This window comes from Chelonoidis abingdonii, chromosome 15, assembly GCF_003597395.2.
Source record: "Chelonoidis abingdonii isolate Lonesome George chromosome 15, CheloAbing_2.0, whole genome shotgun sequence".
Classification (NCBI taxonomy): Eukaryota; Metazoa; Chordata; order Testudines; family Testudinidae; genus Chelonoidis; species Chelonoidis abingdonii.
The window spans coordinates 5145077-5249702 of NC_133783.1; the positions used below are offsets into that span (position 1 = coordinate 5145077).

At 41.8% G+C, this 104626-nt stretch overlaps 2 protein-coding genes across 4 annotated transcripts in view; both read right to left on the reverse strand.

Moving 5' to 3' along the window:
* The window catches only part of DLG5 (discs large MAGUK scaffold protein 5), a 209991-nt gene extending 199398 nt beyond the window's left edge, over nt 1–10593 (reverse strand). Inside the window, exon 1 of one of the 2 annotated variants that reach the window (XM_032783051.2) lies at nt 10029–10593. In XM_032783051.2, coding sequence (XP_032638942.1) covers nt 10029–10344 — 316 coding nt within the window. In that variant the 5' untranslated portion in view covers nt 10345–10593. Of the gene's footprint in view, nt 1–4374; nt 4490–10028 lie in introns of those variants that run through there. The other variant, XM_032783052.2, reaches the window with a different exon arrangement.
* A 35006-nt stretch (nt 10594–45599) lies between these two features.
* On the reverse strand, nt 45600–97855 carry POLR3A (RNA polymerase III subunit A). 2 transcript variants are annotated; one of them, XM_032783053.2, is made up of 32 exons: nt 97670–97855; nt 96179–96314; nt 95128–95265; nt 93318–93489; nt 90475–90629; nt 89005–89244; nt 87129–87291; nt 86774–86910; nt 84181–84284; nt 83348–83489; nt 82645–82785; nt 80910–80979; nt 80186–80313; nt 78157–78295; nt 76121–76285; nt 75693–75865; nt 74115–74226; nt 72826–72944; nt 71153–71290; nt 68286–68456; nt 67139–67252; nt 65849–65884; nt 62206–62292; nt 62029–62111; nt 59773–59943; nt 59023–59116; nt 58805–58897; nt 55838–56002; nt 54944–55108; nt 54429–54560; nt 50885–51017; nt 45600–48417 (listed from the first exon to the last, which is right to left on the reverse strand). In XM_032783053.2, exons 1-32 carry the CDS (start codon nt 97711–97713, stop codon nt 48272–48274), a joined length of 4206 nt encoding a protein of 1401 aa, XP_032638944.1. In that variant the 5' UTR covers nt 97714–97855; the 3' UTR covers nt 45600–48271. The 2 variants fall into 2 exon arrangements, with proteins under 2 accessions (XP_032638944.1, XP_032638945.1); XM_032783054.2 differs by lacking the exon at nt 65849–65884.
* Between the last annotated feature and the right edge of the window lie 6771 nt (nt 97856–104626).

A 104626-nucleotide genomic window follows, 5' to 3' on the forward strand; every position in this document is an offset into this window, starting at 1 on the left:
AACCCCCAGCCCTCTAAACCCACCTTGCCTCAATGGCTACTGCCAGTCATTATCTAGCCCCCGCTCACTAGGGCAGACCGCAGTCTGTAAAGGCTACTCATCACTGGCAAGGGAGTCAGACCAGCTGCCTCTGCCTAAGCCCAGGCTGCACCTCTGCAATCTCTGTACCATCTTTGGCCTTTAGCAAGGCCTGCAGCCTGGGAATTTCCCAGGCCGGAGCTCCTCAGCTCCCTTTGCCCTTTTCCAGCACTACTCCACCTCAGGTACCTTGCTTCCAGGCAGTTAGCCCTTCTCATTCCAGGGCTAGAGTGGGACTCCTCTAGCTTCTGACCCACAGCCATCTTATCAGGGCCAGCTGGGCCCTAATTGAGCTGGCCATAGCTGTGGCTGCTTCTCTAGTCATCCTAGCTTGGCTGTTTTAAACCCTGTTCTCCAGGAGTGGGGCAGCTATGGATAGGGGAGGAACTGACCTTATTATAATCAGGTTAAAGAGTCAAATATGGATCCAGCTCCTTACTATTACCATAAAGAAGAATATACCAATTCCCACTTCTTTGGCTTCATTGAGTCCCCAAGACAATGTAAACTGAATCACACCCTCCCTTCTGATGGGTTCAACTTGCTTTCCCTTCTATCTTTGTTTCCATAAGTTGTAAGTTATGCCCAATGCAAAGTTGAAAGCATGAACAACACAGGAAATTACTTTCCTTTCCTTATTTTAGTCTTATATTTACGTATATTGACCCTTTCCCATTATTTCAATTAGAGCTGTCTGTACAAGTAAAGTTTTTGTGTGTGTTTTGCCAAATTCCATCTTCTCAATTACCTCTAAGTAGCCACCTAAGGAAACACCCTGTTATTTGTGACAAATGCATGTTGCACCCCAATACATCATTTTATAAGTGTAATAATTGTTCAGGCTATATAACACATCCACAACTTTCAGCATCTAATTATTGATGTCTTACAAGATATGTTGGACCACTATGTCGTTGCCTACTTAGATGACATCTTAATTTATTCTGAAGATCAGTTTATCCACAACCAGAATGTGCTCAAGGTCCTAGAAATACTCCACCAATACATGCCCAATGCTAACCTGGAGAAATGCATCTTTCATAAGCCCACTGTGGAATTCTTAGGCTACATCCTGTCCACTCAGGAAGTCCACATGGGTCCATGGAAAGTGGAAGCTGTTCATAATTGGGCAACACTGTGAAGTATTTGGGAAATTCAGTGTTTCAGTGCAAATTCTACAGATGCTTTATACGGGACTGCTCCCAAATCCTGGCCTCTATAACCTCTCTGCTGAGAAAACTTGCAAACGTTTTTGCAACAGAGAGGAAAGAAGAAGTGGGAAGAAGTGGGACTGCTAAACACTGAGGATGAGGTGGAGATTAAAAATAATCTAGGCATGGTCCAACATTTGCCTCAGTTTTTAATGAGGAGTTTGAGGGCAGTGGCAGGGTGGCTGATGGGAACAAGAGTATGGAAGTAGAAATTACCACATCTGAGGTGGAAACCAAACTCAAACAATTTAATGGCACCAAATCAGTGGGCTGGGATAATCTCCATCCAAGAATATAAAAGGAACTGGCATGTGAAACTGCAAGCCCATTAGCAGGGATTTGTAATGAATCCATAATCTTGGGGTGTTGAATTGCAAATATAGTACCTATATTTAAATAAAAGGGGAAAAAGTGATCCAGGAAACTGTATCCTCAAAGAAATATTTCTCAAACCCCTTCTTTTGGCCTTCAAACAACCCCTAAACCACACTAAAGTCATAGTCAGAAGCAAGATCCCTGCAGACCAGGACACACCAGACCTTGTCAGAACAACAGATTCAAAATTAGCTGATATATCTCCATTACTATAATGATCAACACCCTCAACAACACATCTTTCAAAATCCATGGGCCCTACACATGCCTGTCACAATATGTGGTATACCTCATCCATTGCATCAAATGCCTCAACAACTATGTGGGTGAAACCAGACAATCACTACATTCTCAAATAAACTCACATAGAAAAATGATAAAAGACAAAACCATCATATCACCTGTGGATGAACATTTTTTCATAAAGAAACCATTCCATATCTGACCTGTCAGGCTTCGTTTTCAAAGAAACCTGCATAACANACTTCTTCTCCCCTACATCAGAAAGGTTCAGGCCTATTATCAAGGGCATTTACGAAAGACAAAAAACCCCAACCTGCCAGCCGTATTTTGATTTTTGAAAAGTGGGTCACAGCTCATGCTTCCAAATGATTACGATTAGTCATCAAGGAAAATCCCAGAGGAGCCTAAAATAATGCTCCATCTTAATTTATTATTGCAGCTTTCATTACTCATGTTAAAGATAGTTATCTCCATAGGTTTTATCATCAATACTGCAGAAAATCTGTACAAGGAAAGGATTCATAATAAAGTATGCAGAGTAGTTATCAAGAAAGCTTTTAGAGAAAAGCTTGGAAACCTATTACTGTTTTACTTTAGCAGCCCAAATGTAGTAGGCACTGTGTGGACATATAGGAAGAGACAAAATTCATGTCCCCAAGATCTTACAATATAACAGGTGTAAGAAGGAAGGGGAAAGAGGGATACAACATACAATCAAACACTCAGGATTACTGCCATCTAGTTAGATACATAGCGTTTGGGTAAGTTGAGGATTTTTAAGTATGTCATAACATCAAGGAGCAAAAATGGAGTGAGAGGAAAGATGAAAATAAGAGCAAGGGAGCAGGAAGATTAATGACCATAAAGGGCAGACGGAAACTGGAAGGGAAGGGAAGGGAACGGAGACTGAGACTGGCCGGTCTCAGAGGAGGTCAGAACAAACAGCAGAGAGAAAAGAATACTCAAGAGTTCAAACTGCAGAACCCAGTCTGCTGGCATCACTTGCATAGCCACTACTCCCAGGGACTTGTTCTGACCCAATATTGTTCTCCAGAGTCTAGGAAAGAGGCTGGAACTATAGTCTGATACCTCTGAAATGAGTCGCCTGCCAGAGGGGCCACTGCAGCCTTTAAAAAGGCCACATGAAAACACAATGTAACCCAGAGGAGTGAAGACATTCTAATATCTCCATTACTGACTGAAAACTGAGGAAGGCATATCTTACTTGCAACACAAATACCACAGCTGGTTCCACAGGTGATTAATTTCCCTTACTGATTTGGAGCATTCTTTTTAGAAACAGTGAATTTTTACTACGCATTCTAGGATGGTCACTGCTGGATAAGCATTACAGCAAATGCCTAGCTGCAAAGAAGCCTTCAACAATCTTATTAAATTAACTGTACTTATACTTAGTAGTTCCCTGGGTATTTATAAACTACTATGAAGCAAATTTCCTTCTTTGAGCTTGTTAGATCACTTCCAAGCAGCTACAACTTGATATTACTTCTCAACATACATCTAGCTTCTCTCAAAATATACGTAATCTGAGCAGACATTCAGAATTTGAGAACATCAAGAAACCAGAAGGTTGCTACCAAGCTGGCTGGGAAATACCTGGTCAGTTTCACTCACCACTTAGTAGGGCAAAGGGTCTCAGTCCCCACCACAAAGTAGTCTTTTCTGAATGCTGCCTAAGCAATTGCATGACTTCTAAGCTATGTCGTTTAAAAAATTCTGCAATAGGGTTTGTGAAGTTCATCTGATACCTACTAACTTAGATGGAAAAACACCTGTGCTGCCCCTCACATACCTCACTCCTATTTCCAGGGAATGAAAACAGTATGCACTGTTTATTGTTACACAACTGTATTTAATTGCAACATATACTTCTGAAATTTCTCTCTTCACTTGTCTCTTTTTCATTGTCATAATGCATGTTTTCATAATCTGATGAGTCTTTCCTTCTCTCCCAGTCCACCTTTCTTATCTCTTCCTCCTCTTTCCCTTACAGCAGGGGTAGCCAACCTCTGGCTCCGGAGCCACATGCAGCTCTTCAGAAGTTAATACAAGGTTCCTTGTATAGGCACTGACTCTGGGGCTGGAGCTACAGGTATCAACTTTCCAGTGTGCTGGGGGGTGCTCACTGATCAATCCCTGGCTCTGCCACAGGCCCGGCCCCCACTCTACCCCCTCCTGCCCTCTCTCCTCCCCCAGCAGAGCCTCCTGCATGCCACAAAACTGCTAATTGGGAGGTGGATGGGAGCAGGGTGGAGGAGCTGCTGGGGGGCTGCTGAAGTATTATTGTGGCTCTTTGCCAATGTACATTGGTTATTTCTGACTCCTTCTCGGGCTCAGGTTAGCCAGTCCTGCACTACAGTATGTCCACCACCACTTCCGTTTTACCTATCCTCCCAATTCTCTCTCATAGTCACTCCCTCAAAATCTTCCACTCATATTCACTTACCAATTCACTGGTTCCTCTGGTTCTCTGCTCCCCATTCTCCTTCCAGATAAAGAAAACTGACTCAGGGGTTTCTTTATCTCCAGCATCCCTTTGGGGAAGGAGTCAGTCACTTCAGGGCTACTTTGCTCTCTCATTTGTCACTACCCTCTGGAGAAGTGGCTCCCAGCCCCACTGCTCACTAACTCTATTCACACAGCAGCAAGGGAGTGGAAAGACATTTTAAAAGAAAATAAAGATTACAGTAATCCACAAAAAAGCTCACTGGGTGGCTCAGGGTGATAAGTCACTTACTCACTTTTTGAAATTGACCGCATTAAGTTGATAATGTCCCTCTAAAGCTAAAACAAGAAGAATTGCCCTTTTACCTCAACATTTTTGACACTTATAGGATTTCTAAAATTTACCTGTTGGATTGGAGATTAACACTTGGTCTCTACCCAAAGATGGTTAAAAAAAATTTAATAATTCAACTCTGAGCAACTCTCTTCAGTTGTTTTTTTGAACTAGGTTTACAAAATTATCCCCCATCCCCGTAGAGAAACTCTCAAATGAGTGAATGGTTGAATTTCAAACTTACACCCCAGACCTCCAAACACTTAAGCACATGTGTAACTTTACTTACACAACTCGTCCCACTGGCTTTTAGTGTTTTCTTGTCTCAAGACTTGTTACACAGGCCTTAATCAGTAGTATGTGCTCTGTTATGAGCATCTGAAACACAGTACTGAAAGTGTATACTAAAAACTTCCATATGTTATTAGCAGCAAACATAAAGATAGATGCATACACACTTCACCACCAAAAGCAGTTGTTTGGTTACAAGAATTTACCAGCTCAGCTGTTAAAGGAAAAAGAAACTGTGAAACTGACATGCTTAACAGCTTTGAAGCGGGGTGTACTGGGGCTTTTAAGTTCAGCAAGCTGTTTTAGCTCTGGAATACAGAGATCAGGGCACCTTTTAACTCCACACACCCATTAACTCAGAAGCAGAGAACTTATAAGCTCAGCAACCTAAGTAGTTCTGGACAGTTTCCTTTCCCACCCTAGAAAACCATAGAAATGAAGCACAAAAAAATGGCATTGATATATCAAGCACTCCAAAGCCACAAGGTATCCCTTCTTCCTCAGTGCTAACTTAGCAGCTACATTTGTAGTGTTTTTATTTCTGTTTTGCTTGTTAGACTCAAACTTTCATATACTGTTTGCTATTAACATAAAATACATATGGATGTGTAACATATCCAAGAATATTGTTAAATACACTTTTTGAAATTTATCTGATTTCACAACATTAATGTTGCAATATTAATATTTCCCCAATTCAGTAAGATACTTAAGCATGAAAGTAGTCTTTTAATACCCCATTAAAAGGGAAAAAGCTATACTATTAAGATATGCAACTACTATATGATTAAAAATACCTTGCCAAGTCAGCTACTTAATTAAAACTCAGAAGTTCATAAGATAAGAATGTGCAAAAATATAGGAAGAACAACTGATAAATAGCTTAAAAGAAAGAATTAGCGTACACACAAAGTTCAGTGTGGTTTTACAATGCCCCAAAAACACACACACAGATTTTCAAATGGACATTTTCAAAAAATTAATGTAAATAATTTGTATAGCAAGGATCCATCTGCCCAGATCTTTTAATTAACATATGCAGTCTTGGGAGGTACATTAAAATGTATAATGTAATTTAGAAGTATTAACTGAAATCATTTATGAGCAAATCTTAATACTGTAATTGTCTTCCTTTATTATCTTAAAGAAATTTCTAAAGAAAGATACCATAAGAATTACATGGTGCCTGTACTATCACTAAGCAAAATAAAGCATGCAGCGTTGAGTTTGTGTTGATTTTGCTTTATCAAAATATTATTTCTTGTCAATTATTGTTGTCATGCAAAATGCTCTAAAATTAAAACCATGTCCTAATATAACACAATATCACAATAATAAAATTTAAAATAATCTGCACAGACGACTTAAAAAATAAGAACGACCAATTATCATTCACAATGTAAGATGTAAATGTGCAACATGTATTCAAATCTTAATAGCTGCTGAGCTAGGAAAAATGCTATAAAGAAAAGCAAGCTCCTTTTAACTTGGATCATGATATATTTGCTTTACAAATCCTTTAGTAATTCCTAGAACTCCCAATCTCTCCCTGAAACATTCAAAACAGCTGTTTACTGGTCTGCAGACTATGTCTAAGGGGTCCACAAAAGGCCATTGTTACCATAAACCAATGGTTTTCCCACCTGTGAGGTCAGCAGACCATGCCTAAGATTTCCAAAGGGGTCCACGCCTCCATTTGAAATATTTTAGGGTTCCACACACGAAAAAATGTTGAAAACCACTGCAGTACACCAACAGATTAGCAATCTCATGGAGACCAGGCAAGTGGGACAGATATGTCTAGAACTTATATCAATGTTGGTGTGGACTACTTGTTTAAGACTCTCTCTCTCTCTCACAAAGAAAAAAAAAATAGACCCCCAAATTTGTAATGTGTAAGCAGTCTACTGCATGTTACTTTAATCTCCAACAAGCATTCAAGATATACACTGCAGATAAATCTTGCCTCTGCCAAACAAACCTATAATTTAATTGTGCTTGTCCTAAATTCCTTCATTAGCCAAACTCTAAACAGTAACTTGAAAAACTAATTCAGGAAGATGACTTATATTAAATTAAAGGGACACTTCGCTTAGGACTAATAATTAGTTTTTACCTTACTTTTAAAACAAGCATTTTACAAAATGGATCAATAGAACTGTTTTCACTAGTTACTTCTTAAATTTTGAACACTTCTGTTCCGATATTAACCATGCCTCCTTCAGTATTTGCTACCCAAACAGTGCAGCAACTTGACCCACATAACAAGAAAATGAGTCTAATTTCATTATTCACAATCAACAGAAGTGCAAAAAGTCAACTATGTAAATGGCAAAGTGTGAAGCAGATTCATTTCCAATTTAATATAAAATAAGGATCATTTTTAAAATTTTAAATATGGGACCAAACATGCCCCTTCTAGGTGGGCACAATTAAAGATTAACTCCTTTTCTGTAATATAGTCAGTATGCAAGTGAAAATTTAGGTCCTGATCCTGCAAAAATGTTTCTAAGTGCTTAACTTTATGCATGAGTTAGTCCTACTGACTCCAATAAGACACTTCAGGTATGCGCAGTTAAGCACACTCCAGGATCAGAATCTTAAATCTTTTACCAAACATGACCACTGTCTCTGTTAAAATCACTTTAATAATCTCTTCTGAACAAACTTGTAAAAATGTCAGTTTCAATTAGATGAAATTTTTATTCAAAGAAGGTATGATATTTTACTGTCAAAAACTAAAATGTTTTGAAAAGCGTTTGTCAACATGAACATCTCATTTTACATAAAAGGTGTACCAGGTGTATATTCTCACTAACAATAGCCTCATGAGATCATGCAGAAAGGAACTAATTTTGCCCCTTAATTTCAAATACCTCCTCCCTTGGGACCTCAGTATTATGTCACTTTCTATATCCTACTTTCAATTTATTAACACAGTATTATCACAAATGGTGGATACATCCACCCCATTTTTAAATTTTGTTCTTAAGACTAGGGAATTCCAATAGTCTAGTACCAACGGTTCATTAAATGCAACTTCCAAACAAGACCATATTGAGCATCATATAAAACATTATGGGTCCTATTCTGAAAAGCACTGCATGCCCTCAATTCCCACTGATGTCAGACCACATAATATTAGAAGTCCTGAGGTCCATAGTTCCTGTGAACTCCTGATATACATTCATTAGAGGAGACCACATATTATTATAGTGATGTTAGAAAATGTGATTTTGCTTTTTTATGTTTATTATAAACTCTTATAGCTGACTGAACTAAAAATAAAAGTATGGTGTTCAGTGTGATGGTGTATATTATAAAGGCAAATCCATAAATGTTTTCCAGGTGAAACAGGCAAGTTTAAGAATCTGATTTTTAAGACAGTTTGCTTCAATTTTCCTAAGAAAATTATATGGTTAACATGATCCAGGAAGCACCTCCCATGGATAGTTTCCTCACTGTAAATAGGTAAGTCACCCTGTCTAAATCCACCTTGTATGTAAAAAAGCTTTTTCCTTATTGCCAAATGTTATTGACAGCCATTATAAAACAGCCCCTGCACATTACTCTAACAAACACATATTCTTTAAAGCCGACCTACAATACAGCCTTGAAATTTAGATAAATTGTAGCAGCACTAATTTGGAGGAACAGCTGCATTCATAAGACCTCAATATTACCAACTTCATCTTTTTTTACAAAAAGAATCTCTGATAGAGTCCTAACTGGGTTTTGGGGGTGATCTGATAAACTAGGAAGTTTAGTCTCAAAATTTCCACCTCCATCTGGCTGAACAATGAAACACCTTTTCTCTCTCTTCTCCCCCAACAACTACAAGTTATTATAATATAGATCCAAATGGATCTGTATTCAAATTGAACCGCTAGTCAAAACATTTGCCATTCTTTTCAAACAGTAAGTACAAAAAATCTCCATGTTTTATTAGGCCAGCACAGTCTGCAAAAGAAACAATTTCACAGCTGCAACTACTCACAAAACTTTAATCATTTAATAACATTAAACTTCAATGGCATTTACAAACAACAGGCAGTGTACAAAACAACACTATGAACACAGTTAGCTTAGTCCTTCACTGGTCCCAGGATTCCAGAGACAGGAACAGTAATAATGAAAGTATGAATGAAATAATTATGTGACTGCTTTGGAAAGTAATGCAAGGTTCTGTAAATGCTAACACTGTTACTATTACTTGGGAACAGGCAGCAGCATATCTTCCTGAAGAGGGAAAAAACGGTTGGGAGCAAAAAGACCAAAATAAACCCTCAAACCTAAAGCCTGAAGAAAACATAAGCAATAAAAGACTAGGACCCAAACCCTCAAAGGTATTTTAGACACCTCACTCCCACTGATCCTAACTACCTTTAAGTAGCCAGGCTTAGGTGTTTTCACAGTTTAATTAAGAGTGCTCTCTCCAAAAGTGCTCCCTGTAGACCTACTTCTCCTCCCATTGATTAATATTAGCAAACAAAAATTGGGCTGAGCTTCAGGAGAGTTGGGTTTGGTTCCCTGTTCTGTCACTGACCTGCTGGGCCAGTCACTTTATCTTTCTGTCTGTTCCCCCATCTGTAAAACGGGGATAAGAATGCCAAGATCTCTGGATGAAGCGCATCACAGGATTATTACTACTGACTTAAAGGGGTGGTAGAACTAGGCCAATGCTGGGCACATGCCTAAATTTCATCCTAAAAGTTTTTCCTCCTGTCTTAAAAAAATTGGGGTGTGGAAGGACAGAAACTGGTTTCCACCCAAACCATTCGCGTATCCCCAGCGGGAAGGGGCCATCTAGGTAGCAACACCCCAGCCCTAAGAGAGCATCCAGAACCACCACCCCCCACACCAAAAAAGGGCACTCAGGCAGCGAGCCCTTTACCCCTCGCCCCAGAAGAGTGCGCCTGGACACCGCCAAGCGCACAACCCAGGCGGGCAGCTCCACTCCCTCGCCCCTCGGAAATGTAGCAAGAAAGCAACCGCTGCCCGGTGCCGGTCCCTCTCCCGCCCTCACTCACCGGCCGTCTCTCCGGGCGGCGCCCCCGCCACTCCGTTCAGGTAGAGGATCGAGAGCAGGTGAGGCTGCGTTTTCTCCAGGGCCACCCGCAGGTCTTGAAAATGGTCCCGATCCTTGGCCAGCAGCAGCTGGATGAGCCGGTCAGCCTTGCTGGCACCCCCCGCTCCTCCTCCGGCGGCTTCCTGCAGCTCGTGCAGGTCGCGGGGGCTCAAGGTGCCAGCAGCCTCCAGCAGCTCGATCACTTTGTCCACCTCGCTCATGGACTGGGCCAGGCTCTGGCGGCACTGAGCAAGCAGCTCCTTGTGCTTGGGCTCCATGGCCGCTGCGGGCGAGTCAGGGCAGCCAGCCGCCAAACTTTGTCTTCCCCCCTTCCAGCCCACGGAGGAGCAGCGCGCTGCCCTCCCCGCACCCCAGACGGGCAAAGCCAACCGCGGCTCGGTGCGCCCGGACAGATGCTGTCCGGAGACGGCGCTTCTCCCTTCCTGCGCTGGTGGGCACCCCCTGAGCAGCTCGGCGTCTCCCCCGCCTCTGGCTACTCCTGGGGCTGAGACCCGGACAGAGGCTGCGGGCTCAGGCAGGGGCTGCGGCTCTTCTCCCCCAACCCGACACCCGCAGCGCCGTCCGGCCGCCTAACTTCCCCGCGGCCGCCTCCCCTCCGGGCAGACTCCGCCTGGGGCAAGCACTGGAGATAAAGGCGACTGCTCCCCCTGCAGCTGCCACCCCCTAGTCCTGAGCCGCGGCTCGAACCACTTCCCCACCCCCTGGCTACAGGCCGGGGGCCGCGGGGCAAGGAGAAGGCTGCCGGGGGCCAGGCGGCTTCAGCGCCGAGCGCCTCCTCGCACCCGCAGCCATGTTGGTTGCGCGGGGCCGCTGGCCACCCCACGGCAAGGCTGCAGCCATGCCTCTCCCCGCTCCCCCCAGCTCATGCTCCCCGCCTCCCCCGCCCCGGCCGCCGCAGGAGAACGCGCCCCCGGGGCCCGCCCAGCGCCAGCGAGCGGCCAGGCCAGCGGCGGCTGCTCCCTACTGCACTCCTCCCAGTCCTGTGCGGGGCTCCCCGGCTAAGTTTTCCCCCCTCGGCTCCCCGCAGCCTCCTCCGCCATAGCCCGGCGGTGGCGGCGGCAGCGCTCGCCTCAGCTCCGCGGCCTCCACCCGGCTGTCAATCAGGGGCTCCCCGCCAGGCCATGTACGGGCAGGGGAGGCGGGGCTCCGGCGGCAGCTTCTGCCTCTCCCCGGGGCGGGGCACCTAGCACGGGGGAAGGGGAGGAGTCTTCCTAGCCCCTCTCCTTCCCCGCCCCCGGGAGCCCAGCCTCGATGAGCACGCCTAACCTTTCCTCCTCTGTGGCCGGGGCATCGGTTCCCGAGGAAGAATTAGACGCCTCCTCTCTGGTTGGGAGACTGCCTTCCCAGGGGGAGAGACTCTGCTACACACACACACACACAGTGCACCCCTGGGATCCCATCTCTAGTGGGGAGAGAGAGGGAAAGCAGTCAGCTGAAGGGAGGGTGGGTTTTCTCGTCAGTCCCTTGCCCAGGCATGGCGTAGCAGGCACGGCTTACATAAGCAAGGAATGCTGTCTCCCCGCCTCAGAGATTGGGGTGGGAGGTCCCTTCTACTCTATTCTCTTTCCCCACTCTGGAGCTAAATACAAATATGTAAATAAGAGTGTTTGTAAATGTGTAGCCTGTTGGAGCAGTTTCTTCTGTCACTGTGAAATTCGGAGTGACCGAGGCATACTGTAATATCCCAGCTAGCAATGTGGCTGTATCCAGACTATGATACTGGACAGACCCACATGGCCAGCTGGGCTATTACAGTATGCCTTGGTCACTCAGAACTTCACAGTGACAGAGCAAACTGCTCCAATAGGCTAGGCTCCCCAATACAGTAAAGAAGAAACTCCATTAGCAATGTGGGGCATATGACAAGCAGCTGGCCTGTTTTGACTCTGCATAGTAGAGTGTCATGGTGCACACATGCCCACCCCTTCATTACAATACAATTCTTGCCCTTTGTTTGGTCTTTCATTGACAAGGAAACAGGAAGATTACATATGGGAGGAGACAGTCTTCCAATTTATTCCCTCCTCTCCCCCCCCCCCAAAAAAAAGGATACAGAGAGAAGGTGGGTGGCAGCAGAAAAGTAAAAAGGTACGATGAAATAAACTGTCCTTATACTTGAGCCAAAGACGAAAGGATTTGATCTGAAAAAGAAAAGGGAGTGTAGTCCTACATCCTGTACCAAATACATTTCAAAAACGAATGACAGAGCAAAGCTCGTTCAGGCACTCACAGAGCAATGTATGAGATTGAGTGGATATGCCACTGCCATCTACTGGAAAGGTTATGTCACAGCTGCTCATGCGCAACTGACCCGATTTATTAGCCTATTTGGTGACACTATTAATACTGAGCAGTGCAGTAACTGGAATGTCTATTGCAAAAGAAATACTGTGATTACAAGATTTGTTGTTGGTCCAAATCCGAATAAAACCAACGATTGTTGAAGTTTCCTTGTAAGATAGCACACTCATCAGCCATAGCGCCTCCTTGTGTCAGGGTGCAATGCTGAAAGGGGCTCTTGCCTCTGGCACCTCCTGCAGGGCATCTCCCTCCATCCCATCTTCTGTAGCCTGGCCTTCTGGCCAAGTGATATAAAGTTCCCAGGTAACAAAAGGTCACAGCTAAAACTTCCAAGAAACTCTTCTACCCCTCTTGGGCTCTACTGCAGTGTTCTTACTGGCCCTCTCTCAGGGCCTCCCCCCAGGATCTTCATCTGTTCCTGCAGTTGGGCTTGCATTCTCCTGCCTCAGAGACTGGTAGGGGAACCCAGGTCTACTGGCTACTTTGAGTTCTATGGCAGGGTCCCTGATTAAGCAGCCGGGTCTGTTTCTTCAGAGGTGGTGCTGTTTCCTAGGCCACTTCCTATCTCTAAGCCCCCTTGTACTGCTTACCTGCAGCCTGTACTTAACACAGCCTCCCTTTGGGTCTCAAGCCTCTGGCTCCCCCCTTCTTCTCTGAACTAATAAGTCTTCCATCCTTCTCAGGCTCCACTAAAGTGCTTTTACATGCCCTTCCAACCGGCAAAAGAGTCTTTCCTTCTCTGCAATTTCTTTTCCTCTAGACTGAATTCTCCACTTTACTATGTAAGTAGTCCTTCCTGATTCCCAGTTGTTGGGGTTACTGTTCATCATTAAGTTGCTCTATCACTAGGGACCTACCAAATTCAGGGTCCATTTTGGTAAATTTCATGGTCATAGGATTTTAAAAATCATAAATTTCATGATTTCAGCTATTTAAATCTGAAATTTGACAGTATTGTAATTGTAGAGGTCCAGACACAAAAAGAAGTTGTTGTGGGGGTCGCAAAGTTATTGTAGAGTGGAGCTCCTTCAGAGCTGGGCACCAGCAGCGCAGAATTGAGGGTGGCATGGTATGGTATGCCACCTTTACTTCTGTGCTGCTGGTGGGGCACTGCCTTCAGAGCTGGGCACCCATCCATCAACCACTGCTCTCCAGCTACCCAGCTCTGAAGGCAATGCAGAAGTAAGGGTGGCGATACTGCAAACCCCTAAAATAACCTTGCAACTCCCTTTTGGGTCAGGACCCCAAATTTGAGAAACGCTGGTCTCTCCTGTGAAATCTGTAGAGTATAAGGTAAAAGCACACAAAAGACCAGATTTCATGGTGGGAGACCAGATTTCACAGTCCGTGAGGAATTTTTCATGGCCCTGAATTTGGTAGGGCCCTACTTATCACCATCAGCTGGGGCCTAGCTGGTAAGCTGAGCCAGGCTTCTCTTAAAGTGCCAGGCTTTCCTGCAAACCAAAATTTTCTACAAAAGTTAATGGTGGATCAATCAAAATGTTTTGTTTTGTTTTGATAACATTATTCAATCATTTTATTTTTATTTTATTGTATTAATTTTATATTATAGCTTATCATGTAAAATAAATATCAAAACAAAAAGTTGTTTCAAAACTGAAGCTCGGTTCTGACCTCACTGAAATATTTTTTTTCCAAAATGAAATTTTGTTAAATTTAAGACATTCCTGGAAAGCATTTAGATTTAGATGAATCTGCATTTTCAAATGGAAAAGCTTTCCATCACAAAATTTTTGACCAGCTCTGATTAATACCTTACATTTACATATTTTCTTTCAACCCAAATATTGTTATGAATAACATCCACACTGCGGGAAAAAAACCCAACCTGTGGCAGCAAGTCTCAGAGCCCAGGTCAACAGACTTGGACTTTTACTACAGGGCTAAAAATAGAAGTGTAAACGTTTCTGCTCCGGCTCTGAAACCTGGCAAGGGAGGTGGGTCTCACAGCCAGAGCTCCAGCCTGAGCAGGAACATCTACATTGCTATTTTAAGTCCTGTAATGTGAGCCTGAGTCAGTTGACCTGGACTCTGAGATTCACTGTAGAGGGGAAGGGGTTTGCACTGTAGATGTATCCATAGGGATCACTTCAGTCACCCATAAAATGCTGCTTGCTGTAGGATGAAACATAGCAGCTGTGTAACAGCAACAGTACTTGTACACAATACTTTAGCCCAGAAGGTGAAAGGCAGAATACTATTAGTTATTTAGGACTAGATTCTGATAACATCACTTGAACTGAGTAGTACCTTACTTTGCAAGAAGCTGCTGAAACATGTTATGGGATCTTTAATGACCATAAGCGGTCATGACCTCAGGTTTATATTTTATCTGAAAGACAGCATCTTTCCCGGAGTAGTGCCCCTGACAGCATGCTATGACATTGTATGTAGTTTAGCAAATGGTAGTGTTGTCTTGTTATATAAAAACGGTATGACTTGTATTGTTGCCCTTTGCCATACTTGCATTAGCACAGCTAGAAATGGAATCAGAGATTGTGACAATTGTCTAGACTTAAAAGTAACAATGCAATCTTGCAGTATTTAAAAGGACAATCATGTGCTTTTAAATAGTTTCCATTCATGTTTGTGCCATTGTTTGTAATCTACACTTAGGAGTTTGAAAATAAAGTGTTTTTCCTTTTCTGATTTAGTTTTCATGCTTAGCAAACATATCTGTGCTTAGCAAATGGAAATGTGCATGATGATTTTACTTCCCTGTTTATACTTCAACATCTTGAATCATCCCTGATAATGGTGTTAATCCTCAAATAAAAATCTTTGTTTGCTAACAATTAAGGTTGTGAAATGCTACTACAAACATGTGTAATTACATGCATTATTTAAAAGAAAACTAAATTAAAAACTATGGAAAGTTGCCCAATAAGGTTAAACATGCAATTCTGACACCAACCCTGATAACTGCATTCATTAACACACAAACTGCAAATTTCCATCAGTATAAAAACAAACCAACCTTAAATCTGTCCCTGTAATGATGCCAGTCTACAATATTTCCTTCCTTAATCCTTTCATCACTGAGGCTTGACCCTAAAAACAATTCATAATACTATTTAAGGTTACCAAAGTGAGGCACCCATATTGTAAGGTCAGTTACATTTTCATGATGGATTTCTTTTAAAGGGCTCTAAGGCTGTAGTTGTGGTCAAATGGCATTTTAAAAAGGTTTTACTGCTCCCATCCTTCTATCTCTTAGAAACAGTAGAGGGAGCTAAGATGGTGACGGTTTCATCTTAAATTTGTTACTCAGATTCTCTAAGTGATATTCATACAGTAAAAAGTTTCTCAATCCATTTGTATAAAAGTTGGACTTTGTCCATGGCTAACATGTCTGCTCTTACAAAAACACTGTAGAATCTCTAATTACCAAAGGCGGTCATGATCTCAGATTTATATTTGTCTTCTCTCTCACCTCCATGGCACTATGCAGATAAACTGGTCTCAGTAACGATATAGAAAGAAGACTGCCGCCTCCATACTAGGTATTCTTATTGTAGGTCCTGGCATAATATTGTATTATTACTTTCTGGTGACAGAGTATTAGATGAACCACAAAACCTAATGGCCTGATTTCCAGAGGTGCTGGTCATCCACAAATCCAGTTGAAACCAATATGAGCCAGAGGCACTCAACAAGTTTGACCACAGCTAATGTTTAGAAACTGGAAAAAACAATCACATTATGATGTTGCATTTGCGGCTTAAATTATTTTGAGCATCTCAAAATAAATATATGTAAAGTCACAGTCATCAGTTGTTCTCACTGGAGAGTATTCTGATGTTAATGTTACTAAACAACAATACAAATTAGGGTGAGGACTGGATTCAAATCAAAGAGAAAACTGTTGAGTTCCTGCTAAAAATCTGGGCTAGCTCATGCAGCTGAACCCTTTTTCAAGAGAGTATTGTGAGCTGAAAATTGGCCTATATATAAAACTTCGAAAATCATGCCTGTTGTGGACGTCAATCAGACCTTTAACATTACTTTGACAATATTTGTAGGTGGTTAATTTCCTGATGTTTTTCTTTTTGCAGTTTATAGAATCTGCCATATTTAGGGTTATCGAAGACTAATTTACCAGGATTGTTTCACCTTAGAAGGGGAATGCCAGTATCTTGGCACATCGATCCAGGTGGCACTTAGTCTGCAAAGAGGCTCCGTACCTTTGGGATTTGCCATGATGATGATGCTCTTGTTGATGATGGAGGATTCCCAGCCCATTGGATTGAATCTGGTATTCTGTCCACATTTAAGTGAACACCATGGTGTCTTGTGATTCCAAGGATCACCCACTTGTCTCTTCAGTTAGTGCTAGTGTGCATGCCTTACGTAAGCCTCTAGGTTACTCTTTTACATTGATTACCCGTCACCACTAACTGCATGGAAGTCACCCCCACTCCTGACTACAGCAGAAAGGCCTAAGGACTGCAGATAATCCTAGGGTGAAATCCTGGCGCTTTTGAAGTCAATGGGAGTTTTGCCATTGACTTCAATGAGGCCAGGATTTCAGGAATAGATTCTTCAACTTTGGAATGTGTCAAGGGGAGTGAGAAGGGAATGGGTGTGAAATCTGGAATAGGAAGAGAGAAAAAAGGACAGAAAGCACAAGAGTATGGGGGATATAGGGTCTGATCCAAAGTCCACTGAAATCAGTGAGAGTCTTTCCACTGATTTCATAGGAGTTTAGATCGGGCCAGACAGAAGGAGAAGAGCAGGAAATCAGGTAGAGTTTGCACCTTGGGTGTGGGGAAAGAGAGAGAGATAAATGGCTAAAATGGAAAAGCCTGTAGGAGATAGGGGAAGCATTTACAGGAAAGGGTGGGAAAATCTGTCTGGCAGTGGAACGGATAGAGATAATTGGGGAGGGGGAAAGGGAAGGGGAGGGGAGGGGAGGGGAGAGGGATTAAAGGGTGGATCCAGGGCCAGCTCCAAGTTTTTTGCTGCTCCAAGCAAAAAAATTTTCCCGTGCCCCCCTTTCCCCACCCCATTCCAACCCCTTCCCCAAATCCCCGGCCCTGCCTCCTACCCCGGGCGCGCTGCATTTCCCCTCCCAGGCTTGCCTGGGAGGGAGGGTGGAGCGCTTGGGGGAAGAGGCAGAGGTGAGCTGGGTGGGAGGAGTGGTTCCTCTGCCCCCCCCAGGGTTATTTCCTGCAGCCTTCCCCATGCCCTTCACGCCACAGCTCACCTCTGCTCCAGCTACTCCTCTGAGCATGTCGCCGCTGCTCTGCTTCTCCCTCCTCCCTCCCAGGCTTGCCGCAAAACAGCTAATTTGAGCAGCAAGCCTGGGAGGGAGGGGGCAGAAGTGGAGCGGCAGCGCGCTTGGGGGAGCAGGTGGCAGTGGAGTGGAGGTGAGCTGGGGGGAAGCGGTTCCTCTGCCCCCTCCCAGGTTACTTCCTGTGGCCATCCCTGTGCCCCCCCCCCCCCACCGCAACTCACCTCCGCTCAGGGCCGGCTTCTGGCTTTTTGCGCCCCAAGCGAAAAAAAAAAAAGGAGTTGGAGTGCCGCCCCTTGGAAAGTGCTGTCTCAAGCACATGCTTGGAGTGCTGGTGCCTGGAGCCAGCCCTGGGTAGATCTGAGATAGAAGAAAATGATAATGGGTGCTTGTATTTGCAGTTTGGGTACATTGGTTCAAGAAAGTTCAAACCAGGGGCACCAAATACGCAATTATGGAGTATTAGAATTTAGGATTTAACTGGATACTGTAGTTATGCCACTTGTGTTACCTGAGTGACGACGTCAGTAGGAGTTTGAGATGTTAAGTTGCTACTTATTCTGGCATATACACAGCTGCGCAGTTGTAAGGTGTGCTGTGTAGAAATAGCCTTAATTTCTTCTGTGAATGTACAGTGATAGAGGCTGTGCATTCTAGAGAAACATCTCTGAGGCGCTCAGGCGCTGGAGTTCACTGATTGCTACATGCTAGGCAAGGTTTTGGCAGGAGGAGCCTTGAGGAGTTTGCTAGAGGAGGAAAACAGACTGGTGTGGAGGGAGTGGGGACACAGTCTAATCACCAGCAAAACTCAGTCTTGCTGAGGTTGAGAGGTAACACACTGGCTCAGAGCTCTGTTTGTCCCCAGCAGCATGTTACAGGAGACCCGATCATATTAGCTCGTTGAGAAGTACAATTGCTTTGTCTTGACTATCGTTTTAGAAGGTGTTAATTAGACAGGGCTATCTCTCACTTTTAAATCCTACCCCACACCACGCCTTCTCTGTTAGCTGATTGCCCTGAGCCAGAAGCAGCCCCTTCTCTCTTGTCCCAGTCCTGGGTTTATCAACAGCTTTTTGCTGGTTTCAGAGTAGCAGTCGTGTTAGTCTGTATCCGCAAAAAGAACAGGAGTACTTGTGGCACCTTAGAGACTAACAAATGTATTTCAGCATGAGCTTTCGTGGGCTACAGCTCATCTGATGCATCTGAACAAGTGAGCTGTAGCCCACGAAAGCTTATGCTGAAATAAATTTGTTAGCTTTTTGCTGCGCATCAGATAATGCTCATTATGCAAGCAGCAATAAGAGCATTCACACAGGATGGTGTGTGGCCGTCAATGTGCATCTCTGTGTACACATGGCTGTAGTTTGCTGTGAACTGAGGACATGACAGTATCTTGGCAGTATCTCATACTCCTTTGCTGGCTGCTGAGCAGTGTGCATTCTGGGATTTTCTTGCTGTGCATTGTGAATAGAAGAACACAGGCTACTTCAAATTTTTTAAAAGTCCCATGATTCATCTGTCTCCATGCTGTATATCCTGTATGGACAGGCTAGCGCCATTTTCAAATTGCACCACTGTGCTGACAACCTTTGATACTCAGAATACCCAGAGGCTGTTTGGGCTGTGTTTCTGCACTCAAAGCCAGATGAATTTGGATAGGGACTTCACCTGCAGCACCACCAAGCAGATGATGTGGTGGCAACAGCAGTTCCTCCAGCAGCAGGAGGGTCTTCAGTGGTGGTGGAACTAGGAGATGAGCAAGAAAGAAGAGGAACAAACTGAGCAGCTGGTAGTGGAGGACCAAGTCCTGGAGGAGCTTCACAGCATGCAGTGCCGTTTCTGGGCTTGGGAAACCAGCAATGACTGGGGGAAAAGGCTTGTGAATGAGCAGCAGTGGCAAGATCCTTTCAGGATGGGGAAGATAACCTTTTTGGAGATTGTAAGATTGCTTTTTACAGATACAGACTAACACAGCTACCACTCTGATTTTTGGAAATTGTGCTGAACTAACCTCTGAGCCACAGTGGCAGAGTACCAACATGTGGTGCCCCATACCCATGAATAAGCAGGTTGCAGTTGCCACCTGGAATCTAGCCATCCCTGAATGCTGCCATCTGTAGCAAACCAACTTGGCATGAGGTGATTGACTATTGGGACCATTGTCATGCAGGTGTGTGCTGCCGTGGAAAAGTTACTGTTGCACTGAGTAATGCTCAGGAGATTACTGATGGCTTTGCACACATGCGGTTCCCAAACTGTATTGGGGCACTTGATGGGACCATGTGCCTCTTATTTGCTTCCCACATCAGGACTAAGAATTCATAAACAGAAAGGGATATTTCTCTACAGTGCTCCAAGGCTTTATCAACCACTGTGGCAGACTTATAGACATAAATGCTGGATGGTCTGGAAGGGTCCATGACGCTGTGCTATTTTGGAATTCAGCTCTATTTAAATTAGCAGAGAAAGGACTGTTTGCCCATGGGACCACCAGGGACATTAATAGTGCGGAGATTGCTGCAGAGCTGGAGTCTGGGAGCAGACTGACTTCTGGGAGCAGGGGTTACCACAGGGAGAAGTTGCTATTGTTCCCAGTAGTCCACATTGCCCAGGGACTGCGTAACATTGCTGGGGGCTGGTTAGCAGTACTGCATTGCCTGCTGCCTTAATAGCACCATGTGTTGCAACAAGGCATTTTGGCTTTGTCCTGGCTCCAGGAGTTGCCTTTGCATTTCCATGTCTTTTTCCAAACTTTTTTGGCCATGGCAATGCTTTCCCAGGCAATGGCCATGCTGTCCTTTGCCATTGCAAGCATCTCCATGGAAAGCTCCTTCTCAAATTCCCTCTCAGTCCTCAGATATTGCCTGAACCTCTCTATATTTTGGGGTTTTGGGGAGTGGGCCAGACTGGACTTTAATGATTTCCGTGAATATTTTGTCCAAGTTTTCCATTTTCTCCCCCTCAGGATAGCCAGCCACTCCGCCATTGAAGGATCCTGTCCTTGAGGGTTTGACCATGTATATGTTGTAGCTGTAGAGGGGTATTAAAAAAATTACAAGCAGTTATTGTTTATGTTATAGGAAGGCTGTGATAACATTTTTTTACATGAATTTCTGCCTTTACCTCCTTGAAATTCTTCCCAGAGTTGGAGGACCCTCGCAGATGGTAAGTGGTGTGTGCACTGGGGTTTTTGTCTATTCAGTCCACGTTGTGTGGCTTTGTCATCATACCTTGGAAGCGAGGGGGGATTGCATTGGGAATTATGTTTCTGTTCTGGCTTTGCAGTTTTACTATCCTGGGAGGTGCTTTTATGGTGTCAGATGGGTTTGCAGGGTGAATCTGGGAACAAGGTGGATAGTAATCCCCTCTGCATCCCTGTTAGGCTGTTCCGTTATACTGAGGCTGGTGACTAGGAAGCAAAGAATGGCCTTATTCAACATGGCACAGCATAGACCAGCAAGATATGCTGTCAAGTTATCCCTCAAGATGATCCTTCCAGAAGTTCTGCAGGAGTGGAAGAGAGTTACTAGCTATACCGGTAGGGAAAGCCGTGCAGCTAGTCCTCATAACCTCCAGACAAAAACTGAGCTATTTCTCAACCTTATAGTTGGCTTTATTTCTCCCTCAGTCATAGATAACGGTCTGCAATGATGGCCTGGAGCATTCCCTGTTACCAGTCTGTAAGCATATATGTTACAGGGAAGCTATATTCTTTTACGGTCATGCAATTTCCATGTCTCCCTCATGTGCAGTGGGAATACCAACCACACTTTTCCTATAACTGCTGTCTCATTAAATTTTTGCACAAAAGAATGTTTTCCTTATTCAAATCTGGTGGGGGAAGGAGAGAGTAGAGGCTATGGCTTCACCATGCTGCCAACCACCATTCTGAGGTGGTGAACCAGTATTTGGAGTGGGATGAAGGTGGCAATGTTTACTAGGCAGAAACGGTGAGGGAAAGAGAAAGAAAAGCATGCAGGCCCATGGGCCTATACCTAAAAACAGTTGGCAGCAAGGGATTTCGCCTTGCCCTGCCCAAGCAGCCACCATTTTGGAAAGGTGTACAGGGAAGGGAGGAGGTGCAAATAGACAGCATGAATCGATGGAAGGAGGAAGGCAGGGACCATGGACTCGGAAAGGTGTCTAGTTCACATCCACTTACAATCCACCTTAGGGCAACTGGAACAGAAGCTAGCACAGCAGTACAGCGTAAGAACAACAAATTAAAACAGCATCCTATTAAGCAAATAATAAAATTTAGATGTGAAGGGCTGCTTGCGACAGGGCAGGAATTGGGCTCGCATTCTACTTGGCCAGCATCAGGGTGCTGAGTCCCAAAGCGATCCAGGCTTTCCATGGATATTTCTTCAGTGGCGTCTTTGTGTTCATCCCCTGATTACTCTTACAGGTCATCCTTTTGGGTGTGAAGAATTGTGGGGAAGAGGGAAAAGATGCTCCCAGCCCCAGTCTCCCTATACCTGACTCCATCTCCTAGCCGAACCAGTCCCAATCTCTTCTGACACCAACTCCCAATTCTTCTCTGCCCCTGCCTTGGCTCTTATCCCCTCTGCTTCTTCCTCCATGCTGCCTGGGCCCAGCAGGGGATCATTAAGAGCACAGGAAAGACAGGCTCATTGCTCTCAGTTCTGGTGCCCAGTCTGACTTGGACCCAGCACAGCCTGGAGTAGTAAATGCAGGGAAAGTCCTGCTAAGCCCCAGGCTGAAACAGGCCCAGTGTGAATGGACACTCTGTGGAATTAAATTGCACAGCTCTAGCAAGTCCCAACTGAGCATGTGCAAACTGCAATTTTTCAAATTCATAATATTTGGTCAAATGTGGTGGGATTTTCACAGGGACAACAGAAGGCACATCCCTGACAGAAAGGCCCTTCCCCACCTTCCAAATTCAAGTCCCTGCTTCAAAGCATCAGGGCACTAGAGTTTCTCCAAGAAAAGGTCACCAGAATTCTTTTAACATAGGCAAAACAACATATTTTCCTTAAACTTGTTCTTGGAAACAGCTGGATCATTTTGGCTGAAATGCCCCTGTCCTCCTCTCCATGACACCCTCACCCCCCGCCAAAAAAAGGGGGGGAGGGGGAGGAAAGAAAGAACTGATGCAGATACCCAGTATGTAAAATTTCAGCCCAAATGGTTAGAATTTGAGGTTCATAAGCATCTGAAAACAGGATCTTATAATGGGAAGTGTCAGGCTCCCTTAATAAAAAGGAGGGTACCTGCCCGGCCTATAATCGTGGATTTCTTGTCTCTCTAACAACCTGGAGTAATTTGTGGCGTTCTGGAACAATGATTTTCTTAGGTTGGCTTTTTTCATGTTTTCCTTTTTCAGAAAGAAGAATAAAAGGGTTACATTAATGGTTCTAGCTAGGTATTTATGAAGCTCCTCAAAACTGGTAGTTGGATGTGAAATAAAAGGTTAAGGGATCACAATTAAAAAAAATTGTGAGGGGCTTTGGGAGATTTTCAAAGACACAATTTACAATTTGAAAATTATTACAAGAACCCTAATTGCCATTTGTGCCTTTGAAAATACAAAGGGGGGGATTTAACATTGAGATTATTGTAGCCTGATTAATGATTAGTTATGAGATTATTAGAATACAACATGCATTTGGCACAGATGACAGGTTCTTTTACAGGCTGCTACTTAGAGTTAATTGAGAAGATGGAATTTGGTGAAGCACACAAACTTTATGAGCTTTAGTTAATATAGGCAAATATGTATATTATAATTGAAATCATAGAATAAACATAAGTATAAGATCAGTATAGTAAAGTGGTTTCCTGCACTGTGCATACACACAACCTTGCATTGTGCATACTTACAACTTTATGAAGACCACTGGAAACAAAGATGAAAGGAAAAGTAGTTGAAGCCTATCAGAAGCAAGGTCCTGATTCAGTCTGCACTATCTCGGGGACCCAACGAACCTCATCTTTTCCATCCCCAGCTTTATATAACCAGTTAGCTATTCAACCATATTTAATCATCTTCTGTGACCCCTAATAGATTATACCTTCCCATTATGTATAAATGGCATTCTGGGGTCCACAGCCACACCTCTAATAATTAATAACATCAGTTATTTCTTAATAATTCCTATGTTATTGTGGTTTAAGGGCCTAGTAACCAGATTGCTACAGCCCCCTCCAAAAAACCCCACCCTTTTTATTTTTGAAGAATAATGCAGTGTACTGTATTATTTGTAGTTACTTGTTTGTCTGTCCAAATGAGCATGCAGAATTTATGATCTGGGGTTATTTTCTTGGGCCTGCAAGTTTTAGCTAAAATTCAACCTTTTAGCATGACTTACTCCCACAAGTCCTCATACTAATAAAACAGCCTTTAGCCAGAGCAAATCCAACTATTTGTATTTTCCTATTTGCTGTTACAACTTTATAACTTTCATTATTATTCCTGTACGCATGTTTAGCAAACAAATTAAATTATATTTTACCCTAAATTATAAACCCTCTATGATCAGGTCGGGGATCAATGGTCAACGTTATTGTAAAATAATTTTTAAGCTCTTGTCCTCTAAAATGGTCTTGGATGACACATTAAACCCCTATTAAAAACCAGCAGTTTGCAAGATAGCAGTGTTAGGCTCTGATCTTGCAAAGTCTTAGGTACATCACATATGTGCTTAACTAGACACACTATCAGCAGTCTCTTGACTTCAGTGAGACTACTCACAATATGCAAAGTTAAGCATATACATAAAGCTTTGCAGAAATTTGAATCTGATGACTCAAGGCCCAATCTTGCTCCTATTGAAATTACTAGGAGCAAAATCAGTCCTAGAGGTAATTGCCAGTATGCAGACTTTTTGCTCTGCAGCCACTATTGTTCCTGTGTATGCATGCTCAGCAGCAAACGTTCTGAAATAAGATTCTGTCTCCCATGTTTAATAGATTCAGCTTAAACATCAGAGATCAGATAGAAGATTTAAATCTACAAGGCAGATGAAAATTTATAGCCTAACAGTCTACAGATTAAAAATATAGCTGATGTGCAAACCAAGTCCCTTGGCAGTATGTTTTCCTCTTAGTAATTCATATGCTCAAGTCAATATACCAGCATAATTAATTATGATGCTGAAAGATATCCATATATCTAGGGAAGAACAGAACCCAGTGCATGTATGGAACACCCATAGTTCATATTCAGAGCAGGACACACTGTTCCTTTGAGGCTGTATCTTAAGAGGGTTCAAAACTTGGGCAGCAACCAAAAATAAAGGCATTCAAACTTCATTTTTTAATTTGTGTTAACATCCTAGTATATATTTATTGCCAAAATGCAAGGTAATTAAGTCCATATTATAAACTGTGACTAAGGACACGGCCTACTTGAATTTTTTTTATATAAATATATTGACATTGTTCTTACAGAGCACCCTTTAAATAGTATTCCCTGACATAAAAAAAAAAAAAAAAAAGAGATTCCTTTAAAAAAAAATAAGGGTTTTACTCCTCCTTTGTTGTTGGCCCAAGAGTTCACCTACCAAACATACCCCTTTCTCCCCCCCTGCCCTTTTTTTTCTCTGCACACACCTGCCTACTGCCTCTTCTGCTTTAGTAGCAGCTTTGCTGCTATCCTTTTCCTGGCAAACAGCCTCTTCAGTATTGCCAAGCCTAAGCACTTAAAAATCACGAGTCAGACTTTCCACAAAATCATGAGATTTCCTCTGAAATCATGAGATTTTTAAATAAAAAACTCAAAGTATTGGTTTTACCTTCTGGTTTTTGAGCCTTTAGGATTAACGTTTTCAAGTTTCTCTCTGAAAGCAAGAAGGCTAGAAAAAATCTAGAATCTTCACAAGCACATGACTCCAGAAAAATTTCAAATATTTTGAAACTCACAATGAAGTTATGACTGCTGGCAACACTGGATCTGGAAAGGAGCATGAATACAAGCTCCCTCCAAGTACGGTGCATGGGAATGAGGCAAGTGACCATCAAAATAAGAATAAAGTTGGCTCTACACACGTATACAAACAAAAGTCAGGGAATTCCTGCCATCCTCCAAATCTTTTTTTCTGTTCTAATATTCTCAGGTGTTCCTTAGAACAAATAGGAGGCACATAATTTTCTAACAGAAGTGGATTTTTCAAGTTGATGTCCCTTTAATTAAAAAAAAAATTATTTGAAATTTATGTTTGTCTAATGGGTCAGGAGGCAGAAATCTCCCATTTATTCCGAGAACAGGAAAATGCCACAGTAAGTTTTCTCCATGCTGTCCAGTCAAAGTGCCTCAACTGGAAGGACCACCTCTTGAAATGAGATGGCTGCTCAGCTTCTAGGTCTTTCTGTCCTCGGATTTTCTGCCACAATTGCTAACCAGTGCCAAGTGTCACATGGATGTGTTAGTAAGAAAAGGAGAGCTAGAAAGACTGGCTCTCTTTCTGAAAGGTAAGAAACCATGAGTTAGAGGCTTTATGCAGGAATTACTGGGGCAAATGTCTGTGGCCTGTGTTATGCAAGAGATCAGACTAGATTATTATAATGGTTCCTTTTAGCCGTAACATTTATGAATCAGCACTTTATCTTACACAGGGCATCACAACTATTTTTGGGCACTACAGTGTGGGGCTGGATATGAACTAGTGGGCTGAACTGAAACCCAGACCAGGAAGAAGTGACTATTGCTCCCAGTGACTTTAATGGAATGGTCATCCAGACACCTGACATTAAAAAACAAAGGGCACAACAACGCTGCTTCCCACTTAATCTGTAGGAGCTACAGATTTACCTAGCTAAAGAGGAAGAAAAACCTTCCCCCCTAGGCTGAAATCTTTCATGACAAGTTTTAACATGAAGGGTTAACTGCAGTGTAGAGTTGAAGTGCTGGCCATTCACTAAGCAGAACCCCGCTTAGAGCTCTGTGCATGCACTGTTGCCTGGCTTCCTCAGAAAACTGCTTCCACAGGTGGACAATGAAGGAAAATTTGTTGACCTGCCATGCTTTGCAGACCCAGAGCGTAACTATGGTCTTTCAAGGATATCCTTTCCCTTTGTCAGCCACAGAGTTCCTCCTTTAAGCATTCAGTACTGTCCCCTTCCTGACAGCAAGGACCCTGACTCCACCCAGCCAGGAGCAGCGCCAGGTTTTTTGGCGCCCTAAGCGCAGGGCCGGCTCGCCGGTCCCACAGCTCCGTGGACCTGCCACAGGCGTCCCTGCGGATGCTCCACCGTAGCTGCGGGACCAGCAGACCCTCTGCAGGCATGCCTGCGGGAGGTCCACCGGAGCAGTCTGCCACCCTCCCAAATCCTGGGTTGCCTAAATGGAAGTGCCAGCCCTGCACCCAGCCTTGTTACCAGGATCTTTTGAATGAAGTTGGACCATTCTCTTTACCATCTTTAGGAGACAACATTCGGTGGTGGGGTTGCTTTCTTCCCCAGCTGAAACGCAGTTTTAGAAATTCAAAAGGGGCTGTTGCTTGAAGTTTGTTATGGGAATGTTTCCAGGCTGACAGGTCTGCTCTGGAGTTGAGCCCAGAGAGGCCATTTATACCAACCATTTGCTATTACTTCTTTTAGTACCAATGGGAGATTAGAAGCAAATGGCTGTCAAACATCTTATGGTGATCACTGGAATAGATACAATAGCCAAAAGAGAGTAGTAAAAGGACCACGCACATACTGATAATTTAGGTGAAAGACAAACGGGCACTTGAAAAAGGCAGGTGGCTTTAGTGGTTAAGATTCCTATGGTAAGTCACTAAATAGGGTTCCCAGAGCCCTTACCAAATGCATCATTTTACTTTATGAAAAAGCTCTTTTTTTTGGTTGTCATAGCAATATGTGTATTCAAACTAGATTTAAATCTAAGCAGTGCTGAAGACAACAAAGACAGTTTATTATTTTTTCTTCTACTCCTTTTCACATTTGAAGTATCGCTCCTGCAAAGACTTAACCATGTGCTTTCAATTTTACACCCTGTGACTAGTCCCCCTGGATCTCCAGCATAGCAGCAGAATTTATCCCCCTAACTCTAAGTCACTGAGAACATGTGTGACAATGGAAGGATCTTGGGCTAGATCCAAAGCCCCTTGAAGTTAATAGCAGTCCTATCAGTGGTTTTGATAGACTTTGGACCAGGCCCATAGCGGATTATCTACCAACTTATGAATTTTATTCCACTATTTAAAAAAAATGGATGGCACATATGTTTTAAAGGAAATATACAATGGGAGACAAGGAGACTGCTTTGACAGAGCATATAATCTTTACTGTTGGCTCTGAAGCCACTTAGGTGCGGGGAAAAATTAGGTATGAAAAATATGCAGATTTACAGAAGCACTTGTTTCATGAATTGTGGATGCAAACTCATGAATTTTAAGGCAGTGGTTACTTTGCTGCATAGAGTTGTTTCAGCATTCTGAATTCATATTTTTGTTTTTTCTCTGTGTATTATAAAGTAGTACCTTGATTTTGCATGATTTTTACAAATTTTTACAAATGGTGAAAGCCAGATAAATAAATTAGTACTGATGGTAACAATTGTCCCCAGTCCTATCCCTCCTCCCCAAGTCAATGAGAGCCCTTTATTGATTTCAGCAGGCTTTAAATGAAGCTCGAACTTTGTAATAAAAATCATACACAATACAACTGAATTATCAATTCTAAGAGTCCTAGGGATAGGTCTATAAAAAGACAAGCAGAGATTTTCCAGCCCCCCCATCACATCCTCCATGATACTTTTTCTCTAATACATGATGATAGCAAAGAGCTCCACTGCCAGCTTTGGCCCTGACCTAGTTCCTTGGACATCGATGGAGTCTTAGGGTACGTCTACACTACGGGATTATTCCAATTTTACATAAACCGGTTTTATAAAACAGACTGTATAAAGTTGAGTGCACGCGGCCACACTAAGCACATTAATTCAGCAGTGTGCGTCCATGGTCCCGAGGCTAGCGTCGATTTCTGGAGTGAGTTGCACTGTGGTAGCTAATTCCAATAGCTATCCATAGTTCCCGCAGTTCTCCCCTGCCCTTAGAATCTGGGTTGAGAGCCCAGTGGCTGATTGCGGGCAAAAATCATTGTCGCGGCGTGGTTCTGGGTAAATGTTGCTTTTCCTGGAGGAATGACTGACAACAGCAGACAATCATTCTTCTCGCCCTTTTTCCCTGGCATTGCCCTGGCAGATGCCATAGCACAGCAACCATGCGAGCCCATTTTCAGTTTTTTTTTTTTTTTTTTTTACACGGTCACTGTATGTGTACTGGATGCTGCGGACAGAGGCGATCTCCAGTGCTACACAGCAGCATTCATTTTGCTTTTGCATAATAGCAGAGATGGTTACCAGTCATTCTGTAGCCACTGCTGCCGGTTTTGTCTGAAATTGGCAATGAGATATGACGGTTATCTGATTACCTCTGTACTGTCTGCTATTATCATGAGTGCCCCTGGCTGAGATCGGCCGGGGCGCAAAGGCAAAACTGGGAATGACTCCCCTGATCAATCCCCTCCTTTATGGTATCTAAAAATACAGTCATATCCTGCCTAGAAATGGGGCAAGTGTACTAGAGAAACCAGTGTATCACGAGAGCACAGGTGCTCTGTGTCAGATCAAGCAGAATGATGAGCTACATGCCATTCACGGGGGGTGCCCCCTGCCACAACCACCCCAACTGTTGCTTCCCCTCCTCCCCAACCTTCCGGGCTACTGTGGCAGGTGTTCCATTCCCCCCCATTCTATGTCATGAATGTTTTATAAAGAAGAATGCAGGAATAAGAAACAGTAACTTGTCAGTTCAGATAAATGAGAGCGAGAGGCAGCCTCCCAGTGCATGAGGCACTACAGTCCAGCAGGACATTAAGCAGTGCGGCGGAGAGAAGCTCAGCATGCCGCTGCTAATGACCAGTCCAGGCAGTACAGAAATCGTTTTCTTTACACAGGAAAGGGAGGGAGCTGATGGAGCTCAGCAACCCCCAGTTGCTATGATTAGGATGGTTGTACCAGCTGTGTTCTGTACCATAATCTACTGGGAATGACGAGAAAATCAATCCTATTTTTCACCTAGGCGCCCCCTGCCACCGCCTCACCAGATAGCCAGCCAGGCAGCACTCCATCAAGGTTAGCAGGATACACATAGGACGGCTACGCAGTCCTTGACTCCATACCATCCTGCCGACTCAGCGGAGGGAGAGGAGCTGATACTGGCTCTTCATCTGCTGCCCAGCGACATCACGTCTTACCGTCAGTGCATTCAGTTAGACATAGTGTGGAATTTTGAAGGGAAGTCAAGAACCGATTTATTTCCCTATTCTGGCAAGTTCACCTATGACGGGCGTGACCGTAATAACTCTGTGCAAGCCTATTCCCTGAACCACGCCGGACAACGTGTTTTGTTGAACCTACAGCCCACTGGGAGCTCAGCCAATAAAAAAAAACCAACCAAACAGAATAAACCAAGAATGCAATACTTTTCAGAGACTAGCTGTGGACTGCTGGGAATAAGCAGCGATCTCCCTCAGTAACCAGCTCCACCTCCCTCCCTCCATCGAGCGTCACTTGAGTCTCTGCTTCCGTTACGCTTGTCACGCAGCCACACTGAGTGTAGCCTGGAAGATTTTTTTTTAAAAATGCTTTGGCATTCTTGCTTCTGGTACAGGGAGCTTGTGATAGAACAGAGATTTTTGACCCAAACACGGAGTCAGATCCATATCTTCCACGTATATGGTCCATGCTGAGAGCCTTATTTTGGACTATGGGGACATGCTTGGCAACCTGCGCTGATCACAGCTACACGCTGGCAAAACGGAAATGAAACAATCAAAAACTTTCGAGGGGCTCTTCCCTGTTTACCTGCCACTGCATCCGAGTTCAGATTGCTGTCGCACAGCGGCAGTCAAGCCAAGTGTGGCACTGTGGAGACCGCCCCCAGAGGCACAAATACTGATTGCTGTCCAGAGCGGTCACAGTGGTGCACTGTGGGATACCGCCCAGAGGCCAATACTGTCGATTTGCGGCCACACTAACCCTAATCCGATATGGTAATACTGATTTTAGCGCTACTCCTCTTGTCAGGGAGGAGTACAGAAACCAATTTAAAGAGCCCTTTATATCGATATAAAGGGCATGGTAGTGTGGAAGGGTACAGCGTTAAATCGGTTTAACGCTGCTAAAATCGGTTTAAACGCGTAGTGTAGACCAAGCCTTACAAATGACTTCAACAGGAGCAGGGACAGGCCCTACGCCTCTTTCTTGGGAAGGGGTAAAAAGAAGAACCACACAGGACAAATGCTAGTTGCATCATTTACTGAGCTTCTGGAAACTGCTCAGCCCATGATGACGGGACGAGATAAGAATCTAAATAAAAAAGAAAATGCTCTTTTATCAATCCTACATATCTCATTTATCTTACGTACTCATTTGATGGCAATCATAAAGTATGTGAGCACTCCATAATCTTTACACTACCGCTGTGAAGGAGTACTATGACCACCATTTGACAGATAGGGAACTGAGGCAAAAAGAGGCTCATACAGGAAGTCTCTGGCAAGAGCAGGGACCTGAAGCTTGGTGTCCCAAGTCCTAGGCTAGTGCCCTAAACACCAGACTACTCTTCCTTCCTATTACTTGTGCTTAACTCCTATTGACATTGGAGTTCAGTATGTGAAAGAACTGTAGAATTAGTTAAAAGGGAAGAGCACTGACAAGAGCACTACGTAGGGAAAAAACGTGTGCATTTTGAGAAGAATGAAATACAATCATCAATGAATAGAAAAGCAACACAAAGTTGATGCACAAAGTACAAACTCACTGCTCTGCGTAATCGTTATTTCCCCAGAAGTCACTCAAGTCCAGAGCTGTAATTTTGATGGCAATAAATATCTGCATCTAGCTGTGCCAGTGAAGTGTTTTTTCCTTCTGTGGTTTAATTGCCCTCAGGGGAAGGGTTCAGAGTAACCTTGCACGGCTGAGTTATGCAAGCCAGTGGCACAATATGGTTTACGTAGCTCTGTTACAGGGAAGCATTGTCACCACCAGTGACAGTCACTGTAGGCCCAGGGGGAGGAACGTCTATATGAGGAATGAGAACAGGGAGAAGAAACTAAATATAAAAAGAAATCACACAAGATTGGTAGCAGCAGATTCAGACAGAAGGATTAGAACCAATGTATCCCTCTCCTTAAGATGAAAACATTAAGGGCTTCCCATAACAAAGAGAAAGCAACATTTGTATAAGCAGCAAATCTTTTTAAGTATGGCTAATGGAAGCAAGGGGGTGATACAACCCTAAAGGATGTCCAGATTAAAAAAAACAAAAGCCACAAGCCAAGAGCATTTGCATTGGTACACTGGAAAGTGTGGGGGAAATGCAGTGTAGGGTGCTTGTTTCTCCTCCCCAGTGCACTTTTGCATGACAAGCAGGGCTGGTGTAACCACTAGGCGAACTAGGTGGTTGCCTAGGGGGCCAAGATTTGGGGGGCACCAAAAAGCAGTGCCCCCCTCGCATTTTTTTTGTTTACACTATTGCTCCCGGTGGGGGGATGGGCCACTCACAGCTGTGTTAGCACCTACTTCTGTGGGTGTCCTCTGCAACCATGGGCCCCACCGCCTCCCTCTGCCACGTCCCACAGCACTGCCTGCCCAAGGGCTGCTGGCTGCAGATCAGAGTGGGTGACATCAGCTCGCCTACAGTTGGCCTTATTGACAACAATGCAGTGGCAGGAGGAGGGGTGAGGGTGAGGGAAAGGAAGAGGAGACCGTGGCTACTGTCCACCTGCGGGGGTGGATCATGGCCCTGCCAGAGGATAAAGGGTTAAAGAGCTGCAAAAGTGTAACTGTCCTCACCATTTGCCACCTTCCAAGCCTTCAACCTCATCCATCCCTGCAACCCTGTGGAGCAGGTAAATAGAGCCTCATTTTTGGGGAAACTGGGGCAGAGAAGAGGGACGTGACTTGACCTGACCAAGGTCACCTGGGGAGTCATTGTCAGAGTCCTGCTTTGAACACAGGAGATCAAGGCTTCTAGTTCTGCTCTGGCTCAGACCATTAGACCAGAGGCCTTCCAGCCCTGAGCTCTGCACCTGCTCACACAAGGTATTAATCTGGGATTCAGGGGCAGCACATTGCAAGTTTTAGGTGAAGAAACATAGCTGTATCGAGCCCTTAGGGCTACAAGGAAAATCTTCCAAAGGTGATGGGCATCTAGCCGACACAGTTCTGTCTTCTTGAGTCTGCAGCCAGCCTGGGACAACAGCTCTACGAAGTGTGTCAGTAACTGTTAAGTCTAATTACGACACCATCAGAGCCAGATTTTCATGTAACATAGGTTACCAGGTGCATCGTGCACAAGCACTGCACGTGTGCGAGCAACTCAGGTTAAGTGCAGCTGAACCCTGGACAGGCTGCAGCACCCAAGAGATTTTTGTTCTCCCACTGACTGACAGCAGATGCACCAGTAACTTTACTAGGTAGAAGTTTAGTGACCATATTAGGGCCATATCCTCTCCACTCCCAGCATTGGGTCAACTGCACCTCATCATTCTCCTGATTGCTTGTATTGTTAGTGATGGGAGATCTGCTGTGGATTGAGGGGTGTATATGGACCTGCCTTTGCAGGCTCAGTCCTAGCCCAGCATTTGAAATAAATTGCCCTGAGTTTCAGAAGTACTAAGAACCCTGGAGTTCCCACAGACATCAGGGGAACTGCAGGTGCACAGCACCTCTGAAAATCAGGCCCAGAATGACACTGATGCCTCTGCCCTGGGCCAGGCTCTCTGAGTAAGAGGCTTTAGCAGCAGTTGGCATGGGGCAGAGTAAAGCAACCAGGACAGTCATGACGGAGGCTGGAACTCTGTCCTCACCTCACACCTGTGGGGAAGACAAGCCTTCAGACACCCCCTCCTGCCTGCATTGCCCTTTCCAGCCCAGGAGCAAAGAACCATTTCACACCTTTGCGCTGGGGGGAGCTGAAGCCCAGAACAGGGAAGTTACTTGCCTGAAGTCATCCAGTGAGTTGGTGCCAGGATGGTGAATAGAAGCCAGATCCCAGCTCCCAGCTCTGTGCTCTGATCCCCAAAACAGCCCTTTCCGGATCCAAGGGGCAGGGGGCAGAAAGGACTCTAGCCATGTGCAGGAGACCCAAGGCCATTTATTTTCATTAAATATGTAGACTAACTAATGAAATTAATAAATTTTCAAGCTGAATGTGTATTAATTCTAATGAACAATGCCACATTATGCAGTATTCATTTTTTGAAAGTTTATAATAAGCGATGCTCCAGTGGGAGGGGAGGTGCAAGGTGAAAGTTTTGCCTTGGGTGCAAAATATCCTTGCACCAGCCCTGGTGACAATGGCACTATACTTCGCACTCCCTTTAGAGACAGAGGTGAAAGTAAGCCAGTACGGGCTGGTATGGTTGTGCCGGCAAGAGCTGGTATGCCGCGCTGGACTGGACCAGCTTCTTTGGCAGTGATTTAAAGGGCTCAGTGCTCCTGCCACTGCAGGGAGCCCTTTAAATCGCTGCTGGAGCCCTGCTGCCACTGGGGTAGCAGCAGCAGGGCTTTGGCAGGGATTTAAAGGGCCAGAGGCTCTGGCCCAGACCTAGCCTGAGCCCTGCCATCCTGGGGTAGTGGCGGCAGGGCTCCTTTTTGCAAGACTGTCATATATATACTCACCCTTATCCTTCGAGGCATGAGCATGACTTACCTAAGCTTCCGTATGGCCTAGCCCTCTCCTCACTTTATTTGCTCCCCGCTGTTTCATTGTGTTTTGTTTAAACTTTAGAATGCAAGTTCTCTCAGGCAGGGACCACACATTTATATTAGTCTGCCTGGTGCCTAGCACATTTTTGAACGCTCGGCGAATAAGCAACAGTATAGTGTTAAAAAATCATTGATCACACCTCAAATCACAAGAAGTTTAAAAATCATTTTGGTACGTAATATGTGTTAGTGTCTTTCTTAACCTTTTGACTCTTTACAGTGCACTCTGCTCATGTTTCAAGCTTTTCTCTGCAACCATGAGGGTTAGAAGCTTTTTAAGAAAGCTGCAGTTGAGAGTCTCATATAATCACATGACTCCAGAGCCTGGGGCTGTAAGAAAAATCATCAGATATCATGAGACTCTGGATGAAATTGCAAGTTGGCTGACTAATAATCAACAGTTTAGTGCAGGAAGTGAAGACTATGTTCAATTCATACCACAGAGGAGGTCTTAGGCCAGAATAATGTATTCACAAATACTAGAATTTGACTCGGGTTTCAACAAACCTATCCTTAGGATAAGTTTTAGAGGGGTCTCCAATGACTGTTAGAGGTCAGGGCCCCATTGTAATATCTCAACCAGAAGATGCAAATCCAGCAGGGACACCTACCACCATACGGGATAACTAAAAGAAGAGTGTACCTATTGAATCAATTCCAGCAGCACCTGTGTGCTCCCATAGATCTGGTATCGAAATACTCAAACTCTTGAGCCCTGCTCACTTTATAAACTCTGACAGGATCACAGGACTTGGTGTTATGACTTTCCGACATAAACCACAAACAAGAGATTAGACCTAATTTTTAACTTCAATAAGGAATAGCTTTCTTCTAATTTTTTAATGGATTCTTGATCTAATCCTAATATGAAATGTTCCAGTTAAGCCTTTTTATTTAATGGGAGATAAATTCCAGCTTACCTTGTTCTAATTCATGATGGCATTTCTATATGCTGCCCCAGCAGCAAGACTTACATTAAGATAAAGCTTCCTTGCAGTAAGGATTTTCCAAGACTGCTCATCATTTGTCTGTGTGCGTCAACACTACCAGGCTGCTTCTGACTCACCCTCACAGTTGTCTACATATTCCCCCAGCTTCTTATTTAGCAGGTGGAAATGTAGACTGTGCTAAAATCCAACAGAAGCAGCAGTTTTTGCCCTGCACTACAGATGGTCAAAATGTCACAGATCTGCTGCTTTGGTTTTCATGCAGCTGGCTGAATAAAGATTACAGACAAATCATTTATTTGATGACCAAAGCGAACAATTCAACTCTGTTATTCATCGATATTGATGCATTGCCACCAGAGGCATCATTTCAGAAAAATTCAGGGGGAGGCCCAGTTGTGTCAGCACATAGAATGTTCTCTGACCCCAACAGCATCACCAATGAGAAGAACTAGGCAATTATTGCTTTCCTATTGACTGGATCCAAAATCTGGGCTGGGAGCAAAAAGTGGAAACTATAACAGAGCATGTTGACCTATGACAAGTCTGGAGAGGTGGCAAAGCCAGGCTTGGGGAGAGTATGGACAGCTGACCTCCTTGCCCTATAGCAAATGACGTTGATTGCCACCTTGTCACAGCATGTGTGTTTTTAAGGATCAGTGATCAAACAATAGTCTCTGGGCATATTAATTGCCAGTGAGAGCAGTCAAATGATAGGAGCAGGGTCATAGGTAGCAGATGCCTGTGTTCCATTCCCAGCTATGTCACTGCCTCACTGGGACTCTGTAATGGTCCTCACTCAGGGGTCTGGTTGAGGAGCATGGTCTAGTGGCCACAGCTGCAAGCCCTGACTGCCAAGGGGGTTGCGGGGAGGAGAGTCTGGGCCCTCTCACTCTATTGGGCTCCAACCCAGGGCCCTTTAGGCTACCAATAGTCTGGCAACGAAGGCTGCTTAAGGCTGTCCTTCCTGGGCCAAGGCTTAATCCAAGGCCTTCCCCAGGTGGGGAAATCCTAACCACAGTAAGTAGAGGAAGTTACCAATGTCTAAGGTCCACATGATATCCCTCTCTGGTTGTCTCCGGGGTGTCTCTCACAGAGGGCCCCTTTGGGCAGCTGTGTCAGCCTTTAGACTTCCCTCTACCCTGTGCTGTGCTGCTGGAGCTCTCTGCTCACCTCCAGCTCTGCACCCAAATGAACTAATTCCCTGTCTTTTAATTCCTCCAGGAAATGGAGCATTTGCTGCAAGGGTGGGTGTGTGCACGCACACGCGCATGCCAGGTGGGGGCAGGGGGGGAATAAAGGGGGGGAGCTAGCTGAGCCTAAACTAATCCCTTATCCCCTTATTGTCCCATTGTGGGGTTTGTACACCCTATCACAGACTCCTTGTGGAAATTACTAATATCCATGGTTCAGGCTACCTGCTCGGATAGAGTGCGTTATCCACTTTTACTTACCTCTCTCTCAGGTACTACATGAGGCTGATTTTTCGTGTTTGTACACTGCTTTGAGATACAGCAGACCTGAAGTGCAGTAATTCCACACCCATCCCTTGCTTCTTACACTCTTCCTCATCTTTTCATTAGGGCTGTCAAGCGATAAAAAAATAATCGCAATTAATGGATGATTAAAAAAATAGTCATGATTAATTGCAGTTTTAATCCCACTGTTAAACAATAGACCACCAATTTAAATGTATTATGAATATTTTTGGATTTTTTTTACATTACAACACAGAATAGAAAGTGTACAGTGCTTCCTTTATTTTTTTTAATTACAAATATTTACACTGTAGAAAAGAAACAAAATACTATTTTTCAATTCACCTCATTCAAATACTCTAGTGCAATCTCTATTGTGAAAGTCTAATTTACAAAAAAAATTTTTTTTAACACAACTGCACTGAAGAACAAATTAGTGTAAAACTTTAGAACCTACAAATTCACTCAATCCTACCTCTTGTTCAGCCAATCACTATGCCAAACAAGTTTGGTTACAATTTGCAGGAGATAATGATGCCCACTTCTTATGTACAATGTCAACTGGAAGTGAGAACAGGCATTCACATGGCACTGTTGTAATATAAAGTGAGCACTGTACACTTTGTATTCTGTATTATAATTGAAATCAATATATTTGAAAAATGTAGAAAAACATTAAAAATATGGTGACAAAGTTCCTCCTCTACTTGGCAAGTCCTGCGATTATTGGCAGATTTGCTCACCTCAGTGATCTTCTCCACAGTCTGGATCAACTCCTCCTGTGTCTGATCAGGAACTGGGAGGTTTGGGGGGAACCCAGGCCCGCCCTCTACTCCGGGTTCCAGCCCAGGGCCCTGTGGATTGCAGCTGTCTATAGAGCCTCTTGTAACAGCTACAACTCCCTGGGCTACTTCCCCATGGCCTCCTCCAAACACCTTCTTTATCCTCACTACAGGACCTTCCTCCTGGTGTCTGAGAACGCTTGTACTCTTTAGTCCTCCAGCAGCACACCCTCTCACTCTCAGCTCCTTGTGCCTCTTGCTTCCAGCTCTTCACACGCACTTCCTCTCCTCTGGGGGTGATACAACCCTAAAGGATGTCCAGATTAAAAAAAACAAAAGCCACAAGCCAAGAGCATTTGCATTGGTACACTGGAAAGTGTGGGGGAAATGCAGTGTAGGGTGCTTGTTTCTCCTCCCCAGTGCACTTTTGCATGACAAGCAGGGCTGGTGTAACCACTAGGCGAACTAGGTGGTTGCCTAGGGGGCCCACGAACAGAAACAGAAAACTACTCATCCAGTGACCAGTATATTTGCCCTCTACCACACTCCTGTACCCCACTGGTCTGGGTCTGTCACAATATTTACAATAAATTTAAATTGGTATTCTATTAACAGTGCAATTAAAACTGCAATTAATCATGACTTTTTAATTGTTAATTTGTTTTGCATTAACTGCAATTAATGGACAGTCCTACTTTTCACTTTACTACTTCCTTTCCACCCTCACAACGTAGTTTCCTCAGCAACCCTGGCCCCTCCGCCTAGAAAAAAACATTTTATTCTTGTGCAAGCCCTCCCCTTAATTCTCCCTCACATCTCGCTTCTCAAGCGATCAGTTTAATTTTAATAATCTCTCCATCTCTCTGCAGCTAGCCTGTCCTCTAGCGTCTCCTTGTATTTGTCTGGTTGAATTTGAAGACCAGTCCTGAGATGTGGAGCATCCTCAGCTGCCATTGAGTGCGGTGGGAATAGTGGATGCTCAATATGTTGCAGGCTTGGGGTGGGAAACATCTCTTACCCTGTTTGTTAAGCATTGCATACATTTAGTGCATTACATATGGGGATTTCAACATCTTAAACAGTTCCAGTTTAGGAGAAGCAGCTCAAGATAAAGGCTTTTCATATCACCTCATCACATTTCTCTACTTCAAATCATACGGACTCTGTTCAAAGTCTCCATTTTCAGGTTTGACAAGTTATGTTGACGAGGTAATAGCCTAGCCCTGTTAAGTCTATTCTCAAAAAGAGGTCAGACAACACAGGCATCTGAACAGCTTGTGTTGTTTAACATGAGACAAGATCTGAATCATTCTAAGGTTAAGGTCAATGGTATCCCTGGCCATCATCAGCCAACATGGGTTCTTCTTCAAAAGAGCACTGTGAAATAAGTACGTGAAAGGAACTGGCTTGCAAGCAATCACTGAATTTGTGTTAGCTTTAAAACAATTAAGCAGAATGAATCTCTTAACTACTTCTGTGTTTTCAGTTGTCTATACTCACAGAAGATTACCTGCTTAATATGGTTTTCAGTCCTACGTGTCAGTCACAGCAACATTGTCTTTAATCATCTAATCATTACTTTTACATTAGTGAAGCAGCTCAAACATTACGGTTACTCGGCTGGGTGGCAAAACCTCATGCTTTGGAAAAGCTTTTGGAACAATTATTTAAGTGCTTGCTACCAAGAACAAGCGAGTTTGTAACTTTTGATTAGCCTGGGGGAGGGGCAAGCAGGGGTACTCTATCCACTCTCTATTTCCTTGGAAATTGGCCTCTCCCTTGCAAAGTATAATCCACTATGTATCCTGGGGAATGACCACATCCCTTCACTCTTGAAGTCATCTCTTTGCTCACCCTTGCTCCCACCCAGACAACCATAAAAATCAGGGCCAATTTTCTGGCCAGAAGGAACAAGCATAGTTTCTTCAAGACTCACTGGAGCCAAAGACTAGACACTTCGTGATTTGGGTTTTCCCCAAAGTGCTCTCCTCATCTTAATATTCTTTGTAATGTGAATAATTTTACCTTGTTATTTTTCTTCTCATGGATATGCTTCTGCTTTGACATTGCAAATGCAATCAAAATCATCATACACACCACAATTCCTCCTATGTAATAAATATCTACTCCAATCTTCTCCTTCTAAAAACTGAATGCTGCTCTCTAGTGGTAATTGAGTATCTAACTACTTGTTATATTAAATGGAGAGCAATCATTGGAGGAATGCTTTTCTTGGGTTCATAAGGGTGTATGGCAAAACTTTCTTTAGATCAGTCTGTATTACAACAGCGGTTCTCAACCTTTTTCAACTGGTGGGCACCGGACAATGAGCCATGGAGGACCGTGGCAGTGGACGAGCATCTGCTGAAATGCCACCGACAAGCAGCATCATCCAAAGGTATTGCTGCTGAATTTTGGTGGCAATGCCTCTGGATGACACTGTTTGTCATCAGCAAGTAGTGTCATCCAGAGGCGTTGCGGCCTAATTTCAGTGGCATTTTGACAAGTGCTCGTCCGTCGGCCAGTATGCGGGCGCACTTAAGATGCTCCAGTGGGCGCCATGGTGCATGCGGGCACCACATTGGGGACCCCTGCCATACAAGGTCAAGCAAGTGCAGGAGACCTCTGCTTGTTTTCATGAGCACTCCCACAATAGAGTACCATGGTTCTTTAAAACTGAAGGACAATCTCTTATTCTTTCAATTTACCCCTCTAGGGATTAATCTTGAAGAACACTTTATAGTTAAAGGGGCAGAATCAATGCTGTGGTCACAGCTGAAGAACACACCTAGATATTTTTACATGTAGTTTACATAATAGCTTTCTGCATATTTGTTCAGCTGGCTAATGCTTCTAATTGATTCTATTCATGTATTGTACAAATGCTAAGTAGCCCACTTAGGAAAGATCAATCAGATGTACACATTCAAAATAGGAAATGACTGCCTAGGAAAGAGTACTGCGAAAAGAGATCTGGGGCAAGGGGCGGCATCGTGGAGCACAAGCTAAATATGAGTCAGTAACTGTTGCAAAAAAAACAAAAAAGCATCCTTCTGGGATGTATTAGTAAGTGTTGTAAGCAAGACACGAAATAATTCTTCCACTCTACGCTGATTAGGCCTCATCTGGAGTATTGTGTCCAGTTCTGGGCACCACATTTCAGGAAAGAGGTGGACAACAGAAAGAGCAACAAAAATGATTAAAGGTCTAGAAAACATGACCTATGAGGGATGATGGAAAAAATCGTGTTTGTTTGGTCTGGAAAAGAGAAGACAGGGGACATAACAGTTTTCAAATACATAAATGGAGGACGGAGAAAAATTGTTCTCTTTAACCTGAGAAGATAGGACAAGAAGCAATGGGCTTGAATTGCAGCAAAGATGGTTTAGGTTGGACATTAGGAAAAACTGTCAGGGTGGTTAAGCACTGGAATAAATTGCCTAGGGAGGTTGTAGAATCTCCATCATTGAACATTTTTAAGAGCAGGTTAGACAAACACCTGTCAGGGATGATCTAGATAATACTTAGTCCTGCCTTGAGTGCAGGGGACTGGCTTAAAGACATCTCAAGGTCGCTTCCCATCAGAGACAACGCATGGGTGGGGGCACGCAAGGTCATATCCTCCCCCCTCCCCATTTGCTGTTGGCTTGTAATGAGCATGCTCACACAGACTGACCATATTCAATGACATTGCTGAAGCCAGCTGCCCTCACTCTGCCCACCCATTATCGGCAAGCACTGGTCATCTCTGCTTCCAGTCCTACGATTCTGATTGTACTGCAGGAATTGAGCAGGTTGGGTTTCTCTCTGCAACTTTACTTACTGGCTACACTCACCAAGAGTTGAATATGTAAGACTGTTAGCTAAGTGCTTTGAAGATAGAAATGATTATTTATTAAGTATATGCCAGATCATTTCACTCGCACTTACATGCCAATCCTATACAGAACTATAGTTCACCTGCTGTAGGTTCCAAGGATATACCTGTCCACAAGTTCACTGCTTCACAATTGGCTATTAAACTCATGTAAAAAGCATACTATCTTGCTCCATTAACTTAGTCTAAAATTTGGTTGATGGGTACTTGGGAATTGTAAGTAATACCTGGAAAAAATTCAGGAAATATTTTGCTGTATTTTATTTTGCAATTGCACATTATAATATAGTATCTGTCATATTGATTTTGTATTAATTATGGGGAAGATCTAATACTACATTAGCTTTTTTTAACTTAATGTAGGCAAGATGACTTAACTCTAGGTTTATTCCCAGCTTTGCCAACTCACTGACGTCTCAGTAAAGTCTCTTATATGCTTTGGTTTTTCCATCTGCAAAATGTGGATGATACATTTCTGAAATAATTTCCAGAAAAAAAAAAAAGTGTTACGTTTTAAAGATTATACTTATTACATAGCACCTTCCCCAGAAAGTTTGGTTCTCTCTTCAGTAGTTTATTGTGGCACACAAGTTCCTTTTTCTTTGCATAATATTTTCACCCTAAATAGTTTTGTATTAAAAACATAACTCAGGGAACAGACAGTTAAGGCGTATTTGTCAAGGATAAAGATTATGAAATCTTATTCCACTGGTTTAAGTTATGAGCCTCTTCTGTAACCATGATAATTTTGTCAGGTTTCTATACACATCTGTCAGAACTATCTGGGGTACATACGTTATTAGAGAGAGTAATGTAATACAGGCTTGCAAGACTATCAGGAACACTCACCAGGCCACCCTTAACACCAAACACCTGTAACCCTCTCCCCTGATTTATTCACATCCCTCTGCATATTCTTAGTCCACTCCTTCGACCCATATGCACAGATATCATAGCAGCATACCTCATAGCAAGCTCTCAACTCTCCATGCCTATATCACCCTGCTTGGCTCCTCCACTTGACTTGTCCTATTACCCTCTCCACTCAGTCACCCTGCAGCTCCCCCAACTCACTAACATTCTCCCACTACTGCTGAATTCACTGGCCTGTCTCTCCTCCCTCTTCATCACCAAATCTGATAAACTGCTGCTGAGAACAAAACAACTGCAGGGATGGCCTTAGCACCTTTCCATCCCTTTGGACCCCAATCTTCTCATCAGCTGCCTTAGCTCTGTGCTGCATGCAACCCACTTTTTCAGCCCCACAGAGGGACCAGGGATTCTGCTCTACCTAAAGCCCCATCTAAGGAATAGCCATAGAGCAGCTGGGGTCTTTGCCCCCTACTGTGTAGGTGATAAAGGCGGCAGGTTTCTTTCCCTAGGGAGGCAGAGGGGTAGGAACAGTCTAGGACCGGCTGTGGGAGAATGGGGCAGGACAACAGAGAAGGGGTGCTCTAGGATAGGCCTCTACAGTAGAACAGGTTGGGAAATGTTACCCCCCGCCAACCCCCAAACCTCAACGAAAATTAATATAATGTGTTTAATTTTTTGATGAAACACTGATTTGGAAATCACAGGGCTTCATGCTCCCATTTTCCTCTTTAGGCAAGGCCACCTGGTCAGATCACATCTCCCACTTGCACCACAGAGGGCAAGCATGGAGTTGGGGAAGGTTGAAAGTGAAAGGATTCATGGAAGATGTAGTCTGGATGGGGAGCCCAGCTCAGAAGACAATGGGGACATGAAATAACTCAGCTACAGTCCCCATGAAGCAGTGTGGCAGCGTTTCCAAAATGAACAATTTGGTTTGACCAAAACGTTTTATGATAAAAAAATAAAGAACATTTCTGCAGAACAGACTCTAAATGCAAAAATTTTTAGTCAAAAAACCCAGTTTTCAAAATTTCCAGTTTTAGACTGAAGGTAAGTGATGGGAGAGAAGTTGGCCTGACCCAGAAAGAGTGCAGCCCAGGGCAACTGCTAGTCTTCAGTGCCCCTGTAAACAGGCCCAGAGTAGGGAAGAGTCCAGAAGTGCCAGAAGGGGACCATTGCAGCTGCTTCTCCATTTGCTCAGTTGCACAGCAGAGGCCCACATGGTTCCAAAGTGTCACAGTTTTACTACAGGTCTTGCAATATTTAGTGTTTTCCTTAACACCTTAGCTCATGGAGACTAATTATTACATGGGACTCTGCTTTCAAAAATCCATCAAGGAAAGGTTTTAGTTATGGTTGTGGAGAATTTTTTTTTTTTTTTTTTTTTTTTTTTTAAACATGAAGCCTAAAGGCTAAAAACCAGGAGGCAAACGTAAGAAACCCATTTTTAAAATTTTTTTTTTAAAGACAGTCTCATGATTTTAATGCTTGAGGTTGGCAACGCAGGAGGGAGGAACGCTCCCCCTTCAGCCTGACAGTGAAACAGCTACAGTTGCTCTCAACTGCTTGGCTGCAGCAGCATTGGTTACACTGTATCATAGTTCAGATTCTATTGTAATCATAGACCTTAAGTGCTTGTATTCTGCAGAAGCTCGATGCATTGGTAATACACATATGGAGAAGCATTCGAAAGCAATTAAGTCAGCATTTGAAACAAGTACTTATTAGCTGCAACCAGATGGGTCTGATATAAGTTGAGACGAAAGATCCTGCAACATCAATTTGGTTTTAAAAAAATGAAGTGAGAAATAGAGATGGAGTCTCATCAGAATCCTGTGAAATATTTTGAAATTTAGTTTGGCTTTACTGAATTGACCATAACCCCCTCAAATAACTGCCTAGGAGCAAAGCCCACACTATTCGGTTTATTAAGATTGATTTGCAAGTTTAATTTTTTGGATTTCCCTTTGCTATTTTTATCAATATTTTTGGGTTGAAGAGATTGTCAAGTACACAGTCTGGTTAGAACGGGCATTCAACATAAATTCATGTTTAACTCAGTCTGTATCTGCTGTACAGAGCAGGAAACATCTGGATCTTGCACTACAGATCCACTTCAATTGCTGTCTAAAACCAGAATACTTGAGAAGACATTGGTAGGGCTAGTTTCTTGTTAGTATTCATGAACTGACTTATAAGTTTTGCATTGCAGACCTGAATTAACCACGTAGTGTACTTGTAAGGTATCACAGAGAGCTTTGTTCAGTGGTGCCTTACAAAAATAAGATGTGATTTGACATTAAAGATTAGCTGTGGAAATGCACTGCAGCAGGTTGAATTTAAAGGCCTGTAGCCAGCACGTTTTCCAGCCATGAATCAATTGCAAGGAGTCCATTCATGTTTTCAATGTACGGAGCACTACATAGTCAACATCAACTGTAATTTTTTGTCAGTGCAAGTATTTTTCTAGTATTGAAGCAATGTGTTAAGTCTTCAAAATGATTGGATTCCAGTTATTGGATACAGATTTAAAATATCTGATAATTCTAATCTGCCTGAATTATTTTAAATATATGAAGGAGAAAGAGGCCAGGTCACCATCAGTAATTTGCTTCCAAATTCATTGAGCATATCAATGCATCAGTAAGCAGACCTAAAATTTCAACTTCCTTCGTTCCTTTTTCTTCTTCTTATTAGGATAAGCAATATATTAAATTTAGTGAAGACCATTAAAGCATGCTTAGAACAGAGCACCAAAAAGTTTAAGTTGTTAAATGTTTTATTATGCATATTTACAAAAACTGAAGCAGTCATTTGCTCCAATACAAAGTCCACCACAATTACATCTTTAGAAAAATCTTTACACAGCAACACAGTACAGTACTACAAGAATCTTCCATGCTACACTCAAGTATTTATCTGCAAGAAGGAGGAGTTTGTTATCCCCGTGTCTTAGTCATATCCTTAAAATAATACCTCCCCCCACAGACCAGATCTACTGGTCTGCAAGAGGGCCATCCAACTGAAGTATGCAAGTTTACTCTGCAGCTTGCATTTTGCTGCTGCTTTCCAAAAATATTTAAGAGTGGTTTGTAATGAGTTTAGTACCAATTTCTACACTAGTGATTTGTAGGCCTCCAAATCTGTCCTCTTTTTACCCTGCCTGAACCTACACTGGATATGCCTCAGTAGTTCACCCAAAAGCCACAGATTCACATTTTAGGGTAGCAATATATAACTTTTAAACTAGGTCTTTTTCTTTTTTAAATTCATCCGTCTCCATGTACAGAAATCACTGCTTCATCTCAGACTCTACAGACAAAAGGGCTAATATTCTCTTAACACAGCATTGTATCTTTCTATTGGCCATGGAAAGTACTAAAAATCACAGTGCACATGCACCCTGTCCCAGATACTAAGTCACCTCTGGACACACCCAGGCAAGCAGCAGGTTAGACACAGAGCTGGCTTCAGTTCATTGCTGTACAATCTTAGCCTTAGAAGTTAAGGAGGCTGCTCTGAAGGCTATCTTTTTCCTTTCCATCCTAACCCAAGTTACGAAAGTATTTGAAGCAAATTTGCTGTGCCTGCTTCCAGGCAATATTGCTTACCAAACAAAAAACAAACAGTTCTTAAAAGTTAATCCCCCCCACCCTCAAATCATCAGTGTACATTCAGGAATGCTGTATTTATACTGAATGGTTTTAGTGTATCTTCAGTCTGAAGATTACTCCAGTGAGTTAAAGGGAAAATAAAGGCATTGTTCTAACTCCAGTGGGTTAAAGGGAAAGAAAAGACATTATTCTAACTAAAATTAAGCAATTCTATTTCAGTACTTTCATTATCAAACATGAAAGATGACTTTTCTACTTCGACTTTACTCATTTTAAAAAAAACAGTTCACAGAAGCTTGGCTGACTTATGAAACATTTACAAAAATAAGGCTGCCACGTGCTTACAGTTTCAGCAATATAACATATGCTATACCATGAAAAGTTAGCTGTGTATCATCCTTGTATACAAAAGCATTCTCTTAATCTTTAATGGCAGCTTTGCTTCACATTTTGTAACCTCCATTAAATCCTCACTGAAACAGAATCTTTGGGGAGGAAAAATATAGCACCAAATCATCATTTAGTATAAGGAGAGTTTATGGAAATACAAAAAGGCAGAATTTTGCACAGAAATTAGACAGCATTGTTTTCTATTAACAATGGCCATATTCAGTCACTCACAGTACACACACAAAACAGAGGTGAGTTGGTCTTCTGGTATATGCCCCCCAAAGTCTGGTTCTCTTATACATTTACTAATACATACCTCTGCATTTGGGTGAGGAACAAGGTGGTGTAAATTGGGCATTCAATGCAACCTTCTAGTGTTCATTCCTCATCTTTAGGAACTGCAGATTTGACTTCTGCAGCTCCCATTGAAAAGCCATTTCCACATACACCCTGCCCATATTCATAGGTCAGTGTGTTGAACAAATCTTTGTCAAATCTGAACAGAGAAAATAGCTCAGTTGTACTGATAAAAGCAAACTAAAACCCTAGATAGCACTGCGAGAACATACAAGGTACAATAACCTGCCACACTGTAAGAATCCTAATGGCTATTCATATACTACAAAGCATCAGATTTCTCAGATTTACACTGTATAACTTATCTTCATCTAAATCTTGTACTACAACCTCACACACAGTGCATGTGTCTCGTACACCCCTCCCTCATGTTCAGCTGCCCTCACTTTCCCAAATTTAGTTAGTGAAAACCCAGAGAACAGTTATTCAGTACAGATTTTCCTGACTACTCAGTGTTGTTACCAGGATTTTGCTTACAGGAAGTTTTCATGTCTACAGACCAACAGACCATGGATATACAGCAATAATCACCTGCTCTTTGGGGGAAAAAAACCCTGATAAAAGAAGTATCTTCTACTATCCCGCATTACAATCAACATCTACTGACAAACCATCACATGCTACTTGACTTTGCTTTAGCCTTGTCATGAGAACACCCAAAACAACGTTACATCTCTTGTCAACCTCAGTAATGCAGCAATAAACCAAAAGGGGAAGATAGATTGCAGAGATGATTTTTAGGCAAAAAGGCAGCATATTTCTGCCACTATTTAATAATGTCTTACTTCAGCATTTTGCTGATCTCAATTAGTAGATTCAGCACAAAGGACACATTGTCTCCTTGTAGACAAATTGCTTACACTGCTTTTCATGTTGCAAAGACCAATACATCTTGTAAAACCTAATAGCAATTATATTTCTTCTGTAAAGAAATTAGCAGATTGAAAGCTTGCCTTCCTCTGGTATCCTAATGCTTTAGGATATAATTCTTAGCTGTAACCACCTTATATGCACTTTCTGTAGTCATTTAACCAGTTCTGCTAGTGATCCTCTAACGATAGCAATCCAAAAATTTCCACTTCTAAAAGGCACCGATGTCATTGCACCTGTGCTTTGTATTCGAAACGCCTCAACTCCCAACACCAAGTTGAGTGTATCTGTCGGAAAAGGGATGTTTATTTGTGATGACAGAGAAAAGAAAGTCAATTCCTATTACACCGCATTCACCACGCTTTGGGAGTATTTATTTTAAGTAATGTAACAATTCCTCCAGTTATCTTCCAGCTAGTGTGTTGCATCTTAATATTTGTAGCATGGAAAATTCTTTCATATTAGCAACTAAGCATTGTCAACTGACATTCATTTTAAACCAATTTTTACTTCTCTGTATAGATGAGTATCTCCTTTAAAAGTCTGTATCAGAAACTAGTGAACAACTGCTCAACTCCTATGATAATATTTCATTTACCAAGTCACAGCTCAAATTTATTTTGAGATGAGTATAGTAAAAACACTTTAGTTTAAGCTTTATACCATGTTCTTGCAAACTGGTGTTGCGTAGCTCCTATGTGATAAGTGGAATATGAAATTCATTATCAAAAATAAGGGGCCTCCTAGGAGGGGTTGACTCCTTGTCTGCTTTGTGCAGCAATTTGAAGAGTCCTGTTCCAATGTTCATTGGAATTCCCATGATGATACACTCAGAAACACCTAGGAGAGAAAAAACCACAGGGTTAAAGTGACTAAAAGTTTCCAAAAAATTACTTGCTTTGCTGATTCCCCTCTGTAGATATCCTCACAGCAAAACCTTGTTATAATCGTACATATACAGCCAAACAGTCAAAAGCTCTCTCCACCAGACACAGTTAAGCAAGATGCTCATCCCAACCAATAAACGTTTCTCGTTTGCCAACCATCAGCAGTGAAGGAGCTTCATTATAAAAATGGATTTATAGCTTTGTTTGACACTGGAATTTACAATGGGCAAGACACTGCCTATGGTTAGGTATGAACCAAACTCTGCTGGGAATTTATCCTGCATGTTGACCCGTCTACTGTTTGTCACAGCGGTAAGGCTTTTGTGCAGTCTGGTAAAGTTCTCTTCGGCTGACAAATTTTCAAGTGAAATGAAGTCTGGAGTTTCTCATCACTTCAGCTGTTCTGATTAATCTTTTTTTGCATTTTGATGACTTAGAAGGGCAGGTGTGGAAAGTTATCAATCTTACCATGGATTTAGCCTTCAAGTGAGCCCTAGTGCCTTTGATGTGTCAGTTAATATATGGTTTGGAAGTGAAGCCATGAATGCATGCAATACAAGGGTACATGCAAAAAGGTTATTTCCTAACTTTTCAGCAATGTGCTGTATTACTGTGTTTTAGATATGTACTCCTAGAACACTGCTCTTCAATTACTATATATTCAAAGATTTCAACTTTTACACATGAAAATAAAAAGCAGTGTTGTGTCTCTACTTTGGATTGTTGGCTCTTTGGAGCAGGGACCCGATTTTTGTTCTGAGTTTCTAGCACTACGGGATTCTGGCTTATGACTGGGGACCCAACACACTACAATAATTCAAGTAAGTAATAACGAACAGCAATAACATGCCCTTCAAACCAAAATGATGATGTACCTATATTTCCTACTCGTATGAACATGTGATTGTACACAGCTTGCCTGTTAAGAAAAACTGCCAATACTACCTCTACATTTGGAAATAAGAAAATTTTGTGTTCTGTCCATCCTATTTCCCTATTTGAACTAAACTGTTACAGGAAAAGGGCAGCATGGAAAGGTCCTTAGTAAAATCTTGATTGAGGAAGAGGGAAACCCAGTCAGAGGGGACTTTAAGCAAACATTTTCTTTTCCATACCGTTCAGGATGGAGCAAGTTCACCACAGGACCCTCACTTCAACCACAATCACAGCAAAGAAAACAAACATTAATAAAAGTCAATCACAAGGGAGGCACAGATGGCTAGAAGGAGATACAGCTCTTAAAATATGGACTAGCCATGCCAAGCTTTCCAAACTATCTCCATCTATTCACAAGCATTTCTAGCCACAAAGTAGTCAGTGGATTCAGCTCTATATTTTCAACATGTCCCAAATGAAGCCTCTGTTATATTAGTATTTTTATATTTCAGTAGCACCCAGAAGCCCTAATGAGAGATAACGGCTCCACTATGCTAGACTCTGAACTAACATGTACTCAAGATAACTAGAGTTGTAATGAAATCTGCCTGCCTCCCCAATTCCTTAGCTTAACTGAGTAGATAACTGTCTAAACTGAACTTAAATTGGGTGGGGAAACAGATTTCTAATCATGTACAAAGTATGCGTGAAAACTTAAAATTAAGGGATTGAAAGGATATACAATCAAATGGCAAAACTCAAATATTTAACTATCAAAGTTGATCTAGAAAACTGCATCAGCTTTATTAAATTTTAGTCAGTTTGTGCCTTTCACCCGTTCAGTAGAATAAAAGAAAGCTGCAACTGACATTAGTTCACTAATTTATAAGCCTAGAAATATGCATGTACATTTTGAAGGTGAACTAAAAAGCTTTTATCAGTTTGAACAAGAGTTCTCGCTAGGAGTGCCTAAGAGTTCAAGCCCCTTGGCCATCTGGGTTTTCTTGTTGCAGTTGATGAAACCCATCATAAATATTCATTATTCCAAGTACCACAGATATGTACAGCACTTTAAAATACAAACAAAAAGGGAGCCTAAAAACAAAACAGAGAACTATTTTCCTTAATTCACTTTAGGTCTTAGTAATGGTCAACAAAACTTGTAGAGTGAATACAAGAACACTGATCTTGCTAGGTAATTAAGAAGAGGGACGAATTTCCTGCTATTTCATTTAGTTAAGGGGGAAAAAATCCCAAGGGACAAATTTCATCCCCAGCAGCACAGGCAGGGCTCCAACTGACTTTAATATCTTTGGATGAGAACAGGATGTGGCCCTAAGGTAGTGTCTGTCAGACTTCTGGGGTCAACATGTTTTATCCAGCCCCACTTCTGAAGCTTCTAGAATGTGACCTAGATTCATTTTAGTGTTTTGGGAGGCATACAGAAAGTTTTGACAGGTGGGCAACACACACACACACGCGCTTTCAGAGTGTTTTGCAGATGAGTGAATACTGCATGCTACAGTCTAACCTACAATACCTACCACACACAGAATCCTTCTGCCCAAAGTAGGCAGCATCAAACAGATGGTCCGCAGTCTTTTCAAAAGAAGCAAGCATTAACACACTTTCCTTCATTTTTGCCAGCCCAAACCTAGTAATGCCCAGGACTTCACCCTAGACCAATGCAGAAACAAAAAGACAGTCATGGTTCCAAGGGTTTGGTTAAAGTTATTGAAGAATCAAAGTAAGTGGATATGACAAAATATATAGTTTATTTTAACAGTACTGAATGGAAGTCTACTCTGCTCTGCTGCTTCATGCTTAAGTCTTTTGAAGAATCAGGCTTTGGTAGTAATGCAAGTTTAAATAAAACCAAAAAAAATTTATTCATAGGCTGTAGGATAAGCTATAAATTGCTTGAAACTTTATGATGTCAAAGAAATTGGAAAAGGTTCGAAACAAAAAAGGCATATGGATGACAGAAAAATGTTCAACTATTAATCAACCACTTCAAAACAAAACAAATCCCATCTTTGTGGAGGTTGCTAGAAGGCTGCTTTAAAGAATTTAGCAGAGACTGACAGTTATTGTTGGCTGATAAATCTGACTCCAAGTGTAAAATGACTGCATAATGCAAATCCTTCATTTTAGTCACCTTAGAAAATCCACTTGAATTAAAACATATTAGATCTAATCCTGTTTCTAACTCATATTGCTACATGATCATAATGGAGCTAGTACAGTTCTGATACATGGGACAGAAGCGTAAGGTAAAGAAGGGGATTCTGGAAACCCGACAAGCTTACCAACACTGTACTCTGTGCCCCTTCTCCAATGAAACGGAAAGTGGGGTTGTGGGCTTGCTGCAGACATTTTGGAAAAAAGGGCCACAACCAGTACAAAAGCTATTGCAGTCCCAATGGTGCAACAGTAACTGCCCTGCAGCTTCAGGAAACAAGGAAAAGCTACAGTTCCTTAAACGCTTTCCCTGAAGGAAAAATTCCCCTGCGTTAAACTCCTGTACTATAGCTGAACACATGGGAAAGGATTTGCTCCATTATATACATTAACACAAATACAGCTCGGTTAAAGTCAACATACATTATCATGGATGTAAATAGCTATTTTCTTTTCCTGAGGAATACTGACATTGCATCAAAACGGCCAGTGCTATAACCCTAGCCCATCGCCATTACGTAATCTGCTGCCATTTACAAAGACTCCACCCTGTCCTCTGCTATGAAGCGCAACTGTTGTACATGCTTAGGTGCCCACGCCAACCCTATGCTCTTTATTGTAATGTGCCAATGAGTTGACCTCTAGGGTGAAATAAGGACACCCACAACCTCTAAATGAAGCTCTTCAAACAGACTGCTGTTCTCAAATTATGGATTAAGTCACCATTTAAGTTTGAGATATCAACTCAGTCACAGGGATTAGTGTGATTAGTAGTTACTTCAGTATATAGCCCAGGGCTGCCGGGGGGCGGGGGAGGGCAAGTGGGGCAATTTGCCCCAGGCCCCAGGCTCCGCAGAGGCCCCCCAAGAGAATGGCTGGACGTTCCCGCCCTGGCTCCACCCCTCGCCCGGAGCCTCAGAGCATCCAGGAGCATCCCTGAACAGCACTGCAATGTGGCTCCGGCAGGGCCTCTGAGCTCCGCCCCGCGGGGCTGCGAGCTCCAAGCCAGCGGATGGAGCTGAGCTCAGCCTGGAGTTCACAGCCTTGCCCCCTTACCATGCAGCTCTGAGCAGGGCGGAGCTCAGGGGTCCCACCGGAGCCATGCTGTAGCTGTCGAGGGAAGCTGCTGGATGCGCTCAGGCTCTGGATAAGTAGTGGGGGTCAGATAGGGGGCAGGGCCAGGCTGTTTGGAGGCACAGCCTTCCCTACCCTAAAGCTCATTCAGCAGTTTGAGGCTTGCAGAAGAGCCCAAGCTGTTAGCTTTTCCATTAGGGCTACCATCCCTTTCACTTCTCAAATGCCAAATTATAGTCTATATTTAATTTCAGTGCCATAGGGAGATTCATGTCAGGGGAGGGTAGCTTCATTTAAAATTAGCCACTGGGGAGGGATCACATGAGAAAAGAGCAATATCCTACACCCCTACTCCTTCCCAACCCTACCAAAGGAGAGACCCCCTCCCCTGCATTCCCTGAGGCTTCAGAGGGTTAATTCAGTGGTTCTCAAACTTTTTACTGGTGACCCTTTCACATAGCAAACCTCTGAGTGCAACCCCCCCCCCTTATAAAAAAAACACTTTTTTATATATTTAACACTATTATAAATGCTGGAGGCAAAGTGGGTTTGAGGTGGAGGCTGACAGCTCGTGACCCCCAGTAATAACCTCGTGACCCCTGAGGGTCTGACCCCCAGTTTGAGAACCCTGGTTATTTAATTTTAGCACCCTGTGTCCATTCACATGCATGTGCTATTTTGAGCATTTCAGTTTTCACAACATAGGCTCATCCCAGATTCTGGAACACAAGCTCAAATGCTCAGTTCGTGGAGTATGTACATAAGCTATACTAAAGACAAACCCACAGTAACCGTCTCCAGTTTGTGAGGGACCCCATGGAGCCAGTCTCTAGGAAACAGATAATGCATGGAGGTTAAGTCCATTAATGGCTATTAGCCAGGATGGGTAAGGAATGGTGTCCCTAGCCTCTGTTTGTCAGAGGGTGGAGATGGATGGCAGGAGAGAGATCACTTGATCATTACCTGTTAGGTTCACTCCCTCTGGGGCACTTGGCATTGGCCATTGTCGGTAGACAGGATACTGGGCTAGATGGACCTTTGGTTTGACCCAGTATGGCTGTTCTTATGTTCTAACCTAAATGAACCCAAAGGTATGGAGACAGATACGAGTCAAGGAAGCCAGCAGAGTATCAGAAACCTGTAGAAATATCTGACTGGATGGGCTCAGGTGTTTGGTCACAAGCTGAAGTGGTTCAAAAGTTTTGGATTTTTTTTTAAGTAGAATTTTTTGTTGTTGTTTCTTTAAATAATCAAACACAGCAAGCAGAAAATATTTGGCCACATACTTCTGAAACCCCAAACCATATTCAGGTTTTGGCAGACTAATTTCAGCTTTTCAACTAAAAAGAACACACAACAAATTTTGAAGGAAAGCAGACATTGTCCGTGATTTCTTTCTGCTTTTTAAAAACCCCTAGTTTTCGATCCAAAAGAAGTTTTGATGGAAAATATTTGTCCAATCCTTTTAATGAGCTTTAGTGCCTTTTAGCACTAGCTGATGCCGAGAACCAGTGATACCCTGTAAAGAAGTTCTCTCAAAACTGGGTTTGTGCCGAGATGCAGAATGTTTATTTTCTCCAGGGCCACCTGTTGGGGGGAGGGGAAGAGAGCAAGTGGGGCAATTTGCGCAGGGCCCTGCAGGGACCCCCACAATAATATAGTATTGCAATTTTTTTTTTATACAAGGGGCCCCCGAAATTGCTTTGCCCCAGACCCCCCGAATCCTCTGGGCAGCCCTGATATAGCCTATTAATACTTCTCAGCTGAAAGCTCTTCTGACTGATTCTCTAAAGATAGTTTGGATAAAGAGACCAAAAAGAACACAGCACAAACCTTGTATGTCATCAGATCTGATAGCAGCATAACATGCCTCCTGTCAATGCTCATACCATGGTTTACCATAGTGTACTGAATCTCATTGATAATGGTTGTTCGAGCAGCTTCAATGCCTAGTGTCTTCTCTACCTAGGAGAGAGATCATGTTGGATAAAAGAAGAAGTGAAGTACTTGGAGTGCTGAAACACTTCTTTGCTTGCACATGGGACTGAAGATTTTCTTAGTGATCTAACTAGAAAAATCTGAAGTGATTTTCCTGGGATGCACATTCTACCAACCCCATCACTTTTTTGTCTTTTAAAAAGCACAACCTTAATTAATAAAAACCATTTGCTTATTAAAAGTAATTGAAGTTGGCAGCTGAATTAGCCTTTTATGATAATACACACACTGACAGGTTACTTGTGAAAGTAGAAGTGATCAGTTGTAAATTGCATTAACTGTCTGTAAATGAGCATAAATAGGAATCAAGATGCAGCCAGAAGTAGTGATAAGAGATACTTGAGCACTACCTCATAAGTGTTGTTAGAAGTAGTCTTAGTTCCTTTGACTCCATGGGTGGCCATGACAGCTCTTAGGTTATCACCTTCCACCAGAAGTTTGTATTTCTCCTTGCCACTCTGCTCATCAATGTGAATGACAGCTCGAGACACCTCTGGGATACCTTGCACTACAATCTTTTCAAAATAAGAAGTTTTTGAAACTCAACTTGTCCTGTCCATGCAGCTTTAAATAGACAATGCAAGAACACTTACATCTAAAGCTTCAAATCAGTCCTCAAAGCTATCTAAAAACTCCACATTAAATTATATATTAGTGTCTAATTTCTATTGTGTTGAATGTTCCAGAGAGACATGTAGAGGGGCATTCACCACATTACTGTTTTATAACTAGTCTTCCCTGCCCCCACATCTAGGGGGTTCAGAAAATCAGATGTACCACAGACCTCTACCTCTTCCTCTGTATGGCACTCATCATGCACCCTGTCAGTTAAAGGTTTTGTTTGCAACTATGTTTAGACCTAAACTAGACATGATCCTCACACAAGCTTAGCAACAGCATTTGACAGATTTTATTATAGGCTCCTTTCAAAACCTGCCCTATTTTTAAGTCCTAGGAAATCTGGTACTCAAATAGCACTTTCTATCTTCAAAATGTCTTATGATCAAACATACTTTGTAAGAATGTTGCAAGACAAATATTACAGTCTCCATTTTACGTAGGGGGAGAGACAAGAAATGTTAAGGCTGAAACGAGAGCCAGCAGCATTGCTGGCATGAGAACTGAGGAGTTCTGAACTCAGACAACTGGACCATATTGACACTCAATACAATCTAGAAACACAAGCGTAACCCACATGCAAATTGAAGCAGTTACCAATTGCAAAAGGAAGAGATTCTGCTTACCTTTGGTAGCTCTTCTTTCAGGGACTGCAAGACATAATACATTGAACTCTTACTGTTCTCACGAGGGGTCACGCACACAACTGCCTCTCCATGAACGGCAACATCCCCAGGCTTCACTCTTAGCTTAGATGTGCAGATAGAATATCGCACAGTCTCTGCGTTCACCTGTGGTAAAATGATTCCTTGAATATTAAAATATGTCCTTTAATCATTTTAAATCTTTCAGCCATGCAGAAATCAGACTTCTGCTCCACTAATCAACCAGAATACTATTGCAGCTGGATGGGGCTAACAAATGGAATGCTTGCAGATCATCATAAAATAGCTCTCTGAGTAAAATGTGCCCCTCGACAGATGGTCCACACAGGCCCAGATGCCACTTCAGTCTCACTGACATGTTGTATAAGGGTGAACTTTTACTGAATATGACACAGAACTAAAACTGTTTGCCGTGTTATTGCAGTTGTGCCAGTCCCAGGATATTAGACACACAAGGTGGGTGAATAATAAAGAGATATTCCTGTGATGCTAGTAAACCAAGTGCCAGAGCTGGCATTAGCTAAGAACTGAAACTCCTAGTTGGAAACCAAACTAGCTCACCTGTAGGTGTTTCAGTTCTTAGCTAATGCCAGCTCTTGGCACTGGTTTACTGCATCACAGGAATACTCTTTATATTCACCCACCTTGTGTCTAATATCCTGGGACTGGCACAACTGCAATAACACGGCAAACAGTTTTAGTTCTGTGTCATATCAGTAAAAGTTCACCCTTATACAACATGTCAGTGAGACTGAAGGGGTATTAGTCTTACCAGAATACATTTAGTGTTTAGATTCGATGAAATGCTTGCAAGTTTCTGCATGCATTAGTCTTACTTGTAATGCCAGTACCCCATGCTATAACAAAATATGCAAGTACACCACTACCCGATATAACGCGGGTTCACATACAAGGTGGTAAAACTCTGACACGCGCTCTGAGCAGCGTCTTAAGGTGCTGGCTAGGCCACGGCTGAAGGGTTTGACAGGGCAGGGGTCTCTGGGGGGTCAAGGGCTTCCCCCACCCCACGCCAGGGTCTGGAAGCGCAGCAGCTGTGGGAGGGCACTTTGGGGGTCCCGCAGTCCCGAAGTTCCTGGGGGATTAGCGGGGCCAGGAGCAGCCTGCTCGCTTCCTCTCCCGGCACCAGCCATGTCGCTCAGGAAGAGATCACCCCCCCCCCCCGCACTCACCAGTAGCAGTGGAAATAGAGCAGTCCAGCCCCAGCCCACTCCACTCCGCCAGCTCCCAAACACAGCGTTTTGCTTTCCGCCACAGGTGAGTACGGGGGGCATCCTCTCCCCAACCTCCCCGCACTCACTGGCAGCGGGAAGCAGAGCAGCCCAGCCCCAGCCAGCTCCCAGTTGTGGCGCTCCACTTCCTGTCAGGCAGGTGAGTGCAGGACCTTTCCCCAGCCACCCACCAGCGACACAGCTGGGGCCGGGTCAAGGAAAGAGAAGCGGGCTGGGGTCACGTCGCTCTGCTTCCCGCCGCAGGAGAGTGGGGGGGAGGGAGCATCCTTTCCCCAACCTCCCCGCACTCATCAACTGTGGGAAGCGGAATGCCAGAGCTGGGAGGTGGCAGAGTGGAGTGGAGCGGGCTGGGGCGCTCCACTTCCCACCGCTGTCGGCGAGTGCCTGTCAGGGGGCAGGTGAATAGGGGTCAGAGCAGTCAGGCGACAGGGGGGTTGGGGGTCTCTGGAGAGGGCCGTCAGGCAACAAGGAACAGGAGAGGCCAACGCAAGTTTGATATAACATGGTCTCACCTATAATGCAATGAGATTTTTTTTGCCTCCTGAGGACATTATTTTGGGGTAGAAGTGTATTGCTTTATAACTTTGAAAATGTTCGCTCTGAATTTGTGAGCCCAGTTGTCACAGAAATCACCTCCCACACCCAGCAACGAGGCCTATCAAGATTAAATGGGCCATTAACAATAATCATAGTACAAAGGATTGATGAACAGCCCTATCAAGGCCTTGGAAATGCTATGTACAAGGAGGTTTGTCTCATGAACTGGAAGGCCAAATGTAAGAGATAAAACAGGGTTCTAGGAAAATATGTAATCTCTTTGCTGTTTTAACTCACAGGAGCTGAGACACTAAACAGAGGCAGAGATCCCCAGGGGTAACCCCTGGGTCCACCCTGAAAGACATTTTGAATTGACGGATTAACACATCTCTGTCATCTTTAGGAATCATGTGTATCTGTTTGCTTGCTTTAACCTGTAGACAACTCTCTTATTTCTTTTATATAGTTAATAAACCTTTAGATAGTTTGTTACAGGACTGGCTACAGGCGCTGTCTTTTGTGTAAGATCTGGAGTAAGTGACTCGTCTCTTGCAATCGGAAGCAACCCGAACACTACAAGATTTTTGGCATACATGACCATTTATCACTAAGTCCATCTTGTAAAATCTAATTATAGAGCATACCAGATTGTGTTGTCTGCCCTGTTTTTGATGCTCACACGTGAGCTACTCCAGACAGCATGACAACTACCTCACCCACCTTGTCTCACAGAACTCAGTTTACCACATAGCACAAGAACCATTGACCTCAGACGATCTGTTCCTAGCAAAAGGCTCAAGAGAAAATAATTTCAGCAATGGTCTACTTACAAGATGACCATAATTCTGTGCAACTTAGTTGTTCTACTGAATAAATCCTGAAGTTAAATAGGTCAGGAAACCTGAACACTGCCTGCCTGTGCTATTCCCAGCTCTAGGCAATGCTCTGAAATGTCAACTTTGAGTACTAAATGGAACTGTAAACCTTATATGGACATCCCGTGGATGGCACTTGCCATTTGCTCTTTAACTAGCCTATTTCATTGACATCTCTGAAAAGGGCATCAACTGGTGTGGAGGATGGGACCACTGCTTGTTCTGGTTTTCCAAGTACTACAGTCAACAAGATCTGGAAAACTCACCTCTAGTCTCAGCAGTCTAATCCGCTCCAGAGAGAGCTTGACCAGTATAAAGCAATCATCAGGAAGAAACACTTCTTCGATGTACTCTGAAATCTGAGATCCAGATGGAATAGTTAGACCCTCTCCGAGAATGGTTACTTTCCACTGCAAAGAGTCTGCAACAATACAGACTAGAGTTTTAAAATTTAATGTAGTACCAACAATGAAGATTTTCCTACCTCTCCCAATAGGGTTTTCTCAATTCTTCCCTTAACCAGACGGGCAAAATCAGAATCATCATCCTTGTCCAAGTGTGCTGTGATAATAGGTGTGCTACACAGAATAAGACAGCAATAAAATTTACTAGCTAGATTATAGAACAGCAGCTTTCTGTTACATCCTAGCTTCTGTGGTCTGTCTCAACTACCATCCACCATAGGGACAAATAGGACAGGCTGTAAAAGAGACTGCTGCTTGCCAGGAAATAATAGTACCCAAAATTGATACAATGTCTAAGAAAACTATTCTTTAAATATCTCAAGCTTGAAGGAATAAGATTTATTGGAATTCAAACTCCAATGTATACATACTCCAAGAGGTATAGTAAGTTTTTATGGCTTAGTCTACTGTAGTAGTGCTTAAATATGGCTCCAGGGTGCACATCAGAAATGTACAAGTGTTTTAACTACTGCTCTAGCTAGACCTATCTGATGTAGACTAATCTCTTGATAGTCTGTAGTCTTTAAAGTGAATGTTTAAAAGAAATGAACACCTAACTGTGTTTTGGCCACTAGAAAAGTCATTTGGATGGACTGAAATATGAGATTTTTCTGCCAATTAAGATACAAATTTGATGAGTAACTTAGTTCATCTTGTTAGGATATTTGACAGTGTAAGCCTCGCATATTCTTGCAAGACAGATCCTACTTTGGGCTGCTGGTTAATCACTTTTCACTAAAGCAGAGGAATTAAAAAAAAGGTTTCAGTACCTGATTGCTTTGGAGGCATTAATAATTTCTTTGATTCTAGGAACACCCAGAGTGATGTTCATTGAGGCAACACCAGCAAAGTGGAAAGTTTTCAGAGTCATCTGTGTGCCAGGCTCACCAATACTCTGAGCACAGAGAGCTCCTACTGCTGAGCCAGGCTCCATCTGTGCCCTGAGAAGAAAGTCAGGGGTTAAACAAACCAACCAACCAACCTCAAATCAAAGACACACGATAAAACAAATTGCTCATTAAGATACTAAATCTAGGCTGAGCAAAGTTAAGCATTATTCCAGGAGTGCTAATAAGAGATTTTAAACTGTATTTTCTTCACCAGCGCTGGGGCTGGCAGGAAAAGAGAAACACCAATTTCATGCAATGTGAACGACTGCCAGGGGCATAGAGAAATTCCGCTGCCCCAGTTATAACACATTCCCCAACTGGTCAGATCCACTAAAAGAAGTTCATCTTCTTCTGAAGTATTAGATACTGGCCTTTGCTAGATACACAATTCATCATCAGATGGACCAATACACTGGCAATTCCCATATTCCAATTACAAATTCTCCATTATCGAATTGTTCTTGATGGGTTGACAAAGCTAGAAGATTGGATTTCAATACATTATAGCAGCTTTTTTTGGCTTGTTAAGAGGAAAAAAGTTCTGGATCACGGGTCACTGTAGAGAAATCTAATTCTGGAGAGGGAGAGCCTCTAATGAGAATAAAATCAGATCATGTTATTGCTTTATTATAGCATCAATGCATCTGCTGTTTAAACAGATAACAGCAACAGCACGGGAAGTTAAGTATGCCACCATATGCAACATGAAGCTACAAAGGAGAAGAGAGGTTTTGATGAGAAATTATATTTTAAACTGTAGTTTTGTCAGGACATTGGAATTAACATTTCTATTTTTGCAAAGAGTGAAATGGGATCAACACTCCAGGAACACATTTTCCCCCCAACACCGAAGTCAAGAGAGAATGCCACCTGCTAAATCAGCAGTGCAACCTTCAGCATCACCCTGGGTTTTCCTTAGAGAATACCCTTCCCAATACAAACCAGGCCTTACAGTCATTAGCCTGTGAGATTTGATGCAATCAACAAAGAGGTTGTATGGCAGCAAACAATAGTTATTTAAATTAGGGCTGATCTACACTCAAAACTTACATCGGTATAGCTACGTCTCTCTCTGACGGAGAGAGTACCCTCAGTCCTGGTAGGAGTTCTCCTGTTCAACTACAATGTAACTAAGCAAAGAAGTGTTTCACAGCAACTAAGTCCCTTCCAAAATTATACCACTGTGATAAATCATAAGGAGAATATTACTACATCAAAACCTTAATTAAAACCAGAATTTACTAGTGTACCTTGAACACCACCCAAGGCTATACAAACAGGGTAACACCAAAAAGGGAGCTGTGGAACAGGTAACATATGCTTTGCACTGAAGAACATTACCCACGTGAGCATAAGCTAAGTAATCACAGCAAAGAAAACCAACATGTCAGTTAATAACAAGTCTGCTGTAAATAATCTTCTACATAAACCTAGTGCTTCTAGAACAGTCGTTTTCAACCTAGGGGTCCGCAGACTATATCTAAGATTTCCAAAGAGGTCTGCACCTCCATTTGAAATTTTTTAGGGGTCAGCAAATGAAAATTTTTTTTGAAAACCACTGTTCTAGAAGCATTAAGCCACAGCAGAAATCAGTTTAGCAAATAACCAATGCAGTGAGTGCATGTAGGAGACCAGAGGATAGCTGTGACCCTCATTTATATCCCAATGAACCAATCTCAAGGCATTATGAACCTTCTCTGTACATATGAATTAACTCACGATGAACAACAGAGAGAAGAGCCTCCAGACTATCAGTGTTTTCTTACAGTACAGAAGCTGTCTCCCAGAAATGAGTGTCTAAAGATGATTGTCTATAGTCTGCTTATAAATCAAGATTAACAGCAAGGATGTAATGGCCTTCAAACTGACATAACTTGAACACTACCCTAACACTAAGGCCACATCTATACTACCTCTTTTGTCGGTATAAAACTTATATTGCTCAGGGGTCTGGAAAAAAACCTTACACCTCTAAGCAACATGAATTACACCAACAGAAGGCACTATTGTCACAACAATTACATTCTCAGATTTAAGTCAATCAGTTACAAGCCCTACCCGTAACTTGTATAAAGTAGTGATGAACAATGAATTGATATAAGCTAATTAGAAGAAAACAAGTCCTGAAACTTGTACCTCATGTATTTGTCCCTACAGGTCTCTAGAAACTTCTCTAGCTGCGTTGGGGTAATTCGATCCAATTGGTACAAGACACGTGGCTGAAGAGACAATGAGACACAAATGTTAGAAATCCGATGGATTATGGAGCTTTACTGTAAGTGCATTTGTTGTTACCCCTCTGAAGGCAATTACCTCTGTTGTGCCATTATCATTAATACCATATTTGTCCCTGGTTTTCTTGATCTTTTCAGAAACGCTTTTGATGAATTTTTTAATCTCCTGAAATTAAAAAAACAAGTAAGAATTATGCAATAAATGAGTCTCATACTGCAGCCCTACTGTGGTAAATGCTATTTGGTTACAGATCTGAAAGAACTTTTTTACGATACTAAATCAGAACTGCACACTATGGGAAGGAAGACAGCAAAACCTAGGCACACAGCGTGTGGGTACCAGAAACCAAATTCACCCTTGACGTAACTGGAAAAAAAAAAAATAAAAAAAAAAATAAAAAAAATCAACTGCAGCACATCAGGAATTTATACCAATACATATAAAAAGTATCCCTCCTCAGCATTCTCCTAGAAACTGACAAAAATAGTTTTGACTTTGCTGACCTAAGATTTTCCACATTGGAGGATCTCTGTGCTTCCCACTTACTCCTCTTTTTCCTGCTCCCCACCTGTTGCGTTTTAGTTATGCAATGCCAATATTAATGACAGGCTCGCCCAACAATATTTTAAAAGTTAATGATTCCTGCAGAATTAAGTTCTCTATTTGCATGCAAACAGGATCAGTATGCAAACAGGATCAGTAACAAAGCAACCTTCTCCAAACAGTGCTACTGTGTCAATGTACTTCAATAGTGACTTGGAAGAACTATTTCTACAACAGAGGACAATTCAGTTTTCAGAGTCTATTCAAATCCATGGTCCCTCTGGTGAGGCAGCCAACTTTGCTGACTGTGTGATGTGGACGCTTATCCACTAGGTCAGAGGTACGCAACCTATGGCATGTGTGCCAAAGGTGACACGCAAGCTTATTTTCAGTGTCACTCATACTGCCTGGGTCCTGGCCACCGGTCTAGGGGGCTCTGCATTTTAACTGAATTTTAAATGGAGCTTCTTAAACATTTTAAAAACCTTATTTACTTTACATACAATAGTTTAGATATATATTATAGACATAGAAAGAGACCTTCGAAAAAAGCTAAAATGTATTACTGGCATGCGAAACCTTAAATTAGAGTGAATAAATGAAGACCTGGCACAGCACTTCTGAAAGGTTGAGGACCCCTGCATTAAGTACTGCACTAATCCCACCAACTCTGAGGTGTCCAAATAATCTGCAGAGCCGTCCAGTATCCTCAGTAATTGGGCATTTAAAAAGTTATTCCATCCAGTAAAAAAAAAAAAAAAAAAAAAAATATCAGGAATAACCTTTCTAGCTATTTCCCAACCACAGCACGCACCACTAATAAAACTGTCAGAGTATATCTGTCACAGCAGACTCCGCAGGTTAACTCCAAGATGTGGATGTTTTGCTCAACATTCAAGGCATTTTTAGTTTAACAACAGTCCACTACTGTAAATCAGAATTTACAGACAAGGTCAAAATGGAAGAGTTAGATAATAAAAAGTATGCCCCAGGAATTGGTGCTTCATTTTATCCCCATTTAGAAGATTACAAATAAGATATTTCTGCCGATTCTCACTTTGCATTACACTTTTCTCCCTTTAATCATGGTCACTGAAAAGTATACTTTTCACTTTTACAGATCCTTCCACCAGACCATCTCAAAACCTCAAGCTTTTATTCCCCCTTAACAGCTAAGTATTAAATAACCACATAGTAAGTAAGCATCATCTCCCTACTACAGATGAGCAAATGGAAAGGGAGGTTAAATAATTTGGTAAGGTTACACAAGAAGCAGTACTTCCAACTCTAAGATACCAAAAATCATGAGGTGGTTAAAAGCCATACAACTCTGTGAACTTTTTGAGCCACATTTCAATTGCTACTCTAACCAGGAAGGCTAGAAATTTATTTTTTAAAAAATGAAAGCCTAGATTTTTACCTAATCACATGCCTTCCAGAGCCGGGCTTTTTGAAAATAAACGAAACATTCTAAGACTTGCAATGAAATGGCAAGAGTTAGCAACAGTGAGAATCTTTGACAGAGATAGAATAGGACCCAGACAAGCAAACTCATTTACTGATAGACAATGTGTTTGCTTTAACTGTTCCTGAATACCTAAACAGCTTTCAAAACAACCAATCGGAATGCTTCTGTATAGAGGCTTCTGAGCTGCAAATCCTAGGTGATCCAACTGGAGAATTGGTCTCAACTCAAGATGAAATTCAGTATGAGAAGTGCAAAGTACGTCATTCAGGAAGGAAAAAAAATCAAATGGGGAATAACTGATTTGGAGATACTACTACTGTAAAGGATCTGGCTGCTACAGTGGATCACAAATTGAATATAAACCAACAATGTGATGCAGTTGTGAAAAATGCTAATATCACTCTGGGGTGTATTAGGAGCATCGTATGTCAGACATGGGAGGTAACTGTTCTACTCTGTTTATCACTGGGGAAGCCTCAGTTGGATACTATGCCCAGTTTTAGGTGCCACGCTTTAGGACAGATGTGGACAAACTGGAGAGAGTCTAAAGAAGAGCAACAAAAATGATAAAAGGCTTAGAAAACGTGCCCTATGAGGAAAGGTGAAAAGAACTAGGCATATGTAGTTTTGAGAAAAGAAGACGGGAGGGTGGACCTGATGGTCCTTAACATTTTTGAAGACTATTATAAAAAGGACTGTGATGAACTGTCCACTGAAGGTAGGAGAAGTACACCTCTACCCCAATATAATGCAACCCCATATAACACTAATTTGGATATAACGCGGTAAAGCAGTGGTCTGGGGCGGGGGGGGGGGGGGCTGTGCACGCCAGCAGATCAAAGCAAGTTCGATATAATGCAATTTCACCTATAATGCGGTAAGATTTTCTAGCTCCTGAGGACAGCGTTATATTGGGATAAAGGTGTAGTAATGGGCATAATCAGCAGTAGGAACAATTAAAGATTTTCCAAATATCCTAACTTAACTAAAGGGTAATCATGCACCAGAATAGGCTTCCAAGGGAGATTGTAAAAACCCCATCAATGGATGTTTTTAACATGTTGGACTAATCTGTCAGGAATGGTCTAGGTTTACTTGGTCCGGCCTCAGTGCAGGAAGCTGGACTTCATAACCTCTTGAGGTCCCTTCCAGCCCTACATTCCTATGAGTCTCAATTAAATGCTAGTTTTAGCCATCACAGCAAAGTAATGATGGTACAGAATGCAAAGTGAAGCACTGGAGAGAGATTTACTATTTCCAAGGGTCTTCCACATGCATGAGAAGCAGGGAAAACCAATAAAGTTCCAAAGACCTTTCCAAGTGTCAACGGGAAATGATGCTAAGTTACCTCCAATTGCCATATACTTCTGAAACAAGCTGGAGTTTCAAGCTATTAGACTGAGTTAATAACCTTAGGTGATTAAGATGACTGAGATGAGAGAGGAGAGAAAAAAGTGGTGTGCCAAAGTAAAACCTTAAGTGACTAATTCTTGGAATTTAGCTAGCAGGGACCTTCTCATCACATCTGAACTTTGTTTTCATCCAAAAATTAAAAAAAGTAGTGGATTAATGCAGGCGAAATCTTAATTATAATTTGCCAGACAGTAACATATACAGTCCCATTTGTTACTGCAAGATCTTGCACAAATATCTTAAGTTAAATAGCACTAACATTAATGCTCATACAATGCACATGCATGCTACAATTACTTCATTATATTTTTCATAACCTGTCTCAGTTAATGCCTTCAAGAATGAATGGGGAAGGGGGGGGGGGAAGAGAAAAAGATAAAGAGAAGAAAAAGTAACCATGTCTGCAATTTACTGGTCAGAAATAAATCTTTCAAAAAAGTTAATGCTAAGTGATGTACCTATATCTGTGCATCCTAGTTTGACTTCTGAAAGGAGCATTAAAATCTAGAGCAGTTCTAAAATAAAGAGAATTAACTGTGAACCTTGTAATGCTATCAGATCAGAATTTATTTGTGGGAGTGATGAAGAAATTGTTTACCAGCCCATGAAGTTGAGATTTATATACACTTCTATTTGTATCCCAGTAGAGTGTGGATTAGCCTCAGGAAACAGGCCCCAATACAGCAAAGCATGTATCTGAAGTGCTTTGTTGGATTGGGAACCGTAAGAAAATGAGTGTTTACTAAAGGGAGCAGGGAAAATGACAAAAGATAGTTACACAAAAGATGGATAAAAGAGAAGAGCTCATGATATTAGTACTTTCACAGTTATATGTCAAATATCACATTATTCCTTAATGTTCCTCTGAGATAGCTAATTACTAGAACTATTTTACAGATGGTAAAAATGAGGTACAGAGCAATCAAGAGATTTGATTAAGGTGTTTCAAGAGGTCAATGGTTGGCGCTTACTCAAACGACTAGACTTTCCATCCTTTATAAAGCTATTGTAGCAAACACAAATTTACTCAAGACAACAAAGAAAGAAATTAATTATCCATACTGAAGTGCTAGTCCAGGGGTAGGCAACCTATGGCATGCATGCCGAAGGCGCCACACGAGCTGATTTTCAGTGGCACTCACACTGCCCGAGTCCTGGCCACTGGTCCGGGGGACTCTGCATTTTAAATTTAATTTTAAATGAAGCTTCTAAAACATTTTAAAAATCTTACTTTACATACAACAGTTTAGTTATATATTATAGAAAGAGACCTTCTGAATATATTAAAATGTATTACTGACACGCAAAACCTTAAATTAGAGTGAATAAATGAAGACTTGGCACATCACTTCTGAAAGGTTGCTGACCCCTGTGCTAGTCATACACCATCGTGAATGCAGTAATCAGAAATATCTTAAAGACAGATTAGTACAGTAGGTGTTGCTTCTAGTAGTGGATAAAATTTTTTTTTTTGAAAAGGTCTTCATCAGTCTTTAAATAAAAGCTCTCTCAATTGTTTAAAATCCTTTATTTATGAGGGAAGTGATATTTCTTTTTATTTCATGATTATTAAGATTAAAAAGTTACCTGTAGGAAACTGTCTTGGCAGCAAAGGAATTCAGCTTTCTTCATGATGGACTCAGCAGTTAACATCAATTCATTTTTACTAAGAGCTGGTTCATTTTGACATGGATACACCGCCTTAAGCAACAACATAAAGAGTTATACTTCTACATATATAGAGACCACAGGGACATTAAACATTTGAGAGAGATTAGTTCTGTGTTCCACATGGACAATAGAGTTCTTTAACACTTCACTGAATAGTGTCCCAAATATATGTACTTGGAAAAATCAATCCATATGTTTCTGATTACACAAATCAAATTATCGCAGCCAGTCACTTAAGCCCAAATTGCCACTTCCACAGAAAACCTTTAGTCTTAGTCAAAATAAAATATGAACATTCTGAAAAGACACCTTCAGCATGTTTAGCATTCAAGTGTTTCACAATACCATGCTAGGCTTAGAGACAGCAAACAAGGCTCTTTTCCTGTGAGCTGAGAAATCCAACAACCCAACACGGAAGAATAATATTCAGAACATTAGTGTGTGCAATAAGGAACCAGTCAATCACCCAGTTAAGTCAACAGTAGTCCAATCGCTGACTTCAATGGGCTTTGGGTCAGGCACTAACACAGGGTAGGCAACCTGCGGCACACGAACTGATTTTCAGTGGCACTCACACTGCCTGGGTCCTGGACACCCGTCTGGGGGGCCCTGCATTTTAATATAATTTTAAATGAAGCTTCTTAAACATTTTAAAAATCTTACTTTATATACAATAATTTAGTTATATATTATAGACTTATAGAAAGAGACCTTCTAAAAACGTTAAAATGTATTACTGGCACACAAAACCTTAAATCAGAGTGAATAAATGAAGACTTGGCACACCACTTCTGAAAGGTCGCCGACCCCTGCACTAACATCTTAAAAAACCCCAAGTGATCATCTAGTCACTCAATTTCAAAGAAAGCTATAGAGGTCTTTACTTAAGATAGATCTGCAAGAAATTAAGTTTTAAAAAAAAACAACAAACCCTTATATTAGAATGATTCTCCATGTTGTATCATGACACTTTTCTTCTTTATGTTCCAAATAGTATTACATGCCTCTGACAACTAGAGAGCCTAAATGTATTTCAAACAAATAAATTTCAGAAAAATCTTACTCTGATGTTGTCCAGGACTCGCTTGAATTCCAAAGGTTCGTCTTTCCCTTCCATAGCGGCAGGATCTAAGCCATCTCCCCCATAAATGAACTGTATAATATCACCAGTAGAACTTCTGACAGTGAGATCATATTGAGAGCAAAGATCTTCCAGAGATTTCACCAGCCGTCTCTGGAGGGGGAAAAGAAAAAAAGGAGGGGAAGTAAAGACAGCTGTTTTTTTAGGAATACCCATGCACTGGAGTTACAAAAACCTATGGAATGTGGACTGAGAAAATAAAACTTTTTAATTCATACACCATTCATAAGATTTAATTTTATACGCCCCTGAGAGCAAAAAACAAAACAAAAACAAAACAACTCAGTAGCAATAAAATATTCAAAGCATTCTGAAGGCCTGCAAGCTTTCCTTCCTGCTCCTCCTATCATGTAATTTTGGTGCACACAGACTCCAATTTACCAACATTGGAACCTGATACAGCCCAATTTATCTGGAATTTAAAAATACAAACATGTTTTCAAGGAAATGCCTTTTCAATCATGTGGTTTCTCTAACCACCTTTGCTTCCTGGAATTTTTTTTAAAAAATGCAAGAACATGGCGACACATTACCATGTATATGGTCTTGTAGGGAGAAGGAAGGAGCAGAGAGAGTTAAAAATATAACCACTGAACATCTGCCTCTGAAGTTGACCTTTTTAAAAAAAACAGGGTTTTCTAATTTATGAGTTAGGCTTCAAGGGTTTGTGGCACATGTTCAACCCACACAGCTGTGATTCGGCAGGACTGGACAAACAGGTCTTAAGGAAAGTGTGTTCACTTCAATTTACATAGAAATAGTTACAAGGTCCTTGAAAAAGCAAGAGGGAGACAAGGCAAACCTGCATTTTAAGCAAACAGCAGCATGAAATGAAATCTTTTACAATGAGACCCGATGTCTCCATCCTCATAGCTGGAAGGAATTTTATCTAGGGCAGCGGTTTTCAAACTTCATAGCACCATGCCCCCTCCTTCTGACAACAAATATTACTATATGACCCCAGGAGGGGGGATCCAAGCCTGAACCCACCCCAGCCCTGGCGCCCAGGACGGTGTAACCTTAGCCACCCTTCCCTGGGCTTCGGCTTCAGCCCCAGGCAGTGGGGGTCGGGCTTCAGCTTCAGCCCCAGCCCTAGGCCCCAGCAAGTCTAACTGCAGACTTGGCAACTCTATTAAAATGGGGTCCCGACCCACTGAGAACCCCTGATCAAGGGGTAACCCTCAGGAAAATACATTTCAAAGGGTGACTAAGCTTTGAAAATAATGGATAAAACCACTACACGTTGTCTCTCCCTATCCATTTCCCTTTCGCTCATCTAAGACGACAAAAGAAACACCTTATGGACTTAGAGCAGATCCTGACCTGAAACTTGGGCAGCAATGTTACTGGAAACTTGTGGCCAGAATTTCACCTTGAACCAAGTCTAGTTTGTTAAGTTTAGAACGTGTTTTATCTTTATTTCTCTTGTAACCATTTCTAACTTTAATGCCTTATATTTGTACTGACTTAAAAATCTATGTAGTTTTACAATCCAGTGTTGTCTTGAAACTGAACTGTGTGAGTAACTCCATTTATGGTAGCAAACTGTTGTATACTGAGCCCCTAGAGGGTCAATGGACCTAATATAGCTTGACTGTCCAGGAGAGGACTGGACAAGTGCAGAACACACTTTTCTGGGGAAAATCTGGGACTGGAAGTGTGGGGGGGGGGGCAGGGGGAGGTCACACCGCAAGTAGTAAGCAAGGCTGCTGGATGCCAGGGAGGTCACACCGCAAGTAGTAAGCAAGGCTGCTGGATGCCAGAGTGTGGCAGGTTTGCTGCCAGACTGCTGGGGTCACTGTTTCTGGACTTGGGCTGTGGCTACACGGACACTCAGGGGTGATCTGCATGCTATCTGTGAGCGGCCTCAGTGGGAGCTACAGCAGCAAAGCATTAAGGCCCCAAGGTTAGAGGGCCAGTGGTGACAGCCCCTCACTGGTCTGGATTGCACCCCAGAATGTTAAACCCTCTGAATGGGGTCAGAGATTGCACAGAAATATATTGAATAATGCCTCTACATAAGAGCATTGACATGATCTTACGTATTCAGGTATGTTAATTTCAAAAGCGCTCACATTGGGCCTTCCCTCTGATTAAAATCAACGGGGGAATTCCGATTTACCTACACAGAAGCAAAAGATTAGGCCAGCCTTCAGCTACTTTTGAACAAGATCACAACACCTTAAAGTAAGTTTTCATTCTTGAAGAAGGGGCCAAATTCTGCTTGTCTCACTTGAGTAATCCCACTGACGACCCTGAGATTACTCAAAAAAAAAAAAAAAAAAAAAAAAAAAAAAAAACAAAAAGTTTTGCCCTAGGACAGTCCATGCTTACATTTGTGTAATGGAGACAACTTCCCTTTTGTTTTGATAGGTCAAAGCAAAAAGAGGTTGAAGTTTCACCGGTATCATCTTTGTTTTTTTACAGGAATGAAGGCTCAGTGACCAAAGCATCATCACCGGCACCTGATCCACTCAGATGCTCCATGCCCTCAGACCTTCATTAACTTCAAGAGGAACTGAAGGCACTTACCACTTTGCAGGAGGTGCTCAGCAAATCAGGACACTTATGAACAAGGATTGGTCACTGTACTCAGAAGATACACGGACAGTTCTGCTCCCATGTCACTTAATGAAAGCCCACTTTAGAAGATCAATGATTATACTTGCCAACATCCAGCGCTAGATCGATGAGGTCTAACAACATCTCATATTAACGATATGACTGACAACCATAACCCTCTTGCAACAGCAAAACTGTTATACATCTTTATATCCGTCGAGCATTACCTGCATATATCCAGTTTCGGCTGTTTTTACAGCTGTATCAACTAGACCTTCCCGACCAGCCATTGTATGGAAGAAGAACTCAGTCGGAGTCAAGCCAGAATAGAAGCTATTGGCAACAAAACCTTTTGCAGCTGGAAGCTGGAGGGGAGGGGAAAAAAGTTCTAAGAAGACATACTACACATTCTAGAAGTATGCAATAGAAAAACATTTAGTCTAATAGGATTATGCACACGTTCCTGAGTTGCAGTCTGGTTGGAGGACAATGTGAGCACTCATTTTTGAGTGGGGAGGAAGTACTGTCTGTCATTCTTCCTCTACCGGAATCTTCCTAACCTGAGCCTATGGAACAGAATATGTTATATGGTTTATAGAGTTGGAGCTTCTAAATTCTTTTGAACAGCTTGTTTTGGCCATTGATGAGGGTCTGGTCAATAGACTTTACACAAACTGCTCAAAGCCAATTTACAAGTTTATTAAGCAAACTGAGTAACTAAAGGATTGACTGGAACCTTCTCTATACTATTCCTAATCCCATCACTAGCATCTGACCCAAAAGTCATTCCCATATTCTGTGAAGCAGAACAGTGGATTGAGAGGGTAAGAGGCACCAACCCTTAAAGCAGGCTACTTTGTACCATCATTTAACTAGTAACAGACAAGTTGGACAAGGTTGGGAAATTAAAGTTACGACATTTTCTCTTTGTAAAGTTGATGGAATTTATATCGTGTATTTCTACCATAATCAAAAAGTTACCTGGAGCATTTTCTTAATAAAAAGGGAACTGCAGGTTCAGGTTACTGGACAGCAGTAAGCAACTTTCTCTATTAGTTCAGAAATTGCAACTGAGTCCTGGCAGGTAGTGATTTAGAGTTATCACTTGACAGGTATTCAGTAACCTGAATGACATGAACTGGTGAGCTTACGGGGGTGTTCGAGGATTGCTATATTGACACTTCTTTACTAGGAAATGAATTGATACCATTATTTTAACTGGCCGTCTCAGATAGGACTGTATTAACGTGGAGACAGTTCTAGACTCTTGACCTTGGAAACTGGTCCCTGCACAACAGGATTGAGGAGCACTGATATAATGTTAGCAATACTATTTGTCATGCTGTACCTGTTCTACAGAGAAATTCAGACTCCAGAGTGACCCAGTGGATATATTTCACATGCACTAAAATTCTTGAAATCCATCATAAAAAACAAAACCAGCATCATAGCACCCATGAGACACATTAGTGCAATGAATCAATATTCAAAAGAAAGGAAAAAAGGCAAAGATTACAAGAATCTTGTTTGTAAGCAATGTAAGAATCATGAATATATCCTTAGTGTTATTTTAAAGTTATTTCAACAAATATTAATTTAACATATTAAAGTATTGTTTAAATATTTCAAGGAAGGGACTATTTGGCAGAAAAGGGCAACCAGAAGTTAAAAGTTCAGCTGTTAAGGTTCAGGCTAATGAAGATTCCTGAAAATAAGTGAAGGCAAAGAGCATCAGCTCCTTGTCCCTACTTCCTCATTCAAAATATTGTACTTGAACTTTATGGTGCTACCCTTGGAGGTAGTCCTTCACTAATGGAAGGACCGAGTAACGACTCATCTGAACTTATTCCCAGTTCACAGATGGATTTCATTGAATCTAATTTAGTGCAAGGCTACTGACCTTACAGTGCTTCTCAAAGTGAGGCAGAGACCTATTTTCAAATCCATCAGGCACGCGTGACCCACTAATAGCCTGTTGTCCTACACAGGCAATCATCTGGGATATATTAATAAAGGAACCTGGACAAAGGGAGACATCAAAATTAGTAATCCTTTGTAAAGGATGCTTGTTCAAATGAGATGAATGGTGCACCACTTACTAAGTCATTAAAAAAAAAGTTTTAAATGTGCATCAGTCAATTAATTCAACTCTTCAGTTACTTCTCCTATTCAGTCAAATTTACATTCACAGGCCGGAGATACCAATCAAAATTAATTAAGTAATCCCTACAAGGAACTCCCCCTCTGTCAATCAATGAGTCCAGTTTTCTGTCGATCATGGATCTTTATGACATTCTTATTTGATTATAGACCTTAGGTTAACTCGTTTGGTATTTTTATTATACTATTAACAGCATATAATCCATGTCTGTTAATGCCATCTCTTATTATTTCATTGCTCAACATCTCCTGATGTTGACAGATGCAATATCAACTGCTTTAAAAACCCATCCTGACTTTAGAGTCTTTATTTTCTCTACAGACATAGTATCATTTGATTAACTCCTTTTGAAAACAAGCAGAACACCATAAAACTTGATATAGCTTTCACTTCAAGATCCCAAAGTGATTTAAATATTAATACAACTTATTCACCCCTGTGAAGTATTACACCTATCCAATACAGATGGGGAAATGGAAGCAGAGAGTGCAACTGACTTGCCCAAGGTCACACAGGAAATTAATGGCAAAGATCAGACAACATCCAAACAAAAAAAGAAAAACAATTATTCAATTGATCTTGTGGAAGCAGAGATCAGGAAAACAGATTACGACATGGAATGGCTTGATAATAGATGTGGAAAGTCTTCCCGATGATTACTTTTTCTGACATACTTATATTTTTGCTGGGTTATTTAACCTTGGGGTAATTAATGTGTCTTTATTTGTGTATTTCCACAAGATTCCCAAGGGCACCTAGAGTGCTGGATGGATGCTCTTATCGTAGAGTAATAAACATCTAAATAAAACTAAGTGTGATTATTTACAACTTAACTTAAAAAGAAGCTAGCTTTACCCTCTCAAAAGGAATTGATAGCGATGCTACATGCTACGAATCTAACGCTTACACAATTGCATGTTTTAGACAAAACAGACTACATAATGATTAATACAAAGGCAGAACAAATAATTAAAGGCAAATTACCTAGGCAGCAACTTCACACAATTCCAAAACTTGACTAATCTTACCTTTAGAACCACAGAGAGCCATGATAAGGGGACTGTTACTTTTATCTAGTTCTCTGAGACAGGCACTGCCAGCATGGTCTCTGATCACAGAGAGTTCTTTAAGGATTAAGGCCTAGAATCAGAAACTTTAGATATTTAGTATTAGTAACAAATATGCACATAGCAGTATACTAAGGCTAACCACCAAAAAACCTTCAGTAGTATTCAGTATGAAGTCTAAAATAGCATCAAAGATGCAAACAGGAGCATTAAGAGAAAAAACCCTGCTTTTTGAAATGCACGAGAATCTTAGTAAAATGAACTACAGAACTGGAGACCCACTATAGACTGGCAAATTGTCAAATGTATATAAAAGATGTAGACAAATGTATATAAAAGATATTGCATCATAAAATGTACTTTGTTCGTCTGTCAAGTCTATTTATATATGTTCTATAAATGTTACTAAATGTAATGCTTGCACCAAATACAAGAGATCTTATTACAACTCTCTACTTTGAGAAGTATGGCGAAACTACTACATTTTGTGACCAGCATCAGACTTGATGACTAGCAAAGTGAGATCCTACTTTAGTTTTATAAATCTTAAGAAAAATAGTGATTGAGCATTTCTAGAAATATACTAGATAAGAGGATCAAGGCTTGAAACTGTTAAAGAGATGATCTCTACATGACTACCCAGGTGTGTCATGTTAAGCACATATTTAAATACAACAATTCATTTCTCCTAGTTTTCAAACAGTCATATTTAAAACCCACTGAATATTTTATAATCTATTAATCAAACCTCACTATCTTGTAACAGGTTTCAGAGTAGCAGCCGTGTTAGTCTGTATCCGCAAAAAAAACAGGAGTAAGGTGCCACAAGTACTCCCGTCTTGTAACAGGCTGGCATGACGACTTAGTTTTAACAGTCCTGTCTATAAGAAAGGCTGGCTTTGGCCTAGTTTGCAGCTTGCCTGACATGAGCGAAATGTTGCTTTACATGATCTTGTCATCAGGTAAACTTGTTTACAACAGCTATATAGGACAGAGGACAACATTTTTAAAACAGAATGTGCTTAAACTGAAGAATAATCTATCTATAAATTGTGTGGTCCAAAAGCAGTTAGAAAAACAGACTGGAAGGTCCCAAAAATCCCCTATGCAGAGAAACAGGTCTAAGTGACGTGGTCAAAATATGTACAATCAACCAGAGAAGAGACCACCACAAAAACAGAAAATTACATGCCAATTAAAATTCGCACATGAGTATTGTATGAGTTACATAAGATACTTATCTTCCAATCACCACTGGTGTCATGAATGTTAAGTAATGAATATGTAATATGGATGTGTAATAAAATGGGCAGTCAGAGCTTCCTAAGAAAAATCCATGATGACGCCCTTAGCCCCAGGAGAAGGTTAACTAGCCATGGCTTTTTTCTGTATGTTTGGTGTTTCATACTTTAACAGTATTTGTAAAGCAAGGTATGCTTTTGGTTAAAATAAAGGTTTGATTTAATAAACCTGAGTGTCTTGGCCTGAGTGCATGGCACTCGTATTGAACACTATTTTAACAAGTGAATCACCACTCACCTCTAATGTCTCTTCTGCGGTACAGCCAGGCTGCTGCTGCAGCTTACCAGTGCGCAAAGCTTCAATGTATTCATCACATTTCTTATAGCCATCATTCAGAAGTTCATATTTAGCCTTTAGCAGTCCCTGTCCTGGAGTTACATCACCAATCCCAATTGAGAACCCACGGTTAGCTACAGTAAAATATAAAAAAAAAGTTCAGTTCACTGAGTTCTTTGCAGATAACTATCACAGAATTTCTCCCCATTATATGGCATTTGCAAATATGTCAAGACAAAGTTGTGAACAGGTGCACTTTTGTCCATTTCCATCAACTTAGTATCTTATTGATTTTTCCTTCTCTAAACAGGCTACATTTTTAATAGAAACCTTCCTGGATTTTTACATTAAAATATTCTACAACGAAAGGCACCTCCCAGGTTACTTACAGAGGTAAACAGGAGCAAGCCTGGCTAGCCGTGACATAGCATCTGCAGCCTCTACCTGCCCCCAGTCTCTCAGCAGAATGTAAAAGATATTTTTCTTGGATCCAGATCCTAAGGTTCCTTTGTCCATACTGCCACTCATCAACTGGCTATTCTGGATTGTAACATCTGGAGGCACAATGGAAAATACTGAAAGCCTGACACCCAAAGAGACCAAGAGCTTAACTTAGGTTACTAGTAATTTAATAAAGTTTAAATCATAACAGTGTGGGTTGTCAAAACAAAAAGCCCCCAAACACACACATTATGCCTGTAGAAGCAGAACACTGAATAAAGAGGATGCAGTGAAAGTGTCTCCACAACAATCCTCCCGCTGCAACTCCATTTCCCATACATTAAGTCTATTTCCCATCCTTTCCCCAGGTAAATGCTTCAATTGCCAGATTCTCTTTTAAGAACAGCAGTAGCCCATAAACTTAAAGCAACCTTAACACTGCACATTTTAATTTTTTAACTCCAACAGAAGAATTAAATGTGTTAAAAAGCAATTTTAAATCTTCTGAGCAACATCTTAATTTAGTTTATTTTTGTTCACATAGTTTAAAAACACAGTAGGCAAATCAGTGCAAGCAGTTTCCCAGCCAAAAGCCAAACTTAACTTTGATACAAATATTAAGTGACTATAGTAAGCGAAGAATCATTGAAGAGAGTTATTTTATTTGGGAACAAGTCAGTAATTGGACACAATAGCACTAGAAAGTAAGGAACTTCATACGTGAGCACTCCAACTCCAATATGCTACATTCAAGGAAGGGCTTGGGGATATAGATGGACTTAAATCACTGCATTGTCCTGACTCAGTAAAGGTACACCATAGTTACATGTACACTATGAATCGGTAAGCTGGTCTATTAAGTGCTCCTAGTGTGGACACAGCTATACCTGCAAAGGGTAGTAACCTGCTAATAACAACCTCCCCACCCCCCCACGTCAAACAGCTATACCAGTGAAAGCAGTTTTGCTGGCGTAACTGCATCTTTACTAGGACCTACGCTGGCACAGCTATGTGGGTCAGGCATCACTACCAGCAGACCCAACTTATTGTTTTATTTATTTTTTGAAAAAGGATGCAACAAAACCTACATGCTGAACAGTAAATAATAGCCATTGATATTCACTGATGACTGAGTACACTACAAAAGCCATGTTGGGATTTCATGAGGTCCTGCAGAAGACCTTTTCCAGACTGGACTGTTCTTGCTTCACAAAAGAACAGGTACACTAAAGACTGCAACACTAGCTTCAAAGAAACTCAGATGGATTGTCGCTTCCACTGAGGTTGCCGACTCCAAGAAACTGGGGTTTCCACTGCATCTTCTAAGGCCTGTTACATCCCTCTGCAATTTCTTCCTATGGTGGGAGTATTTTCTTGGGTTTACACTGCTCTGCTCCCCTGCAGCTAGTTGATGGTGAAGAACAAGGTGGCAGGGGCATGGGATAAAAACCTCACTAAAACACAGGAAGGATTTTTCTGGTTACAGAAATGGTTAGCTATGGACTGCTGGTTTAATAATATCAGATGTGTAATATGCTCGCTGTACAGCAACTCTGTTTTGCACCATCTCTACTTTCCCTATCGCCTTCCTTTGCCTAGCTTCAAGTTCTGCATTTGTCAAGTTTAACATGATAAGATCTTTGGGGCAGAGACTGTTTTATTTTAAAAATCTCTAAGGTTTCAAGTAAGGTTTCATGACAAGTTAAGCGCTATATAAATATTTTATTAATAAAATTCATGATTTTTCCGTAGTAGTCTATGTCTGAGCAAACACCAACTTTTGAGAAATTGCCTATTTTGTATGTGAATCAAATAGTCACATTCTTGCATATTTTACTTGCATTTTCATGTTTAACAGCATTTTCTTCAGTCACATTTCCCTGCTGTGAACTCAGTTACAGATTAGTAACAGAAAAGTAGCCATTGGCGCAGATTTGTTATGAACTCATAATTGAGGGGCAATTGAGCAGGCAAGGTCACTCACAAGAATCATTGACACACAGATCCTCCCCTCTGCCAGAGTACTGTTTTCCTTTGGTTCGGAGATTGGCTTTCACAGCACAGTCATCGCTAGGTTTCAGAATGAGGCTGAAGACCTGCTTTCCTGTCCACAGGGTTACAGGCTGAAGGCAACAAAGGGAAAATCAGAAACAGTCAGAATGTTTTCTATAGGGTTACAGTACCAAAACAGCCAACTTCAATATGCTGCTCTAAAACTGTGGTTAATATCTTGACGGAACAACCTGTGCTAGTCAGTTTGCGGAGATGTCTGCCATTCTTCACTTAAGTGAGAACAGAAACCTCAAGGAACTGGAACTTAAATATTTTTGGATGAAGGACAGAGGGCAGATGTGCAAATGAATGAATACCCCCTCCACACCGCCACTTCTCTCTGACACTGGTTGAAATAAAAAAAAAAAATTTAAAAATGTAGATGATTGCTAGCTTCACCTCATTCCCCGCATTTACAGTGCTATAAATCTAGTTTCTCTTGTTCAATATACAGCACTTTCGTGAATAAGTGTGCATTTGGCTTAGAGATCACATTATTGTGTACTTCAGCCAGATGAAATACAGCTAGCCAATATAAGCAGCTGACACAAACATGTAAAACATTTGGCAAAACATCCTCAGACTCAGTGTCTTGTTACAAAGGAAAACCTTTACCTCACTCAAAACGGGACTTCCCATAAATGTTTTGATCTTTGCTTTAGATGACTATTATCCTTTGATGCTCCAATTCCCCTATCCTCTGAACACAATAATTAAATATCCATGTGCTGGAGAGTATCAATTTTAAGATCACTCTAGGTATCAGTACACGTTCATTTGCAAGTCATTTACTTAACGTCTGATTAAGCAGATAACCACAACACATACATCAAAAATTCCTCTACATCACAATAAAAGATGCATGACTGTTTTCTCCAGACACATGTACACTGGTGATGTATAAACACCGTGTTATAAACTTAATTGTGTCATCAGAATGAAGATTGTGCAGCTGAATATGAAATAGGACCATAGGCAACTATGGAGCAGAGCTCTTCTTAGCTCCACTTCTTCCATCCCAGATCCTGCTCCCCAAGCTCAAGCTCCATTACCCCACTAAAAGTCCCCCATGCTCCCTAGGATGTTTTCCACTGTCTTAAATGCTCTAGACTCCCCATGGTATTGCTTGTATTGTGGTGTAGGAGCTGAGGACAAGTCAGTAGGAATGTGGGGAGGGGGGCAGGAGATTGAATGGGAAAGATGAGGATCAAGTTCCTTTTCACTAAAACCATCTGTGTTGAATCTACAGGACTCCTCAATGCATAGAGGCGGCAGCAGCTAAAACATCAATACCAGATGACCCATTCAAGTTCTGATGCACCAATATGCAGCCCCCACTAACTCCTGCATGAAATCCCATCAGGACTGGGGTCAGTGAAATTGAAAAGTACAGGCTCTGAGGGGACAATCGCCTGCTGCATTCCAACCCCTCATTTCTGAAGAACTTCACCTGCATCTATATTCCTGGTTTAAAGAGCTTGCTCAAATATATCATATTAGGGTTCCTCTCTTTCAAACCACAGTAGGCATGTTGAGGCAGCAGGACCATAAGGAACCCTCATCATGCCAATATGCATAGCTGACTCAGCGTAGTGGAGAGCCAAAGCACTGATGATTTGGGGCAGATGGATTGCATACTGCAGCAAGACAGGTAGGCTGCAGAGTTCTAGTTACTCTCCCTAGATTCCACCACTTTTCGCTACCCATAGCCCTGACTTATGATCCTCACAGCATGCTGCAAGATCAATTGTGAAGTTAAAGCAGCAGCATCAAGCCCTGCTTCTGTCTCCATCCCCATGCACAATATGTTTACAGCACAAGTAACCACTCTAAAAACAACTGTCGCTAAAATTCTGTCTTTTGGTGGCTGTGAAAATGGGTCAACTACGCGTAACATCCAAGAGAAATCATAGCCAAAAATCTTTGCAACAGTTTGAAAAAAACTAAACAGGACCACACACCTTTAGGATTGCTGGGGGTGGAAGCCGAACTTTAATCTTCTCATCCTTGCCAACCAGGATAGAAGCAATAATTTGACAGGCCTTGGCTCGGTCAAAAAAGGTGTCTTTTAGAGTGAGAAGATAGGCACCTGGAATGTGAAAAAAAGGTTAACCTGACAGGTTGAAGTAAAATTGAAAAGTGATTGCATGTTAAGCATTACTCTGACCACGAGTTATCCACTTGATACAGATGACAGCAATGCAGATATAATATTGGCTCTAAATTCTTTCCCTGCACTTATGATTTTTAAATGAAGGTCTGTACGAGCAATGTAAAAAATTAATTTTTCTCCTATTAGATTTAAAGTTTAAAAGACCATCTGAGAATTGCCATCAAAACATCCTCTTCCTTATGAAGTCTCTGGCCACTGATATACCCTCTGGATGTTTCCTATAACATTAAATAACCTTGCAGACACATAAGTGACACCATCAACTTAAAGATAACTTTTTAACCCTACTGGTACAAGTAACCCCTTCATGCCAAATTATAACTGAAAAGCACTGTGAAGCATCATTTTCATTGCTTCATGGTCAAGGAATCCATTTTGTTATGTCTTTCAACAGGGCAAAAGCATTTTTTTAAAAAGGTTCATTTATAGATGTATATGGGACATTATTGATTTTCAAAAAAAGAAACATTTTTAAGCCACACACATCTCTAAAATGATCATTACATACAGACCTGTAAGAAAATCTTGAATAGCAGCAATCAAAGGCTCTCCATTCCTTGGTGTTACCAAGTTTGCTTTGGTCTGTAGAACACAAGAATGAAAAATGAGTATACTTGAAATATTCTGTAGAGAAGATTAATTTACCATATATTACTATTGCAATACAATTGAAAGAACAGACCTTTCAAGGCAGAGCTTGTAACAAACATTTAAGGCCCAATTCCATAGTTTAAGCGTTAGGATTTACTCTGGGACAAATCCTGTAAACTGGAGGAAACCCTAGTTCTAGACCCTATCCTATCCTATTCCTACAGCCAATACACATACACGTCTAAGCTATAAATTAGGTTAGGGAAAGACATGGAGAGATACGTACTCCCTTGCAACCTGCGTGTTCAGCACCAGCCACCAGATGTGGGGATCCAGAGGGATGGCATATATACAAACAAGTTTTACTCACAGAAGAAAAATGTCAGGCAAACCTGGCACATTTGGGAGGTTACTTTCCAATCACGCGCGTGTGTGTGTGTGGTTAAATTGACAGATGCTGGAAAGGTATATTCCCAAACACACAGGTAAAACGAGAGAGATGAATAACAAACCTATGTCACATGGCTGATTAGCAAGACTGTTGAGTCTAACTGTAACAGATATTTGGTCAGAGGGGGAGAAGGAGTTTCTACTGAGTGTCGTTGAATTGATAGGTCAAGTCATTAGTCAAATTACAAGTACAAGGGATAGTATTGTTGATGGCTCTTGTAAAGTTGTGAATTTGGTGACCACGCCATTGATCTGACTGTTTCATCAAGTGCCTACATTGGCTACTTCCTCACTTCTTAAATCTGATCTGGGTCCTGTGTGGCTGTAGTCTCGGTAGCCTGAAGATATCGGAGACATACTGTAACTTCAGTCCCCTAGCATGAGTAATTGCTAGTCTGAAGGTGAAGCAGCTGCTAGTGATCTCTCATATATCTAGAGCTAATGTCAGGGTACAGCATGAGTCTCCCCAGTAGGGTCTTCTCAGATGCACTTGCCACTGCTTTACATAAAACTCAATTGGCTCCTAAGGGCTGGTCTACCCTCAAAATTTTGTCTAGATACCAATAGCCCTTGTGGTGAAAAATCCACACCTGAGCACCACAGCTATGCCAACCTAACCCCCAGTGTAGACACAGATAAGTCAACGGAGAATGCTTCTATCAACCTAGCTACTGTCGCTCAGGGATATGGAGTTCCTGCAGTGACTGAAAACCCTCCCCCACTGTTATAGTCTGCATCTGCACTGGGGGTTACAGCAGCATAGCTATGGTGCTGTAGTTATGCTGCTGTAGGCCATGTCTATACTACGGGCATCAAGTCCCAACTTACTTTTGAAAAGGGAAGTCACTGCCCCACTGCTGCCTTATCAGTTGGGAGGAGAGATTATATACGGCGGCATAAGGTAAAATACGTTCCACAGCAAAAGCCCCTCATTTCTGCAGCATCTCACTACAGGAAGACATGCACTCACAACAAGCCACGTTTTCAGGGAATATTAAGTAGGTATCACTGTGATGCCTCAAACAAACTAACAAAGCACGGAATATTTTCAGCTGGGTGCAGAATTTAGCATTGGTCTCCTGAAGCTGTCAAGCGGCTTACTTGAAGAATGCAGCTCTCGCTGGCAACTGAAAAATACAGGGTGCTGCTCATACAGAAATGCAATATCACACTACCACAAGCCAGACAGTAAGATACTCCATTTACCCCCATGAGAATCAGTGCTTCTGCTTTGGCCTCCTCTGTTTGAGGAAGATGAAGATTCATTTCATCTCCATCAAAATCAGCATTGTATGGTGTACAGACACATTCATTAAACCTGAAGGTCCTGTGGGGCTTTACTCTCGCCTGCAAGAGAGATAAGAAGTGATGCCACAGACACAGTGAATCTCAAATTTACAAGGTTCCAGAATCTACAAGTTTTGAGAGTGCTTTCCTTGCACGCTGTGCTTTTACATTTTTTTAAAATATAAAAAAAGACTCGAGACGATACATCTAATTACTTGTTTTAATTTACACAGAAACTGGTGGCGGCTTACCAAGTCACTTAACCAAAGTTGAGTGAATTTATTTACTAATTCCTTGACCCTGCAACATTACTTGCAAAGTACAAGATGCAGCATGTTCTTAGATACCAGGGTTCTTATAACTGCATTTTTTTTTTAATTTTTACAGCTATCGATATGCATATATACATGCACAAATGTAAAATCAGTGGAATTTGAATAAGAGACTGCTCGGTTTCACTCTGACTTTATGCACAAGCACAAAACTATTTTATCTGGATCATTTCCACATAGTGTTGTTTTAAGATGCAAAATATCAACACAGTTTGAGTGAGAGATTAACAAACAAAACTAACCCACTAAAGATTAAAGTTACATGCTAGCCAGGCTGTGTGTATACTCACTATGTGAGCCATGATGCTCAGCTTGTGCAGAGAGGGCTGTCGGTTGAAGAGAACTATATCCCCATTTATGAGATGCCTCTCTACAATGTCACCATACTTGAGCTCCTGAGCCATCTTCTCACGGTTTCCATATTTCAAAAACCTTGAAATAAAAAACATGTCAATAGAGTCAAAATCTCATGGGGAAAACCCCCCAAAGAAATAGGATGCTCTTTAGTTGTCTTTTATTTGTACTCTGATTTCTTAAAAAGACTCCAGCGACAGCCACTTTGAACCAGACATGCATTCTGCAAGTTTATTAAATATTAACAGTGTCTCTGTCACTGAGTGGAACTGAGGAACAATGTTTTTCACACAAGTTTTAGATAAGGACTGAGGTCAGTTTAATATCAAAGATACAGTAAAGTTATGTTAACTCAGCAAATAGCTACATCATTCTCCATGGCAAACATGGAGCAGTCAGCAAACACAGGATATTCATGAAAAATCAATTTTCTTAAAGAAAATGTATTAGTTTTAAGTTATCAGCAAATAGGGGTATATCATTGACATGTAGCAATCCAACTGTCGCTTACTAGCAATGACAATGAATCTATGCCTACCAAAATGTTCTAACAGAAGGATTTATCTATGTTCATGTTTGCTTGCACAAGCTACCTTTAGGTCATGAAATATTGTTTATATCCTTTATCGAAGATGACATAAAAACAAAAACCACCAACAAAAAAAAAAAAGTGGACGAGTCCCAATGATGAATAATCTGCTGATTTCACTTCAAACAATTAGATCAAGTAGTGGTGGTAGGTGGAACGTGAACCTTTACATATAAGTACCTTTTCATCTGTGTGTGCCTCTGTTGAATGAAATTAGCTCCAGGGTGAACTTCGGGACCATTCCGTACGAGTTTCCTCATAAAATTTAGGTTAGCTTTGTTCACCTGCAACATGGACTGTATCAGTTAGAAACAAGCGAGACATTTTAAACACCACTTGCTATTCCTTGGGTTTGTGCTTTTGGATTTTCAGGATCAGTTTAATGGCGGTTGTCCCCTCATATTTTAAGCTGTTGGAGGAAGGGGAAGAGAAGAAAAATACCAGCCAATCTTGACCTTATGGAGGCAAGACTGTTGAGTGAATTGGAATGCATAGCTTGCTGGCCAAATTCACAAATAGAGGGAAGCTTTAAAAGCTCTCTAAAAATGCTGGGATCTATGTTAAAATTAGGGGAATTAAGCAATTAAAAAAATTAAATCACAATTAATCACGCTGTTAAACAATAATAGAATACCATGTAAATATTTTCAGATGTTTTCTACATTTTCAAATATATTGGATTTCAACTACAACACATGATAGGCAGTGTACAGTGCTCACTATTTTTTTTATTACAAATATTTGCACAGTAAAAGTATTTTCCAATTCACCTAATAAGTACTGTAGTGCAATCTCTATCATGAAAGTTGAACTTACAAGTGTATAATTATGTATAAAAATATAACTGCATTCAAAAATAAAACAAGGTAAAACTTTACAGCCTACAAGTCCACTCAGTCCTACTTCAACCAATCACTCAAACAAATTTGTTTACATTTGCTGAAGATAATGCTGCCCGCTTCTTGTTTACAATATAACTTGAAAGTGAGAACATGCATTCAAATGGCACCTTGTACCTAGCATCACAAGATATTTATGTGCCAGATGCACTAAAGATTCATATGTCCCTTCGTGCTTCAACCACCATCCCAGAGGACAAGCATCCATGTTGATGATGGGTACTGCTCGATAACGATCCAAAGCACAGTGGACCGACGCATGTTCATTTTCATCATTTGAGTCAGATAACACCAGCAGAAGGCTGATTTTCTTTTTTGGTGGTTTGGGTTCTGTGGTTTCCGCATCTCTTTTAAGACTTCTGAAAGCATGCTCCACACCTTGGCCCCCTCAGATTTTGGGCAGCACTTCAGATTCTTAAACCTGAGCGCTGTAGCTATTTTTAGAAATGTCACACTGGTACCAGCTTTGCGTTTTGTCAAATCTTTTGTGAAAGTATTCTTAATATGAACGTGCACTGGGTCATCATCCGAGACCGCTATAACATGAAATATATGATAGAATGTGGATGTAAAAGAACGAGACACATACAATTCTCCCCCACGGAGTTCAATCACAAATTTAATTAATGCTTTGCTTTTTTTTTTTTCCTTCTTTTTCCTCTTTTTTTTAAGATGAGTGTCATCAGCAGGGAAGCATGTCCTCTGGAATGGTGGACGAAGCATGAAGGGGCATATGAATGTTTAGCATATCTGGCACATAAATACCTTGCAATGACAGCTACAAAAATGCCATGCAAGCACCTATTCTCACTTTCAGGTGATACTGTAAATAAGAAGCAGACAACAGTATCTCCCATAAATGTGAGCAAACTTGTTTGTCTTAGCGATTGGCAGAATAAGGAGGAGGATTGAGTGGACTTGTAGGCTCTAAAGTTATACACTGTTTTGTTTTTTTGAGAGCAGTTATGTAACAAAAAAAAAAATCTACATTTGTAAATTATACTTTCACAATAAAGAGATTGCACTACAGTACTTGTATGAGGCCAACTGAAAATATTTGTTTATCATTTTTACAGTGAAAATATTTGTACTAAAATATACAAACACTGTACACTCTGTATCCTGTGTCGTAATTGAAATCAATATATTTAAAAATGTAGAAAACATCCAAAAATATTTAAATAAATGGTATTACTAACAGTGTGATTAATTGCGATTAATTTTTTAAATTGCAATTAGTTTGAGTTAATCGCATGAGTGAACTGTGATCAATCAACCGCCCTAGTTAAAATGCAAAAAACTCTATGTTAACACAAAAAGTAAAGTAATATTAGAATTTTAAAGAAGAAATGTGAACAGTTTTCTTTAGCAAAGCTGACTCAACCTCATTACACAGCTGGGTCTATTCTGTGGAACACAATTAAATCAGAGCAATGAGAAAAGAAAGTACAGACATGATCACAGAAAGAGTAAGACGTGAAAGGCGTGATTTTTTACAAATATGTACAAAGCCAGTTTTCATTCTGACACCCAGTAACATATATGAAGTCATACAAAAATTTAAAATGGGTTGGGCAAAACTGACTTTGCTGTTTTTCAGGATTGTCCCTTCAGGTCTCCCTCCTCACAGTCTGCATCAAGCATTCCCATTGTCTTGCTTTGTGAAACAAGTCAGCTTTACAATGGACAATGAACCTATACCACTATGACCTTCTGGTGCTGACTGGGGGCACTGAGCACCTGAAGCTGCATGCCATTCTTCCCCTGTACGTGTGTGTATATACACATACACACTATTGACTCCCTTTTTCTCCAGTGATTTGAATACCACAATGGACAATGCATGAAAAGAATTTCAGTTTTACACTACTTACTTTTTCAGGGAACGTTAATATTTTGGCAACGTGAACAGGCACAGCCACTTCATCTATTCTTAAGTTGGGGTCAGGTGAAATGACTGTTCTGCCTGAGAAGTCCACTCGCTTTCCGGACAGATTGCCTCTAAACCGACCTAACAAATAAAGAAACTTATAACTGGGAAAACAGTACCATTATACAAAATGGTAAAGTGTTAATACAGCACAGTAGGCACATCATACAGGGAAAGCCTTGCTAGCTTGATCTACAAACACTGACCTGATCACTATGCAATGGCAAACCTTTTGGCTAAAAAACCCAAAACAATGAAAAAAACTTTTGGGAGGTGGGAAAGGAAGAATTTAGACATACCCTGCTTCCCTTTGAGTCTTTGAACAAAACCTCTGGTCCATTTCTTGGGTGCCATGTTAAGAGGAATTCCAGAGAGCTCACTGTTAATGTAGAGGGCACACTGCAGCTGTAGGAAGTCCCAGTCTTCCATTATCATCTGTGTTTTGGCTCCAGATATCCTATGCTAAACAAGACAATTACCCATTTCACAAAACAAATTTAGTGACACAAAATTGGCATTGAACAAATTTTTCAGAAAGCTTTGCATCACACTAAATCAACAAGACATTGGCACCTTCACCATATGGAACAGTGGGCCACATTCTGTTCATGCGTGAATGCTGCATGGATGTAACTGAGCAGAACCTGGCACCACACATTTTCCTTCTGGCAAAATCAGCTTCTGATTAATGACAAACTAAAGGTTGTGTGTTTGTTTGATTAACTGACCATTTTAATACTTGAATCTATCATACAAGGATTATGCTGTGGAGACATGAGTCATTAAACAATTAACTTATCAGAGAGGTGGCAAACAAAATTCCATTGTGTTTAGCCCTCTTCCGGGCAAAGACCATCACTCAAGGTTTCACTACTGCATCTCTGTGGCAGAAACTAATATGGAACAACAGGTTAAGCCAACCTAGGGATATAGTTCTGTTGCGCAACATCTTGCGGAGAAACAGGTTATAACCCAGTGCTAGTTTCTTTTTCCCAGGAGACAGCACACACAACCTAGAGCAGCATTTCCCAATGTCGGAGAAAAATTGGAAACACAAAGAACTAGCTATTGGGGGATGGTGAACAAGCTTCTCAATTGTTCTCCAGTTTCAGTTTTTAAAAAAAAGTTTCTAGCTGTTACTGTTGAAATACAACCACGAAAGCACGACCTGAATGTAACTAATATCTGCCTGAGTTCATGGACAGCTGAAATAGCTCTGAGCTGAGAAGTGCCCCATTGATTTGAATGAGTGATAACTCCCTTTATCGATGCACTTTTCTTCACAGATTTAGTTGCATTGCGTTAAATCACTTATTTCTATTTAACTTAAACTTGTTCCTAATCAATTTAAACTAAACCCAAGTAAATCTGATTTAACACAAAAAAGAATGTGCACACACAATCTTTTGCAGTGGTTTAAAAAAAATTAAAATTGGTTAAACTCTACATGCAGACAAGCCCAATAAGCTACTCATTTTGGGTAGGCTTTTAAGACTACATGGAAGAGTAGAAAGAGGTGAGAGGGAGAAATGAGCTTTCAGAAGTCTGGGAAATACTGGCCTGGGGCAAAAAGAAAGCCGCCAAGCTGCACAACAGCCCTTCCAACTAGGTGACGTACTTGACTAGCTCTAGCATCCCTTTCGGTCCTTAACTCTGACTTGAATTCTTAAGAGAGATGGGGTAGAGAAAGAGGAAAAAAAAAAAAAAAAGAGACTCCCATACACATCAAAAGGGAAGTTGGAAGGCCCTCCCTGGCAGAGAAAGATAGAGAGGTATAAAATAAGAAAGCAGATGGGTAAAGAGGGGTGTGTGAATTTCTGGGCCTATGAACTATTATTTCCTTGTGCTTCCATCAAGGGCAACAGTCATCCCAAAACATGCTAAATGTAGCATAATGAGAATACTTCAGGAAAAGCAATTACTCCAGTCCACGTTTAGCAGGTCGCTAACACACTGGTGTAACACCAAGAGCCAAAGAGAAAGCTCAGTCTGAGTCCACCATTCCATGCCATTTCATATAGGGCCAAATACTGCAGCTGTTTCTTACGCTGAAGTCAGAATGAATGCAACATCAGACCTCATAGCGACAAGTAAAACCAATTACCCCCAAGTCTAATCCAGCCTTTCAATTATTTATTTTTAAGAAGAGCAGCAGTTGCAGGCACGGTGGCTCACCTTTTTGATTACATCATTGAGGAAAATTATCTCTGTAAGCTTCATCGTCAAGTCATCTTCGTTGGTGCCAGATTTCAAGTCGCTCACAACAGAGGGTCTGATGCACAATGGAGGTACCAGGAGTCGTGTCAGGAGCAAGTCTGAAGGCTTTCCTGCTTCTGGATTCATCAGAAGCAGAGGTATATCTTCTGCTGGGATTCTTTTAAAGAGGTTCAACACCATTAAAGGAGTCAAGTTCTCCTACAAAATTAAAAGAAGAAAGTCACACTGTAACCTTCAAGGGCATAACAGCTCATTTTTGGTTACATCTTAATACTGTTTACTTCATTTGCGACACTTCTCTGCCAATTGCTCAAGTAAAAAGTCGATTTAAAAACAAAACAAAACCATATGCAGAGGAAGTTATTCTTAAGGCAAACAAAAACAAATGCGTCTTTTGGTTTGTTTATTTAGAATTGCAGTCCCAGTAAACTCTGGCTCATTGATTCTTCCCCTCAAGCTTCTCCTCTTACTCATATTGCTATAGAAAACAAACTACTGTAACAACTCATCTAGAGACAGAAATCTAAACTGGAAATAGTGTATTTCATCATTACTTGCCAAGCAATGTAATCATCTTATAACATGCTTGCAGTAAGGTATAATGACCACCAATTTCAATTACTAGAGATCACAGATTACGGCATTATATCCTACATAATTTCATTAAATTTTAAAATAACTTGCTAAACCTAACCTTTTTTTCCTGACTGAAGAATAATACATTGCTGACATTTCACAATTTATCAACAAACACAAAGCCGGCAAGAAATGCCTGTCTTTATAAAGCTGCCCTACTGCAATTGGAGAAAGAGACAAACTCCGTATCACAATGTTTTTTATTTGCTTTTTCCAAACATCCATACCAAGAACTGAGTGACCGGTTAAAATCCAAAGGAAAACCCTCATACAAGGCCAAGCTCAGCAAAACCACGAAAACTATATATATTCTTGTACTATACTTTGGTCACTCCTTCCTGTTCAGTTCTCAGCTCTTCCAATCATAGGTAGGGTTTATGGAGTATTACAAATATTCAAGACAGTGATTGAAGGTAACTGTTCCCAGAGATAGTCTGCAGTAGCCTAAATTTCTTCTCTTCTTCCTGTTACCTTGATTTCACCACTAAGCTTTGTTCACTGACTGCCCATACCAGGAGCATCCCTATCTTTTGCATGCAGGAAACTGCGTACCACAATTACTTGACTGGTTAAAGATGCCGCTCCTTGCAGAAACCATTAACATCTCCCTCAGCCAGGCAGTATGGTAATTGTTCTTCAAATTCTCCTCTCCACATATCCAAAGGCTGGACCAGCACGACTCCTTTACCCCTGTACTAAATACTTCAGCTCATCATTCAGGAATGTATGTATCAAAGTTAGCAGAAAACTCAAGCTCTGCCAAAACAGGCACTGGTAGACACATTAATTCACCTGAGCTCTCCCCAGCAAGGATTCTACTTCTTTGTTATGTTCTATGGCAGTTTCAAAGGACTGAAGGAAACTGGATACTATTGGATCCACCACTTTCTTATTGGTCTTGTACTTCTCATGGATTATCTTCAATAAGCCACACTTCTTTACAGTACCTACAAGACGACAATTTTGTTAAAAAAAACAACCTCAACTCTAGCTATTCTAAAAAAATTTTAAAATATTTTTTTTAGTGAACATAGTATTAGGGGAAGGTGCTGGCTCTGGTCACCTTTAGATACCACATGCTTCTGTTCACAGAACAGAAGCAGCAACAGCTACAGCAATGAAAGTTTCCCCACGTTGCCTGTTCAGTGCATCTCAGCTGTGACCTGGACTACTTCTAAGGATGAGAAGGTGGCTCACTCGACATGTCCATTCAACCTCTCCTTAGCAGTGGTATGGGGTTTTTGCAATGTAGATGGTCTTGCACTAGGAACTGGACCAGAGTGCACCAACTCATTTCACTCACAAGTCATTCAGATAGTAACTTTTGATCATTACTAATCCAGAGTGGATTTTAGCCAGTGACTTAACTGTGCAGGACACCATAACCATTATCTGTCCTTGAACCAGCTAGTCCTCTCAAATTGTGTTCTCCTGTGCTCACTGAAAATGAGCATAAACTGATTTGAGAAATAAAACACAAAAGCACCAACAACTGCCAAATCAGTCAGATGCTACATTAGCTGGAATAAGTTCAAAGAACAAGAAATCCCCTGAATTTCTACTTCTGACTCATGTGAGCATCTGACCCCAGAAGGAAAAGGACACCATATCAGGGGTTCTCAAACTGGAGGTGTCATGAGGTTATTACATGGGGGGGTCACAAGCCGTCAACCTCCACCCCAAACTCCAATTTGCCTCCAGCGTTTATAATGGTGTTAAATATACTTAAAAGTGTGTTTAATATATTAGGAGGGATCGCACTGAGAAGCTTGCTGCGTGAAAGCAGTTGCCAGTAAAAAAAAAAAAAAAATTTGAGAACCACTGAACTATATTAACCTACTTCCCCATCACTTCAATTAACCTCTCCAAACCTTCACAAAGCAGATGAGGTTTTTCTTTTTTTTTTTTTTTTAAATGTTTTCTCATGTCCAGCAAATTGAGATGCTCATTTGATGAGCATTTCTTCTTTTCAGAACCTGTTCCTGTGTATGTGTTAAAGGAAACAGATGGTTCTGCAAGATGAGTAGCAATATATTGGGTCTCTGGATGACAGAACACAACACAAAGGAATTTAAAAGATTATCTCAAGTTTTTGCAGTGTTTTTTAGGGCCATATCTAGCTTCAAAAACTGTTATGGACTCTACATATTGACTTATATAGGAAACCCCACATATACATAGCTGACACCAAAACATAGCCTCATGTTTTTGAACTGTTGTAAAAGCATTCATTACAACACACTCAAGGCAAATATTACCTTCTTTTTAGAGGTGGGAAAACAGGCTCCAAAGTATAATTTCAGTAACTGATTTTTACTTGCACAAGGTATGGGACTTAAATACTGCTAAAATGAGGAACAAGTGATAATACTAAGTCTGACATAGCAGTTTATGCAATAGCTGAGATTGAATGTTTATACTGCTGGAAAGCAAGTATTTTTTGTTCTTCCAATAGCACAGGGTATTTATTTCTACCCTAGGAAGCTGAGACACACTAGACCTTAAAGAAATAAAATCACATTTTGATTACTACCTTACTCCCTCCCTTCCCAAGTTATTTCCAAAACAACTTTTAAAGCCTGGGTTTTAGCAGGCCTTCAGAGTTTTGTATCATCTGAAAGCTTGGCTTAGAGATGTAGCTTTTAATTCATGTAAAGAACTCCTCTCTAACCTTAGATAGTCATGAAATATTAGCTTCCAAAAACCATACTGGAACGGAAGTGAAATTTAAAAGAGATGGTCACAAAAACATGATTTTAATGTTACCAGTAGTGGCAGCTACAAGACATGTTCACAAACATCATGAACGCATTCATGACAAAAAAGATACAGATTTAAATGCATGGATTGGAACACACTTGTTAAATCTCTGCCTTCCTATGCATTTGTACAGTTCTAGTACTATCAAGCCCCAGTCCTCTTAAGAGAAACCTTCAGTTATTACCGCAATACAAACAGTGAGGGCTGCTGGACACATTACACTAAAAAGAATTCAAATGCTGACTATTCTAACCAGATTGTCACTATAAAATTGCAAAGCTGTAATACTATAGCAATAGTAACAATACTTAACTGCAATGTTACTCATTTTGTATTAAGAGTAGTCACGAGACTTTGTGTTTTCTTTCTTTCTTTTTAAGGAAAAAAATGTATCACATAAGGTTTTCTACCAGTAACTGACCAATGAATCAAATATCAGTATGATCTGCAATTATTACAACTCCATCTGGAACACTTCTATGCTAAGTATTACCGACTTGTCAAACTCATTACTGCAGGAAACGGTCAATAGCATATTAGGCTTCACAAAGATGACTAAGTACAATTATGAAGAACAGGCTCTTTAGTTAGGTCAAAATTAGGACTATCAATCCTCATATCTGCAGGAATAGGATAGTCATCAGGTGGATTCACGCCACTTATCGTAGCACAGCTTTGAACAATTGTCTAGTACACTCAAGAAGGTTTTTGGGTTTTAGCCTAAGGTTAAGATCTAGAAAAAACATCGATGATTGTTGAATGATGAAAAGACAACACAACATTGTGATGCTCTTCACAGGCTGGGCACTAGTGGAAAAAACAAAAAAAGCAGTCATGCTAAATACCAACCACCACCTGCTAGTTTCCACACTCACCATTGAAAGCACCACAATAAGGGCAAGTGCTTTTCTTTCTGCACTTTTCAGAGACTTTCTTTTTCAAACCTCGTTTCTGCAGGTAGGTCAGACCAGGCCTCTTCAGGTAATCCAAAAACTGTTTTCTCTCCTCTGAGGACAATAGGATACGGCAACAGGTCTTGCAGATCATCTAAAAAACAAACAATTGATTAACCATTGTTCTTCTGTTAGTGAGAAATAAATATCTGATTAGGGACAAATTATAATGAGGGATACTACAGTTCTTCATACACAGTTATACACGCAGTTTCATAGGTGAAATGTCACTGCCTTAGTGGGGGAACCCAAGTATAGCACACTGCCGAACAGATGGGAGCAAGTTGGGAAACTCTGGCCAACAGAACAAATCTTTGCTCTCCTTAAGAAAAGTTCCGCAGGAAATTAAATGTCCATGCAAAGAGACAACTTAAGTTTATTGGCATCACTTAAGAGACAAACTTTGAATAAAAACTGTACCATAGAATCTCTATGGATAATTCCATGCTCTAAGAACAAGAATATTTGGATATATCACCAACCACCTGACCAGGATAGTGACAGTGACTTTGAAATGATTAGAGAGGCTATAAAAATTAAAAAAAAACCTCAATAATAATGGGGGATTTCAATTAGCCCCATATTGACTGGGTACAATGTCATGTCAGGACAGGATGCTGAGATAAAGTTTCTTGACACCTTAAATGACTGCTTCTTGGAGCAGCTAGTCCTGGAACACATAAGAGGAAAGACAATTCTTTATTTAATCCTAAACGGAGCATAGGATCTGGGCCAAGAGGTGAACATACCTGGACCGCTTGGTAATAGTGATCATAATATAATAAAATGTAACATTTCTGTGGCAGAGAAAACATCACAGCAGCTGTAGCATTTAATTTCAGAAAGGGGGACTATACAAAAATGAAGTTAGTTAAACAAAAATTAAAAGGTACAGTGCCAAAAGTGAAATCCCTTCAAGCTGCATGGAAACTTTTTAAAGGCACCATAATAGAGGCTCAACAAATGTATATCCCAAATTAAAAAACAGGATAAGAGAACGAAAAAAAAATGTGACTGTGGCTAAACAAAGTAAATGAAGCATTGAGAGGAAAAAAGGCATCCTTTAAAAAGTGGAAGTTAAATCCTAATGAGAAAAATAGAAAGGAGCATAAATTCTGGCAAATGAAATGTAAAAATATAATCAGGAAGGCCAAAAAAGAATTTGAAGAACAGCTAGCCAAATTTTAAATAGCAAAAAATTTTTGAAGTACATCAGAAGCAGAAAGCCTGCTAAACCACTACGAGGGCCACTAGACTATTCAGATCGTAAAGGAGCACTCAAGGACGACAAGGCCATTGCAGAGAAACTAAATGAATTCTTTGCACTGGTCTTCATGGCTGAGGATGTGAGGGAGGTTACCAAACCTGAGCCATTCTTTTTAGGTGACAAATCTAAGTAACTGTTCCAGATTGAGGTGTCATTAGAGGAGGTTTTGGAACAAATGGATACACTAAACAGTAATAAATCCCCAGACCAGATGGTATTCACTCAAGAGTTCTGAAGGAACTCAAATGTGAAATTGCAGAACTATTAACTACAGTCTGTAACCTATCATTTATATCAGCTTCAGTACCAAATAACTGTACAAAGTGTTCTACATAAAATATCACCATCTCTTTCATGGCTCCCAGAAGGATAATCCATATGGAGTGAAGCCTCAGCTTTTCTGACCTCTTCCTCTCCTTAGACTGGAATATTTCTGTCCCTTCCAATTAAGGAAAATTATTTTACCTGTAAGATGCCTATGACAGCTTTAAAGTACCCAACATGGAAACATGGCAGCTCCAAGTCAATATAGCCATAATGCCCTAAACAGTCAGCTAGATTCTTCCCACATGTTTCACATGGACGGTCCTTTTCACTGGTACCCTTTGAAAAAAAGACACGAAACCATTATAGCTGCAATTACCAAACTCAGAGAACAAAAGAAGCTACCACAGCGGCTCTTAAATTAGTCAACATGCCCGTGGACAGTTCTCTGTACACTCGCATGAAAGACTTCTGGATTATTTCAACTCTGAACTCTTGCTCTCAGTCAGCAAGAGCTAGTAATACACTTAAAGCATCATACGCAACATCCAATCTCCACAGAAACAGAGCATCTTGCACTGCTCCTGCTCATTCAGCCCAATTCATCTTGAAAGACTATTACAGTTAGTACCATATCACTGTATGGCCACACTACAGCTGATGTGATTTGCAGCTTGTGCAGCTATATCAACACTAGCTTTAATGTGGCTAGGTTGCTAACAGCAGCAGCGAGGATACATCAGCGTGGATTTCAGTGCAGGTTGCACAACCCCACCTGATCCCCGAGTACATACTTGCACTAACAACACATGCTAAAACTTGTGCTGCTGTCTACACAACCAGCAAACCACACTCTGGGTATGTCTGCCCTGTACCTCAGGGAGCGTGGCTATTTTGTGGTCATGTGAAAAGTATGAGGAGGAATGTGTGACCAGCCTCAAAAGTGAGTCTGCCTGATCAGTCCAACAGTGTGAAATGTTTGATGGCACAAGTCACATTCCAAGTGAAAAGGTGCTCATATCACAAGACACCATTGCAACTGGCAATTTCAGCAGAAGAGCCAAGGAGACATAACACCTTATTTCTCTTCAGCTCATGTAGTTTAAAGGGAACCTTGCACAGGCACACCGGTTCTGTGGCTGTACCATGGAATTCAGTTTTCATTTCAGCATTGTTTATAAGCGTTTAAAATATTTCCACACAAAAAAAACCAAACAAACAAAACCAACCAACCAACACCAATGATCCTCACCATACGATGGTCCAGTACTCCATACTGCAGTGGAGAGTGGTGGTTGTCCTGGCTGTACAAGTTCTTACTAACCACCTGAATGTGAGCCTGTTGGCGCATCTCTTCTGGAGATTTCATGCCAAAGCAGATGTGGCTTCTAGAACAGGAAAAATCACAAAACTTGATTTAAAAAAGATATACAAGAAGTTAATTTGAGTTAAAATAAAAACAAAGCAAAACTATACTTCCATCTCTGGGAAAAAAACATGAGTCTGTGTATTAGGTTTTTGCTTTACAGCTAAATAGTTATTTAAGGATCATCAACAGACTATAGAGCAGTGGTCCCTAAACTGTGAGTTACCCACAGGATCATTCAGGGGGTCATGACAGAGCCTGGGACCAGCCCTCACAGGGGGGCAGGGAAGGAGCACCACCCAACTCCACTCTGTCCCCATGTTAATCAACCAGTGTTTGGTTTCTTTTCTGACTAAACAAGCCCACCTATACAGAATCATAGAATATCAGGGATGGAAGGGACCTCTGGAGAGAGCATCTAGTCCAGGGGGCGGCAACCTTTCAGAAGTGGTGTGCCGAGCCTTCATGTATTCACTCTAATTTAAGGTTTCACATACCAATAATATATTTAAAATGTTTTTAGAAGGTCTCTTTCTATAAGTCTATAATATATAACTGAATTGTTGTATATAAAGTAAACAAGGTTTCAAAAATGTTTAAGAAGCTTCATTTAAAATTAAGTTAAAACACAGAGGCCCCCAGACTGAGAGCCAGGACCAAGGCAGCAAGAGTGTCACTGAAAGTCAGATCGCACACTGCCTTTGGCACACGTGCCATAGGTTGTCTACCCCTGATCTAGTCCAACCCCCTGCTCAAAGCAGGGCCAATCCCCAGAGAGATTTTTGCCCCGGATCCCTAAATGAACTCCTTAAGGACTGAACTCACAACTTTGGGTTTAGCAGCCCAATGCTCAAACCATTAGAATAAGTGCAGATACATTATATAAACCAATTTAGGAACCACTGTGGCCAACAAGAACCAAAGGCTCAGAAGAGCCGATTCTGACTTTCATTAAGCTGATCCCAATGTCAGACTAGAAACATGTACCAATGCACGTACCTGATGCGATCAGCTTTTTTTTTTTTTTGTTTAAATACCGATTTAAAACATAAAAGTTAACCAGATAAACCAGCCCCACCATGGAGCCCTGGCTAGTTACGATTATGCATTAACGTTGCTGTAATTCTTAAGCACTGCCACATGCACTTGGAACACAAAGACAGGCGCTCTTTAGAGACAGAAAATACAGACATAAATCAGTATTTGCAGGTGGTCACCCAAACACTCCCTCCATCCTTGGGGCTGAATCCCTCCATCCAGGGGCACAGAGCCCACCTCTGACCTGGGTCTGACCCCGCCTCCCTCCAGCGGCACAGCCCCTCCCCGCCATCCCCGAGTCGGCCCCCACCATCTCTTTCTCCATCCCCCGCCTCTCACATTTTCTTGGCCACGTCGGTCTCCCTGAACTGCTCCTTCACCATGATGGCGGCAGCGGGGCGCGGGGGCTGCCTGCACGGAAGTGAGCCGGAGCCGGAGCCGCCCGCGCGCGCGCGCGCCCCCACCGCACTGCAGAGCTCACGGCACCGGCCGCTCGGCGTCCTCCTTCTCCTCGCCCCGCCCACCGCCAACAAGGAGAGGCACCGCCGGAGCTGAGGAACTACGCACAGCGAGTTGCAACGCTGCGGACGCTCCCTGCAGCGACACCTGCTGGCTACAAGGGGCAGGCCCACCCAGGCTGCTTCGGGGCTGGATCCAATGGGGGTCAACTATTGTAGACCCCGAAACAGTGATTTCCTTTCCCCAGCACCCCCCTTCAGTTTTGTGACCTAGTTACATGCCAATTTAGTGACTGTTTGGGAAGTGAAATTGAAACATTAATACACCCTTTAAAAGCATATACAGTGTATGATAAAATACATGTATCTGAAAAAGTAAATAGATTTGAAAGACATGAACATAGACTAGCTTCCTTATACAGCTGTAGTTTTTTATGACAGTGTCAGTGCATTCATTTTGGTGATGGCCAACCTAATAATGTCAAATGATGATTTGCAAGCAAAGTCTAAATGAGCTCTCCCTGACAGCTAGTGATGAGCTGTGGCTGGGGGGGAAAGGTTTCACAAACCGATTTTATTTATAGTCATACCTCATCTTCCTAGGTATCCAGCAAACAGAGCTGTGTTGCCCAAGTGATAGATTTTGGCTGGGGTTGGGTTACAAATCACTTGAATGCGGGGGTAGGGGGAATGAAATGTTGTTGTTTTCATTGTATGAGTAAAGAGCAGTAGAACTGTACTTAGCCTGTGCTGATTGAGAGCATCAGAAGAAAGGGTGAGAACTTGTCCCTCTCCACTGTTTAAAGACAGAGCTGATTAGGCTCTATAGATAGTCTTTTGTTCTGTTAAGTGACTGCTGAAGCTGAAATCACTGATAATCATGTCTAAGTGCTTAGTCCTGCTGTGGGGGCAGCGAGGTTCCCCCACTGAGAGCTCAGCTGAAATCACTGAGAGCTGGGTGGAACCTCAAGAGACCAACTCGTAGAGGTCACAGTGGCAGAAGGTGACCGTGCAGGGCCATTGTCAACAGAGTGGTGAAGTGAATGATGACACAACAAACAGCAGTGGCCAGAGTGAACAGTGAGCAGCTGGAGGAATGAGCAAGGTGCCTTCTTGCCCCCCACCTGGGAGGTGTACTCACATGAAAGCACCTCTGAACTCCAAGGCCTTGTCTACACTTGCAAGTTGCAGCGCTGGTGAGGGGGTTACAGCGCTGCAACTTAGCAGGTGTCTACACTTAAAAGCTCAGCCAGCGCTGCAACTCCCTGTTTGCAGCGCTGGCTGTACACCTGGGTCTGCTTCCGGTGTAGCGAGACCAGCGCTGGTGATGCAGCTAGTAGGCCAAAATTTTAAAAATGCATTATTTGCCAAGGTGTTATCTCACATTGTTGCTATCTTGAGAGGTCATTATGTTGGGGAGTTTCTGTACTAAACATTATTATAATTAATTTTTACATAAGAATGGTCATACTGGTCAGACCAATGGCCCACATAGCCAGTATCCTGTCTTCTGACAGTGGTCAAGGCCAGGTGCTTCAGAGGGAATGAATAGAAGAAATCATCAAGTGATCATCCCCCTGTTGCCCATTCCCAGCTTCTGGCAAACAGGCTAGGGACACTCAGAGCATGGTGTTGCATCCCTCCCATCCTGGCTAATAGCCATTGATGGACCTATTCTCCAGGAATTTATCTAGTTCTTTTTTTAATCCTGCTATACTTTTGGTCTTCACACCATCCCCTGGCAAAGAGTTCCCTGGGTTGACTTTATATTATGTGAAGAAGTACTTCTTTTTGTTTTTTTAAAACCTGCTGCCTATTAATTTAATTGGTGACTGCTAGTTCTTGTGTTATGTGAAGGATTGAATAACATTTCTTATTCACTTTCTTCGCACCAGATCAAATTTTATACACCTCTATCATATCCCCCCGAGTCATCTCTTTTCTAAGCTGAAAATTCCCAGTCATTTTAATCTCTCCTCCTGTTTCATACCCCTGAATCATTTTAGTTGCCCATCTCTGTACCTTTTCCAATTCCAATCTCTCTCTTTTTGGGATGGGTGACCAGATCTGCACACACTATTCAAGGTGACGTACCATGGATTTATATAGAGCCAATATGATATTTTTCATCTTATTATCTATCCCTTTCTTAATGATTCCCAACATTCTGTTTGCTTTTTTGACTGCTGCTGCACATTGAGTGGATGTTTTCAGAGAATTATCCACAATGACACCAAGATCTTTTTCTTGAGTGTTTAACAGCTAATTCAGGCTCTGTCATTTTGTATATATAGTTGAGATTGTTTTTCAATGTGCATTACTTTGCATTTATCAACACTGAATTTCATCTGCCATTTTGGTACCCAGTTTTGTGAGATTCCTTTGTAGCTCTTCGCAGTCTGCGTGGGATTTAACTATCTTGAATAGTTTTGTATAATCTGCAAATTTTGCCATTTCACAGTTTACCCATTTTTCCAGATCATTTATGAACCTGTTGAACAGTAATGGTCCCAGTACCGACCCCTAGGGATACCACTATTTATTTCTCTCCATTCTGAAAACTGATAATTTATTTCTACCCTTTATTTCCCATCTTTTAACCAGTTACTGATCCATGAGAGGACTTCCCTCTTATCCCATGATGGCTTACTTTTCAAAAGTCAATTTAAATTAAATACATATTTTTTAAATTATATATTTTTTTAGAAATCTAGACCTGTCATGTGTTTTGATGTAACTTGCTTTAGCCTTATGTTAAATTTGCATGATCCTAACAAAACATTCACTTTATTCATATCTCTTTTATATGTTGCAGGTCAAAGTGAAAATGAAAAGTAAACAAACAATACATTTTTTCCACTCAGAGGCACCAAAAACTAACCAAGGTGAAGAACACATCAAGAACCAAGAATATATCAACATGTCATCTGAAGGTTCAAATGGTATATCTACATCCGACCAGACCGAAGCACAGATACAGCTACCTACTGAAGAAACAGTGTCTCCAAAAGCTAAAGGCAATTCCCGATGTTTGTGGGTCAAAGTGTTCCCATTTATTGAAGTTACAAAAGATGTGCACCTCTTCCAAAAAAGCTTATGAAAAGGAAAGCTTCCCAATTGGTAAAAGTGGAGGAGTTTGGTTTGTGAAACCGAACAGCAAAGCCAATGCTGACAAACTACATGAAAAGGCTGCAAAACACCAGGACTCTGGAGTGCATCAACCTGCAGAAAGCCATATAAACCCACTTTCAAAGCCAATTGCAGAAGTGCTTAATGAGGCTGTTATGGATGCTGGAGACACAACACAGTTAATGTGAACAAACATGGCTGTGGCATCCTACTTTCTATTTAAGGAAGGGATAACACACACTACAAACTGGAGGCCAATGTTAAGTGCATTGTCACTTGTTCATCCTAAAGTTGAACACTAGTTCTGAACAAGACCAGCAAATGCTCACTATGTTTCTGCAAGAAACTCAAGTGACTGGCTAGAAGCATGCGGTGCAACAGTGAAAGATTCAACAGTTGAAAAAGTGGAGAACTCGCACCACATTCAAAAAATGTGCATACATGGCTGATGAATGCACCGATGCAAATGGGCATCAAGTATTAAGTCATTGTATACATTATCCTGAAGTCAGGAGTAGGCCAGTAGATGCATTTCTAGATGTTCAAGTTATAGAAGACACATCGGCTGCATCTGTGACAACCCACATCTTAGAGTTAAATGCTTCTCAGTTGGACCCCAAACAGATGGCTGCTTGTGCATTTGATGGAGATGCAAACTTCTCTGGAAGATAAGGTGGAGTACAAATTTGCTCAGAGAAAAGTGTAACCCTATTCTCTCCTATACAGTCTGCAATGGCCATATGCTCCAACTAGCGCTAGTACGAGCTGCAGACTCTTCAAAAGACATTTTAAAAGCTATAAATTTAATGTTTTCTTCATATTCTTTTTTCAGCAAGAGTCCAAAAAGACTGAATATCTTGGAAAATATTGAAGATACATTGGGACTGAAGTTTAAATTTTTCCAACCTGGGCAAACCCTCTGGCTTTCTCAAGAGTGATCCTTGGCTGTTGTCTTAATTACTCCAGCCTTTATTACTGACTTTGAAAAGAATCTACCAGGATGGGACAGATCCAAGTAGTGAGGTTGGTGAATTACTTTTGCTACTACATTCAGGCCATGTCTACACTACGGGATAATATCGAATTAGCTAAAATCGGTTTCTTAAAACTGATAAAGTCGAGTGTGCGCGTCCACACTAGGCACGTTAATTCAATGGTGTGCGTCCATGGTCCAAGGCTAGCGTCGATTTCTGGAGCGGTGCACTGTGGGTAACCATTCCGTAGCTATCCCATAGTTCCCTCAGTCTCCCCCGCCCCTTGGAATTCTGGGTTGAGAGCCCAGTGCCTGATGGGGCAGAAATCATTGTCGCGGGTGGTTCTGGGTACAGCCTCACCCCTCCCTTTGTGAAAGCAGCAGACAACCATTTCGCGCCTTTTTCCCTGGGTGAACTGAGCAAACGCCATAGCACAGCAAGCATGGACCCTGCTGAGATCAGTAACGCTATCGTGAACGTTGTCAACACCTCGCGCACTCTCGTGCTGTCTATGCTGAACCATGAACTGCAAAGGCAGGAGGAGAGGAGGAGGAGGAGCAGCTATGGGCAGGAGCGCGACGGAGAGGATACATGAGGCTGCGAATTCTCCGTAACAGCGGGGCCCCAGAATTTTGGAGTAGCCTTGCTGGTAAGGGGGCAGTCTACCCATTGAACGCACGATTTTGGGCACGGGAAACAAGCACAGACTGGAGGACGCATTGTTTTGCAGGTGTGGGACGTTTCCAGATAAGCTGCGCGAACTTCGCATGCGAAGAGCGACTTTCTGTGAAATTTGTGACAGGCTTCCCCCCTCCTGAAACGCCAAATACAACATGAGATCAGGCCTCTACAGTGGAGAAAGTGAGTGGCAATGCCCCCTAGAAGCTGTGCAATGCCAGGACAGCTAATAACCGTCATCGGCGATTTTACAATTGGAGGGGGCAATCGCTGTGGGCGCGTGACAATTAGCAAAGCTGTTAGCACTCTGCTAATCGAAAGTTGGATCTGGGAAACGTGCAGGCATAGCTGGATGCTTGCTGCAATAAGATTCCTCACTGTGGGGGCCAGAGATAGAACCATATCCACTTCCCCAGAGTGCTCCACCATGTACGTAACCGCAAGGTACTTTCAATGGCTGAGCACGAGGAACAAGGGACGTTTCAAACACACCAACTCCACAGGGATGGCAGGAGGGTCAGAAGCCCAGTCTTCAGAAGCACTAAGTTTAGAATGGTGCAGCAAAGGAATTACTTCCTCGATCCAGAAAAAACCGTTGCGATGTGAAATGCTGAGTGCCGGGTGACCAGCCTATCCCTTGATGCCATGGCTCATAGCATAGCACAGGCACTGGCAGGGTCAGGAGCCTGTTCAAACTACAGGCTTAGGCAGTGGGATGGTGGGTAGAATGTGGTGCCGTTAAAAGGGCGTGCGATCATTCCAGTACTCCTCAGACTCCGCGCAAACAATGTCCCGTGCTATGCTGCTGTGCTGTGTGTCCACAACCGTGGAGAAGGGGGAGACCTTTTGGCGGGATGGGAGGCTGACGTGCAAATCGACCTGGCCGCCGATAGAGCAGCCAGAAGACCAGGGCGATAGGAAAGCATAGAGGCACTGGATCACACGCAGGATAACAGGGCACGTCAGACATCTCAAGAGCAAAAGACGCATCTGGTAGCAGCATTGAATAGCGAGACACACAGGACCGAGTATGAGTTGACTAGGAGACAACACAGGCTACACACGCGTAGGTTGATCTGGTGGGCTTCCTGATTAAGAGCGCGGGGACGGATTAACCATCTTGTAGACACTCAATCCGCTACAAGATAGCGTTTCGTCTAAGGAGGGACAGATTGTCAGACACCGATAAAGAGGAGCCAAGCCCACGCAGTCAGACGCGCACCTCGTCATCTAAGCCCTTCCTTTGAAGTATACACGCTTGGTGAAGCTAATAAAGTCAGATCGTTAAAAAAGCAGATGTAGTATAAACTCTTTCGTACATTTAATCAGTATTTTCTTCAAAGTCATGTCCTGAAGCAACCACCCTCCCCTTTGGATGTATTCCTATTAAAATAGTAATTATAATAAAGAAGCATAGAATACAATGGACCGGCTGCTGGCTTTGAGGAGGGAGGGAAGGCCATTAAGCCATTCAAGACTATTAACAGCGTTGATAGCTGCCTCTCCAGGGGGTGGATAGGGCGGTGCAGAAGCTCCCCCCACGCGTCTTACACGTCTGGTGAGGAGATATGGACGTGGGGGGCTTTGAGGGTGGTATCAGGACTCTGAGCGGCACTCCCTGGTACAGACCCCCTCTGCTCTCCTAAGACTACCATGCGGCAGGATCAGTTGAGGAGCACGCAGCAGATTCCGTGTTCATCTCTGCACCCAGCTGATCATCCTCGCCTCCACCTCCAGTGATCTATCCTGGCCCACCTACTCATATCGCATCACATTAGATAGCATCTTCCTGTTATGTTTGAGGTACCGCTATGTACTAAACGCGCAAGGGCAGCGAGGACGATATTAAGATCAGTACTATGCAGAACACCTAAGCCAAGGAGATCACCAAATGAGACCGAAGTATAAAGGACGGCAGATAACGCGGAATACGACGCCACACTTTAAAGCTCAGTGCAGAATCATTGATAGTTACTCATAATTTCTGTGAACATTTACAGATCGATCTTGCATGCGGAGATGCCAGCCTCTTCTTCCCTTCTGCCGCCTTAATCTGA

What these genes read in the sequence shown, in the direction of transcription:
- POLR3A (XM_032783053.2), bottom strand. Translation starts at nt 97,713, where the DNA reads ATGGTGAAGGAGCAGTTCAGGGAGACCGACGTGGCCAAGAAAAT. An exon ending in CCGAAACTGGATATATGCAG is followed by an intron (nt 68,457 to 71,152) that starts GTAATGCTCGAC and finishes TTCCCCCTCCAG; the next exon opens with AGACGGCTGGTGAAATCTCT. An exon ending in ATGATAATGGCACAACAGAG is followed by an intron (nt 62,112 to 62,205) that starts GTAATTGCCTTC and finishes TTGTCTCTTCAG; the next exon opens with CCACGTGTCTTGTACCAATT.